We start from the raw sequence: 109,155 nt of genomic DNA on the forward strand, positions 1-109,155 counted from the left end.
CCAGGGTTCCGGGATCGAGCCCGGCATCAGGTTCCCTGCTCAGTGGGGAGCCTGCTTCTCCCTTTCCTGCTCCCCCTGCTTGTGCTCTCTTTCTCTTTCAAATAAATAAATAAAATATTAAAAAAAAAAAAAAAGAGCCTTGTGGTTACATGGGGCCTATTCAGGTAATCCAGGATAATTTCCCCATTTTAAGATCTTTAACTAAATCTCATCTGCAAAGTCCCTTTTGCCACATAAGGTGACATATTCACAAATTTTGGGAATAGGACATGGGCATTTGTCTTACTCGGTTAGGGCTTCCATAACAAAAATACCATACTAAAATAGAATAAAAATAAACAAAATACTATAGACTGTGTGGCTTATCAACAACAGAAATTTATTCCTTACAGTTCTAGAGGCTGGGAAGTTCAAGTTCAAAGTGCTCATAGATTTGGTCTGGTGAGAACTCATTTCCTGGTTCATAGAAAGCGGTCTTCCCAGTGTCCTCACGTTGGTGGAAGGGGCAAGGGAGCTCTCTGGAGTCTCTTACCATGAGTGTTAATCCCATTCATAAGGGTTCCTCCCTCATGATCTAAGAACCCCCAAAGGCCCCCACCTCCAAATACCATCACACTGGGCATTAGGATTTAACATGTGAATTTTGGGGAAATTAAAACACTCAGGATATGGCAAGAGTTTGGGGGAGGGCATTATTCTGCCTACTATAGCCCTATAGGTCATGAAGAGGAGTTTAGATTTTATTTAAGTTGTGAAAGGATGACAAAATGGAGTGACATAATCTGATTTATGTTTATATTTCTTTTTTTTTTATTGACTGATAGAGAAGTGGGCCCAGGACAAAGGCTGGCAAAACCTCAGCTGTGATGCTGTGATTCATAAGAAATACATGTTCGGTGTTCCTCCAGGCCTCCCACAGTTCCTAAACCCTTGGAATTTCCTAAGTAATTAGAGTGATAAAGTTGTCTTTTGTTATTTGTAACAAACCCCTTCCAACCACACCTGACTTTATGTTAATGAGGTGTCTTTGGAAAGCCCCTGGGTCACCAAAGAATGGGGACTGGTTGCCAGGCAAACCAATCATGATTAGAGGGCTAGAATTATCATCCACACCCGCATCCTCCCCACCTCTAGGGAGTGGAGATAGAGATCAATCATCAATGGCCAATGATTTAATCAACCCTGGTTGTGTAATGAAACCTCCATAAAAACCTAAAAGGGCGGGGTCCAGAGAACTTCTGGGCTGGTGAACAGTGGAGTTGCTGGGAGCATTGTGCGTCCAGGGAGGGTATGGAAGCTCTGTGCCCCTTCTTACATCCCTTGTCCTACGCCCCTCTTCTCTCTGGCTGTTCCTAAGTTACATCCTTTTCTAATAAACTGGTAATTAGTAGGTAGAATGTTTTCCTGAGTTCTGTGAGCTGCTCTAGCACATCAATCAAACCTGAGGAGGGGGTGATGGGCACCTCAGACTTATAGCCAGTTGATCAGAAACACAGGTGAGAACCTGGATTTGCAATTGGTGTCTGAACGGGGTGTGTGTGTGTGTGTGTGTGTGTGTGTGTGTGTGTACAGTCTTGAAGGACTGAACCCTTAACCTGTGTGATCTGGTACAATCTCCAGGTAAAAAGTGACAGAACTGGGTTAAATCTGTAGGACATCCCGTTGGTATCACAGAATTGCTGGATGTTTGGAAAACCCATACATCTGGTGTGAGAAGTGAAGTAGTATTGTCATGTAGAGGAGACCCATGGGAACACGTTTTTATTTTACACTACCATTTAGGAAACCGGTAGACGAGGAGCCGCAACTCAGGGAAGTGGAAAACCAGGAGAGGATACTGCCTACAAACCAAGAGAAGGACATTTCAAGATGGCAGGAGTGGTGACTGCAGCGAGCTGAGGACTGAGAGAAGACCTCTGGATTAGGTAACATGGAAGCCATGCTAACCTTGATAAAAGCAGTGGTAGAGGAGTGGTAAGGACATAGGCCAGATAGGAGTTGGTTGAAGAGTAAATAGAAGATGAGTTAAATCGGGGTGCCTGGGTGGCACAGTTGGTTAAGCAATTAACTAGTGATTTCAGCTCAGGTCAAGATCTCATGGGTCGTGGGCTCAAGCCCCAGGTCCAGCTCCCCACTGAGTGGAGAGTCTGCTTGAGATTCTCTCTCTCCCTCTCCCCCTCCTCCTGCCATGCGTGCTCTCTCTAAAATAAATAAATCTTTTTTTTTTTTTTTAAAGATTTATTTATTTATTTATTTGAGAGAGAGAGAATGAAAGAGAGCACATGAGAGGGGTTAGGGTCAGAGAGAGAAGCAGACTCCCCGCTGAGCAGGGAGCCCGATGCGGGACTCGATCCAGGGACTCCAGGATCATGACCTGAGCCGAAGGCAGTCGCTTAACCAACTGAGCCACCCAGGCGCCCCTAAAATAAATAAATCTTTAAAAAAAAAAGATTTAAGTCAAGAGAGTATAGTCCTAGGCTTGTCCACTAGAGTAGCCACTCCCACATGTGGCTAATGAGCCCCTGGATGAGGCAAGTTTAAACTAAGATGAGTTGCAACTGTAAAATGCACACCAGATTTCCAAATAGATGTGAAAAATGTATTTCATTAATATTTTAAATATTGATTTCATGTGGAAATGTACATATTTTGGATATATTGGGTTAACTGTATTAAAATTAACTTCACCTCTTTTTACTTATTTTTTTTTTTTTAAGATTTATCTAGAGGGGTGCCTGGGTGGCTCAGTCGTTAAGCGTCTGCCTTCGGCTCAGGTCATGATCCCAGGGTCCTGGGATCGAGCCCCGCATCGGGCTCCCTGCTCAGCAGGAAGCCTGCTTCTCCCTCTCCCACTCCCCCTGCTTGTGTTCCCTCTCTAGCTGTCTCTCTGTCAAATAAATAAATAAAATCTTGAAAAAAAAAAAAGATTTATCTAGAGAGAGAGCGCACATGTGAGAGGAAGTGTGAAAGGAGGGGCAGAGGGAGACGATCCCCAGCAAAGTGCGCTGAGCTCTGAGCCCAATGTGGAGCTCAACCTCAAGACCCTGAGATCATGACCTGAGCCAAAATTGAGTCAGACACTTAACCAACTGAGCCACCTAGGTGCCCCAGATTCTCCTTATATCTAACAGTTGTTCCTTCTGGACCTTCTTTCTAGGGTCCTTCCCCTGTTCCCAAAACTTACTAGGTGAAGGAGCAAGCCATGTGACTGTGCAGAAGAGAGTTCCAGGAAAAGGAAGCAGCAAGTGCAAAGGTCCTGAGGCGGAAGGCTGCTGGGGTAGTTGTGCACAGGGAGGAAGAAGGCAGTGTTGTTGGAGCAAAGTTGGGGGAAGAGAGAGTGGTAGGAAACAAGGTCTAGGCAGTAAGGTGCAGAGGAGAGGGCCTTTGTCATTTATTCCGAGACAGCAGGAAGTTTAGGAGGTTTTTAAGCCAAGGAATGTCCATCTGGACATGCAGACTACAAAGAGGCAAGGGTGAAACTTGGAGACCAGTTAGGAAGCTTTTGCGATACCAGGGTAGTAATGGCAACTGCAGAGTGGTTGTATTTTGTATATATTTTGAAGGCACAGTTGACAGGATTTGTGAAAGGACTGGATGGGGATGTAAGAGAAAGATAGGTTAAACCTGCCTCTAAAGTTTCTGGCAAGATAGAGTTGCCATCTGCTGAGATGGTAAAGTTTTAGAAGGATATTTTGGGGCAACTGGAAGTAGAATAAGGCTAGGTTTTGGACCTGTGAAGGGCAGAAGACATATTGCATATTGGAGATGCCAAGTAAGCAGTAGGAGATATATAAATTTGGCATTTTAGGAGTAAGGTCAAGTCTGGAGATAACGAATTTGGCAGTCATCAACCCACAGCTGGTATTTAAAGCCACAGGAGATCAGATCATCAAGGGAGTAAATGTATTAGAGGAGAGGTCCAAGGACAACCCTATGCCACTCAAGTTTACAGGTTAGAGAGAACGAACCAACAAAGGACACTAAAAAAGAATGACCAGTGAACCATGAGAAAAGCATGATGTCTTGCAAGTTAAGGACAGGTTCCAGGGGAGAGAGTGAAAAATGGGTGAAATGCTTTGAATAGGTCAAGCAAAACCAAGTGTGAGCTTACACTGGATTTCACAGTGTGACCTTCATATGAGTAGTTTTGGGGGTGATAGAGGCAGCAGCCTGATTTGGAATGGGCTTGACAGGGATAGAAAGAGGGGAACTGCAGAAAAGTATGACGACTCTTTCCAGTTTTGCTATAAAAGGGAGCAGAGAAATGGGCCAGTAGCTTGAGGGGGATGTGGGAGTCAAGAGAGTGTTAAACTGGGGAGAAATCACAGCATATTTGAATGCTGATGAGAATCATCCAGTAGAGATGGAAAAACTCATAGCGCAGGACAATATATCCTGCAAGACTCAGATTCATGTCTGCTGTGCTGGCATGCATGTCCCTGATGCATCTGAAACTGCTTAAAAGCATAAAGTTGAATAAAAGTCAAAATGGCTGCACTAATGCTTCAGCAAAGCTCAGTTCTGGGGCGCCTGGGTGGCTCAGTTGTTTAAGCGACTGCCTTCTGCTCAGGTCATGATCCCAGGGTCCTGGGATTGAGCCCCGCATCGGGCTCCCTGCTCAGCCAGGAGCCTCCTTCTCCCTCTCCCTCTGCCTGCCGCTACCCGTGCTTGTGCTCTCTCTCTGTGTCAAATAAATAAATAAAATCTTAAAAAAAAAAAAGCTCAATTTTAAAGTAACCCTTTTCCTCTCTTCCGCAAACCTCCCCTCCTCCCTTACCACCCTGAAGACAGGATGAAGGAGGCTGGCAGCACAACACAATTCCTTTCAAACCCAGGTAGATCCTGTATTTCCCTGTAAAACCCCCCAGCCCCTTCCTCCGGGGGGTGGGGGGTGGGGCTTACATTTCTTTTTTTTTAAGATTTTATTTATTTGAGAGAGAGAAAATGAGCGGGGGAGGGAGGGGAGGTGCGGAGGGAGAAGGACAAGCAGACTCCCCACGGAGTTCAGAGCTTGCCATGGGGATCTGCATAGGGCTTGATCCTAGGACCCCGGCACCATGACCTTGAAGTCAGACATTCAACCTGCTGAGCCACACGGGCGCCTGGAGGGCTTGCGGTTTTTGAAGGTCATAGCCTGCTGTGGGGCCTCCTTTACCTGGCAAAGCAATAAAGCTATTGTTCCTCTTTATCCCCAACTCTGTCTTCCTGTTCTATTTTGGTTCTGAATCATGGAGGTCGTTTTTCGTTTTTCGACAACACACCTAAAATGCAATACAGGTGACACTTGAACTGTGTGGGTCCACTTATACTTTTTTGGATAAATACAGTACAGTACTGTAAATGTATTTTTCTCTTCCTTATGATTTTCTCAGTAATATTTTTTTCTCTAGTTTAAGAATAGAGTAAAAAAAATACAGTCTATAATACATAGAACATACAAAATGCGTTAATTGTTATCAGTAAGGCTTCTGGTCAAGAGCAGGCTATCAGTAGTTAAATTTTTGGGGAGTCAAAAAGTTATACCCAGAATTTCCACATCACCGGGGGGTCAAGGTACAGCACATGGTTCAAGGGTCTACTGTATATTAAAAATTGAAATCATCATGTCCCTTCCAAACCTGCTGCTGCTTCTTTAGTTCTTTCTCACTAGGTAGAAACTCTTATTAATTACCCAAGTTAGAAAACTGCACATAGCAGTGACCACATGGTGAATAATATCACAATTTCATCGTGTGCCAAGTGAAACAATGTCAAAGGTAGTTGTAAGCACCGAGGAAAGGGCTGTGACCCAGACTAGAAGGTCAAGTAACACAAAGGTGAGTAGACACTGATTAGACCAACATCGTCAAGTTGTAGCAATTCCACGTCCTACATACCTTTCAAATTTGTCTTCTCATGTCATACCTATCATGAAATAGGACTACCTACATTTTGACCTCAGTCTGTACTTAAGTTCTTCTTTCCAGCTTATTTCTTAACTCAGACAAAAGACCCCGCAGGCAAAGCATCCTCTGATGTGAGCCAAAACTACCCCCTCAAGCAACAAGGACTGCCCTGAGCCAGCAAGACCGGAGTGATTGACCGCATGATTGATCTGACATTCACTGCCCACCTGAATGTACCCGACCTTTGTCCCACATTTTCTTTACATAAACCTAGATGTATTTTCAGCACTTGGGAGACAGTCTTTGAGACGCTAGTCCATGGTGTTCCCAGTGTTGGCTTCATCGAGATAAATTCCTTTCTTGTTTCACCACCACTCATGTCTCTGCCTTTGGATTTTATCAGTGGTGAGTGGCTGCACCTGGTCTGTTTGGGACCCCCAGAGCCAGGTGCTTTGACACCCCACCCAGGTTAGAAGTACATTTCCCCAGTTGAGGCCTTCATTATTTCTGGCCTGTCCTACTTCGTAAGAGGTTTGTCTGCCTTTGACCTTGACCCGGACTGAGGAAGCCATACAAAATGCAAATCTCCACTGTATCTTTATCAGTTTTAAACCTTTCAAGGAATCTCTCAGATAAAGATACATCTCTTTATCTCAGATAAAGATAAATCTCTCAGATAAGGATAAATCTCTCATGGCTTACCCTCTCACCTCTCCCTGTCTCAGAATTTGTTTGCTTACACCAAGTTTTCATTTTTTAAGATCATATATATTTTTTATTTTATTATGTTACGTTAATCACCATACATCATTAGTTTTTGATGTACTGTTCCATGATTCATTGTTTGTGTATAACACCCAGTGCTCCATTCAATACGTGCCCTCTTTAATACCCATCACCAGGCTAACCCATCCCCCCACCCCCTCCCCTCTGGAACCCTCAGTTTCTCAGAGTCCATAGTCTCTCATGGTTCGTCTCCCCCTCCAATTTCCCCCCCTTCATTTTTCCCTTCCTACTATTTTCTTCCTTTTTCTTTTTTTTTTTTAACATATAATGTATTATTTGTTTCAGAGGTACAGGTCTGTGATTCATCAGTCTTACACAATTCACAGCGCTCACCATAGCACATACCCTCCCCAATGTCTATCACCCCGCCACCCATACCTCCCACCCCCCACCACTCCAGCAACCCTCAGTTTGTTTCCTGAGATTAAGAATTCCTCACATCAGTGAGATCATATGATACATGTCTTTCTCTGATTGACTTATTTCGCTTAGCATAATACCCTCTAGTTCCAACCATGTCATTGCAAATGGCAAGATTTCGTGGGTTTTTTTTGATGGCTGCATAATATTCCACACCACATCTTTATCCATTCATCTATTGATGGCCATCTTGGCTCTTTCCATAGTTTGGCTATTGTGGACATTGCTGCTATAAACATTGGGGTACACGTACCCCTTCGGATCACTACACTTGTATCTTTGGGGTAAATACCCACTAGTGCAATTGCTGGGTCATAGGGTAGCTCTATTTTCAACTTTTTGAGGAACCTCCATACTGTTTTCCAGAGTGGCTGCACCAGCTTGCATTCCCACCAACAGTGTAGGAGGGTTCCCCCTTCTCTGCATTCTTGCCAACATCTGTTGTTTCCTGACTTGTTAATTCAGTAAAGTGACAGGATATAAAATCAATGCACAGAAATCAGTTGCATTTATATACACCAACAAGACAGAAGAAAGAGAAATTAAGGAGTCGATCCCATTTACAATTGCACCCAAAACCATAAGATACCCAGGAATAAATCTAACCAAAGAGGCAAAGAATCTGTACTCAGAAAACTATAAAATACTCATGAAAGAAATTGAGGAAGACACAAAGAAATGGAAAAACGTTCCACGCTCATGGATTGGAAGAACAAATATTGTGAAGATGTCAATGCTACTTAGAGCAATCTACACATTTAATGCAATCCCTATCAAAATACCATCCACTTTTTTCAAAGAAATGGAACAAATAATCCTAAAATTTGTATGGAACCAGAAAAGACCCCGAGTAGCCAGAGGAATGTTGAAAAAGAAAAGCAAAGCTGGTGGCCTCACAATTCCAGACTTCAAGCTCTATTACAAAGCTGTCATCATCAAGACAGTATGGTACTGGCACAAAAACAGACACATAGATCAATGGAACGGAACAGAGAGCCCAGAAATGGACCCTCAACTCTATGGTCAACTATTCTTCGACAAAGCAGGAAAGAATGTCCAATGGAAAAAAGACAGTCTCTTCAACAAACGGTGTTGGGAAAACTAGATAGCCACACGCAAAAGAATGAAAAGATTTTATTTATTTATTTGACAGAGAGCGCGAGCACAAGCAGGGGCAGCAGGGGCAGCAGGAGCGGGAGAAGCAGGCTCCCCACTAAGCAAGGAGTCCGATGCGGGACTTGATTCCAGGACCCTGGAATCACTACCTGAGCCAAAGGCAGGTGCTTAACCATCTGATCCACCCAGGTGCCCCACACCAAGAAGTTTCTAATGTGCCTTTCCTCCTCGTGGTTCCCTTAGTCTGTAATGCTGCCTTTTTTTCTCTCCTGGCTAAGTTCTACTCATCTTTTAAAGATGTGCTTAGAAATAACCTCTTATGGCAAGCCTTTTCCCAAGTACTGCAAACCTTTAGAATTAACCTCTTCTGGTAAGCCTTTTTCCAAGTACTGCAAACCTTCCAAGGCTGGGAAGGGTTTCTTTGTGTTTCTACCGCTCTCCCCTCACCCACCCCCAATGGCGGGGACGACGTCTTATCTTCGTCATGTTTTCAGCAAATATTTGTCTAATGACTAGCACACTTTAAGCATCAAGTCCAAGGTTACCCAGCTGGTAAACTGCTGTGTCAGAAATCAGTGCTTAGACCCTGGAGGGCTCTCATTCAAATGTAAAGTCCTCAAAAACCTTCCCTCTAGCAGTGCCCTTAACAGTTTGGAAAAACATTTCGATGAGGCTAGTCTTTATATCCTGGGGCAGGACTTGTAAAAAGGTAATGTTTCTAAACCCGGGAACTGGAGAGGAGCTTCCGGAAAGGACCAAGAAGTCATCAAAAGGCGATACCAGCAGTGAGGAGGGTCAGCCAGCTGCAACGAAGACCTTCACAGCCCCAGAAACCCCACCCAGGAACACTCCCCCCCCCAAAACCCCCTCCACTTCGAGGACTACAAATCCCAGCATGCCTAGCATCCAGTGAGTGACAGCAAGGAACGCAGGCCGGGACACGTAGTCCAGTTCTAGTTCAGGAAAAAGCCCAGAACGTCCCGTGACGTCAAGAAGGCTCGGGAAAGGAGTCGGAACCGGTCCAGGCTCAAGTTTAATCATCCTCTAGAGAGCCGACCGTGGTTTTTTTTGGTGACCCGGTTTCAGGTCCTACCCCGCAGTCCAGCGGCCCTATGGTGTGCGTTGAGTAGCTTCTCGCGTGACTCCTTCAAGGTTAAAGGGGAAGTACCAGAAAGCAAGAATAGGCAGCCTTTTGCCCTCGAGGCGCCGACTTGTTAGGCTAGTGGTACGCAGGACGCTAGCCTAGCCAGGAGCTGAGACGCTGCTACCCCAGCAGCGCCGGTGAGGACGTGGCAACACCATCCCGAACAGCCGCTTCCCTTTTCTCCGCCCGTCGCGCTAGAGGCGCGGGGAGGCGCAAAGGCTGCTGGGAACGCGCATGCGCCCACAGCGACGGGGAGTACACCTCCAACGTCTGCGGGCGCGGGGGGTGTCGGGTGTCGGCGGCGGCGCTTTGCGGCCGGTCGTGCGGGTCGGGCGCGGGCGGGCGGGCGCGGCGGCAGTGGCGCGCACAGGTGATTGACTGGCCAGCTGGCTGAGGAATCGCCTGGTCCCCATTGCTGGCAGGTGGCGGAGCCCATTTGGGCGGCGGCAGCAGCAGCAGCAGCGGCAGCAGCGACGGCCCGGTTTGGGAGGCGCTTCTCGGGCCAAGGCCATGGCCCCGCGGCTGCAGCTGGAGAAGGCGGCCTGGCGCTGGGCGGAGACGGTGCGGCCCGAGGAGGTGTCGCAGGAGCACATCGAGACCGCCTACCGCATCTGGCTGGAGCCCTGCATCCGCGGCGTGTGCAGGTGAGGCCCGCGCACCGGGCCTTGCGCCCCCCCTCGCTTCGGACCTTGGAAAACTGGACTGGGGGCCGGGGGTCATGTTGGGGGAAAGAGGACGGCGGCCAGCTGTGTGCATCTAGCAGGCACAGAGAGGAGCAAGGTGGAGGCTTCCTCCTTAACGCATCTGGGCGACCTGAGCAACGCAGCCATCCCGGGCTCGCTGCACGGAGGTGATGCTGCTGAAAGCCCTTTAGAAAAGGTTCTGGGTTCTTATCTAGAAGATGGCGGTGGAAATGGTTGACGGCAGGAGCTGAGAGCTTAGCAAACGTTGTTGGTTGTATCTTGGCCACGGCTCGGCTTTTTCCATTGTAGAAAGGGAACTTCGTCGAAGTGAGTTTCATCACGGTGTATCTTTTATTACTGTTGACGGTGAAAACTTGGTCATCTTAATATTAGTTTTGGATAGGGCAGATTTAGAAAAACGTATAGTTAGCCTACGTCATCGGTATCCTTCACCCCCAGTTGACCTCCCGTCTCTTGTTCATCTGTTTTCGCCTTTTGGGGTGGGGGGGGCTCGTTGCGACTGCGCCACTTTGCCAGGTGCGAAGTTTGAGCTGTGTAAGTTCTGTCCTTCACTTCTGCTTAGCCCTTGAACCTTGCCTTTCCTTTTAGTTCGAATTCTTAGGCATTGTTCTTATCTCTTATATTTTTCCACCTTTTAACGCGGGAACTATAGTTTTTGTTCTGGAATGTTGTTGAATTGACTTGGCCAAGCCGGGCATGCTCAGTAGCCGTACTTTAGCAAGCATTTAGTAAAGGCTTTCTGGAGTTTTTACACTCCGCGGCGGGATCCGGAAGGAATGGAAGTCAAGGTCTCTGCTTTGGAATTAAAGTCGAGTTTCAGAAGTGATTCAAGTTAGGGAGCTTTAAGCAAACGAATAATTCCAAGCTCTGGGCGTCTGGCTCACAAGGAGGGCACATCGACTACCAACCGTAAGTATTGGAATGACAGTAGTCTGTGTATAATTAGATTCAAGAGTAACCAAAACAAAAAAAAAATACTTTGTTATAGTTCTGATTTTAACACAAGTAAAGGAGTAGAAATTGGCTGGGATCGCTGTAAGGGTAATGTCCTAGAGTTTAAAGTTGCAATTGCAAGGTTTGTATCCAAGCAGGGTTTTTTTTTTCCCCCCGGCATCAAAATAAAAGTCACATATCGAATGATTCACCCGTTTAACATGTACTGTCCAGTGTGTTTTTGTTCGTGTATTCACAGGGTTGTTCAGCTATCACCACTATCTGTTTTTAGAACATTTAGCGTTAGATTGACACTCGGTCCTCCCCTGTACACCACCACTCCAAGCTCCGAGCAACCACTGGTCAACTTTCTGCCTCCAAATTTGCCTATCTTGGACATTTCATGCAAATAGAATCATAAAACAGGTGGACTTTTATGACTTTTTTCACTTAATGTAATGTTTTGAAGGGTCATCTGCATTCTAGCATGTGTTGGTATTTAATTTCATTTTTAAATGTGTGTAAAATATGCAACAAATTTATTTTAAAGTATCCAATTAAGTGGCATTAAATACCTTTATAAGTGGTACACCCGTCACCATTGTCTAATTCTAGGGCTTTTCCATCACCTTAAAAGAGACTCCATATCCTTTTAAACAGTCACTTCCCATTTTCCCCTCATGCCACCCCCAGCAACCACTGATCTTTCTGTCTCTGTGGATTTCTCTGTTAATATTTCACATAAATGGAATCCTACAATATGTAGCCTTTTTTGTCTGGTTTTCATGTAACACATTTTGCAGTGTCTTCCATGTTGTAGCATTGATCAGTAGTTTATTCCTTTTTGTGGCTGAATAATAGTCCAGTGTTTGGATATATACCATATTTTGTTTATCTACTCATCAGTTGATGGACTTAAAAAATCTGCCCCCCCAACTTTACTGAGGAACACTTGGCAAACAGAATTGCCTATATTTAAAGTGTACAACATGGTGATTTGATATACATATACACGTGGTGCAATGAGTGCTAAGATCAAGGTAGTTTTTTTTTTTTTTAAGATTTTGTTTGTTTGACAGGGGAGGGAGGGAGAGAGCACAAGCAGGGGGAATGGCAGGCAGAGGGAGAGAGAGAAGCAGGCTCACCCCTGAGTAGGGAGCCCGATACGGGGCTCCATCCCAGGACCCTGAGATCATGACCTGAACCAAAGGCAGATGCTTAACCGACTGAACCACCCCAAGATCAAGGTAGTTAAACACATCTGTCACCTCACATAGTTAACTTGATGAGCATTTTTGTTATATCCACTTTCTGGCTATTGTGCTGCTGTGAACAGTTGGCTACAAGTTTTTGTTAGAATACGTGTTTTCAGTTCTTTCGGGTGTCTACCTGGAGTGAAATTGCTGGGTCATGGTAATTATGTTTAACTGAGGAACTGCCACACTGCTTTCTACAGCTGCTGTGCTGTTCATTTTACATTCCCACCAGGAACGCGTGAGGGTTTCAGTTTCTCTCCATCCTTGCCAGCACATGCTACTTTCTGTTTGTCATCCCAGTGAATTTTTTTTTTTTAAGATTTTATTTATTTATTTGACAGAGACAGTGAGAGAGGGAACACAAGCAGGGGGAGTGGGAGAGGGAGAAGCAGGCTTCCCACTGAGCAGGGAGCCCGATGCGGGGCTCGAACCCAGGATCCTGGGATCATGACCTGAGCTGAAGGCAGACACTTAATAACTGAGCCACCCAGGCGCCCCTCCCAGTGAATTTGAAGTGGCATCTAATTGTGTTTTTGGTTTGCATTTTCCGAATGACTAATGAATTGAACATCTTTTTGTGTGTTGGCTGTTTCTCATTTTTTTTTTTAATTGCCAAATATTCCGTTTTATGTATGTAGTTTCCACATTTGTGTATCAATTCATCAATTGATGGACATTTGGATTGTTTCCACTTTTTGGCTACTATGAATAATGTAGCCAAGAATATTTGTGTAGGGGTTTCTGTGTGAATATATTCATTTATCTTGGGTATATCTGTAGGAGTGGAATTGCTGGGTCATAAAACTATGTTTAACATTTTGAGGAACTGACAGATTATTTTCCAAAGTGACTGTGCTGTTTTACATACAGTGTATGAAGATTCCAATTTCTCCCCATCCTTGCTCTTGTTTCTTTTTTCTTACAGCCATGCTAGTGGGTGTAAGTGGTATCTCATTGTGGTCTTGATTTGCATTTCCCTGCTGACTATAAAGTTCAGCATCTTTCAGGTGCTTCTTGGCCTCCCGTGTATTTTTGGAGAAATGTCTGTTAAAGTCCTTTGCCCATTTTAAAATAGGGTTGTTTTTGTATTATTGAGTTGTAAGAGTTCTTTATATGTTGGATACAAATTCCTTATATTTGTAAATATTCTCATTTCTATGGGTCGTGTTTTCGTATTTTTTTTTAAAGATTTTATTTATTTGACAGAGACACAGCGAGAGAAGGAACACAAGCAGGGGAAGTGGGAGAGGGAGAAGCAGGCTTCCCGCCGAGCAGGGAGCCCGATGCGGGGCTCGATCCCAGGACCCTGGGATCACGACCTGAGCTGAAGGCAGACTCTCAAAGACTGAGCCACCCAGGCACCCTGTGTTTTCATATTTTTGATGGTACTGTTTGTAGTAGAAAAGGTTTTAATTTTATGTAGTCCAAACTTTTCTTTGTTTTTTGTGGTGTGGGTTTTTTTGTTTGTTTGTTTTTGTTTTTGGTTGCTTGTGCTTTTGAGACCATGCATAATCTGAGGTCCAAGCAATTTTTATCAGTATACTTTTTTAATCAATATACTTTTTTATACTTTACATACACAATTGTTATGAGATTCCGGAGCTGAAGAGGTGTTTAGTTCTTCTCAAAGAGTAAATGAATCAAGACTATTTACATTTCTGAAACTGCTTGGTAAAATCATGGTGAAAGCAACCTGTACCTATACCTACAGAGTTCTGCAAATATCATGTATAATCTTAATTCTTAAAAGCAGAGTTGTTGCTAACAACAAGGGTAGTAGTTAAGTAAGTTCCTTGGAGTAAATTGGTTGGGAAGGAGATGTACATTTTTCATTTTGATCCATATTGCTAAATTACCCACCAGAATGATGGTTCCAGTTTACAATCCTACTGTGTAAGAATGTCTTGTTTCCTCATACCATTGCCAACACAATATGCGGGAGGGGAGAGGCATAGGGAGAGAGAATTTTTTTAAAGATTTTATTTATTTATCAGAGAGAGCGTGCGTGAGGGAGCCCAAGCAGGGGGAGTGGCAGGCAGAGGGAGAAGCAGGCTCCCCGCTGAGCAGGGAGCCTGATGCAGGACTCAAGCCCAGGACCCTGGGATCATGACCTGAGCCAAAATTGAGTCAAAATCTTAACTGACTGAGCCACCCAGGTGCCCCTTAATCACACTTTTTGATCTGATAGGTCTCATATGTTAATTTGTTTCTTTTTGTGATAGTTAAAATTGTGATATGAAAATTTCAGTCTGGACTTGGGAGTACGATGTCTCTTTTGTTCTCATTAGAGAAACAGTACCAATAACTTAAAAAATTAAAGCATCACAGAAATGTAACACATTCTAGAAAGTCAGTATCATGCTAGTTGTCTTCTCATAGCTCTAGTCCAAAACCCTTGTGAGGGCTGCGAGGCCTCACTCTGAAGCTTCCTTCATCCAGCTGTTCTTCATTGATGATGTTCAGTGGCAACGCCTTTCTCAGCTGTTTCATGTTTCCTCACTTTAGCAGTATTGGTCCCTTGAGCCTGACCCTCAGGGCAAGTTAGGGGACCTGCTTTTTAATTAAAAAAAAAAAACTTAATGCAAATTTTATAAAATTTTTCAAAGATTTATTTGAGAGAGAGTGTGCCTGTGTGCAAGGGGAGGGGCAGAGGTAGAGGGAGAACCTCCAGCGGACTCCCCCTCCCCCCCCAGCAGAACCTGACACTCCCCCCCCACCCCCACCCCCACCCCCGGCCCCCGGGGGCCAGTCTCCAGCCCACAACCCTGAGATCACGACGTGAGCCAAAAACCAAGAGTCATTAGCTCAAATGATTGAGCCACCCAGGTGCCCCTTAATGCAAATTTTAAACATACATAGTAAGCAGAGAGGATGGTACCATGAATTCCCCCCTTACCCAGCTTTAACAGTTGTTGACTGATGATCGATCACTTCTTTTATTCTCATCGCCTGTTCTTTTATTACTTAACACAACTTTAATCTAAAAATTGCCAATTTTATGCATCTTAATTGGTTTAAAAAGGTGTTTTATGTTCCATGACACTTGGGTCCTTATCTATCCTTGTTTATGGTTATGTATTTTTCTGCTGTCTAACATTTTAACATTCAGAATACTTAGTTCTTAATTTTTGTGCAAAGTCAAAGCCCCTCCTTAATCTCAGGCTAACTAACCATTGTTAAAACTGTATATTGTTTTTTTCTTTCTGTATGTCTTTTGAATTCAAATATTTGAGTACCTGTTGTATATCTTACTGGAGTAAATATTCATTCATTTAGTCAACAAATAATTTTGGCACCTACTATGGGTTTGGTGTAGTATTCTAGAGTGGCTCTGGGATAAAGCCCCAGAAGATGAAGTTCCTTCGTGTGCCATACATTTTACAGAAAAGGCAGAATATAATCAATGTAATTGTTATTTTAGAAAAAAGGGGAGAAATGTCACACTGCATACTTTCTGCAATTTGTTTTTATTTGATAATACACTTTTTTCCATATTAGTGCATCTAGAAAATTTACCTTATTCTTTTTAATAGGTATGTAATATTTCATTGTGTAGAGGTCGATGTGTTTATAATTTAACCAGTTCCCTGTTGATGGACCTTTGGGTTCTCAGTTTTTGATATTATACAGATAGTGTTTCTGTGAACATATGTATCTTGGTTGAGTGAATGTTTCACTTAGGTTGCAAGATGAGAAAGAGAAAAAGGGCACGATGACCATTTAAAATTTTGATAGGTGGTAAAAGGCCATACTGTAAACACTGCATTTTATACTCAACCTGTTTCCCACCCTAGGCATTCTTATTTCAAACATCAACTTTAATCGTGAAAGATAGCATGTTATTTTCATATGCCCCTTTTTTTGTTGTTGTTGTTAGTGGCATTGAGCATCTGTTTATATATGTTGGCCATTTGTATTTCTCCTGTGAATTGTGTGTCCTGGATTGGTGACCATTTTCTGATTATCAAGAGCTTATTGAATATTTCTGCTGAAGATCCTTTTTCCTCATTTTTTTTTTTTTTTTCCTTTTGGTACATTAAAACTCACTTATATGTGGTCAAATTTATCAGTGTTTTTCTTTATGGTTTCTGAATTTCCAGTTTCCAAGATTATAGAAATATACACTCATGTTTTTAGTATTGATGGTTTCATTTTACGTATTCAGTCTTTGTCCTTTACAGTCTAGTTTGGTTTAGGGAGTGAGATTGGGATCCACCTTTATTTTACTTTTTAACCAAATGGCTACTCAGGTTTTTTAAACCATTTATTGAATAATCTAGTCTTCCCTCACTAGTTAAAAAGGTCACATTTATTATATGACAAATTATATGTACTTGGGTTTATTTCTATTTTTAATTTTTTTATTTCTCTTATTAATTTGGCTCATTATCTCTGTTATGATCACAGTTCCAATTAATATTTTTAGAATATCTGATAAGGTAAGACCCTTCTTAATTCCTCTTAGAATTTTTCTACTGTTATTTAATTAAAATTTAATTTTTTCATAAATAAAATCTTAAAAAAAAAAATGCCTGCCTGCGTGGATCAGTTGGTTAAGCGACTGCCTTCGGCTCAGGTCATGATCTTGGATTCCCAGGATCAAGTCCCGCATCGGGCTCCCTGCTCAGCAGGGAATCGGCTTCTCCCTCTGACCCTCCCCAACTCATGCTCTCTCTCTTTCTCTCTCAAATAAATAAAATCTTAAAAAAATAAAATAAAATGTATTTTTTTACATACAGAAAAGTATACAAATCATAACATTACACACACGGTAAATTATCACAAGGGGAACATATCTATGTATCTATCACCAAGATTAAAATGTTGCTAGCATCCAGAACATGCCCATGTTTCATTTACTGCCTCTTACTGGTCATTAACATCTTCCTCAAAAGTAACCACTACCCTTACTTTAGACACCACAGATTATTTTGCCTATATGGAACTTTGTATACAATTAATTATACATTGTAGTTCATCCTGTGTCTGGTTTCTTTTGCTCAGGATTAGGTGATTTGTCCACATTGTGGGTAGCAGTAGTGTGTTCATTTTTACTGCTGTGCAGTATTTCATTGTGTTACAGTATACTTGATCCTTTCTGCTGGTAATAGTCATTTGGAATTTTTCCAGTATTTGGCTGTTAGGAATAAAGCTGCAGTGAACATTCTTGTACGTATCTTTTGGTACCATATATATAAATTTTTTCCCATATACATTTTTGATAAAAGGACTTGCTGGGTCATAAATGTTTATTTAGCTTATTAGATAATGCCGGACTGTTTTCCAAAATGATTATATCACATTTGACTCTCCTGAGTACTATGTGAGAGTTCATTTTTACATATCCTCACCATAATCAGTTTAATTTTAGCCATTATGATGGATGTGTTGTGGTATCTCATTGTGGTTTTAATTTGCATTTCTTAAAAGACCAATGAAATTGACCTTTTTATATTCAAGTATTTGCATATCCTCCAGTGAGGTACTTAGTTGAATTTTTTTAAGCCTCGTTGAAATGTTTTTTAAATTAAAAAAAAATTTTTTTTTAAGATTTTATGTATTTATTTGATAGACAGCGAGAGAGGGAACACAAGCAGGGCGCGAGTGGGAGAGGGAGGAGCAGGCCTCAATCTCAGGACCCTGGGATCATGACCTGAGCTGAAGACAGACGCTTAACGACTGAGCCACCCAGGTGCGCCCCTCATTGAAATTTTTTTAAATTTATTTTTTAAAGATTTTATTTTTAAGTAATCTCTACACCCAACATGGGGCTCAGCTTAGAACCCTGATCAAAAGTCGTGCTCTACCGACTGAGCCAACCAGGTGCCCCACCTTATTCTCTTAATAGCATCTTTTGATGAACAGAAGTACTAATTTCAGTTTAGTCCAATTTATTAATATTTTTCTTAATAGTTGTTGCTTTTTGCATGTGTTCTGTGTAAGAAATCTTCACCTTCCCCCAGGTCCTACAGATATTACCCTCTACAAAGCTGTATTGTTTTTCAAAATGAGATCTACAGTCCGCCTGGAATTGATTACCTTTATTTTATTCTTGTCATTTGGGAACTAAGGGCCTGGAAGAATTTAAGGGTTTTCTGTTCTCTGTGACCTTAGCAATGTAGAAGAGTGTTGGACTGCTAGTGGTAAAGATCTTTGATGATAGAAAAAGTAGCGATTCCAAGGGAAGGGGAAGGACGTACATAGGGAAAAAAATAAAAATTAACCAAATGAGACTTTTCTTTTGAGAATCCTCTGTACCTCATATTTCTCTTGGCTTCCAAGGTAAAGACCTAATTATTAAGAAAAAGTTATTCTTACATTTTGGACAGTCTTACAAAGAAATGGAATAGAAGAAAAAACTCATTTGTTCTAAAATTCTTTTGTTTTCTGTGTAATATTAAAAAAATTCCTTTAACCTTTTTTTGGTAAAACTAATTGAAATTTAGAGTCCAGGATGGCACAGGATGCTTTTATTTTGGCTTTATTATACATCCACTGATGTGCACTCCAATTTGAGAAGTACGGATAAGCTAAAATGAAATGTAGTTACATTGGGCTTCTAAGGAGTCTGAGCTCACTGCTGACTTGAACTCATCTCAAATAAAAGCCACCACCCAGAGAACAAGATTGTAATATTTTCATATAATTCCTTTTGATTTTTCTGTATATACGTAAGAACAATGCCATCATGTTGTTATGTGCATTTTTTTTTTTTAAAGATTTTATTTATTTGACACAGAGAGAGACAGCGAGAGAGGGAACACAAGTAGGGGGAGTGGGAGAGGGAGAAGCAGACTCCCCGCAGAGCAGGGAGCCCGATGCGGTCCTGATCCCAGGACCCTGGGGTCATGACCTGAGCCAAAGGCAGACGCTCAATGACTGAGCCACCCAGGTGCCCCTGTTATGTGCATTTTGAAAAGGTACTTTTTTTTTTTTAAGATTTTATTTATTTGCGAGAGAGAGAATGAGAGACAGAGAGCATGAGGGGGGGAGGGTCAGAGGGAGACGCAGACTCCCCACTGAGCAGGGAGCCCGATGTGGGACTCGATCCCGGGACTCCAGGATCATGACCTGAGCCGAAGGCAGTCGCTTAACCAACTGAGCCACCCAGGTGCCCTTGAAGAGGTACTTCTTAACTTAATACTAAGAATGTGTCCCCAGGGCATTACAGAGTTTATAAAAGTACTAGTTTCTAATCAATGCATATATTCCATTTTACATGCCCCAAATTTAACTATTTTCCTGTTGGGCATTTGCCTGCCTCCCTTTTTCTCCCCTGCTCCTTTTCTTGAGCTCTTTTTTGTTACGCTCTTTCTGAGCATCCGTATAAGTGTCTACTTTATTTTCTTAGAATAAAGATTGTAAAAGTTACATTGACATTTTTTTTAAGATTTTATTTATTTGAGAGAGAGTGTAGATGAGTGGGAGGAAGAGAGAATCTGAAGCGGGTTTCATGCTAAGCTCAGAGCCTGGTGTGGGGCTCAATCCCACGACCGTGACATACCAGAACCTGAGCCGAAAGCAAGAGTTGGACACCCAACCGACTGAGCCACCCAGGTGCCCCCAAAGTTAGATGAATATTCTTAAGGTTTTTATATTTGCTCCCACCATCTGTGTATAGTACCTGAACATCCCTGTCACTCTGTGTCCTTGCCATTGAGTATGAAATTTTTTTTTTAAAGATTTTATTTATTTATTTGACAGAGAGATACACAGCAAGAGAGGGAACACAAGCAGGGGGAGTGGGAGAGGGAGAAGCAGGCTTCCCCCAGAGCAGGAAGCCCGATGCAGGGCTCGATCCCAGGACCCTGGGATCAAGACCTGAGCTGAAGGCAGACGCTTAATGACTGAGCCACCTAGGCGCCCCTGAGTATGAAATTTTAAAAACTTTTTGGGGTGCCTGGGTGGCTTAGTTAAATGTCTGCCTTCAGCTTGGGTTATGATCCCGAGCCTGGGGTCCTGGGATCGAGCCCCATGTTGGGCTCCCTGCTCACTGGGGAGCCTGCTTTCTCCTTCTCCCTTTGCCATTCCCCTGCTTGTGGTCTCTCGCTCTCAAATAAAATCTTTAAGAAAAAAAAACACTTTTGTTTTATAAATGATTTTTTTTTTTTTTTAAGATTTTATTTATTTATTTGACAGAGACACAGCGAGAGAGGAAACACAAACGGGGAGTGGGAGAGGGAGAAGCAGGCCTCCTGCGGAGCAGGGAGCCCGATGCGGGGCTCGATCCCAGGACCGTGGGATCATGACCTGAGCCGAAGGCAGACGCTTAACGACTGAGCCACCCAGGCGCCCCTAAATGATATTTTTTTAAAAGATTTTATTTATTTATTTTTTGACAGAGAGAGGCACAGCGAGAGAGGGAACACAGGCAGGGGGAGTGGGAGAGGGAGAAGCAGGCTTTCCACTGAGCAGGGAGCCCAATGCGGGGCTCGATCCCAGGACCCTGGGATCATGACCTGAGCCGAAGGCAGACGCTTAACGACTGAGCCACCCAGGCGCCCCTGGAAGGTCTATTTTCAAACGTGAAGCCATTGTTTCCTAGATTGTATAAAGCCTGAGAAATGTTTCAAAGCATCCTCCTTGGAGAACTAAGTTCCACTGTAGGAGGGGGAAAATTTTTTCCAAATTTTAATGGTTAAATAAGCCTATCCACATAGGGAAAGACTTTTGACTTGCCAGTTAGCACCTCTGTCCTACCTCCCAGCATTTTTCCTTTAATACCAATTTGGGGGATATCCTATTAGAAAGTAGATTCATAGTATTTCTGAGTTTGCTCACTTTTTAAATCCCTTTTGCTTGGCCAATCCCTTTCTCTAATAGAAGTTTGAATTTCAGGCCAACTGATTTAATATGCTATTTACAAGAGTATTTGGTATATGATCATTTTTATAGGGTGTAGTTTTTTAATCTTTGTTTATTGGGGCATAACTTTTGAGGTCTGGAAAAAGGAAGATATTTCACTTTTACTAGGTGGCAGAGCCTCAAAGGTTGATTGAATTCTGAAACTTAAAAAATATATAATTTTTTTTATATCCAATAAACTATGTAAAGGATTGTCAGTGCTTTAGGACGGCTTCCATCCATGATATTTAACATAAGGTTGGTGTTGAATTTTATTGACTTTGTCAGTTGCTGCTCAAACTTTTTTTGCCTAAGACTTCTATATTTATGTCAGAGAAATCCTAGAAGAGGGACATACATGCCAAGGGACTTGTTTTTTTGGCTGTTTTGTTTTTATTTTTGCTTATATCTTGCATGTCTAATACCTGAGACCTTGATACAATAATACCATGAACAAAAACACTAGTTTTCAGTCATTAGAACCTAGAGTTCAGATTATCTTGTTTCTCTTTTATTTTCACTGCATCAGGAAAATAAGTGCTTTAGTAATTTAAGCAAACAAGTTTCCTCTTCAATAAAAATTTAAAGTAAAATAATTTTATATGAATAGTTGATAGTCATATAGTTTAAATAGGAAAATGATTTTCATTTTTATTTGCATATTTTTGTTAGGAAAATGATTTTTAGAAAGTATACATTGAGAATGCGCATTCCCATGGCTGCCCGCATCATCCCATTCTTCCACGTCCTCTGTAAGGAACAACCTTCATTACTTTCAGATTATTTCAGTGTTTGTGTACATAAAAGCAAACAGACATTTTCTTACTCCTTCCCTTTCTACACAATGTAGCATACCGCATACACTGTTCTATACCTTTAGAGGTTTCTATATCAGTAATTAAAAGCTTCCTAGGTTTTTTTTAAGAAGTCAAAAGCTTTAAGCAAAATTGAGGTAAAAGTATGTACATGGAAATGTTCCTGTTCATTCAGATTTTTTCAGTAGACTTTATTTTATTGTTGTATTTTGTATTTAGGGGCGTCTGCTTTTTTGTTTTTGTTTTTAAGTAGGCTCCTTGCCCAGTGTGGGGCTTGAACTCCCGACCCCAAGATCAAGAGTCACATGCTCTACCGACTGAGCCAGCCAGGTGCCCCCTAGGCTTTATTTCTTAGAAATTTTAGGGTCACAGCAAAATTGAGTAGAAGTATAGAGACTTCTCGTGTACCTCCTGCCCCCACACATGCCTAGTCTCCCCCACTATCAGTGTTCCCCACCAGAAGGTTACATTTGTGTGTGTGTGTGTGTGTGTTTTAAGATTTTATTTATTTGACAGAGACACAGCGAGAGAGGGAACACAAGCAGGGGGAATGGGAGAGGGAGAAGCAGGGAGCCCGATGTGGGGCTCGATCCCAGGACGCTGGGATCATGACCTGAGCCAAAGGCAGACGCTTAATGACTGAGCTACCCAGGTGTCCCTTGTTTGTTTCTTTTTTTTAGATTATTTATTTATTTTAGAGAGAGGGAGAGAGAGCCCACCAGATCGCTGTTGGGGAGAGCGGCAGAGGGGGAGAGAATCTCAAGCAGACTCCCCGCTGAGTTGGACACTCAACCCACCCACACACTCCCAGAGGAATGCCTTTGAACCTCCGTTCACACCTCATTATCACCCAATGTCTATGGTTTTGTTTTTTAAGTTTAGGTTGGTTTTTTCTTTCTTTCTTCCTTTCTTTCTCGCCAACCCCCCCCCCCCCCCCCCCGCCCAATTTGGTGCTCAAACTCACAACCCCAAGACCAAGAGCCACATGGTCTACCCACTGACCAGCCCGGCGCCCCAGTTTTGTTTCATTTTTTAGTACTGGGGGAAAAAGTGGCATTTGGTAGTATTCCATTCTTTCCTGCCGGATATTAGTTTTTTGTTTTTTTAATTCCAGTTAACATACAGTGTAATATTAGTTTCAGGTGTACAGTATAGTGAAATAAATGCACTCAGTAATCCCCATCACCTATTTAACCTAACCCGTTCCCCCCCCCTTCCAGTAACCATCACAGTGTCTAGTTTACATTAGGGTTTGCTCTTCTTGGTGGTGTGTGTGTACATTCTGTGGGTTTGGACAAATGGATAATGACATACATCCACTAATATAGTAGCATGGAATAATTTCACTGGTGAAAAGTCCTCTGCCCTGCCTATTCATCCTTCCCTCCTTCCTGACATCCCCCAACTATACTTTTTACTCTCCATAGTTTTGCATTTTCCAAAATGTAATATAGTTAGAAATAGTACATAGTCATTTCACACTGGCTTCTTTGAATTAGTTGTATGCAGTTAAGCTTTTTTTTCATGACTTGATAGCTCATTTCTTTTTAGTGCTGTATAATATGTCATTGGCTGTACTGTAGTTTATTTGTTCTTTATCACCTACTTATCCTCTGTCAGCTATTTATCATCTACTTAAGGATTTCTTAGTTACTTCAGAGTTTTGGCAATTAAGTGTAGAGCTGCTTTGTAAATATTTGCATGCAGGCTTTTTTTTTTTTTTTTTTAAGATTTTATTTATTTATTTGACAGAGAGAGACACAGCGAGAGAGGGAACACAAGCAGGGGGAGTGGGAGAGGGAGAAGCAGGCTTCCCGCAGAGCAGGGAGCTCGATGTGGGGCTCGATCCCAGGACCCTGGGATCATGACCTGAGCTGAAGGCAGACGCTTAACGACTGAGCCACCCAGGCGCCCCTGCATGCAGGCTTTTGTGTGGACATTTTTTCCACCCCTTTAGATACATACCTAGGAGCACAATGAGCATGATTGTTGTATTGTATGGCATAAGAGTATGTTTAATATTTTTTTACACAAAGTATTTTATTGTATGATGCTGCCATGTATATAAAATAATTACCCTTGTGAAGTAGAAATTTATGAAATTTCAGAGACGTAGAAGTTAAGGACTGACAAAAGTAGAAGTTTGTATATATGGCATGTGTTATAAGGATTAGCTTTTTAAAATAATTTTTTAAAAATATTTTATTATTTGAGAGAGAGCGAGGGTGAGAGAGCACAAGCAGGGGGAGAGGCAGAAAGAGATGAAGAAGCAGGTTCCCTGTTGAGTAGGGAGCCTCCCAGAACCCTGGGATCATGACCTGTTCCAAAGGCAGACCCTTAACCGACTGAGCCACCCAGGAGCCCGTAGGAATAAGCTTTTGTACAGACTTCAAATTTAGTTCTCCTTTGAATATTCACTGGTTCATGAAAAGTGGTTTATAAAACCATCCAAAGATTTGTTTTATTACAAAAAGCAACAGATGTTCTGGGGTCTGAAGGGATTCGTACTTGAAGATACACCAGGTAGTAGGGTGTTGTGTTGGGCATTCTGCAGACAGAATTGTTTCAGATCTGCAGCTGCCTGGGAAACCTTCATGCGGTTGAGCCTGGTTGGAAGGCTTCCAGCCGGAGCTTTTGAACCACTTTCTTCATAGTGGTGATGCTGGAGGAACCAGATATGGTGCTCCCAAGAGTGGGGCAGGTTCATCCGTGTGTGCATCAGTAGGGTCGTGGGTCGGCGGGGCCAGACGGTGGGGCGGCCAAGAGTATGTTTAATTTTGTAAAACTGAACAAAGCACCAGTCTTGCGAAGTGGCTGTATCATTTTGCATTCCTACCAGCGATGAGAATTCCTGTTGATCACATCCTCACCAGCATTTGGTATTATCAGAGTTCTGGATTTTGGCCATTGTAATAAGTGTGTGGTGGTACTGCATTGGTGTTTTAATGTGCATTTCCCTGCTGACATATGACAGGGAGCATCTTTTCATATGCTTATGTCTTTGGTGCTGTGTCTGTTAAGGTCTCTGGCCCATTTTTTGAAATCAGGTTGTTCTTATTTTTGAGTTTTAAGAGTTCTTTGTATATTTTGAATAACAGTCCTTTATCAGGTGTCTTTTGCACATTATTCTCCAAGTCTGAGGCTTGTCTTTATATTCTCTTGACAGTGTCTTTAATTGCAGAAATTTTAATTTTAATGAAGTCCAGCTTATCAGTTCTTATTTTCATGGATCATGTAGTGGTGATGTATCCAAAAAGTCATCACCAAACCCAAGGTCATCTAGATTTTTCTCCTAAGTTATCTTTGAGGAGTTTTATTGTTTTGTGTTGCTTTATATTTAGGTCTGTGATCCATTTTGAGTTAACTTTTGTGAAGGGAGTTCACTAAGTTTTTTTTTTTAAGATTTAACTTATTTATTAGAGACACAGAGATAGAGAGAGAGCGCGTGAGCAGGGGGAGAGGCAGAGGGAGAGGGAGAAGCAGGCTCCCCGCTGAGCCAGGAGCCTGATGTGGGGCTTGATCCCAGGACTCTGGGATCATGACCTGAGCCGAAGGCAGACGCTTAACCATCTGAGCCACCCAGGCACCCCGGGAGTTCACTAAATTTTGATATGTAATCACCACCCTAATCAATAGACATTTCCATCATCCCAGAAAGTTCCATCATATTCTCTTCTACCTGGTTCCCATTTCCCTTTGGTAATCACTATTCTGATTTCTTTCTACATAGATTAGTTGTGTCTGTTCTTGAACTTTTTATTAATGGACTCCTCAGCTCCATTACTTTTTTGTGTCTGGATTCTTTTGCTCAACATCATATTTTTGAGAATCACCCATGTTGCATGTATCAGTAGTTTTTTGAGGGAGGGGGCCTGAGTAGTATTCTATGATATGAGTTAATCCTAATGTGTTTATTTTATTAATGGACATTTGGATCATTTACAGCTTTTAACTGTTTAAGTAAAAATTGCCTATAAACTTTCATGTATAGTCTGGATTTTTGCATCCATCTCTCTTGGGTCCCCAATTTTTTTTTTTTTAAGAGTGGAGGTGAGGGGACTCCTCCTAGTCACTTGGATATCTGCCACTTGGTAATAGCTACCGTTTGAAACACTGTCAGTTCCTCTGGATGGTTTCAGTGCCAGCAGTTAAATGCATGCCTTAGAATTACATGCATCATTTCTGCTCACAAGTCATTGCCCAGAGCTTATTTCTCAGTCCCACCAAAGATCAGAAAGTATGTAGAAGGAGAGGTAAACTGCTCTGGTGGTTACCATACAAGGTGTTTCTGTCTACTTTCATTTTGTGTTCCTCTTACAGCAGAGATGGAGCGTTAGGGCCATTTGTATGTTTTTGAACTTCCTGTTATGTCATTTCTCCATTTTTATATTTTTAGTTTCGTTATCAATTTGTAGGAATTCTCTGTGAGATTTTTGTGTGTGTGTGACATGAGTTGCAAAACTTTTTTTCAGTTATTCTTTTTTGGCTTTGCTTATCATTTTGCTATGCAGAAAGTTTTTATGAGATTGATTAATGTAACTTTTTCTTTTATGGCTTCTGAATTTTGAATCCTAGAAAGGTCATTCTCATATGAAGATCATAAAGAGATTTGTTGATGTTTTCTGTGTTGTTATGGTTTCAATAAACATTTACATTTCATTTAGAATGTGTACTGAAGTATAATGTTAAGTGTGAGTCCAATTTGATCTTTCAGATAGCTTCCTGGTTGTCCCAACCACCATTTATTAGAAGTCCTGTCTTTACTTCCACTGATGTGAATGCCTTTATTGAATACTAAATTACCATATGTATTTGGGTCTGTTTCTGAGCTTTTTATTCTATTATGCTGTTTTGGGTTTTCAGAAAATACTTATTTTTAAGTAGGTTCCATGCCCAGTGTTCAGCTTGAACTCATGACCCTGGGATCAAGAGTCGGATGCTCTACCTCCTGAGCCAGTGAGGTGCCCTCTATTGCTGCTTTGATTTGGGGGATGTCACCTTATTATTCAGTATCTAATAGGGCTTAATTTCCCTCCTGATTATCTTTTTAGGAGTTTCATTTTTGAATTTTTGCTATATTCCATGCTCTGCTTGATTTAATAAAATTCTTTTTTTTTTTTTTTTTATAGATTTTATTTATTTATTTGAGAGAGAGAGAATGAGAGAGACAGCACATGAGAGGGGGGAGGGTCAGAGGGAGAAGCAGACTCCCCGCCGAGCAGGGAGCCCGATGCGGGACTCGATCCAGGGACTCCAGGACCATGACCTGAGCCGAAGGCAGTCGCTTAACCAACTGAGCCACCCAGGCGCCCAATAAAATTCTTCTAATTGTTGTACAAAACTTACAGTCCATGAAGATGCACCATGTGTATCCCAAGGCTGAGAATAATGGGAGTTTGAGAAGTGTGTTGTGATTTTTATTTTATTTTTTTTTAGATTTTATTTATTTATTTGACAGAGAGAGAGAGATGGCAAGGGAGGGAACACAAGCAGGTTGAGTGGAAGAGGGAGAAGCAGGCTTCCTGTGGAGCAGGGAGCCCGATGCGGAGCTCGATGCCAGGACTCTGGGATCATGACCTGAGCCGAAGGCAGATGCTTAACGACTGAGCCATTAGGCACCCCTGGTTTTGTGTGTGTTTTTTGACAGGCAGGAGCTAGTACCTTGAGGTTCTCTCCACCCCATTCTCAATTTCAAATCATGGGATGATGGAGAAGGGGCTCTCTTCCTTTGGCGACCTTTGGAACTCTGCTTGGACATTGAGCTGTGCTTTGTAAAAGATTTTTTGACATTGTTTTAATAGTTAATTTGCTTTGGGGATTTTTTTGCAACCTACTCTAAGAAATTGAAAACTTTGGATCAAAGTGCTTATTTTATTTATATTTACTTATTTAAAAAATATTTATTTGTCAGAGAGAGAGATTGCACAAGCAGGGGGATCAGCAGGCAGAGGGAGAAGCAGGCTCCCTGCTGAGCAACGGCCCGATGTGGGGCTCGATCCCAGGACCCTGAGATCATGACCTGAGCCAAAGGCAGATGCTTAACTGACTGAGCCACCTAGCTGTCCCCAAAGTGCTTATTTTAATACTGCCAAATGTTTCATAGCAAGCTTGCATCTTAGAAGGATGAAAGAGAGAAACTTTTGGTGAAAGATCTAACCTTGAGACCCTCTCAGAGGAAAAAGCTGCTATAGAGTCAGTCACCCCACCTCAGAATGGTAACTGCACTTTACGAAACATGGTGAGCCAGGATCCTGATGCCTTGTCTGTCCTGTTCATTGTGTGCTGATTTTCTCTTGGATCCTTTTGGTCAGAATTCAGAATTTCAAATGAAATCAGGTTGTTAGATGAATGAACATTTTAAGAAATTCTAAATGTGAGTATTCTCAAAGCATTTATTTGTGATTTCCATTTTTCCTTTAAAAGAAATTTTAAATGCAACTGCATTCATAAAAACCTGATTTCTTTTTTCCCCTCACCACACAAAAGCGATCAGTGACAAGTACTGTTGATTTGACTTCTTACCTGAACTAGCATCTTACATTTCCAATCCTCATTTCTTATCTTTTCTACTATAACAGCATCTCCTTTAAATTTTTCTTACTGGTCTCTCTCTCTCTCTCTCTCTCTCTCTCTCTCTCTCTCACACACACACACACACACACACACGAGAAAAGTTAAGACTTATACTTTGAAAAATACCTTAGAGGCTTAAAACTTGTCTTATTAAGAAGCAGGAGGAGCTTTACGAGAACGGTGTTAATTGACAAAGCAAAACGTGGGAGATCTTCAGGTGATTCTTACAAGCCACTTCGGTTGAGAAGCATAATTAGGGGATCTTTCTAAAATGAAAATCTGATTATTTTTCTTTTTTTTCTTTAGATTTTATTTATTTATTTGAGAGCAAGAGAGAAATAGTGAGAGAGAAGCATGAGCGGGGAGGAGAGGGAGAAGCAGGCTTCCTGTGAAGCAGGGAACCCAATGCGGGGCTCAATCCCAGGACTCTGGGATCATTACCCGAGCCAAAGGCAGATGCTTAACTGACTGAGCCCCCAGGTGCCCTGCAATTATTTTTCTTTTAAAAACCTTATACTGGCCCCTTGTTGCTTCCTGGATGAAGTCCAAGCTCTTCTCACGGTATTTGCAGTGTTGTGTGAGCTGATAGAGCCCCTGACTTCTGCAGCCTCCTCGGCCTTCCCACCTTTCTCTCGGCATAGCCATGGGCTGTGCTGAGCTGCCGGTGGCAGGAAGACTTCCTTCCCTCTTGGAGCATGGCAGGGGAGCCTGCATCGATTTCCCCCAGCTTGCTCTTCTAGCCGTCATGTCCAGGAGCTCTCTGCCCTGAATGCTGTTTAGTTTCCCTCCCACGCGGACTGACTTCCTGAGCGCCCTTGGAGACTTTCACCTTACAGCACGGCCTCCCTTCCTGCGGGATCTCTGCTGCGGAGTCCCGTGCTTGATGCCCCCACCACATTTATATCTCTGAAGCTCTCCTTTAACTGTCACCTCCTGGGCCACGAGCCCTAGTTTGATGCCTAGGACTTGGTCTTTCATTTCAGTATTCCCAGGTCCTGTAATTATCTGGGCATCTCTGTGACAGCATGTGTCACCCTGTGAAGTCTGGTTGCTTTTATGAGATGGTAGGTTTGGGTTATATAAAATGATAGTGTTTACTGTTACTCCCGTTGGTGGTGACCTATCTAGTGGACATTTATTGTTGGTGGTTTGAAACCTCCATGCAGCAGCTCTCTGAGCATCCAGACTGGTCCCAGTCACTGGCTCTTCCACCTTGTTTGTGTTAACTTCTGCTCTCATGAGAGGTTAGAGAAGCAGAATGGTCCTACTGCCACACGTATTACTCAAATGTTTTCATAAACATGAGTTTCTAAGGGGATTCAAATTAACTGAATTAAAAATATAAAGTATCTGTTGATTTGCCGGTTTGGTGTTCCTGGAATTTGTGATAACTAAAAACTGGGATAAATATGGTTTGAGGCTGGTTTTTGTTTGTTTTACTTTTTGTTTTAAGTAAACTGTACCCCACATAGGGGCCTCAAACTACCAACCCGCGATCAAGAGTCGTATGCTATGCCGGCTGAGCCAGCCAAGGACCCCAGAGGCTAGTTTTTTAAAATATTGATTGATCAATCTATCTATCTAAACATTTAATGATATAAATTCCCCTCTAACCACTAATTTAGCTGCATCTCACAACTTTTGGTACGTTTTATTAATTTCAGAGTATTTTCTAATTTCCCTTGTGATTTCTTTTTTCAAAAACTTTTTGCAAAAAATATAAAAACATCACTCTCTCCCCCTTAGCAAAATTAGAGTCATAATGGATAACTTTGTATCCTGTTTATTTAGAATTCTGTCTTGAACAAGGTCACACGTCTCAAGGTATTCCTTAAAAGAATTTTAATGGCTGCATAGTATTCCATCATGTCACTGTACCACACTTTAACATTGTCCCTGTGGTTGGGCAGGTAGCTTGTTTCTAAACAGTTTTCTGTTATAAACAACACTGACGATTTTCCTGCAATTGGGCAGGTAGCTTGTTTCTAAGTAGTGATGATTATCTCTGAAAGTGTTTGTTGACATCTGTGTTTGCTTAGGATACATTCTTTAAAATGGGGGTTCCGGGTCTAAGGATATGGAGACCAGTAAGTCGTTGTTATATATGTAATCAAATTGTTTTTCAGAAAGTTTGTGATGCATTAGGCAAAGCTTCGGTGGAGTCAGATCTTCACTCGAAGCAGGAAAGAAAGTTAGCGTGCCTGGGCTGTCTGTGTGAAATGATGCTCCTAAGAGCAAGAAACTAAAGATTATGAGGAAAAGCAAAGGAATAGTTCTTTAAATGACTACTCTGGGTGGGAGCTCCACCCCCTTGCCTGTTCAAATAATTTTTTTTTTCAATTGCATAGCAACTATGAAATCACTGGCTATAAATTTTTGTCCATTGTGTTGGAAGATACTCTTAAATGACAGATCCTTGGAGATTTGTCAAAACAGCTCAAACTTCATCTCTTACCTGTGGTTAGTACCAGAGGAACTTAGTGGTTTGTACCCTAGATAGCTAGCCTGTTGTTTTTCCAGTCCCCAGCCAAACAGTTTTTGGTTTGTGGAAAATTGTTTTTCGTTCTTTACAGTTTTGGGCATCACTGCAGACCTCTCCTTCCTCCACCCCCACCCCCTTTTTATTTTTTTATTTTTTTTAATTTTTTAAAAGATTTTATTTATTTATTTGACAGAGAGAGAGACAGCTAGAGAGGGAACACAAGCAGGGGGAGCGGGAGAGGGAGAAGCAGGCTTCCCGCGGAGCAGGGAGCCCGATGCGGGGCCCGATCCCAGGACCCTAGGATCATGACCCGAGCCGAAGGCAGACGCTCAGCGACTGAGCCACCCAGGCGCCCCCCTACCCCCTTTTTAAAAAGATTTTATTTATTTACTTGAGAGAGAGAGTATGAGCAGGGGAAGGGCAGAAGCAGACTCCCTGCTGAGCAGGTAGCCAGATGCGGGGCTCGATCCCAGGCTCTGGGATCATGGACTGAGCCACCCAGGTGCCCCCCTTCTTTTCTTTCCCCCACCATCTAAGGGGTCCCCAAGTCCTGTTGATTTTTCTCTCATTGATAAACTTGAATTCAGCTTTCCTGCATCCTCATTGTTATTAAACTGGTTTAGGATGTCCTCCACTAGGATTGCTGCCAAGATGTTTTGCTGGCCTAAAATCACAGCAAGTCCTGTCATAGCTGCTTAGCATGTCATACCAAACATTTTGGAACTAGTCCCTTGTCTTCCACTTCAGCCACTTTGGTGTTCTTCCGTCACACAGTTCTAGAAAAAGTACCCATTGGGATTCATCATTGTTTTATTGCCACAGTGTTGTTGTGTATTTTACGGACATATGCCCAGGAGTAGAATTATTGAAGCAAAATGTTGGTGTCATTTAATATTTTGAGACATTTTCACGTTTTTCCAAAAGGGTGTGTTTAGTCATTCCTCCCGTTGCCAGTGACTACACAGTGGCTCTCACCTTACCTTAGTTCATCATTGGGAACTTTTTACTGATTGGGGTAAGAGAAAACATCTTTCATGACTGTTTTAACTTTGCGTTCCTCTGGATTTGAGTGTTTTCCCCGTGTTTGTTAACTAGTCTTGTAAGAAAGTTTAGAGGAAGAGAGACAACCACTTTTAAGAATTAGGTCTGACAGGGCACCTGGGTGGTTCAGTCGTTGAGCATCTGCCTTCGGCTTAGGACATGATCCCAGCGTCCTGGGATCGAGCCCCTCATCGGGCTCCCTGCTCCGTGGGAAGCCTGTTTCTTCCTCTCCCTCTCCCCCTGCTTGTGTTCCCTCTCTCGCTGTGTTTCTGTCAAATAAATAAATAAAATCTTTTAAAAAAAAAGGGAAGAATGATTTTTTTAAATTTATTTTTTAAGATCAGGAAGACAGGATGCTTAAGCAGAACACTGAGAACAATTCTTTACTTTGGAATATGTAGTGCATTCCATAGTTCAAAATCTTAAAAGTATAAAAGGTGATGGTGGGGTAATAAAGAAATAATGGAAATTATTGGGCCCTAGAATGCTGGCATTGTGTTTGTACATGTTCTCTGAAATTAACTGCTGGCTAGGTAATTTAACTGTAGCTAGCAAGCACAGAGCCAAACCTCCTTAGACGTAGGGTGTTTTCCATTTTATACTATATCCTCCTATTTCAATAAACATGTGTACCACACCCATTTTTAAACACTGTTTTTGTACGTTGTCTTTCCAACTAATGCCGTTGTTACATATCCTAACATAAAAAGATTTCTCCATCATCTTTTCCCTTGACTGTAGAGTGGTTTCTATTGTTTGGTTATATTATTTATCAGTTTATTATTGATGGACATTGATGTTTTCAGTCTTTCACTACTATCCATAATGCTTTAGTGGCTAAGCTTCTGAAACATAATGTAGAGATCTAATAATGTCCTTTGTAGCAAAAGAAAATCCAAGCTGTGTACTGCAGCCAGTTGTCTCTTTAGTCTTTTTTAATCTGAAAGGATCATTCAGTCTTTCTTTATTTCATGACATTGACATTTTTGAAGTGTAGAAAGCTCATCAAGGTGGGTTTGTCTGATGCCACCTCATGATTAGATTGAGGCTGTTTACATTGGCAGGAACGTCACAGAAGTGATGCACTGCTCTCAGAAGGTCATACCAGCAGGGACCCACCACTGTACCTTTGATCTTCTGGTGAAGGGGTGTTGGCCAGCTTTCTCCCCTGAAAGTTACTATTTTTCCTTTAGTAATTAATAAACATCCTATGCTAAGATACTTTGAGACTATGTAGGTATTTCATTACTCCCCTATACTCTACTCTACAAACTTGCCTATACTAGCATCCATTGATGATTCTTGTTTGATTCTTGTATTAATCTGATGGATGCCAAATGGTGGTTTTCTAATTTTCTTTACTTGTACTTTGACAGTTGACTTTTTTTATAAGGAAGGAATTTCCCATCCCTCATCCATCCATTTCAGTATGGATTCCTGTTTATTCAGTAGATCATAATTCTATCATTAATTTCCTTCTCATTGTTCCTGATTTTGCCACAGGGAGTCCCTCTCAAGCTGTCCTTTTAACATGTCCCCCATCATTCTTTGAGTACATTATTCTTACTTTTGGGCATAGGAAGATGTTCCATGTTCATCTTGTACTCTGTCCAGCCTTGGAACCAGCTGTTTCTCCCAGGAGCCCTGGGTTTTTTGAGTGGGGGAATACTTAGAAATCAAGACCTGGTTGCTAGGAGTGCTCATGTGATTGCTTATAGACCCTCAGCTGACAAAAGGCCATCTACTTTGCCTGCCCAATTAAATTTAAATTTTAGACAATAAATATGTATATTTTTTAATAGCAATCTTTTTTTTTTTTTTTTTAAATCAGAGAGAGAGAGAGAGTGCGCATAAGCAGGAGGAGTGGCAGGCAGAGAGAGAAGCAGGCTCCCCGCTAAGCAAGGAGCCCGATACGGGGCTTGATCCAAGAACCTTAGGATCATGACCTGAGCCAAAGGCAGCCACTTAACGGGCTGAGCCACCCAGGTGTCCTGAGCAATCTTTTTTTTTTTTTTTAAGGTTTTATTTATTTATTCATGAGAGAGAGAAGGAGCAGGGAGAGGGCAGAGGCAGAGGGAGAAGCAGACTCCCCGCAGAGCAGGGAGCCCAATGCAGGGCTCGATCCCAGGACCTGAGCTAAAGGCAGACGCTTAACTGACTGAGCCACCCAGGCGCCCTATAACAAACATTTTTTAATAGAAATATATCATTTAGGGCGCCTGCGTGGCTCAGTTGGTTAAGCGACTGCCTTCGGCTCAGGTCATGATCCTGGAGTCCCGGGATCGAGTCCTGCATCGGGCTCCCTGCTCAGCAGGGAGTCTGCCTCTCCTTCTGACCCTCCCCCCTCTCATGCTGTATCTCATTCTCTCTCAAATAAATAAATAAAATCTTAAAAAGTATATATATATCATTTATCTGAAATTCAAGTAACTACTGTTCTCTGGTTTATCTGGCAACCCTAATCTACCTACAAGTTTAGGCTTTTGTCTGTTATTCCTGATGCACAACTGCAGGCTTCATTTCTTCTTCCTCCCTTTCTTATTTGTAACTTTCCAAACCTTGGTTTCCTTTATCCCCACTATATTTACTTATTTGTTTAAATATAGAATATAAGGAAAGTAGTTTTTTAGAATTGTTAAGAAAAGGAAGTCATTAAGATTTGGTATTTGTACTTTTTATCCTTAGCCTGAGGACACTACTAAATGAGCTTGCTACTGACTGGGTTCAGGTTACTTGGGTTAGTTCCTCACGCCCCTTCCCTTCGTTGTGGATATGTTATTTAATTGAAATGTGTTTGTGTTGGATTTAGGGCCCTCCCATCCTTATTCGTGAGTGTGTGTGTGTATGTGTGTGTCACATTGACAGAGGCCCCCCAGTTCAGCAGTGTATGGAACGGTATATTCAGAAAAGTATCACATACCTGTCCAGTTTTTACTCTAAACCCTCTCGTGTTCTGAAGGTAACCACTTTTATTGGTCTCTGGCTTAGCCTTTTGCTTTCTTTTTGTTCGAATGAGCAGATACATGTATAGACAAGAAATAGCATACTATAGATACTGTTTTGCGTGTTGCTTTCTTACTGATATATCCTGGAACTGACTCCACATCCATCCATAAAGGTTTGTCCTGTGATTTTCCTGTTACAGTTGCATAGTACTCCGTTGTGCCTAGGTACCATGTCCCCTGTTGGGTCATTTGGCTTTCCAGGATTTCACAGTTACAATCAGTGCTGTAATGACTAACCAAGGTGTTATTTGTGCAGATAAATCTGCACTCTTAAAGATGTATCTTCACAGTGAATAATCAGAAATTAATTGGTGGATGGGTTAGCCTGGTGATGGGTATTAAAGAGGGCACATACTGAATGGAGCACTAGGTGTTATACGCAAACAATGAGTCGTAGAACACTACATCAAAAACTAATGATGTATGGTGATTAACATAACAAAATAAAAATGTTAAAAAATAGTACTTGGTTAAAAAAAAGAAATGAATTGGTGGGTGACAAGGAAGCTGTATGTGTAGTTTTTTTTTTTTTTTTTTTTTAAGATTTATTTATTTGACAGAGATACAGCGAGAGAGGGAACACAAGCAGGGGGAGTGGGAGAGGGAGAAGCAGGCTTCCCGCGGAGCGGGGAGCCGGACGTGGGGAGCCGGACGCAGGGCTCGACTCCGGGACCCTGGGATCATGACCTGAGCCGAAGGCAGACGCTTAATGACTGAGCCACCCAGGCGCCCCTGTATGTGTAGTTTTGTTAGAGATTGCAAGTCCTCTCCCTGAAAGCCCTACTACCAGTTTGAATTCTCTCTGCAGTAAATGAGTTGTTTCCCCACAGCCTTAAAGTGAGCGTGGTTTTATATCTTCTCAGTTCTCCTAATTTTGTAGTTGAGAAATAGATGAAATAATGTTATATCATTATAGTTTTAATCTGCATTTTTCTTATGGAACTCTGGCATTTCTTAATCAAACAATAATTTTTTTGTAGACGAAACTGCAAAGGAAATCCGAATTGCTTGGTTGGTATTGGTGAGCATATTTGGTTAGGAGAAATAGATGAAAATAGTTTCCATAACATTGATGATCCCAACTGTGAGAGGAGAAAAAAGGTAAGCCATCCTTTTTTAAGTGATCACTATGGGGGTATTCCTCTGGGTTTTTGTTGTTCTGTTTTGCATCTGTGATCAGAAACTATTACTGATTTGGGGAAACCCATGCAGCTTGAAGATAAGCAGTGGAACTTAAACTGCTTGAATTGGAACAGTTCTTAATGGTATTGCTTTAAATCAGGTGGCCATGTAATCCAGCAAGCCTTTAGATGATAGTTGTAGTTTAAATGCTGATTCTTTGTTGGCTTTCATATTGTTCGTTTTATTTTGAACTCGTTTTTAAAAACGTCTCTTTAAAGCAAGTGGTAAGTCAAGGAACCAAGCTCCCATGGTGACACTATCATGCTTTCTTGGGCTTGTAGTTTTATATATTATAAGTATAACCAATATTTCACTTTTTTTTAAAACACACATTAAGATTTTCTAACCAAAAAGCCTGGCATTCACAAAATAGTCAGCTATATAAATATTTTGTGTATTAAGAATGATTCTTTGTAAGTTCAGGAATCCTCAATCTTTGGAAAAAGTTGCAGCCAATTCCCCCTTCATTTCTCCCTAATCTATAGGATAGAAAGGAACTTTTGTGGAAGTCATATTTTTTCATTCTCCTCAATGTGGACAGTTTAGGACTAGAGCAAATGAAAACCCTATGTACAGAGGTTCAGAACGGATCTGGCCTGGAGCCCGCCGCTTTAATCCGCTGCTTTAATTTTAGATATAAGTGGCCAGAGAAGGCAGGCTATTAGACGGGGGATGTGCTGTCCTAAGTCTTTCCCACTCCTGTAGCCAACTGAGATGGGGCTTTCATGAAATTATGTCCTCCCCACGGCCAAGAGAGCCTTACGTGGTTATGCCATGTTGGTTGGGGTGGTGTTAACGAATTTTTTATCTGAAATTTAAAAAATAATTGCTCTTATAATTTTTGTGTGTACAGGGAAATTGATTTTGTAATTGTAAATTTTGTATTTTTGTAGAACTCATTTGTGGGCCTCACTAACCTTGGCGCTACTTGTTACGTCAACACGTTTCTTCAAGTGTGGTTTCTCAACCTGGAGCTGCGGCAGGCGCTATACTTGTGTCCGAGTACCTGTAGTGACTACATGATGGGAGATGGTATCCAAGAAGAGAAAGGTTAGTGGGGTGGGTGTGGGGCCCACTCCCTTCACAGCAGATTGCCAGCTAGAACACTTAGCAAATGCAAGAAACTAACTCCTAAGGGCTCGTTATGTGCCGGGCATGTTGGGAGGTTCTTCGTAAACATTGTCAGGATTCAAAATCGTTTTCCCTTTTTTCTGTAAATTTATTATTTATGCACCGAAATGGCTCATATTCAAGTGAAGGAAATCCATTTGATTATTCTTATATAGCTTACAGCTACAATTTCTTTATGTAATACGCCGTGATTGTAGTTCATTAATTTGTAGTGATTGATAAAAATCAGTCAGTAAAGCAGACAAGGCTACTCTTTTCCCTAGTTTGAGAGACTTAATACTTCATTGTGACCACAGATGGTCTTTTGTTCTGATTCCCAAATACGCCAACTTCATTGATAGCCTCTCAGATTAAGGTTAAATTCACTAACCTTGGCAAAATCAATCACCAATAGCAGCTCCACTCATTTAGAGTGTTTTTAGACCAAATCGGTTTCAAACTGTTTCTACTGGAATTACTTAGTTTATTTCATGCACAGTGTGTGGATTATTATTCCTGATTGATACTACTTTCTATTTAGAGATTATTCTCTTTAAGATGGAACTTTTCATGGAACAAACCAGATTTTTCTCTTTCTCAAAGCTGGGGGATGGAGGGCAGTGAATGTCTGAGGTTACATACGTCTGAGATTCCAAGTTGGGAACTTTGACTCTTGCTCCCATCTATAAATCCTTTGCTGTGTGTTTTTTGGTTTTTTGTTTTTGGTTTTTTTTTTTCAAAAAAGGAAACATCAAATTTAATTTAAAGGAAAAAAATCAGAAATTGTCTGAGAAAACAACAGAACAAATCAATTCCTGAAAAAAAGAGTTCTGCATCTTGGTGATCACATTTATTGAAAGGGTTGGAAAAAAATTAAAATGCCCTTTAGCTTAAGAATTTTTTTTTTTTTTAAGATTTTATTTATTCGACAGAGAGAGACACAGCGAGGGAGGGAACACAAGCAGGGGGAGTGGGAGAGGGAGAAGCAAGGCTCCCTGCTGAGCAGGGAGCCCGATGCCGGGGCTTGATCCCAGGACCCTGGGATCATGACCTGAACCGAAGGCAGACGCTTAACGACTGAGCCACCCAGGTGCCCCTAGCTTAAGAATTTTTGAGTTATCCGCAAATCAACTCATTTCAGGAGTGGAAGAATCCTTGGTCACTTCTTAATATCAAAATTTACGCAGGTTTCTCTTTTGAATATCTTATACATTTAAAGAGGCAATCATACAAAAGCTCCTATATTCCATATATGATAAATTCTTTGTTTCAGCCAACTCTTAATGGAGGGTCAACTAGTACAACACCATCTCCCCGGACAAAAAGCATTGGAATATTCCGTTTTGTTGACTTATATATCTCTTCATATTTTCCTCATCAATTTCTATAGTAATCACAGTTTCTCCCACATCTCCCAATAATCATATTTAAATGCTGATCATAAGCATGTAATCTGCCTCGAAGCTCTCTGTCATTTCTCATTTTCACATAAATTCGCTCATCCAGGCTGAGCCTGATGAGATCCAGGGGATCTTCTACAGTCTTGGTAGTTTGTTGCTGGTCCACGTCATCCACCATGTTTCAAACCTTGCACCCTTTCCCCCTTTGCTGTGTTTTATATGATCTGGGTTGGACACATGCTCATGTCTTTGACTCTGAGAGGGAATAGATAGAGGATTCATAAGCCCCACATCTTCTGGCAGCTCTGTAGACAACAGGTAATGCTTTAGAGTCTTGGTCCTTGTTAATAGTAATCTTTGCTTCAAAACACAGTGCTTAAGGGGCACCTGGCTGGCTCATTTGGTAGGGCATGCGATTCTTGATCTCAAGGTCATGAGTTAGAGCCCCATGTTGGGCGTGGAGCCTACTTAAAATAAAAAAAACCCACAGGGCTTAAAAAATTTTTTTCCTACTCCTCTTTAACAAATTCTTAAGATTATTTCCCCAAAACTTTATAGTTCTGAATATTTAAATCTAGATTAATAGTATATTAAGTGTTTAAAGTAATATTGTATGTAAAGAAGGATTAATGTGAAATGGATCCTTTTTGATTTTTAGCATTATTTTGCTAAAATATTAATTTACTAGTGAGATGACAGCTTGATAACAAGTGAAAACTAAATTTCTTTTATAAAATGATGTATCATGGCCTCTTGGGTATTGTGGCTTTAACGTGATCTTCAAAAAATGTTTTTTGTGTTTTTTTTTTAAATTTCTAAGCACATGAATTTTTATATTTTACCGAAGTTGTTCCTCACCTTGTTCTGAGGGTGTACATTTTTGCTGCTATTTTAATAGGCATGGTAAAAGTGGAGTGCAAAGGCTTTATGTTGGATATGATGAGATCTGAGTTCTCCCAATTCAATCATTCCCTTATTTTACAGATAGGAAAGCCAGGGGCACCTGGGTGGTGCAGTTGGTTAAGCTTCCGACTCTTGTTTTGGCTCAGGTTGTGATCTCAGGGTCATGAGATCAAGCCCCATGTCAGGTTCCAAGCTTAGCGTGAAGTCTGCTTGAGATTCTCTCCCCCTGTCCCTCTACCCCTCCTGCTCACGCTCCCTCTCTCACTTTCTTTAAAATAAAACTTTTTTTTTTTAAAAGATTTTTTATTTATTTATTTGAGAGAGAGAGAGAGCATGAGAGGGAGGAGGGTCAGAGGGAGAAGCAGACTCCCCACTGAGCAGGGAGCCCGATGCGGGACTCGATCCCAGGACTCCAGGATCATGACCTGAGCCGAAGGCAGTTGCTTAACCAACTGAGCCACCCAGGCGCCCCAAAGCTTTTTTTTTTTTTTTAAAGGTAAGCCAGCAGAGGGGAAGTTATTTTATTATATTTTTTTAATTTTAAGAGAGAGCACGCGTGAGAGCAGGGAGAGGAGCAGAAGGAAAGACTCTCAAGCGGACTCCACGCTAAGTGCAGAGCCAGTTGTGGGGCTTGATCTTAACGACCCCAAGATAATGACCTGAGCCAAAATCAAGAGTTGCATCATCAACCAACTGAGCCTCTCAGGTGCCCCAGAGGAGTTATTTTGGAGTTCTAAGTATGAAGTATCTAACCTGTAAGATAGAAGAGTTGGAGTAGACATAAACTTACTTGAATAGCTTTTAATGGCCCGCAAAGCCTTTACACCCCAGGAAGATTTTTACATTTATTTTATAAAATGAAATGTTGCCTTCCTGAAAGTCACAGTTGGTAGTAAAGAGATAAACCATTTCGAGTCCAAATAGGAGACGGAAATGACACAATAATTTGAACAGAATTCATTTATTTATTTTTATTATTATTATTTTTTTAGATTTTATTTATTTATTTGACAGAGACACAGCGAGAGAGGAACACAAGCAGGGGGAGTGGGAGAGGGAGAAGCAGGCTTCCCGCGGAGCAGGGATCCCAACGCGGGGACGTGGGGAGCCAGACGCGGGGCTTGACCCCGGGACCCTGGGATCATGACCTGAGCTGAAGGCAGATACTGAATGACTGAGCCACCCAGGCGCCCTTATGTTTTTTTTGTTTTTTGTTTTTTTTTTATGGTGAAAACATTTAGATTTAGCCAGCCAGTCGAATGTATGCCGCCTTCTCTCCATCAGGCCTGATCAGGGTGTTGACCTGGCCATGTCAGTGTCGTAGAGCTTCTTCACAGCCCCTTTGATCTGGTGCTTGTTGGCCTTGATATCCACAGTGAACACAAGTGTGTTGTTGTCTTCTGTTTTCTTCATGGCTGACTCAGTAGTCACGGGGAACTTGATGATGGCATAGTGATCAAGCTTGTTTCTCCTGGGTGTGCTCTTTTGAGGATATTTGGGCTGCCTCTGGAGACGTAGTGTCTTGGGTTGTTGGAATGTAGGTGACATGCAGATATTTTTTGTGTGTGACTGTGGACGCCTTTCAGCACCGCTTTCTTGGCCTTCAAAGCTTTTGCTTTGGCTTCGGCTTTGGGAGGGGCAGGGGCTTCCTTCTTAGCCTTCAGTGCCATCTTTGTGAAAGGATAGTATATTAAGGTTTTTTTTTTTATTGTTAAGTAGTCTCTGCACCCACTGTGGGGAATGAACCCCAAGATGGAGTCACGTGCTCTACCGACTGAGCCAGCCAAGTGCCCTGAGTTGTTTTTATATCCTACAAGACAGGCTTTATTTTTTTATTTTTAAAACATACATATACTACTGGAGTAGTTTTTGGAAGGAATTTTTTTTAAGTTGAATTATAGTTGACAATGTATTAGTTTCAGGTGTACAGCATAGTGATTTGACAATTATATGTTATGAAATGCTCACCAAGAATAGGGAATTATTAACAGGAAATTAGAATGGGGGGGAGTGCTTAGTAAGAATTAAAGAAGACTTGAAAAAATACAGGACTAGCAGATGTAGGGAGCAGCCACTACCCCCAAGCCAAAAAAGAACTCCCAAGGAGGACTCTTCACCCCCAAGGAGGACTCTTCACCCCCATCGCTCGGGCCTGAAATTTGGACCTCTGGAGAATGCCCGGTGCGGGCTCACTAGATCTCGGAGGTGCTGAGCTGCTTCCTCAATAGGGGATCCGTACTTGAAACTGTCTACAGGGAAATCCTGGGCCTCAGAAACCCCTATTAAGTCACCTGAGAGGATGCCTAAATGGTCATTGCCATGGTGGTCATTCAAGAGGAAGTGCCTCACCAGAGGCCGCCTACTTTGGCCGCTACCAGAGGAGGCGCTGCAGGAAGCTAGCTGCTGGATGCTGTTGGCTGCCAGAGCCTGGAGGGGCAGGCACAACTGAACCCTCCAGTGCCCTCTGCTGGCAAGACTTCGCCTTGCGCAGCCTGGTAAAGGAGAGATGTTGGCGTAGCTGATCCATGTTATCAGTGGGCAAAGCAGGGTAGTGACTGGCACAGAAGATAATGCTCAAGTCTTTTGGGGCCCTTGAGATCCACATTTCCTATTTAAAATACCTTCCCGACTCAATAAAACTTGCCACTCTAAAATTCTAGGATTTTAAAATATATCATTCTATTCATTCAAGTTTGAATCCTGTCACTTAATTTATGGCAAGTTTACATTAATGAGATTATATAAAATATTTGGCCATCTTATATGAATGGTAAATATAGTCTGTGGTTTTTATATTGGGCTGAACATTTCAGTGTGATTTGACACTAGAAAACTATAGTCATGGTTGCTGTTGTAATGCACATATAACTCTTGCCTTTAGGGGATGTATATGGATAGCCATGGCTGCCTCATTACTTTCAAAGCAAATATGATTACTAATTTATTTCTATTAAAGTTTTAGAACTATAAGACGACACTAATATGCTGTAAATGTACGGGTGCTTAATTATGTTCTCGTGTAAAGAAGTACATATTTTAAAAGTAGCAGTTTTCTAAAAACAACATATGTTTTTCAATAGATTATGAGCCTCAAACAATTTGTGAGCATCTTCAGTATTTGTTTGCCTTGTTGCAAAACAGTAATAGGCGATACATTGATCCATCGGGATTTGTTAAAGCCTTGGGCTTGGACACAGGGCAACAGCAGGTAAGAACGCCTAAATTCTGTGAATTTTTTTAAAAGGATTTATTTATTTATTTGAGAGAGAGAGCACAGTGAGGGGGTGAGAGGCAGAGGGAAAAGGAGAGAGCGAGAATCCTCAGACTGCCCACTGAGAGCAGAGCTGATTCAGAGCCCAATTTCAGGGCCCTGAGATCATGACCTAAGCCAAAATCAAGAGCCGGGTGCTTAACAGACTTAGCTACCCAGGTGCCCCAGAACCTTTAAGTTTTTTTAAATATAAAAAGGTACCCAAATGTCCTTTAGAATGTTTGTAGGAGGAAGTGAAGTGAAATGCTTTCTAAAAATTAACTTTTTTCTATTTTGAATTAGAGCATTTATTGAACTGTCCAGCATATTACACATTTTCCTTGATCCCATTTCTGAAAACTCGTATGTGGGTACAAACTGATTCAACATAGCTCTAGTCCTTATTTGAAAATGCTAAGTTCGAAATAGAGATAGTTTCTGGAACATTTCACTTATTGCTGTTTGTATCAGAAGTTGAAAAGCAAGGTACGATTTTTCTTTTTATTAACCCAAACTTGTGTTGTAGGATGCCCAGGAATTTTCAAAACTCTTTATGTCTCTATTGGAAGACACTTTGTCTAAACAAAAGAATCCAGATGTGCGGAACATTGTCCAACAGCAGTTCTGTGGAGAATATGCTTATGTAACCGTGTAAGTGTGTTTCAGCTTTCCCACCGTGCATTGTCTTCTAAGACTGTTACTTAGCATGTTATCTGATTTTCAGTTCAGTTCCAAGTTACAGCTTTCATGGGCCATCACAGGGCAAGTAATATTTATAGTAATTCATTTCCATGGCAACATGTAAACAGCTGACGTGGTAAATGCAGTTGAACCCCTTCAGATGTTGAGAGCTGTGTGTGGTTGAGTGCTCACCGTATACTTTATGGCTGTGGTGTGAGCTCAGAGAGGGAGATTGGAGCCGGTAGAATACTGAGAGTGAATGTAAAATGGCTCTTGAAATTTTTCCTAATCATAAACTACAGGCCTCACCAATCACTTTGTTTTTTATTTTTAATATATAGTGTAAATAATTTCCATGAAAGAAAACCAAGGTAATAAATGCTTCTTTCCATAGTTCTAGAGTGTAATAAAATGGAACTGGATTGTTTTCCCACTCTGACCTTAATTTTATCGCTCTGTTTTATTATAGTTGCAATCAGTGTGGCAGAGAGTCTAAGCTTTTATCAAAGTTTTATGAACTGGAGTTAAATATCCAAGGCCACAAGCAATTAACAGATTGCATCTCAGAATTTTTGAAGGTATTCGAATTTTGGCGTATATGTTGTTTCTACTCATTAACCATTAAATACTATTCTGAGTAGTTTTTTGGTTTAATGGCTAAATTCATTATTAGCCTTTTCCACATATGATGTGTCTCTGTTTCTGTAATGATCTGGAAGAAACTATGTAAATTTTAAAGTGCTGAAGCAGGCTGTGTGTTGAAGGGCTCCTTCAGTTACTTTACATGTAAAGTTACGTGTTGAAACTTGGATGATTAGGGGTGGTAGAGTGTTTAAGGAAATCTAAGCTCTACTATCATCCAGTTAAACTGCCTTTTCATTTAAGGAGAACTACAAGGTGTGGAATGCAATTTTTTTTAAAACATCACTGGTCATTCTTCAGCCCTTCTACTCTGTATTTCTTCTTGTATGGAGATGCATGTGGAGGGAGGGGAGTGGCTCCCTTTCGTTCTGAGTTGAGAAAGCTGCTCAGGGAAACCTTTGTTACCAAGTGGGAACAAGCACATGGCATAATAGATGAGCTTATCCTATAGTTCCCTTTCTTAAAATATTTTTGTACCTTTCTTCCTTTCTTAGCACAACTGTTAGCTTGCTTCAAATACTCATTTACTGAATTCATTCATCTAGATATTGTTTGAGTGTTTACTGTGTTTACACACCGATTCAGTGGTTGGGGATAACCCTAGTGGGCGGAAACCGAGAACTTTTGCCTTGTAATGTTAGTGGTGTGGGGACTGGGGATGACAGTAAAATATGTAGTGTGTCACCTAGAATAAGTACTACGGAGAAAAATAAACCTGGGAAGGGGGATGGAGAATGTGGTAGGGATGAAAGTGGGGTTGGTTGCAGTTAGAAATAAAATGATGGGAGGTGAAGGAGTGAGCCATGGAGGAAATGGGAGGAAGGGCAGAGCTTGAGAAAAGAATGTGCCTGGTAGTTTGAGGGACAGCAAGGTCAGTGTGGCTGAAGTGGATAAGCAAGGGGAGAAAGATGTTGTAGAGTAACTGAGGGTCATACCGATGGAGCCTGGTGGGCCTTGGCCAGAGGCTTGACTTTGAGTGCAGTGAGATGCCATCGGGGGGTGGTAAGCATAGAATTATGATCTGTTGGAACAGGACGGTTCTGGGTGCTGTCTTGAGAGTTGGCTGAAGTTGGGCCTGGGCAGGCAAAGGAGTTGATGCTGCCTTCGACAGAGGGTCATCTGAAGAGGTGATAAGTAGTGTTTGGATTTTCAGTGTATTTTCCAAGTAGAGCTGATACAGTTTGCTGACTGGACATGGAGAGAAGGGGAGGAGTCAAGGATTACTAAGGTTTGGCCTGAGCGCCAGGCAGGGATGGGGTTGCCAAAATTGCTCTGGGAAGGGATGTGGGAGGAATAGGCTTGGGAGAGGGATTGGGAGTTTGCTTTGGGGTGTGTGAGATTTGAGACGTTTGGTTCAGGGTTTTTGGGGCAGGATAAAATCAGGATTGAGAGAGACGAGGACCAAGGACACTGAGCCTTTGGACATTCAGACACAGGAAACCAGGGAGGTTAGGGGGAGCTGGCAATGGACGCTGGAGGGGAGGACTGGCAAGTGAATTAAGAAGACATAACAGGAAAAATCTAAGAAGAAACCACTAAGCCATACCACTGAATTTCCTGAGATCTTTTAACTTTATCTCTTCAGCTTGATTCAGCAATTTTAACTGTGTATGTGCGTGTCTGTGTATGATTTTGTATATATGTAGTTTCGTATTCTGGTGCCCTATGTAATTTCCACCATTTTTCACAGTTCTTAAATTAATTTTGTTGCATCAAAGTACATATGATTTTTTTTTTTTTCCTGTACAACCTACTTCCTTAGAATTCCCAGAAGTGAGATTATCAGGACAAAGTATTTTTGAGAAGTACTTAAAAAAACATACATTTTGGAAAGAGGCATAACAATTTTAAATCATTGTATGCAAATTAATATTACTGCTCAGTAATGCCTTTTATCTTATGTGTCCTTCATTACTTAGAGTGACTTGATCTTCAGCAGGTTGGGAGGGCTGTTACTTAAAATGAAATTATGCTTTACATCAGAGATTTGATCACTTTTTAAAAATCTTTCCATCTTCTAATTTTTTTAAAGTAATGTCTTATTTCTGATCAGGAAGAAAAATTAGAAGGAGACAATCGATACTTTTGTGAAAACTGTCAAAGTAAACAGAATGCCACAAGGAAGATCAGACTCCTGAGCCTTCCCTGTACCCTGAACTTACAGCTGATGCGTTTTGTTTTTGACAGGTAAATATGTATGAGTAGCAGTGTTTGTTGCTCATTGTGGCCTAATGTGTACAGATGTTACTGTAGACAGATAAAGTAACGGAATGCCGAAACTCTAGATTTCTAGTGTAGGTGGGACTTGCCATTTTGAAATGCCAATAATACCTGGTTTTATCACAAAATTCTTAAGGAAGCCAGCCATATCTGAGTGAGAACTAGAAAAGTAGGGAATCCTTATTTTTATTCTATTAATTATTAAACACTGCAAAGGAAAACAAACATACAGGTAAGAACTGAATTATCTTGATGTTCTGTATTTTTGAGTAAGAACTGTGTAAATTTCTACTTATTACACTCTTCCACCCCACCCGACCCCCAGGGGAATATATCTTTGATTTTATAATTAAGATAAAGGCAATGTTTGCACATGCACATTACCTTTATGAAGCAGGAGCATCTGTGGCTCTCTTGTGATTATATTAAAACTTCCGAAAATTAGTTTGGAATCAACACTTAAAATTCATACTTTTAACCTATTCTTTTCCACCAGTTATAAGACAGCATTATGTTGACTTCTAATCGTACAAGTTTTTGAGCAAGATTGCTGAGTGAAACCTACCTAGGTACCATTGAGTTTATTAAAATAGCTGGTAGAGCTTATACATTGTTTTATGATTGTTTTAAATATAATTAGCTTTCCTCTTGGTTAGGCAAACTGGACATAAGAAAAAGCTGAATACCTACATTGGCTTCTCAGAAATTTTGGATATGGAGCCTTATGTGGAACATAAAGGTAATATTTTTACCGAGCAGTGATAATTATAATGCCCAGAGACTGTAACTTGTGGTCAGCTTGTGATGAATACAGGATAGCATTTTATAAGTATTCTTTGCTAACCTCTGTCTGGGAACAAAGGCTTTTTAGGCGAGCTGAGATGTTACTTCCATTTTCAATGAGTAAGTACACCACAGAGATTAGATGGTTCATCAGTATCTACAAAAGAATAAAAAGGGGAGAAGGTATTTTACTGTCTGAACCCACACTTGGTCCCTTAGTGTCAATATAATTCCTCATAAAATTCTGAGCTGCCTCCATTCATGTTTTTTTTAACTTTATCAAAAACTTCGGGTGGCATAAGCCCAATATTTATGCTGTAATTCTCCCTCTCTGTGATGACTGATGAGTTCTAGGATGCTGCAACAAAGTCTCAAGAAGAAATAATTTAGTCTTTTCCTTTTGGCCCTTTTGTTTCTCTTGCCCTGACTGGAAGGACTGCTTCCCTTCCTTTCCCAGATTGATCTTACTATTTATTAAATTTTTAATATAGAAATTATATCATAATTTTTATCTCTTTCTATAAAAAGCTTCTGGAGGCGACTTACAGTAGGAACAATCCCTAAAAACCTTTGGAAGAAACAATTGGGGAGGTTGGGGAACGATGTTAAGTGTTTCAGCTTTTAAAATGTGTGATGCTCTGTCAATGCTGTGGTTTGAAATTTTCACTCGGTGGAGGAGGAAACAGCTGGAGACTTTGCTCCTGGACTTGGCTATTACTATAGTTGATTGAATGAATAAACTGTAGTTCACTTGTGTAGGGATTTGTTTCCTGCCTACTTTGTTCAGGTAATTGTTTGAAGTTAAGAGATGTCTGATAGCTAAGTGATGTCTCAGGGGACAGAAACTTAGATGTAAAATTAGCACTTCCCTTGACTCCAGTGTATGATTTTGAATAGTTTTTATTATTGTTACTAAACTTATTATGTATTTGTCCAATTTGTACTGTGGGAAAATAAGATGATTATGAAGTAGACTTGGTAGGTCATAAAACCTGTAGAAATAATTTAAATTTAGTGTTTGCTGACTAAATGTAATAAACTTTTATTTATATTTTTATTTTTAAATAATTTTTTTAAAGATTTTATTTATTTTTAGAAAGAGAGAGAGCTTGCAACGGGTGGGAGAAGCAGAGGGAGAGGGAGAGACATGGGGTTCATTCCTAAGACCCTGAGATCATGACCTGAGCCAAAATCAAGAGTCAGACGCTCAACTGACTGAGCCACCCAGGCCCCCTAAGATTTTATTTTTAACTAATCTCTACACCCAGTATAGGGTGGAGCGTGCGATTCTTGATCTCAGGGTCATAAGTTTGAGCCCCACATTGGGTGTGGAGCCTACTTAAAAAAAAAAAAAAAAAAACCAAAACCACAGAAGGGGCACCTGGGTGGTCAGTCGGTTGAGCGCCTGCCTTCGGCTCAGGTCATGATCCCAGGATCCTGGGATAGAGCCCCACATCGGGCTCCCTGCTCAGGGCGGGGTCTGCTTCTGCCTCTCCCTCTGGCCCTCCCCTTGGCTCATTCTCTCTCTCTCTTCTATCTCACTCTGTCTCTCAAATAAATAATTAATATCCTAAAAAATAAAAAACAAAAACACAAACCACCTGTAATTCTATCACCCAGGCCACCAGTATTTGTATTTTCCTATATTCTAGCTGATACATATCTGTACACACATATCCACATAAAAAGCTGAGAGAAGATAGATCTAAAAGATGCTCTTTTTTTAAAAAAGGAGAATTCACTTGTTTCTTTAAATAGTGCACCTGCGATCTACATAGATCTGTAAACTAAGGGATTCCTGTTCTTGAACCTTTAGCACCTGACTCTCTAACTGAATTTTGCTGTATTTTGTGGGGGATTTTGTTATTTTAAGTTTTTGGCAGGGGATTTTAATATTCCTGTAGGTCACATTGAGATTTGGGGACTGAATAAAATTCATAGAATTTCAGAAGAAACCAATTATATTTAAATATAGTTAGCAAAACATTAAGACAACATTATGATCCAAATAATATAGGTGCACATTAAAGAACAGGTTCCACTGGCTGTTTAAAACTACCAGAATTCTGAAGTTGATAGTATAATGAATGGATGAGTATAAATTTAGGTGAACAGTCGTGTTGTGATAGGAAAATTTTTGTGTTGTCTCTTGGTAATGCAGTCATGGTTACTGCTTCTACTTGTGTGGTTTATCGTGATGATTTAATTTAGGGAATACTATAAGGAACATGTATTGTCGGCGATTTTTCCTACTCGTCTGTCGTCTGCTTCAGTGGTCTTGTCTTCACCCTCCTGCAGCCATCCACGGCAGGCAGAACCTCCCTTGTCCTGCCACTGTCTGCACCATACATGTCGCTCTATCCACTAATCCTTCCTTTTAATATAGAGTCCAAAATACAAACCTGTGTGGGTTGCAGAATTCTCACAAAGTGGACATCTACATGAGCAACATCCAGCTCAAGAAATAAAACTTTCCCATGACTCCAAAGTCTCTTTTGTGCCCCTCCCAGTAACAACCCCTTCGTCCCCCCCCCCCCCCCCAATATCATAGGCACTAATCTGGCTTTTATGGCAGTCACTTCCTTAATTTTTATTAATTAATTTTTATTTATTTATTTAAAAATTTTTAAATTTTTTTTTAAAAAGATTTTATTTATTTGACAGAGACACAGTGAGAGAGTGAGCACAAACAGGGGGAGTGGGAGAAGCAGGCTTCCCGCAGAGCAGGGAGCCCGATGCGGGGCTTGATCCCAGGACCCTGGGAACATGACCTGAGCCGAAGGCAGATGCTTAATGACTGAGCTACCCAGGTGCCCCCCCATGACAAAGTCTCGCAGTGTCTCTGTCCTTTGCTCCTTCATGTGGGTGGTGGTTGAAGGTAGCTGGAGAAAAACACCATCCTAGCTGTGTGTCTGTCTGCCTCTCAAGCTTTTTATTTTGAGGAATTTCAAATTTATACCAAAAAATTGAATCCCAGTCTAGATCTTTTAACTGGATCAGTTAGTCCAGTTACCCTTAACGTAAATACTGATACTTCCTCTGATTCAAATCTGCATCACTTTTTATGGTTCTCTGTTACTTGAATAGATAGATTTCCTTTTTTTTTTTTTTTTTTTAAGATTTTATTTATTTATTTGACAGCACTGAGCAGGGAGTCCAATGTGGGACTCGATCCCAGAACCCCAGGATCATGACCTGAGCCGAAGGCAAATGCTCAGCCGGTTGGCTGAGCCACCCAGGTGCCCCTGAATAGATAGACTTTCAAGCTTCTCATTTCTTGAAACATAGAAAGCCTAGTTTTGTAATCCATGACTGATGTTGTTGGAATATTATGCAGGCTTATTTTTGCTGTCTGGGTGGGTTCTTTTAGTGTTGCCGTGTTTCTTCTATACTTGGTTATCTTTGATTGCATGCTGGTTATTGCACATGGAAAATTTTTTTTTTTTTAAGATTTTGTTTATTTGAGGGAGACAGAGAGAGAGAGAGAGAGAATAAGCAGTGGGGAGGGGCAGAGGGAGAGAGAGAAGCAGACTCCCTGCTGAGCAGGAAGCCTTATGCAGGGCTCTATCCCAGTACCTGAACTGAGAGCAGACACTTGACCGACTGAGCCACCCAGGCGCCCATATCTTACTTAGTATTTTAAATTACTTTGAGCTGGGGTGGGTTAGGTAGGTGTTAATCTGTATTACTGAATCCCCCAGTGAGCTACAAGAATGCAGAGACTTTGTCCTTTTACTCAGCTGCTGTACCCTGTGTTCCTAAAAGCGTGCAGCATGTTTGTTTGTTGAATGAGTGATTGGCTCTGCCTTGCGACTCACTTCTTGCAGTTTGAAGAAAGTTACAGTGATGAAATCGTCAAGGATATTTACAACGATTTTTCTGCCACAAAGGTAGTAATTATTGTTTAACGTTAATAAAATGCTTCTGCTTTAAATGACCATTGATATGGGAGTGGTTCGATATATTGTGGTACATTACGATAAATTTCAGGAGAACATTTAATGATGTAGAAAGATGTTAATGATTTGTTAGAAAAGCCTGCAGGTTTCAGTATTAATAGTGATTATGTCTGTATTGTGGGGCTGCTAATGAATTTTTTATTTGCTTTCTAATTTTTAATAATGTGTAGAAGTGATGTTTTCCAGTACACATGTAGTTTCCTCCCTGTAATTGTTTTAAAAGATTTTCTTTCAAATTATATCTGAAAATGTCAATATTGATTTGCTCATATTTTGATGTATGGGTAAGGTCTTCTCTTGCATAAACCACGTGCAAAATATATTGGCTGTGACTTGTTTTTGGTTATTTAGAGTGAAATAAATAGGAATTTAAAAATACGAAGAAATCTGAGTGCGGAATCATTCTAGATTTTTAATGTTTTCTCTCCTGGTTGTTTCCAGTTATCTTGGCCTACACCTATTTTGACAGCAATTTTTCTTAATGACTTACCTCGAATTGTTCCTAAAACATTTTTCTTCTTTTTTTGCTAGAAACAATAGCTTTTTAGTTTCACGCTCCCATCTGGTTAGTTTGAATAATTTTGTAACAAGAATACGAACAGCTGATTCTTGGTAGGAATATAGCTCATCAGTTTGCAGAGGGGCAAAGTCTACAACAGAATAGCTTTGTAACCCTGACCAGGGTGCCCAGGATGCCAGAGCTTTCTTTCCATCTGTATATTTTGCAGAGGAAACGGAGAGTTAATGCAATGAGCTGCTTAAGACGTTTACATTACTCTGTAAAACTAGATTTTTTTTTTTATCTTAGGTGACATTTTTTGTTTTGTTTTGTCTTGTTTTAGGTGACATGTTTTCAATTCTATCAGATGTGTAAACAATTTTAATCATTACAATTCAGACTCAGGATATAAGAAATACTGTTCTTCAAACTGTCTTTCACTTTCTCCCTTTCTCTTTCTCCAGGTGGGTCCTATGTGTATGAACTCAGTGCGGTCCTTATACACAGAGGAGTGAGCGCTTATTCTGGCCACTACATTGCCCACGTGAAAGATCCACAGTCCGGTGAATGGTATAAGTTTAATGATGAAGACATAGAAAAGATGGAGGGGAAGAAATTACAACTAGGGATTGAGGAAGATCTAGGTAAAACCTTTAAGTTGTGAGTGCCCTTTTAAAATATAAATTTTTTTCTTTTTTTAACTGGAAATCTTTTTGATAAATTCTTTCGGCCGAAGATTGGGTTCTCGGTTAGCAAGGATATTTCCGTTTCTTAAACACATGTAAAATCTCTGAACATCTTTTGTTAGAAATGCCCGAATTAAAAAAAAAAAAAAAGATTTTTTTTTTTCTAGAGATGGTTTCTGTAATGGTTTCAGTGCAGTTTGAAGGCAAATATTCAAGAACCAGTTTAATTTGGGGTAAGGGGGGGATGAAAGGGGAGAGGATAGCAAGTATTAATCTTAAAATGATGAACGGTAGATTTAACATAGTAGGATTTGTAGTCCTTTTCTTTGGGTTAGGAGATTTATGTTGGGGAAATAACTCTAGCAGGGAACCATTACTCTGAGAACAGTGTATACTCCTTCCTGTTAAGTATCTTTTCCCATCCCTGGAATGTGAGCGGTGCCTTTGGGGAGTAAGCTGCTTGTTGTTTTGTAGTGGTGAGGTCGGCCATTGGGAGTACTTGGTGAATAGCTGTTGTCACGTTCATGTTCTTGGACCAGAATACCCACTTAACTCCCTACAGAAATGAATAGTTCTTCTAGTAGGAGCCATCTCGGTTGAGCTTCTCATCACTTTATTACCGTGTTTGTCATTTTTGGGTGAGGTTTGGACTATGGAGTCTATAAATAAGAGAAAAGGATTGGGAATAGGTGTGTCTCCTGCCACTGTTCTTTCTTAATGAATCAAAACCACTTTCCCAAGGTGTCAGGGAGGAGCATGGTTGTTGGAGTCAGCTTTTGGATGTTTATGGGGAATCTTTCCACGGATGGTTAAGTGGGAACATGTTTTTGGTTAGGTGGGAGCATGTTTTGGGTTAAGTGGGACCATGGTTTTGTAATTTGGAGAGAATTTCTATTTTAAATCACATTTAGGGTATTATGCTAAGTGAAATAAATCAGGCAGAGAAAGACAATTATCATATGATCTCACTGATACGTGGAATTTGAGAAACAAGGCAGGGGATCATAGGGGAAGAGAGGAAGAAGTGAAACAAGAGGAAACCAGAGAGGGAGACAAACCATAAGAGGCTCTTAATCTCAGGAAACAAACTGATGGGTGCTGGAGTGGAGGGGGGTGGCAGGAATGGGGTGGGTGGGTGATGGGCATAGGGGAGGGTATGTGCTATGGTGAGCGCTGTGAATTGTGTAAGACTGATGAATCACAGGCCTGTACCCCTGGAACAAATAATACATTATATGTTAATAATAATAAAAAATAAATAGATAAAATAGAAGATACTACAAAAAAAGAAGTCACATTTAGGTGTTTATAGATATTCACCTATGCACTCCCACTTTAATATTGAGGTATAAGGATATATATATTAGGAGTATATATTATGAATATATATATTTGCACATATATATGTGTGTGTATATATATATATATGGATATGTATATATTACGAGAACCTGGGAACAAAACTGAGACGTGGCTTTAATTGTTCTTTCCTGAGGTTTATTTGATTTATTTTAATTTTAGTTAGAATTGTAGGATTAGAAGCATTGCTAAGGCTGTTTTATCTATCTTCTACATACAGATAGTCCTAAATTTTAAAATAGGTCAAGAGAAAGAGACTCCACCTTATCAGGATCCCATCCCAATGTTTTAATACCTCACTGCTGTATGCAATGTACATGGCAAATTTCATCTCTTGTTTTCTTTTTTATCAAAATTAGAAAATCCTTGGTATTCTATCATGAACTTGTTTGAATTGTTTTATATTCCATCTCACACAAAGTATCTAGCATGTTGGGGCGCATGGGTGGCTCATTCGGTTCAGAGTGCAACTCCTGGTTTTGGCTCAGGTCATGATCTCAGGGTTGTGAGATGGAGCTCTGCATTGGGCTCTGTGGTCAGCGTGGAGTCTGCTTATCTCTCTTCCTCTCCCTAGGTTCCTTCCGCTATTGCCTCGTGTGTGCTCTCTCTCCCATAAATACATAAAATATTTTTTCAAAACATATCAAACATGTTAAATCTTTATGTTTAGTTAGAAATGCCCAACCTCCTCATTACTGTATACGCTCCTGACATTGTTAATTCCCTGTAATGGTGGTCTTCAAACGTTTTGTCCTGTGTACTCTACAAGAATATTGAACAAATTTTTGTTCCCTGAACATTTTATTTTATTACTGAGATTTTATTTATTTGAGAGTGTGCGTGCACACGGCAAGCGCATGGAGAGAGGTACAGAGTGGGAGGGAGAGGAAAAGGGAGAGAATGCCAAGCAGGCTGTGCATTCAGCCCAACACAGGACTCAATCTCAAAACCCTGAGACTATGACCTGAGCTGAAACCAAGAATCAGTTGCTTAACTGACTGAGCCACCCAGGTGCCCCTCCCTGAACATTTTGAAATCCGTTATTTTTATTTATTTATTTTTAAAGATCTGGGGCGCCTGGGTGGCTCAGTCAGTTAAGTGTCTGCCTTCGGCTGAGGTCGTGATCCCAGGGTCCTGGGATCGAGCCCCGCATCGGGCTCCCTGTTCCGCGGGGAGCCTGCTTCTCCCTCTCCCACTCCCCCTGCTTGTGTTCCCTCTCTCGCTGTGTCTCTCTCTTTCAAATAAATGAATAAAATCTTAAAAAAAAAAAAAGATTTTATTTATTTGACAGAGAGAGACAGCGAGAGAGGGAACACAAGCAGAGGGAGTAGGAGAGGGAGAAGCAGGCTCCCCACGGAGCAGGGAGCCCGATGCGGGGCTCGATCCCAGGACCCTGGGATCACGACCTGAGCTGAAGGCAGCCGCTTAACCAATGCCGCCCGAAATCCGTTATTTTTTATCATAATTTTAAGTAGCTACAAATAATGTGATTTCTAACAAAAATAGTAAAAACAGTAACATCACTCTTTTAGTTGAGTCCAAATGAAATTAGTAACATAGTACTAACTTTTCAGAGACACATGGATGGGTCTTTCTTTAGAGCAGGATATTTTTAACCCTTACCCTTTCTCCTGTGGTAGTATTTACATTATAATTGACCGTATGGGATTTTTGTCTAGTGGAATATACTTAAGATCTCTGTAACCATAAAATCTCTAAATAGTTCAAAAGTTCTTTTGGATTGAGCTTTTTTTTTAATTATAAATATCACCACATAATCCATCAGTATAAGTATGTTAATAAATTTTTGAATTAAACACAAAGCAAAATTTTATTGTAAACATCTCTTGTGATGACATGGCTAAAACTTTTTAAATCTCTGGGTGAGAGATTATATCTTTCTTTAATAAAATGGGAGGATAACTGAGAAAGGAGAGACAGGCAGAGACCATGAGTGGGACTGCAGTGTTGAGGCAGATTGATTTTAGAAAAGAACATAGTGAATTGAAAATCTGGCCATTGATTTCCCCAGAACTAAGCAGGACCTTTTTGTTGTGCGCCCCACCCTCGCCGAAGATTACCCTGGGATACTCAGCACCATTTTTTTTTTTTTTTTAAGATTTTATTTATTCTTTTGAGAGAGGGAGAGAGAGAGACACACACACAGAAACAGAGAGAGCCCAAACGGGGAGAGGGAGAGGCAGACTCCCCACTGAGCAGGGAGCTCGATGCGGGACTTGATCCCAGGACCTGGAGATCATGACCTGAGCCGAATGCAGACACTTAACCGACTGAGCTACCCAGGCGCCCCACTCAGCACCATTTCAAAGATCACGTTCATGTGATAGACTTGACATTCAGAACACTTAATGTTTCTACTTGCTACTGAATTCACAGGTATCAGTGGCTAATCTTTATGCTCATTAGCATTTCATGTTAATGAACATGCCATTTTGTTAAATTTTTATTTTCCAGTTAACATACAGTGTTATATTAGTGTTACTTTAGTTTCAGGTACACAGTTATAGCGATTAAACACTTGGATCCAACACCCGGTGCTCATCACACCAGTGTACTCCTTAATCCCCACCACCCATTTAACCCATTAGCCTACCCTTTCCTTCCTGGGAACCATCAGTTTGTTCGCTAAAATAATCTAGATTTATTTTCATAATCTAAGACCAACATTAAAATAAACTCATTGCAGTAGTACCTTTTCTGCTTCTAGGTTTGTCTTCATGAAAAATAGTACTTACCATCTTTTAAAAATGGAATATGGCACACAAGGAGGATAGGGTAGTAAACCTGTTTAAATATTCAGACATCCAACAAGCATGCTGAATTTGTATTGCCTTTTAGTGCTTTAGATCCCTGTTAAAGAATTTTAAGTGTGGGGGCGCCTGGTTGGATCAGTTGGTTGGGCATCGTCGTGATCTCGACTCAGGTCTTGATTTCAGGGTCATCAGTTGAAGTCCTGTGTTGGGCTCCACACTGGGTGTCAACTTACTTACAAAATAAATTAAAAAATAATAAATAAATATCTTGAATGTGTATTGTAGGAACTGTGTTCTATGGCCCTCCTCCTGCCCCTCCCCTGCAAAAGCATGAGGACTGACCATCGGCATTCTAATTTAGTTAACTTTTATTTTTCCACCTCAGCAGAACCTTCTAAGTCCCAGACGCGTAAACCCAAGTGTGGCAAAGGAACTCACTGCTCTAGAAATGCATATATGTTGGTGTATAGACTACAAACTCAAGAAAAACCCACCACAACTGTTCAGGTACCAGGTGAGCAATTTTCCAGGATTACAGAAGGCAAATACTACAGAATATCGTGCTCACAGATCAGTGACAGGAAATTACTCCTTTATCAAGATAGGTTCATTGCATATGGTGTTTGTTGGTGAAAGTAGATAGAATCACAAATTTGCTTTAAAGTAGTGAGTTTTGGGGCGTTTGGGTGGCTTGGTTGAGCATCTGACTCGATTTCAGCTCAGGTCTTAATCTCAGGGTCATGAGTTCGAGCCCCACATTGGGCTCCTTGCTGGCATGGAACCTACTTAATAAAATAAAAATAAAGTAATGAGTTTTGGGGGCACCTGGGTAGCTTAGTTAATCCTGCGTTGTGGATTTGAGCCCCACTTTGGGTGTGGAGATTACTTAAATATTTGAGAGAGAGTGGGGGACAGAGGGAGAGAATCTTCCAGCACACTCCCTGCTGAGCGAGGAGCTCAGTCTCATAACCCATGAGATCATGACCTGAGCTGAAACCAGGAGTCACACGCTTAACCAGCTATGCCACCCAGGCACCCCAAAAATGAATTCTGTAAGAAAAAAAAAATAGTTTTCAAAATAAAGGAGCCTTTAACAGAACTATTCCACTGACCCCTCCCCTCCCAAAGAAAAGCAAAAACAGTTTAAAAAATTCTGTAGGTAGGCAAAACATGTATTTAAAGAGCCATTTGTGGGTTTTTTTGTGTTTGGTTTTTTTTTTTTTTTTTTTTTTTTGCCATTTGGTTTAATTTGTAAAGCAAACAAATGTGTTTTAGCCACTTTTAATTAATTTTATAGATTATTTTTTAAAAGGAACAGTTGTAGGCTGCCTGGCTGGCTCAGTTGGTAGGACCTGCAACTCTTGATCTCAGAGTCGTGATTTTGAGCCCTGCGATGGGCGTAGATACTACTTAATTTAAAAAAAGTGTTGCTACTGGCCTGAAGGCAATCTTCAGTTGTCGTTTTATCTAATACTGTTTGTGCTCTGTGGCATTCTCAATTTTGGATGGTATTTCTGAGCCATTTGATGGCTCCAGTTGGCTCGTGACATCATGGAGAACCAGGTCGGGCATCACCCAGTATTATTCTAGTGGCTGTTACCAGTTTTACTTTCGCCTTCAGGGTGGAGGTTTCTCCCAAGAAGGGAGACCTCAGGAGGAAGTTGTCACCAGAATTCTAGCCAGTATTTGGTATAATTCAGAGATTGGCATGGTTTTGTGTCTTTGAAAACAGGAAAACGTTATTTTTTGTCTTTTATGTTTTGAAAGCCTTTCTTCAAGAGCTGGTAGATCGGGATAATTCCAAGTTTGAGGAGTGGTGTATCGAAATGGCCGAGATGCGCAAGCAAAGCGTGGACAAAGGAAAAGCTAAACATGAAGAGGTTAAGGAGCTGTACCAAAGGTTACCTGCTGGAGCTGGTCTGTAAGATATTCTGGGACAGCACTGTTGCCATGATGTGCCTTGTTTCTTTCATGTTCACAGATGTGTATGAACAAACTTGCCCCTACCCTGTCCTATAACCCACTCATGCCAGCTTAGGCACTAGAAAATTACTGTGTAAACCAGCAATAATTTGATGTGTAGCATTCCATAGAATTTTCGTTATCATGTACTTTTAAAAACGGGAAGCTCTTAATAAATTACAAGGTTTAGGTCAGCGCTCTGCATATATATGAGTCTTACAGATGTTTCTATTTTGTGAGATACTAATTTGTTCTTAACAAAAGATCTGATTGGGTTACTATGGAAGCAACTCACTATGTTGTTTCCTTGCACAGTTTGTGCCCTGGCCGTATTAACCGGCATTTTTTTCTGTGAATACTATTTTTTATGATACTATTAGACTAATCTGAAATTTAATATCAAATGTTATGCTAAGAATAGGAGAGCTTTTTGCTGACCCCTAATTTCTTAAGAATTATCCCACATGAGCCAGCTCATCCCTTTACTGTGTATGTTTAATGCAAGTTTACCTAGTGCCTCAGAAAGAAAACCCCAACTTTTCCAGGCTACTATGCCATTAGTAGTGATAACGCTGTCTTTGTCATTTCATAGACAGAATTCCCCGTGCCCAATTCCTGCGTAAAGAAGAGGCAGTTTAATCCTAATTTTAGAAAATAAATACTCAAGTGTAATTGTACTTGTGGTTTTGTCTTTTTCATATCTTAATTTTCTATTACTGGTATAACTTCAAACAAAAGATGAATATAAATTGCTAAATCTGTAAGAATAGCTCTTAAAAGTTCTTTCTGAACTACATCTTATTGGATTCTGACCTTTCTTTGTAACCTGTTACTCTCACTCTGTCCCAAGGGTTGGGATTATTCTAAAAAGTTAGACTGACCTTAATTTTACTGGAAATGATTTGGGAATGAATATGATTCAGATCTCTAAGTTTATTCAAAAGAGTTGAGACCTAGAAATCTATTTTTTGAACTATATTCCCAGTTTCCTGCATTCACTGGATGAGAGAAAGGGACTAACTGAATCTAAAGTAAAATGCTGTTTTTGAACCACTCTTTAAAACTACCACATGGCCCAGAGACGTGATGTGTCAGGTTAACACATATTTGCGCTTCTCTTGGCTATTTTCATTCAGTCTATAAGAACCTGTTCTTATGTTCTTGGAATATGTCTCTTTATCAATACTTTCACCAGTAATGAACTTTATGATTTTTTCCCCATTTGCATTAAACTTACATAGTAGAAAATCTATGATGTGCTAAAATGTTGACAAATCCCAAAGCAGATGACCGTGGTTTTGTGCTGCCAATCCAAGTCTTTGTTATGCATATTCTAAATCCTACCTGTGTTTGTGAAAATATTTAAAGAAGAGTCCCTTACCTAAAATATAAGCCTCATTGGGAACACAAACCCTTTTGGCCTTGGTATTGAAATAAGTTCTCTCTAAATAATCTTAAATTTTATCTCTAGGTTGAGTGTTGCAAATATTTGTGATGCTACAGTCTTTCCTGGACTTTTATAACTCCCCAAAAGAAAATTCCTTCTTTTGAATCCAGGCATAAAAAAAAAAAAGTTATAAGTAATTTTTAACCAAAATGTACGTTTTCCTTTGTAAATATTTTAACAAGTGCTTTCCTGTTTTGCCAAATGCTGAGATTTTAAACCTTTCGGTATCTCCAACTTGGCAAATAGAGTTCTCATTCCTTTCTGGTGGTTGATGACCCATGCCTTCAGAAGGTGGTGCTCAGATGGTTTCTGGATCACAAGTGATAGAGATCCTGCCATGAGTCTTTGTCTAGAGCAGAAGCATCTGTAGTGTAAAAACTTTCCAGAAGTAGATCTGCTTTAACTGTTGAGACTTGAGCTTGACCCTGATCCTCAGGGTTAGTCTTGGCAGAGATTGATACAGCTCTTTATAGTAATGGAGATTGAAAATGAAAGAGAGAGAGACCTATGTGAGCACAGTCGCTCTTCCTCCCACAGGTCCTCCAGCATACTAAACTGGCACCCTGAATCTAGAAAATGGGCAGAATTAATAATATGGTATTACATCAGATTCCAGGCCTGCTCTCTGCTCTCTTCCTCCTCTTACTATAAAATCAGACATGGTTTTTCTGATCTTCATATCTTACATTTAATTCATATGAAACTGCTCAAGACCAGAATACGCTTCACTGGGAGGTTTTCTGTGGGACTCTGGTAGGGGATTGGAGCATGTTGTCTTGAACAGACTGCCTTTGAACCACATTGTTGTCATACGGGTCGGGCATGGCTGCCCTGGTCGTTGAATCCCGGCAGACAGCCCTTGGCCAGGCGTGCTTTGTGCACGTGCAGTTTTCCTAGATTCCTTTTCTTAAAAGGGTCAGGGTCCTTACCGTGTATTCTTCCAGTTAGCCGTAGCAGGTGACAATCTGCTCTTTCCCCCTCTCCAGCTCCCAGGGAAATGAGAACACCTGCCAAATTATTCTTGCATGTGGCTCTGTGTCACAGTTCTGTTTTCCCTCCCTTTGATGGCCTTTAGATTAATAAAAATTTTAATCTATGGGACTGTATTTGGGAAAAGATGAGATATGCTAAAACTTTCATTTTCCTTTCTTGGATAGAGATCATTTGTCTTTGCATTCTTAAGATACCCAGTGTACTGTGTCCCTGGCAGTTTCAACGTGATAAATGGCAAATAAAATTGGGAGGTATTTTAAATTTAATGAACCACACCATTATATATTGTAAAGTGCCACGACCATGTTACCTATACTGAATGTTAAGGTCTCCTCTTTATATATTGTGTGAATGTATGATTAATTTTTCTATATCTCTTTTCTTCCAAAAAGCTCAAAATGCTTCACTTATCTTATCTTTTACATTCAACAACATCCCTGTGAGGTAGGTAGAAGGCAGGTATTATTACCTTCATTTTACAAATAAAAGACCTGAAGCATAGAGAGTTTAAGTGACTTGCTCAAGTTCAGTTTCTTGGTGGCAGAACTTGGATTAGACCTTGGTCTCAACTTGCAGTCATGAGCTCTTTCTCTGCAGCTGCATTAGGGCTGAGGACTCAGAAGGCTCTCAGTTGACAATGTATAGTCTTAGCACAAATACGGGATGTGACAATGCCGGATTTTGTTTTTGTAAAAATTGAAATATTTCAAACTAAACTTAAAATGGAAATTAGTCTTCTAGATTTGTAGTATAAAAGTGGTCAAAATGGGCTTTGAGTTGAATTGTCTATCCCTCAGATCTCATCAGAAGTAGTACATAATACAAATACGTAAATTCAATCTCTGTATGTTTTCTTCTATGTTTTATGCTGGGACTCACTGGAGATCTTTGTAAGTAATCAAAGCTGGCCCTTTGTCTTTAATTTTGACTTTTAGGGAACTCATGGACTCTGTTTTCCCAAATGAAAATTCAGTTTGAGGTGGTTTGGTTTTGTCTTAATTTTTGCAACTTCAAAATCAGTAACAATTCAATTCTAGTGTACTTCATCCTGAAATTTGTTTAAAAATAGCTTACTTTCTTGAAATACATAATAATGTGACAAATAGCTCATGATATGGATTGGGGTGGGGAAATCAAATACGTTTTAATTGACATCAGTATCCTCTTGGATGAAGAAAAGTTCAGTGGTTGAAACTGGCTTATAAAAGTGTGGTTATAGCTGATGAGGTTAATCTCTAACTTAGAACTCAGTCAGACGTTTCATTTTCAGTTCCACATGTATATCACGTATTGGTGAAGTGTTTATGAAAATCATTTATGAAATAAACATAATAGGGAATGAGGTTATGTGACTTGTGAGCTGGCGTGGAGCATGTCTTTGTAGTTCACAATCATGGGTGTCCTGATCAGAGTTCTGTGCTGTCAAGCAAGACACTTCTCTCTGTGGATGCCTCTTTTGTAGAATGTGGTTAATAATACCAGCCGATCTCATAGGGCACTGTGCCGACTCGTCCCTGTCATGCACAGCTCCTTGAACCAGAAGAGGGTAGTTAAATGGAGCTTTGTGTCGCAGTCCTCAAACATTTCCCCTGAACAGTGATGCTTCTGATTCTGCTAACATTGGACAGGGTTTGCATTGTCTTTTGAGGAAAATGAATGTATCACTTAGTCAAAAAGCTGTAAAAATACATAGACTCTTTCCTTTCCTTTCTTCCTCAGAGCCCTATGAATTTGTCTCTCTCGAGTGGCTGCAGAAGTGGTTGGATGAATCGACACCCACCAAGCCTATTGATAATCACGCTTGCCTGTGTTCCCATGACAAGCTTCATCCTGACAAGATCTCAATTATGAAGAGAATATCTGAATATGCAGCCGACATTTTCTATAGTCGATACGGGGGAGGACCAAGACTAACTGGTAATTCGGGGTGTCTTCTCTGAGTACGAAGGAATTCATTAAGTCCTCACCCTGTGGTCTCTGTGATCATCTGACCCAGACTCTGCCAGCCAGTCCAGATGTTCTGTACGCTTTGCAGAAAGAAAGGATTTGCTCAGTAAAGAAGTTATGTAGCATTATACATCACTTTTCATTGAGTTTCCTTGTTGTTTTCCTCCCAGAGGAGACAAAACTTTCTTCTTTTGAGAAAACCATCTGGTAGTATTTTGTTAGTTTGTTCAGTACTCTTCCAAGTACTCGAACCTTGGTCTGGTTGATTGCACATCTACTGTAGATTGTTACTTAGCTTATGAATAGAAGCTGCTCAGTTCTACTTTGAATATAGAGCTATATATAACGACATAGTATCCATAGTCTGTTTGGTTCTGGTTGTCTCTCCTCAAAACATTTTTCATTTTAATGGCAACATAAGCCCCACCTCCAATCTATAGGTGAATGTGCTAAAACAAAATTGTGTGATCACCCTCCCTCCCTCTTTCTACATTAAGTGCTGTTTTCTGAATGTGTAGAACTTACTGCATAAAAACTGGCATTTAACTGCCTGATCCAGGCCTTCTCTTGTACACATCTGGAGTTTTGCTTTCTAAATTTGTTTTTGATTCATGATCAATGAACTAAGCAGTGATTAGATCTTCCAAAGAATCACATTTCATAGGATTCCTACAACTGTGAGTTTTAAATCGGCCCTTGATGGTTCTCCCCCCCCCCCACAGTGTTCTATGCTTTGAAGTGTTCCAATATTTCATATTCACATGAAGCTCTCAATTAACATATTTATAGTTGTCAGATATGTTGTCTCCCCCCACCTTAGAGCCTCAATTGTTTAACTCTAGTCTTGTAAAATATGCATCTAAACCTTGTAGAATAAAGTCCTTGAGGGCATAGGCTGTTTTACCATATTATGACATTTCATCTCTCATTGTTCTTTCTTTATGCAGATACCAATTTTGCTGTCTTGAGATCTGTATCAACCTAAATAATTTAGGATGTATACCAGTTTTCCCTATTGTCAAAACTTGTGACTTTGCTTTAGAATTCTGTGTTCTGTGAAGTCCTGACACTTTGCTCACAGGTAATCTGTGCTTGAATGAACTTCATTTGCTCTTCTTCTCTCTCACCTCTAGTGAAAGCCCTGTGTAAGGAGTGTGTGGTAGAACGCTGTCGTGTGTTGCGTCTGAAGAGCCAACTAAATGAAGATTATAAAACTGTTAATAATCTGCTAAAGGCGACGGTAAAGGGGTATGTTACACAGCGTATACTGTTGTTGATAAACCAAAATAGTTGTAAGAGGTAATAACCAAATGGCTTGTAATCTATAGACAATAGGAGTTAGGGTTTTTCGAAGAAAGAAGGGCAATGACGTGGACGTCAGGGAGGTTAGATTTTTGCAGTGATTGCCATTGTGGTTCAAGATGAACAAAGCCAAGTCACTCAGGCTTTGCTACTGTATTCCATCCATCAGAAAAGTAGAAGCAGAGGTGCGGGTCTGAGGTCCGACCAGACCAAGGCAGCATGGTAGTATGTGTTCAGGTGTGGGTGTGTCCCCTCTAGAGAGGCTGAAGTGTATTAACAGAGGGTACCCAGGGGAGCATCCTTGGCAGAAATACCCAGCATACTTGGAGTGTGTCAAGTGCCACTCCCCAGTGGACCTCTGGACCTGGGAACCAATAAACTCAGATGGCATTTATTATGGAGCTTATTATATCTGGGTTTAACTTCTGTTACATATTTTCCAAATAAAGATTAACCTAGTTCACTGTTTTTTGGTCATTCTGCAAACAGCCTCAGGACTCCTTAAATGTGTGTTTGTATGTAGACATGGATATATATATGTGAGGACCCGTATGTGTGCTTGAAGGCACAGCTGTATTTCTTTGGGAGTAGTAGTCAAGGGAAAGAAAGTAGCCCATTGTGTTGTGTTCAGTGTGAATGTAATTGAGGAAGCAGGATAAGATTTGGGATGGAAACAGAATCTGAGATAACTGCATTTCAGTAGTGAAGAGTGAAAATGGCCAAAACATGGGAGTGGGTTAAAAACTGTGTGGACAGTAGCAGATTTTGAATGTTTGTAATTCATTTTTAGTTCATGACCTTTACACATAGAGAAGGGGAAGGGGGCCATTAGGAAATGCTACTTGTGGGGCGCCTAACTTGGTTAGGCGACTGCCTTCGGCTCAGGTCATGATCCTGGAGTCCCTGGATCAAGTCCCGCATCGGGCTCCCTGCTCGGCAGGGAGTCTGCTTCTCCCTCTGACCCTCCCCGCTCTCATGTGCTCTCTCTCATTCTCTCTCTCTCAGATAAATAAATAAAATCTTAAGAAAAAAAAAAAAAGGAAATGCTACTTGTGTGATTTCACATGGTCTCTGTTCTGCAGCAATGATGGATTTTGGGTGGGGAAGTCCTCCCTGCGCAGTTGGCGCCAGCTCGCTCTTGAACAGTTAGATGAACCAGATGGTGATGTAGACCAAAGCAACGGGAAAATGAACGGCAACACCTTGAACAAAGGTAATGTGAAAAGTCTCTGTGTTGGTGGTCGTGGACGATACCACAGAATTCCCATCTGTGCAATTTCATAGGCCATTTTTATTAAACCCAAAGCTCTCAAGTGTCTCAGAACAAATAAAAGATTGTTTTTTTTTTTTTTTTAAGATTTTATTTTATTTGTCAGAGAGAGAGTGCGCGAGTGTGTATAAGCAAGGGGATCGGCAGGCAGAGGGAGAAGCGGACTCCCTGCCAAGCAAGGAGCCCAATGCAGGACTTGATCCCAGGACCCTGGGATCATGACCTGAGCCGAAGGCAGCCGCCCAACCAACTGAGCCACCCAGGCGTCCCAAGATTGTTAAGATACTGAAATTGAGCAAGGGCTCAGCAGCTCACGTGAGGAATTCTGTGTGCCCTGGCATCCTTTTTGCTCCTGGTCTCTCCAATTAATCATGTGCAAAATTCTTTTTAAATTCTGCTCCAGACTAAAATTTTTAAGAAAGGTGAGTCTGGTGCCAGTTACATAGTATATTGGCAGCTCAGTATGTTTGGTTTTATAGATTATCTGCCACATTTACAGGCTGCCTTTGGCAAATAAAATGAGCTTGTACTACTGCGTTTTTTATCCAGGAGAGAAGGCAGCTTATGAATAGCATTTTGCTTTTAAATTCTTCTGAGTTTTCTGAAGCTGTGCTTTCAAGTAGGAAATTATGTTAATATAGGTCAACCACTAAATTGAATTTTATAATCAGTGTTTTATAAGATACAAGGGGAATTAAGGCTCTAAAATTATTCGTAGGTTTAAAATGGAAGCTAGTGGTTTGATCAGTCTATTCAGGCACAATTAGTGACCCTGAAGTGGTTGTTTCACTTAGTTTTCTTATCCAGATAATTAGGATCTACATACATAGATTTTTAAAAAATTATCCTTATAATATTCTTAAACTTTTTACTGAAATATTCTGAATTTTCTTGGTGTGGCTCTTCCCATATCACTACCTTTTAATTTTTTTGTATGTTTTTTTATTTTAATAAATGGCTATGATTATTTTTCTGAAAGATAGTTAACACACAGTGTTACGTTACTGTCAGGTATTCAGCACAGTATTCAACAGCTCTTAACTTTTTTTTTTTTTTAAGATTTTCCTTATTTATTTGACAGAGAGAGAGAGACAGCGAGAGAGGGAACACAGCAGGGCGAGTGGGAGAGGGAGAAGCAGGCTTCCCGCGGAGCAGGGAGCCCGATGCGGGGCTCGATCCCAGGACCCCGGGATCATGACCTGAGCCGAAGGCAGACGCTTAATGACTGAGTCACCCAGGCTCACCAGCTCTTAACTTTTTAAGAAAATAAAAATCCCAGGGGCGCCTGGGTGGCTCAGTCGTTGAGCGTCTGCCTTCGGCTCAGGTCATGGTACCAGGGTCCTGGGATCAAGCCCCACATTGGGCTCCCTGCTCCTCGGGAGGTCTGCTTCTCCCTCTCCCTCTGCCTGCTGCTCTGCCTGCTTGTGTTCTCTCTCTCTATGTCAAATAAATAAATAAAATCTTTAAAAAAAAAAAAAAGAAAGAAAATAAAAACCCCAAAGCCACTATTTGTTTTAAGCTATGATTTTTAATATTTTCAAATTTGAAGAGTATTTTTTTTTTCCCCTTATGGTTAGAAAAAAAATCTTGCTCTGCTGTACAATTCATGAACTTAACCTTAGTTTCAATGTTATTGTCCTGTCATTTAAAAACCATATTTTTAGTAGCATCATATGACCCAGTGTGTTAAATATTTACTTGGTGCTCTTTTAAGCTTCTTTATGTGTTAGTGGTCCTTTTTTTTCTTTTTCCTTTTTTTTTAAGCTTGTAAGTAATCTCAACACCCAACATAGGGCTCAAAATCAAAAAACTCCGAGATCGAGTCACACACTCCACCAACTGAGCCAGCCAGGCACCCCAGTGATTCTTCCTTTTAAGTAAACTCAGATGCCATAATAGAAAGTACCTTGATGTTGGCCTAGCTTAAAAATAGTTTTCGTGTTGGTTTGAGAGTAATATGTTTCTCTTCTCCCCCTTCCTCCATTCAGAGATTTTAAGAGCTTGAAGCAGTGCAGAAGGTACAGAGTAAAATCTGCAAGCCGTTACACCAGATATAATTGCTATAAAAATAGGGTTTTATTTTGTATTTTAATAATGGCACTCCTGTAGATGCAGTTGTGCATTTTGTTCTCTTAGAATACATGGTTCTTTTTATTTAGTGGCTGCATTTCGTTGTATGGATGTATTCTTTTTAACTGATTCTTTTTCAGTTTTGTACTATTAGTGTATAAGAACAGATAAAGTGAGCGTCCTTAGGTATGCATAACTTCCCAGACGTTGTTGGATCAGAGAATCACACCCACTTATAATTGCCAATACGTACTGATAACGTATTGGTAAATTTTCTCCAGAAAGCATATGGGGGCTTATTTTTCCATGCTTTTGTCCACATGAAGAGTATGCTTTTCACATCAGCTTTTTACTAGTCTGATATATGAAAAATGATTTAGCAGTGTCAGGGCTTTGCCTTTCAAAATTATCATCGAGATCGACCATGGTCCTTTATTTGAGAAGTAGTTGTATTTGTGTATGTGACAGAGAGAGTGTCCTTCGTATGCCCGGTTTTCTACTGAGCTTTTTAATGTGATTAATAAATATTCTTTAAATGTCTTATGTACTTAAACTAAAACCCATGGATAACTATTGTAATCTCCTTAGACTTCAGACTTTTTATCTGACCGTGTACCTCGTATACACAACTACAAATTTATGGTGACACAGTGTAGACAGATAGGAAAAGTGGGTATTGGAAGAGAAATGTTAATGGGAAAGGCTCAGTTCTTAATATATATTTTGATGTTAAAGGTTAAGTCCTTATTTCTCATTAGTCTTTTCTGAAGCTTTCTGTTTAACCCCTAAAAGAATAGGTGGGTGAAAATGACATGACATATAGATGATTAACTTGGTTTATGATCCTGTATTCTGAATAGCTTGATGAGAATTAATGGAAGGATATGTAAAGTATTTTTCAATTTGAAAAAAGGAACATTTTCTTGCATAATCTAAATCTTGAAAAAGTAAAACTGCCATTCAGATAATTTTCTTTCCTTTTAAGGGAAAGAAATATAACACTTCCTAACAGTAGCAGGTAGGAATCACTTGGGTCTAATTTTTAGAATGTTTTAAGTTTTCTTTGTTCAAAATTGTGCACAGTCGTATCTCTGCTACTTTAAACTTCAACTATAATAGCTAGAGTGGTTATTATCTGTATTTCTTTTGATTAGATGAATCAAAAGAAGAAAGAAAAGAAGAGGAGGAGGAATTAAATTTTAATGAAGACATTCTTTGTCCACATGGTAAGCTGGAAGCATACCTCTTCCGTTGCTAGTCTGACATTAGCGTATCATAAATGTGTTGTTCAGTGTTTTGCCGCATTTCTTAGGGATTAGGCCCTGACATGGCAGCCAGGGTGGAGTAACAGGCTTTCTAACCTGTGCTTGATTGTTAATGTTTCTGTTCTCTTACTCCCCCTTTAAAAAATTTTATTTGTTTGTCAGAGAGAGAGACAGAGAGCACAAGCAGGGGGAGAGGCAGGCAGAGGGAGAAGCAGGCTCCCCGCTGAGCAGGGAGCCCGATGCAGGACTCAATCCCAGGACCCTGGGATCATGCCCTGAGCCGAAGGCAGACGCCTAACCGGCTGAGCCACCCAGGCGTGCCTGTTCTTTTATCCTTTTTAATAGTTAGCTTCTTACTGCCTCTTTTCATACCAGTGTCTCTCATATCCTTTGTTCTTTCCTTGCAAAAAATTTAAAAAAAAATACAAAATAGGATTTTCCCATATTTAGAGAAGAAACTTTTTTGCCACTTGCCACATTGAAGGACTATCTGACTTTAAAAGGAAGAATTTCAGTTATGTCCCATGACTGTGAGTCTTTGTTCTACTTGAACATTTTCAGAACAGTGTTTATACATTTCTTAATATTATCAGGGCTATTTCTTGTTTCATTTCATATTCATTTCCTGACCAGCTGCTGTGTGCTATGTACTCTTAATAATTTACAGGTTTTCACTAATTCTATGTATCTGCTTACGTATTTCTTATTTGTCCTAGGGAGTGCTTACTTCTAATAAGTAACTTTCTGCAAGGGACTTGTTGTAGATGAGACATGGTTTTCCATTCTGTTAGCACTGTGAAAGTCAAACAGGCATCTGCTTCTCAAAGCCACTTCATCAGTGTCCCCGTCCCCGACTGTGTTCAATTCTTACTAGTTCATTATGAACCATTGCATGTTATCTCAACACCTACCCTCATGCACACTAGTCCTTTTATATCAAGAGTCCTTGAGGACACTAGTGATAACAGCTGTCACCGGAGTGGTATTTGTAGGCTGGTCTTTTGGATATTGTCGCATTGTGCTTTAGCTGACTAGTTGAGGGACTGCGCTTACTTGTTTACTGGCCATATAGTTGGGAGGGGGAATCATCTTGGGGTGTGGATTTGAGTCTCTGTGGGTCCCAATTTGTCCTTCCTGTCCCATCACCATGCCTCCAGTTGGCCCCGCTTACACTGCAGTGCACAGGAGGAGCACAAAGCAGGGAAGACAAGACTTCGCACATGGTTGACAGATTGAGTAGGTAGAAGAAGGTGAAGTGAATTTTCTCATGATGCTTTCATACCAGCTTTTGTCTCTCTTTTTTTTTTTTTAAGATTTTATTTATTTATTTGACAAAGTGATAGAAGCACAAGTAGACAGAGAGGCAGGCAGGCAGAGAGAGAGGGAGAAGCAGGCTCTCCGCTGAGCAGGGAGCCCGATGCGGGACTCAATCCCAGGACCCTGGGATCATGACCTGAGCTGAAGGCAGACGCTTAACTGACTGAGCCACCCAGGCGCCCCCATACCAGCTTTCCTTTCCCTTAACCAACATAGCATGAATGTAGACAGTGGGGCACGTTCCTCCCTTTTGAGAGTTGAGGCGTCTGTGGCACAGTGCTGACCTTCCTGCTTAGTGCCCCCCAGCTGTTTGAAACGGTGTCAGAACTCAGACTGTCATCTTACCCCTTAACTCATTGACTTTTGCTCTGTCTTCCCACCTCTTGACTCATCCTGTCATTTCAGGATTACAGTTGTGACAAAAAGCATGGCAGAGCTGAATGTGATTTCAGGACTTGTGCTGCACTCCTCAGCTGAAAATTTGAGCACAAGAGCTGGGTTTTAGATCTTTAGCTTGATCTCAACTCAGTGGTTTTACATTATCTTGTATTTTATTTTATTATTTTTTTACATAAGTTGTACACTCAGCAAGGGGCTTGAACCCACGGCCCTGAGATCCGGAGTCGCGTGCTCCACCCACTGAGCCAACCAGGCGCCCTTACTTTATCTAGTAGTTTAAAAGGATGGTTCTCAACGACTGTTTTTGTGGACCTCACTTTCCAGTGTACTAGGTTGGGACCAAGGTTTTCAGGTGCAGGATATTGGACCTTACTTAGAAACCCACTTCACTCATGAGGTTTATATTAAAACTCATTCCTGAACTGTGGTGGTGGTGGTAATAGCACTAATGAGTAATAAGAGGGTAGTGGACATGAACTGAATGTTTACCCTGTGTCCAGTGGTTTTATAAGTGTATAAATATTAACTCATTTAATCTCTACAACAACCCTGAGTGGTCAGTATTACTGTCATATCCATCATACTGATGAGTGAGTAAACTGAGGCACGAAGAGGTGAGAATTATCTGCTGAAAGTCACTGCACTTGATGGGTAGTTTTGCAGAGACTAGGTATATAATTGTCTGTTGGAAATTATTTTTCGTCAGAAACTGGGAGGAATTGTTCCCTTTTAGCATACCGTTTGTCCAAAGCCAAAAGGTTACATTTTTTCTTCCATTTCTGGCAGCTTGTAAGATTTTTGTCTCCAGTGTTGTGACATCTCAACTCAACCTGCCTTGGTGTGGGCCTGCCCTCCTCTGTTGTGCAAGATGCTCCCTGGATGCCATGCGTGTGGCCGAGTCTGGTGACAACGAGCTTTGCTGTTAGGGGGCCCTGGCTGGGCTGTTGCTGTGGGGAGTTCCCGCGGTCCATATCTGCTCTTGGGTTACTCAGATTTTTCCATAAGCATCTTCCACTTTAATTCTTGGAAAGTGCAGACTGGGCTGTCAGTGCTCTGGGGTCATGAGAGACAAGAGGATTTGGGAGTCTCTGGCTTCTGTGTGGAAACATTAATCCCATCTCAGCTCATGACCACATTCATCCCTGCACTCTGCAGGGGCCTGAGGCTGCAAGTTGCCAGAGAAGCCTGTGGCATTCTGTGGGTAGAGTGTTTGTTACCTATAGGGCATAGGGAAAGGGACTGAAAATTTTACTGCCTTCTAAGTACAGACTTTTGGTCTGTTCTCCTGTTTTTTAATGCCATCTGAACTTCTGTGTACTCCCAATTCCTGGGTCACTGTGCTCCCAATTCCTGGGTCACTGGGGTGCAGTTCTGCAATGTGGTAAATCTGGTTACTTCCTGACTTTTGCCAATTTAAAATTCCTTTCTCTTGTGTCTCATTTATTTCCTTTTAAGCTTCAAAAAGTTTTGTTGGCATTGTTCCCTCTATGTTCTCTTTATCCATCATTATGATTTAATACTTTTTTTTTTTTTTAAACCCCTTTACTCTGGCGGCGCCTGGGTGGCTCAGTCAGTTAAGCAAGTGTCCAACTCTTGATTTTGGCTCAGGTCATGATCTCAGGGTTGTGAGATCAAGCCCCGTGTTGGGCTCCGCACGCAGTAAGGATTCTCCTTGGGATTCTCCTCAGCTCACTCTGCCCTTCGCCCCACTGCATGCTCGCACTCTCTCTTTCTCTCTCTCTCTCTCTCTCTCAAGTAAATAAATCTTAAAAAAAATTAAAAAAAAAAAATCCCTTTACTCTGGTTTAATGTTATTTAGTAGTCACCAAAAATCCAGTTTGGAAATTTCATTTTTATCTGGGTGTCCTTATTTTGAATTTGCATATTTTTACTGTAAAATCCCAATATATCTATAAAGCCCTGTGTATATTTAATACATCAGATTTATGTGAATTAATCACCAGCTTATATTCCATTAGATTTACTACTGCTATAGAGTTCAGTATTTATTGCAGATACTATTATATGTATCAAGCTTTCTTACCCAGTTCATTTTGTATTTATTTAAGTGGATAACCTTCCTATATAACCTTTCTTTTTTCTTTTTTTTTTTTTTTTTTTAATAAAATTCATTCATTTATTTGAGAGAGACAGCGCCTGCTTGCTAATGAGCTGGGGAGGGGCAGAGAGAAGCAGACCACCCAGCTGAGCCAGGGACCACCCCCCACCCCCAATGTGGGGCTGGATCCCAGGCCCTGAGATCATGACCTGAGCTGAAATGAAGAGATGGTCACTTAACCGACTGAGCCATCCAGGCACCCCTAAACCTTTCTTATTACACAATTTGCTTGGCAATTTGGCAGTTTTTTGTTGTTTTTATAAGTTCTTCAGATGCTCTGTACCCCCAAGTTATTATAGTTTGAAGTAGATTTTGTGGGTGAGGGTATGTATGCACAATCTAAACTCATCGTTTACTAGATTTCTGTGTTTACCCGAAGAATCCTTGGGTATTAGGTTATCCAGTGTGTTTGTTGAATTTGATCTCTCATGGCTAATTTGATCTTGTGTTGGGAGATGTTGCTCCAGGATGAATTTCGTTGATTGGCTTTTTCTTTTCAAATTTAGGAAAGTGATACTTATTACAGGATACAAGTCTAAAAATTCATATACCACAAGTAAAAGTTAGTGATTGTAAGGTCATAAACAAGATTCAGGTATGTTCAGTCATGGCGGTTATTAAAATGATAGGACACTAAGTTTAGGAACATGATATAAGAAGTACAGGGAAGGACTTTATTAAATGAAACTGCAATAAAATGGTTTATTAAAATAGTCTTCTGACTTCAGAAGTAAATTTAGGTTGTTTTTATACACATCCAGCATTACGACAAGTCATTAAGTAGAAATGCCCTCCCATCAGAACAAGGGCAACACGTCCCCAGTGACAGGAAATCCCATTAAAGTGTGTGTGTGTTTGTGTTACTGTTTCCTTTGTTCACGTACCTTTTCTGAACCATGTATGTACAGATATAGCACATACATAGTCTTCAGTCCTTTTGGGGTGGGGGGAGAAGAAAGAAATCACTTTAAAGTTATAATTGCCTTGGAGTTCTTTTAAATCAGATTGTGGAAATCTGCTGTCATCTTTTTTATGGCTGCATTATATTTCACCATAAAGATGCACTAAATTAGAATCTGATAATCCAATTAACCTTAAAAAAAGTTCCCAGGTTGTCTGAGGATAGACTTATTGGAGTAGGTCTTCATGACCTCAGGAAATTTAAGTCAACAGCCTACTCAGAAAGAAAAGTTAATTTTTACAGTGTGACCTATTTTCTCTGATAATAAGTTTTGTAAAGCAATCTTTTCTTGGGGTATTCAAAGCTCAGTAAGAGATAGAAGGTAAGACGATGCGTTTTGAGGTGTTAGAAATTTTGGGGTTTGGATGAGACAGACCCGAGGTCATATTCCAGCTTCATTATAAACAGCCTACGGTGGTGACTGGGTATATCAAGATCACTGATTCTCAGTTTATTTTGTAGAATCCGTAAAGCAAAAAATGATGTTACAGTACTTTGAAAAGTCACTGGCTTTATTTTTCTTACTTACGGGGATAGAAACAAATGTACGGCTTTGAAAACTTAAAGATGGTTTTTTGGGTAATGACTGCATCTAATAACATAAGTGCAGTTCACTAATTTATCGATTGGGGGCAGCCAAAACAGCAAGATGTAGAAGCAGAAAGGGAGCGAGGGGTAGAGAAAGCAGACAGGCCCAGGCCCCCTGAAAGCCGTATGTGGGCAAGCAAGCAGTAAGCTGATGTTGGGCACTTGAGATTGGGAGCTGCTGCTGCCGGGGCATTTCTGGGACCTGAGAAGAGGAAGGGGGTTGGTGCTGACTAGTGTTCTCCTCTGGGATTTTTTTTTTTTAAGATTTATTTTATTTATTCTTTTTTTTTTTTTTTTTTAAAGATTTTATTTATTTATTTGACAGAGAGAGACACAGCGAGAGAGGGAACACAAGCAGGGGGAGTGGGAGAGAGAGAGAAGCAGGCTTCCCGCGGAGCAGGGAGCCCGATGTGGGGCTCGATCCCAGGACCCTGGGATCATGACCTGAGCCGAAGGCAGACGCTTAACGACTGAGCCACCCAGGCGCCCCTATTTATTCATTTTTTTAAAGATTTATTTCACAAAGAATAAGCAAGCATGCAGGGGTGGGCAGTGTGGGCAGAGGAAGAGAGGATCTCCCACAGACTCCCCGCTGAGCAAAGAGCCTGACTCGGGACTCGATCCCATGACCCATGAGGTCATGACCCAAGCCAAAACTAAAAGTTGGAGGCTTAACTGACTGAGCCACCTGGGTGCCCTGTCTTCTGTGATTTCCAATGGTCCTCGTAGATTGGGGTGACGGCAGTAGTAAGCAAGCCAGGTGGATTTTGACTAGAGATGGTTTTCTGATTGAACAGAGCTTGCTTTATTAAACTTTCAGTTGATAACATGAGAATGGTTCTGGTAAGGTTGGACCCAACCTTGAAAATACTATTTCTCAGGTGGGAGAAAAGAAACCTGTAGGCAAGTATGGCATTTGAGTGTGAGTGGGGGTGCATTGCTCTTGAACACCCTCCACTGGCAGAGGGTACCACGATCCCCAGAAGCTCCTTTCATTGCTTCCTTTACTGGCAGGAAGAAAGATGGGAAGTGCCTGGCTCTCGTCTCATACATTTGTTTTTTTATTGCCTGGTTTTTCAACCACAACCTCGATTAAGGACATACAGGAATGGATAGCTCCTTTAGAATTAAATAACCTTAAAGATGAAATTTAAAGATTTTTGAAACTAAGGAAAGAGCGAATTATAGGAAAGAAGGAAAAGAGTACCTACAAATTTTTCTTAGGTTGAAGGAATAGGAAATAGATTTGGAGGCTCTATACTGACCTTTTTTAGCTTTATCCACCCCAATATAATTTTTTTTTTTAAACTCAGGGGAGTTATGCATATCTGAAAACGAAAGAAGACTTGTTTCTAAAGAGGCTTGGAGCAAACTGCAGCAGTACTTTCCAAAGGCTCCTGAGTTTCCAAGTTACAGAGAATGCTGTTCCCAGTGCAAGGTACTGATTCTGTGCTGCCGTCTGGGGAAATCACATGCCGCCTCCCTGGACTGACTTCCCCCGGGGAATTGACATTGTGCTTCTGTGGGGGGAGTAGGGAGGAGGCAAGTACTGTGCTGTCAGCAGGGGGTGGTTGATTGCTTCTTGTTTCATTCTCTTACAGATTTTAGAAAGAGAAGGGGAAGAAAATGAAGCCTTACATAAGATGATTGCAAATGAGCAAAAGACTTCTCTTCCAAATTTGTTCCAGGACAGGAACAGACCGTGTCTCAGTAACTGGCCAGAGGTATAGTGATCCTCAGAGAAGAGAATAGAATTCATCTTACCTTTTTAAAGCTCTTCCCAAATTCCTAATGAACTGTTTGGGAACCACCCAGAGCGCCTCTGATTTTCTTGGTTTAGTTGTCTAATTGGGGGATTTACTCTAGCTTACGGTTTCTTGGCAGAGGGCTGTATTTGCATTATATTTATAAAACTTGAAACAGGAGAACAACGGTATATGGGAAAACATCTTCCCTAAAAGATTTAGGTTAATGGGCATTTGCGTGTGATTCTCTGTTCCAGGAAACGGATGTCCTATACATCGTGTCACAGTTTTTCGTAGAAGAATGGCGGAAGTTTGTTAGGTAGAGCCCCAAGTTTTCTATTTCCTATTTCTGTTTTTGTTGATTGTAGTATTTTTAAGGATTAATGGGTTCTGATCACAGTACCTTTGATGGTTACTTTTTTAGCATGTACTAAAATTTTCTTTTGTTTACATTAAATGAATTAAATATATTTCAAATGTAAAAATAATTATCTTACACATCTTGAGTGATTGCGGTAGTGATGTATATTGATCCTCCTTGTCTTACTTGAGTAGAAAACCTACACGATGTAGTCCTGTGTCGTCGGTTGGAAACAGTGCTCTTCTGTGCCCCCACGGGGGACTCATGTTTACATTTGCTTCCATGACCAAAGAAGATTCTAAACTGTGAGTTTCTTCTCTTCATGTGATTTTTCTAGTGATTAATAATGAATGTTTAGGTAATTTTTATCTGACACAGTGTATTTGACGGATCTAGGCCTTTGCTGAATTGTGGAGCTTGTCCTTTCATAAGCTCTACAAGAGTGAGCACTTCCCTTTAAAAAGGGGGGGGGGGCAAGAGTGCTTCTGTATAGAAGGTGAACAGCTGCCAGAGGCTGCCTTACTCTGTCTCTACCTTGTTCTTCCCAGAGCTCTGCTCGTCTCCCAAGCTGCCAGTTCCAGTATACTGCCTCTCTAGCAGGCCTCTTCCAGCATCCCATAATCACCAGGGGCTCACTTGTCCTTGTTTTGTGGAAGCTACTAGGCTTCCACAAACAGATGAGGAGGAGGAAGGCATTGTGGCACCAGAGCAGAGCCACTGAGCTGGTCATTTGCAATTCTGGGGTCTTAAAGTCAAAAGTTTTTGTGCCACTCACTCTTCAAGTGTTTCCAAAAGGGCTCATGTCTGAAATTCACCCCTGATATTGCCATTTTATCTTTTTTCAAAGAATTGATAACTATGTAAGAGAACATAGAATGCCTCTGACATTGCTTATAAACCATAAAGATTGGAACACATAAATAACCATTCCTTTGGGACTAAGCGTAGAGGTAGGGAGTTTACTATTCATGTTAATACTTTCACATCATTTAGGGAAGCTTACAGTTAATATATTTTTTTCCTTCTAGGTTCTCCCCTAGCTTTTTTTTTTCCTTCCTTCCTCTTTGTGGGGGGTGTTGTAAATGCTAGACATCAGGAAAATATCTATAATAATACAAATGTGTGTACCAGGCAGCTTAAATGTTAAATAATTCAAATAAAACTGAAGGCCCCTCAGTCTTAACCTTTCTTCCCTTCCTCCTTTTTTCTCTCCCGTTGTTCCGCTCACAATAAGCACGGGCCTGAAGTTGAGGGTTACCTTGCTCAGAAAGTACTACTTAGAGAGTAATCTTTGGCATATTTAAAAATGTTGGTTTTTTTTTTTTTTTCTTACAAATGGACATTATACAATATTTATCCTTCATTCAGTTTCAGTTGTTGAGATTTAGACGTGTTGATTCCTGTAATGTGAATCTTGCGTTTCACTGCTCTAACACCCTCCTTTTGTATGAAGAAAACTACTCTTCATTGTTGAGGATGATGTATCTTTTTCTTCTTAACTTTTCTTTTTTTTTTTTTTAAAGATTTTATTTATTTATTTGAGAGAAAGAGAGAGACAGAGAAACAGCATGAGAGGGGAGAGGGTCAGAGGGAGAAGCAGACTCCCCGCTGAGCCGGGAGCCCGATGTGGGACTCGATCCCAGGACTCCAGGATCATGACCTGAGCCGAAGGCAGTTGCTTAACCAACTGAGCCACCCAGGCGCCCTCTTCTTAACTTTTCTATATTAAATACTGGTCTTAGTGCTTTGGTGATTTGGGTTTAGGAAACTAATGCATTATGTTAATTCTGTTAATTTCCATGTGTCTTAAGGCATGTTGTGTTTTTTTGCACAGTATAGCTCTCATATGGCCCAGTGAGTGGCAAATGATACAAAAACTCTTTGTTGTGGATCATGTAATTAAAATCACAAGAACTGAAGTGGGAGATGCAAACCCTTCAGAAACACAGTATATTTCTGAGCCAAGTAAGTTTTCATTTTTGTTCATATAGTTAAAACTTGACATTTTAAGAGGGAAGGAGATTATATCACAATTGTATTCCATATTTAAAATTAATAATCATGTGTTCAGGTCCAAACTAATAACACCCCAGGTGGGAATTATTCTATACCCCTCTCATTATTTGTATGTTTACTGTTGATAGTAAATGAATTTTCTTACTGGTATTAATATACAACAGAATACAACAATTAATAGAAAATAAGAGTAATAGTTATTTAATGAATACTCACTGGTAACTTTGCTATATGTTTATGGGTTTTTGGTTCTTTTATATTAATTCCCCAGGCACTTGTGTTTTACTTTGTTTTTTAGAACTCTGTCCAGAATGCAGAGAGGGCTTATTGTGTCAACAGCAGAGGGACCTACGTGAATACACTCAAGCCACCATCTATGTCCATAAAGTTGTGGATAACAAAAAGGTACCAGTCCCTCTCGTGGCCATGACAAGTAATGATCAAGTTTGATTTTTGACTTGCTGATGGATTTTCACTGAAGCCTGCCTTAAGATCACATTTTTTATTTCCTTGGAGCTATTTGGCATAAGAATTCAAATTGGATAAGAATTCAAAATGAATACTTATGGGATTATATGTGGATTTAGTCAGTTATAAATTTGATACACAAATGATTATTGAATGTCAGATGTGTGCCAGGAATGGTCTTGGTATGGAGGTAACACAGTGGTAAAGACAACAGACCAGGTACCTGCCCTCAAGAATATTTGTACCTAGTGAGGAAGACCAAGAACAAACCCAGAAAGGGAGATGGTTCAGTATGGCAGCATAGGAAGATCCTGAATGTAACCTCCTCCCGGGATCCAGTAAATCTACAGCTATATACAGAATAATTACCTCTGAAAAGAACTTGAAAATTAGCTTAACAGCTGCTCCACAAAGGATAAAGGGGTCACATCAAGATGGGTAGGAGAAGCAGAGATACAGTCTCACCAAAAACACCACCCCCCAGCACAGCAACCCACCATGGGGAGGAGTCTCACAAATATGGAACTCTTTCCTGAGGAGAGAAGGGTTTGTGCCCCACATCAGGCCCTCCTGCTCTTGGGCAGTCCCTCAAATGGCTTTGAAAGCAAGGGGGCTTCCATCTAGGAGAACCATATGGCTGTAGAGAATGGAGATTATGCTTTTTAAAGACCTCGTGCACAGGCTGACTTACTCTGGGACCCCATGCAAAAGCGGCGGTTTGCAAAAGGCCTAGATCATAAGTGAAGGAAGTTCATTTGCTAATCTTAAAGCTTCTGCTAGAGGGGTTAAAGCCTGTTGGGACTCTCTTCAGGGACTGGAGCCACTGGAGGGCACCACTTTGACATTCTCCACCTTGCTAGTGCCCCCACTGGTGGGTACCAGTTTTGTACTCTGTAACCTGCTAGTGTGCTGTGCACTTGCTGCAGAGTGCCACAGCCCCATCTCCCTGGGGTACCCCAAAGCCAGCAAGCATGCAGTCTCCTCAGGGAATGCCCATTGGGCAGTGGGTTCTTGTGGCCAGAGGGGATTGCATTTCTGGGCCCCATAGGTCTGAAACAATCAGACTGTTTGACAGATGACCTAGAAGTTGAAAGGTGAACGGTAAGGTTCAGTGCTTATACAGGGCTACCCATTCGAGACTGGGAGAGATAGTTTCACCTAACACATAAGAACAGCTGGTCAAGCAAAAAGAGGAAACACAGGAATAGGTTCCAAAAAAGAACAAGATAAAACCCTCAATCAAATCCTTAATGAAACAGACATAAGTAATTTACCTAATAAAGTGTTCAAAGTAATGGTCATAAAAATGCTCACAGAATTTGGGAGAATATGGATGAATACAGAGAAAATTTCATTCAGCAAAAAGATAGAAAATATAAAAGGACCAAACAGAAGTCACAGAGCTGAAGAATGCAGGAACTGATGTGAAAAATATACTGTTGGGTTTCAACAGGAGACTAGATCAAGCAGAAGGAAGATAAGTGATCTGGAAGACAGCATTAGAACTCGCCCAGAGCAGTAAAAAGAAAAGAATTTTTTTTTTAAGTAGGCTGCATGCCCAGTGTGGAGCCTATCATGGGGCTTGAACTCACGACCCTGAGATCAAGAGGTGAGCTGAGATTGAGAGTTGGACATTTAACCTACTGAGCTACCCAGGCAGCCGAAAGGAAAAAGAATTTTAAAAAATGAAGCTAGCTTAAGGGACCTATGGTACAACATCCAACAACATTCATCTTATAGAGGTCCCAGAAGAGGGAAGAGCTAAATGAGCAGAAAACTTCTTTGAAGAAATAATGGCTGAAAATTTCCCTAATCTGGGATGGAAACAGACACCTCGACCCAGGACACCTAGAAAGGTTCCAAACAAAATGAACCCAAAAAATCCCACACCACCACACATTATAATTAAAATGTCAAACGTAGAGATTCTTAAATGTAGCAAGAGAAAAACAACTTGTTTCATATAAGGAGACCTCCGTAAGAGTTACCAACAAGAACTTTTCATGCCAGTAGGGAGTGATAATGACATATCTAAAGGGCTGAAAGAAAAACACTTCTATCTGAGAACACTCTACCTGGCAAGGATATTATTCAGAATTAAAGGAACGATAAACAGTTTTCCTGACAAGCAAAAGCTAAAGGAGTTCATCACCACTAAACCAGCCCTCTGGGAAATATTAATGGTACTTCTTTAAGGTGAACAGAAAGGGTACCAATTAGTAATAAGAAAACATGTGACAGTAAAAATCTCACTGGTAAAGGTAAATATATAGTAAAGAAAGTAAAAGCAAGTCTGAAGCTTAAAAGGCGTAGTAATAATGGGTATAACTGTAATAATTGGATTAAAAAAATAAAAAGATGTAGAAAATGACATCAAAAACAAAACATTGGAGGATTAAAAAGACAATTACAGAAAGTGATTAACTTGCTATCAATTTAAAAATATACTGGTATTATATGTAAGTTGTTAGTGTGAGTCTTAACGTTAACCAAAAGCAAAAACCTATCATATATATGCAAAAAATAATGAGAAAGAACTAAACAAAGTCATCAAACCACAAGGGAGGAAAGCAAGAGAAGGAACAGAAAGTATACTTTAAATGTAAATGGACTAAATTCTCCAGTCAAAAGACAGAGTAGCTGAATGGATTAAAAAAAAAAAAAATGAGGGCGCCTGGGTGGCTCAGTTGGTTAAGTGACTGCCTTCGGCTCAGGTCATGATCCTGGAGTCCCGGGATCGAGTCCCGCATCGGGCTCCCTGCTCGGCAGGGAGTCTGCTTTGCCCTCTGACCCTATCCCCTCTCATGTGTTCTCTCTCATTCTCTCTCTCTCAAATAAATAAATAAAATCTTAAAAAAAAAAAAAAAAAAATGAAAACACAAGACACATCCCCCATCTATATGTTGCCTATAAGAGACTCATGTCAGTAAGGACACACACAGACTGAAAATAAAGGGATGCAAAAAGCTGTTTCATGCAAATGGAAACCAATAGAAAGCTATGTATATCAAAGAGATTTTTAAAAAGACTAATAGACAAGAATGGGCATTACATAATGATAGAGGAGTCAATCCCTCAAGAGCTTAAAGCATTCGTAAATATGGACCCAACATAGGAGTACCTAAATACTTAAGACAGATGTTAACAGAGGTGAAGGGAGAAGTTGACAGCAATGCAGTACTACTGGGGGCCTTTCATACCCCACTTTCATCAATGAATAGATCATCCAGATAGAAAAATCAGTAAGGAAACATCAGCCTTAAATTACACATCGGACCACATGGACTTAATAGATATATACAGAACATTCCATCTAAAAACAGCAGATTACACATTCTTCTCAGATGGACATGGGCCATTCTCCAGGATAGGTAATACACTGGTCCACAAAACAAGTCTCAGTAAATTGAAGAAGACTGAAATCATATCGAGCATCTTTTCCAACCACATTGGTATGAAACTGGAAATCAATTACAAGAAGGAAACTGGATAAAAACCTAGATGACATGGATGTATTTCTGGAAATACACAATTTTCTAAGACTGAATCATGAAGAAATAGAAAATCTGAATGGACCGATTACTCATAGGAGATTTAAACATTAATCAAAACAAAAGTCCAGGACCAGATAGCTTTACTGGTGAATTCTACCAAACATTCAATGAAGATTTAATACCAATCCTTCTCAAACTCTTCCAAAAAATTGAGGATGAAGGAATGCTCCCAAACTTACTTTATGGGGCCAACAAGGATACTGCATAAAAAGAAAATTACAGGCCAGTACCCCTTGTGAACATAGATGCAGATATCCTCAACAAAATATAGCAAACTGAATTTAACAATATGTTAAAAGGAACATACAGTGGTGGCTGGGTGGCTCAGTTGGTTAAGTGTCTGTCTTCGGCTCAGGTCATGATCCCAGGGTCCTGGGATCGAGCCCCACATCGGGCTCCTTGCTCAGCAGGGAGCCCGCTTCTCCCTCTCCCACTCCCCCTGCTTATGTGTGCGTGCTTGCTCTCTCTCTGTCAAATAAATCTTAACAAAAACAAAAACAAAAACATACACTGATCAAGTTGGAATTATTCCAGGGATGCAAGGATGGCTCATCTGCAGATCAGTCAACGTGATACACCACATTAATAAAATGGACAAAATCATGATCCTTTCTGTAGATGCAGAAAAGGATTTGATAAAATTTAATATCCATTTATTTATTTAATAACATTGGAGGGCACAAAAATTAATATATAAAAAAATCAGTGGCAGAGTGCCTGCCTAGCTCAGTCCTAGAGCATGTGACTCTTGACCTCAGAGTTGTGAGTTCAAACCCAACCTTGGGCATATTGCTTACTTAAAAAAAAAATTAGTTGCATTTTTATACATCTAGCAATGACCTATCATAGAAATTGAGGAAATAATCTCCTTTACAATGCCATCAAAAAGAATAAATATGGGGCACCTGGGTGGTTCAGTTGGTTAAGTCTCTCCCTTCGGCTCAGGTCAGGATCTCAGGGTTTTGGGATTGAGCCCTGCGTCTGGCTGCTCCTCCCTCTTCCCCTCCCCCTGCTTGTTCTGTAGCTCTCATAAGTAAAATCCTTTAAAAAAAAAAAAAAAGGAATAAATTTAACCAAGGAGGTAAAAGGTCTATACATTGAAAACTATGAGAATGATAAGATTAAAGACAAATAAATGGAAAGATATTCCTTGCTGGGCGCCTGGGTGGCTCAGTCGGTTAAGCGGCTGCCTTCGGCTCAGGTCACGATCCCAGGGTCCTGGGACCAAGCCCCCGCATCGGGCTCCCTGCTCAGCGGGAAGCCTGCTTCTCCCTCTCTCACTCCCCCTGCTTGTATTTCCTGTCTCACTGTGTCTCTCTCTGTCAAGTACATAAATCTTTTAAAAAAAGATATTCCTTGCTAATGAATTGAAAAAAATTAATACTGTAAAAATGTCAATATTACCTAAAGCAGTCTACAGATTCAGTGCAATCCCTATCAAAATCGCAATGGCATTTTTTTTTTTTTTTTTTTTAACAGAAATAGAACAAAAACAACCCTAAAATTTGTATGGAACCACAATAGATCTTTAATAGCCAAAGTAGTCTTGAGATAGAAGAAAAAAGCTAGAGGCAGCACTCTTTGTGATTTAAACTATATTATAAATCTACACTAATCAAAACAGTATGGTATGGGCATAAAATCAGACACATTAATCAGTGGCATAAACTGAAGTATATATGGTCAAGTATTTTGCCACAAAGGAGGCTAGAATATACACTGGGGTAGGAACAATCTCTTCAATAAATGGTGCTGGGAAAAGTGGACAGCCACATGCGAAAGTATGAAACTGGACCACTAGCTCACATCTCACACAAAAATCAACTCAAAATGGATTAAAGACTTGAATGTAAGAACAGAAACCATGAAACTCCTAGAAGAAAACAGGCAACAAGCTCCTTGGTATCCCTCATAATGATACTTTTTTCGATTGATTCCAAAGGCAGTGAAAGCAAAATAAATAAATAAATAAATGGGACCACAGCAGTCTGAAATCTGCACAGTGAAGGAAACCATCAGCAACCTACTGCACGGGAGGAGGTATTTGCAGATCATATACCATAAAGGGTTATAATCTAAAATATACAAAGAATTCATACAGCACAAAATTGGATCAAAAATTGGCAGAGAATCTGAAGAGACATTTTTCCAAAGAAGAAATACAGATGGCTAACATCCTCGTGGAAAGAAGTGTAGCATCACTATCAACAGGGAAATGCAAATCTAAACAACAATGAGCGATCACCTCACACCAGTCAAAATGTCTATTAAAAGGAGAAGAGGGGCGCCTGGGTGGCTTAGTCATTAAGTGTCTGCCTTTGGCTCAGGTCATGATCTCAGGGTCCTGGGTGAGGCCTGCATCGGGCTCCCCGCTCAGCGGAAGGCCTGCTTCTGCCTGGCCCACTCCCCCTGCTTGAGTTCCCTCTCCCATGTGCTGTCAAATAAATAAAATCTTTAAAAAAAAAAAAAAAAAAAAAAAGCATTTTGGGAGCATGTCGAGAAAAAGGGAACTCTTGTGCACTGTTGGTGGGAATGTAAATTAGTGCAGCCACTGTGGAAAACTGGATGGAGGTTCCTTGAATTACCATATGATCCAGCAATTCTGTTTCTGGGTATTTATCCAAAGAAAACAAAAATGCTAAATCTAAAAGATATGTGCCCCTGTGTTCCCTGCACCATTATTTGCAATAGCCAAGATGGAAATAACCTAGGTGTTTGTTGATAGATGAATGGAAAATGAAATTGTATTTGTGTGCCCAGTGGAATACTATTCAGTCATAAAAAATAGTGAAGTCTTGCCATTTGTGACCACATGGATGGACCTTGAGGGTACTGTGCACATGAAATAAGTCAGACAGAGAAAGTAAATACCATATGATTTTACTTGTATATAGAATCTAATAAACAAAACAAATAAAACTCATCGATATGGAGAATAGATTTGTGGTTGCCAGGGTTGGTGTGGGAGGATGAGTGAAATGAGTGAAGGAGATCAAGAGACACAACTACCAGTTATAAAATAAGTCATGGGTGTATAGAGTATGTAATGTATGTATACAGTGGTGGCTATAGTCAATAATAATTATATCACAAAATTGAAAGTTGCTTAAAAAGTAAATCTTAAAAGTTCTCATTACCAGAAAACAGTTTTTGTAACTTTATATTTCTATTTTTATTTATTTATTTGTCGGAGAGAGAGAGCACAAGCAGGGGCGGTGGCAGGCAGAGGGAGAGGGAGAAGCAGGCTCCCCGCTGAGCAGGGAGCCTGATGTGGGGCTCGATCCCAGGACCTTGGATCATGACCTGAGCCGAAGGCAGTCGCTTAACCAACTGAGCCACCCAGGCGCCCTATATTTCTATTTTTAAAAAGATCTAGAACACCCAATCAAAAAAACAGGAATAAACCCATAAATTCATAAGATGATTACATAGGAATGAGTGTTCTTGAAGAAAATCTGGCAAGGTAAAGTCGGAGACCGACAGAGGTGGAGGTAGCAGTGTTAGATGGGAAATGGACAAGAAACAGGTCTTGGAGGAGTTGTTTACCTGAGTGTCCACTGCAGCGGGCCAGCCTGTGAAGGGTACTTCAGGCAGAGGGATAAGCCTCATGTGCTTAAGCAGTAGAGTCCATCGTGTAGAGCAGCCCTGTCCAGGAGAGCTTCCAGTAGTGATAGAAGGGTCTTTGTCCTCGCTGTATGCTCTAGTAGCCAATAGCCACATGTGACTGTGGCTATGGTGACTAAGGAACTGAATTTTTAATTCATTTCAATTTAAACAGCCACATGTACCCACTGGCTACCATAGAGGGACAGCGGTAGTCTAACGTGAGGTCTCTTCCAATGAAGGATGGTGGTAGGGAGCAAGGGACAAATCCTGTCACATTTTATACATCATACCAAGGATTTGGGCTTTTATTCAGAGTATAGATGTAAGCCATTGGAGAGGTGCAAGCAAGGTCATGGTGTGAATAGATTTATGCTTTAAAGAGGTGACCCTGGCCATTGTGTTTGAAATTGGCGGGGACAGAACGGGAATAAGGAAGGCCAGTATAGAGTCTCTTGCCCTGATCTCTAAGAGTAGATGGAGACAGATTTGGGTATATTTTGGGAGCAGGGGTGTGCTGTGGATTGGATTTGGAGCATTTCTATCATATTAGGAATGGCTCTTAGGTAGATCCTGACCTAGATCTCTGGGCATGTCATTAATTTGATTCCAGGATTTTTGGAATTAGAGACTAAACTACATTTTATTTCACGACCATTACCAAACACTTGGTTTTAGGAAGATAATTTACAGATTATGCTCTTAAGGTTTTGGGTTCTGCTTCAGAAGCTGAACTAAGGCCTTTATTTCCTCATTTGCTGAGAAAGTGCAGTTAACCAGTATTAATTTCTGTTTCCTCTAAAAGTTTGTCTTTTGTGCCTGTTAGTCTGTGTATACTTTGGTATCTAAAATAGTATCCAGCTTATCTAAGGTTTTAGTATTTATTTTGAGTTTATAACAGTATTTCATAATGTAAAGGAGCATTTCCTCCATCCTTCCTTGTCTCGGTCTTAAGGAAGTATTGTGGCTCCTGTTGTCTGCATGGTTTGACAGTCCCCATGCTAGCTAAAATTTAGACCATCTTTGAACTTCTGCAAAATAACATCATTGTAAAAGCCCAGTAATAATAATTCTTCTGCAGATAATGCTTATGTTTATGGTGACCACATTACACGTGAGTAAATCCTAGGATAAAAACTGATATGTTTAAAGAGTACAGGAGCCAGCCCTTGAGTCTCTATCCTCTGCCGGGTCTCTTATCCCCCCAGTGATAAAGCCCCCACACCCTCCATAGCCTGCCCTGCACAGGTCTAACCATCTTCTCGTCTGTGTTTGCATTCAGGTAATGAAGGATTCAGCTCCGGAGCTGAATGTGAGTAGTTCTGAAACAGAGGAGGACAAGGAAGAAACTAAACCAGATGGAGAAAAAGATCCAGATTTTAATCAAGTATGTGTCGAAGCTGCTTTTTATTGTCCTACCTTCCGTCGTTCTGAAAGCAGCCACTCCAGGTCCCTGGAAATTGCTCCATCCCTTCCATGGGACATTGGTTCTCAGCTCCCTTCTTTGTTTGCCCTCTTTGCTTAGTTTTCATGGCTTGCAGTGGCAACCCTGATTTCTCTCAAAAAGCTGTGAACTGCATTATTCCAGAATTAATATATTTGTTGCTACTGAGTAGGAAAGGTTAAAATAGAATACAATGATTAAATCTTTTGCTGGAAAAGAAGACTAAAATGAGATCCATATCTTGGTTTGTTGTTTATTCATGGATTATTTAAGTATGAAAACATTAACTCAGTTTCCTTCATTACAAACAAAATATACTGTGGTCTTACTAATGGAGTTTATAGAAGAGATTTCTGCCTCTCTCTGTGTTAATCAAATGACCAGTTCAGCATTCGTCTTTTGTATTTCATTATGATAAATTTAATCTTTTTCTTCTAAAATTATATGTTTTCTTTGTATTTTGTTATGGTTTTCTATCCCACTTATTTTGTTGCTTGATTATATTGTGCATATTCATAGTGTTATTGGAGAAAAGTAACTTAAGAACAGGAAATAAAGTGGGAATATGGTTGATACAGGGTGTCGGTAAGTTTCAGCTTCTCAAAAACTCAGACCACTGTGTTTCAGGGTATTTTATGGATACCTTAAATTCATGGAATTTCTACTCTAATTAGAGTTTAGGTTTAACAAATGAGACATGTATTTTCTTTCTTTACTGCTAAAATACAGTAGTCAAATTATGGTTAACCTTCTCCCTGAAGGAATAAAAGTGTTAAAATGGCCATGTGCTGTATCTGAATCTGTTACAGAGCAGAGCTATCTGGGCTTGTTGGGCTCTCTGTACACACTGATACTATTACTTCATTTTCAACATTAAGAAAGTCTGAAAAGCCCTCTTGACTACAATCTTGGTCTCCCGGAGGTAAATGTTACTTGTAGTTTTCCAACTGGTACAGGGAGATAGCCCCATTTGTTTTCCATGGCTTGCTGGATCTCCTAAAACGCTCACTGTGAATACCTATGAAAAAGGATAAAATTGCACACTTTGTGCACCACCCTGCTGACCATGATCCGCCACTCATTCAAATTTATGCTTCAGTCAGTCAGCACTGGAGGGCCGCTTTGGTTCAGAAATAGCCAAACTTATACATTTTACAGGAATGCAGACAGAATTTTGACGGGACGTTATAAATACTGTGCTTATTCAGACCTTTGTAGATATAGGTCTTAATGTTTCTTGGGATGCTTTTTGAAATGATCCCTTGATTGGAGTTTGCAAACATATCTTTGTGGTCAGTTTCTAACCATATTTGTCATCAACTCTTCTCATGTCCCCATCGCCTCAGACCATCCATCTTGCAAGGCAGAGATCCACAAACTAGTTTGTTTGCTCATTTTGGTTGCTACATTAAAATCCCATGGGTATTGGGCAGTGAACATATCCACCAGACTTAGGACACTATTCTCTTGCATTGCTTGGCTGGCAGTACGATAATTGTTTTAATCATTATGTCTTGGAAGTATGGTTTAATAATCAGTTGGAAATCTCATCTTTTTTTCAAGTCCGTTGTCACTGACTTCATTTTTTGTTCTTCTGGTAAACTTCGTAAATTACTTTGTAAAGCTTGATATGTACCTTCATATTGTCTGTCCTTAGCTTCTGTTTCAAGCTTTGCTTTTCAGCCTGAGTTATTTAGAAAACTTTTTATATTTTCAAGTGATGTAGATTTTTGGGAAGCCAGTTTTTTTGAATGTCTAGTTTTATTCATTGTGGTTATAACCACAGCAATTTTTAAAGAGTTGATGTAGAATTACTCTTCTCAGTTGTGGAGGACAACAGATTTCATATTTACAAATATGATAGAGAATGATGGGAAACATTGCCTTTTATGCTGTAATTTCTTTTATATATACATTATAATTTTCTCCTGTCTTCCCTCTCCTTGTTTGGATATTGTAATACTCTAGAGTGTTTTAAATATTTTATCCCTCAAAAAAATCTCGTGTGATCTTTCTTTAGAAGAGGAGATGGTCCCGGAAGAATGTCATGCCTTTCAGAAGTTCAGCATCCTGACATTTTCTTTGTAACGTGTTACGGTATCTCAGTACATGGAGAGCATCTGCAATTGCTGATTTAAATCCCCATAATAGGAAATGATGCATCTCCGCTTGTCCTTAATGGGGAGGAACAAATCCCCCTTTTTCCTCTAAGCTAGATCAACCCGGTCTCTTTGACTTTGACCTTTTCTACAATTCAGGTTAATGATGCACCCAGTGTTGGATATCACTTAGGTAATGGAAAGCTGTCTAAAAGCAGTGGGCTGTTTTTTGTCAAATAAGTTGGATTTAAATTCTGTGGGTTTTTTTGTTTTGTTTTTTTTTTTAATTCTGGGAGAAGCTTTTAGACCCATTTAAAATCAGAGCCATTAAAAAAAATATATATCTTGCTCAGTATGTAGGGATTTGTTATTTGGTTGTGTTTTGTATGTCTAAAGTAAAATTTTATTTCGTTGTAGATATTTTTATTCTTCCTAGTTGTGGGACTTAGGTGCAGCTTGATCTTTCCTTTGAACATTTGAGATTGGGGAAAATGATTAGCTTTTTATTTATTTATTTTTAACTCCCCTTCCCACGTAACTTACTCTTCATGAATCTTAGAACCACCTGTGTATCTCTGTAGACTCGGGGCTAGAGCTGAACCTCGCTTTGCGTGGCGCCTAGCCAGCGGGTGTCCCCCTGAACCAGTGCTCTTCTGGGCTTGTGTCCTGATCCTCCTCTGCTTCGTAAATCTCTGGAGCTCTGTCAGTAATGAGTGTGTGGCATCTGTGTCCATAATGACCCCTAAATCGCTCTGCTCATGCACAGCTAACACTCAGTGACAACTGCCGAAACCAGAGCCAGGGCCTGGGGGTTACCTCATCCAGATTTAATTAAAGCAGGGGAAAAAAGTTGTTTAAGGAATCTTGTTTCTCTCGTTCCTTGGCCTGGTTCACAGAAGACTCTTGACGGTTAACCTCCTTATGAGGCTTTTATGGGAGTGTTGTAGAAAGACATTTGGTCCTTACCTATCCTTTTTTCTGAAGACTGCTGCATTATGAATTCTGTACCCATATGTATGCCTGTACATTTTGCCAAATTCTCTTTAGGTAGATGGTGTCCATCATGACTTCTCACCTCTAAATACTTAAACCAACATAAATAGGACAGTGTCCTATTACCCGGACTCAAATTTTTCGAGGTACCCCAAATATGTCCAAAATGATGTTTTCCCCTCAAACTAGCATGCCATCAGGGTATACATTTACTGTATCTAGAACATTGGTCCCACCTCCTCACCCCCTTTCTTTTTGTCTTTGACATTGACTAGACACCAGTTGGATTTCTTACAGATTGTCCCATAATCCTGGATTCAGCTGATTGCCTCCTTATATTACTGATGTTCCTTTGTTACTCTGTTCTCTATGTTTTCTGTCCACTGGAAATCGGATCTAAGTGTTTGATTAGATTCAGGTGTAACAGTATTGCAAGAATATTTCACAGTCGAAGCTATTTCGTGATCCTGTCAAGAAGCACAATGTGTCATCCTGTTTTTAGTTAAACCAAGTTTGATGTCTTTATTAATACTGTCTTTTGTTTTAAAGTTCTCAGCTGCTTCTACTTAGCTTCCATGCCATTCTCAAGGGAAGAAAATGTTTAATACGAACGTTAGGATTCAGGTTGTTTATGAATTAAATTTAGCAATCTTAAAGTTCTTTAGTTTATCATATGTGTGTTTTTCTGATTTAAGGTCAAACATAACATTTTGCTCTTAAATGTTCTTTTTATAAAAATTTTTTTCTTTTTAAATCCTGGAGCTTGCATGCAGTGAGAGAGGTATAGCTCACTTATCCTCCCCCTGCCCCTCCCCCCCCCCCCCCCCCCCCCCCCCCGCCCCCTGACGGTTTTCTGTGAGCCTGCTATGTAAGAACCTCCGGGGAGTTTCTACTCATTGTTGACACTGAATTTCAAATGGTTAAGGAACCAATAAATAAACCAGTTTTGCCTACTTGATGTACTTAAGAGCATAGGTCACAGAATGGGTAATTTCAGTGCTTTGTTTGTTTTGGATCTTTATTATAGAGCAACGGAGGAACAAAGCGGCAAAAGATAACCCATCAAAATTATATAGCCTATCAAAAGCAAGTCATTCGGCGCAGTATGCGACATAGAAAAGTTCGTGGTGAGAAAGCACTTCTTGTTTCTGCTAATCAAACATTAAAAGAATTGAAAATTCAGGTGAGGAAAATACAACTTTTGTTTAAGTATGCTCTGGACCTCGACTTCCATGAATTCCTGCTTTCCCTTATGTTTATATACGTCTGTTTTCTTTCATCGTTGGCCATTTTAACCTCTGTATGCTCATAGTATCAATCCATTGAGAGGGGATTCTTTTGATTTCACAATAATGCCTGAATTGAAATAACTCTTTCTTTTAGAAAGACTTAAAGTTTTCAAAATAGCCGGGAATCAGGGGCACCTGGCTGGCAGTAGTTGGTAGAGCATGTGACTCCTCAGGGTCATGAGTTCAAGCCCTTTGCTGAGCATAGAGACCATGTAATTGAAAAATAAATTAAAAAGTTTTTTAAACCAGACAGAATAACCAAGAATATTTCTGTGAAGGTGAGAGTGGTTCGGATTGTGAAAACTTGAGCAGGTTCTGAGTAGCTTTCCATAATGAGAAACAGAGCCATTTAACTTGTTCCATGCCGAGGTTGTTCCAGAATCATCGTTCCCTCACTTTATCATGCCCTGTGTTTTCCTTTGACCCCTTGATAGGTATTCGAGCCTATTACCAAGATGTGCTGTGAAACGTAAAGGGAATTAAAAGGCAGCTACTTGACTGTTGACTCACTCCAATGAGTCAGGAATTCTATCACAATATTTTTGGTGTTAGATAAGTCTCCTTGTTAAAATTTTAAAGTTACCTTTACCACCTCTCTTTATGGAGTGGTGTTTTCCAAATTGGTTTTTAAAGATTCATTTTAGATCTTTTCCTCCCCATCCCTCCCCCTGCCGTCCCCCAAACAAGCATTGGTTTGCACATCAGTTCAGTGAATGCAAGTAGGCATTATGAAAATACTTCATGATTTTGTTATTTCTTGGTATCAGTACAAAAGTAGTATAAATGAGTGTGGCAATGGTGTGTCCCAAAACCTCGGCAAGAGGGGCTGATAAGTTCAAGATGTCCATGAAGAAAATCTGGCCCCTAATCTGTTTCAGGCACTGATATATATCCAAAAAGTTGACCACACTTCCCTCTTTGCTACTTTCATGTGGCATAGTTTACTGGTTCTGCATTTTTTCTTGCTGCTGATATTTATCATTGTAATTGAGGCAAAAATACAGGCTTCCTTTGAGGGTGTTATATGTTCCAGATTGTCCTGGGAACAGTATTTCCCTTGGTTGAACCCGTGGCTCTGAAAATAAAGTGTTGGCATAATATCTTTACTCTGTTATTGTACCTTTTACATCTAAGAAAGCTTGTTTCTGTCACCGGCTTTTTGCCTGTCAGTGGTAAACCTCGAACATTCAAAACCTTTAAATTACAAAAAGAGTCCCTGTGGATAAAGACATTCAAAAAGCCTGTGCTGCTTTCTGCTTTTATTATGGACTACCATTTTTGAAGAACAAATCAAAAGTCAGCAGAAATATCCTGTGTATAGGAGCATGTTACCTGCACCAAGCTGCTGTTTGAAGTGAGCCACAGTTCAAATGAGACCCCCGATGTTCTCTTCCTGGATGGGTCCTTTGCAGTGTCCTTCCTCCCGCCCCCCCACCTGGGCTTTGAAGGCACTGTGATCCGGAGTCCAAACAAAGGGCAGTGAAATGTAATTTTCCCTCGCTGCCCAGTGGTGGCGGCTTTGAATCCTTCCACTAGACGTGACCTTTTGCCTGGCAGCCTGGCCAGCATTGGGGTTTGTAGTGGGTAGGAGTGTGACCCTCGGTTAGTGGTGGTCGTAAGTTTTTGTTGTTTTTTTTTTAAAGTATGTAATGCCTTTTTTTTTTATGTTTGATGGAGCCTTTCCTCTGAGGGATATTACATTTCCAAGTTAATAGGAGGACAACCTTTGTAAAATTGTAAATGTTTTATTCTGGACAAGCCCATTTACAGTTGCTTAAAACCTTAAGAAGCTTGCTTTCCCTGATTATTAATTCATCCACCTCTGATACCGTAAAGTAAATGGAAGTACAATTGATCCGTCTCCTTTCACAGAAGATGTTCGGTGTTTAATTGTATTATTTCATTTTCCCAAAGATAGGTTTTTGTTTTTTTTTTAAAGATTTTATTTATTTATTCATGAGAGACAGAGAGAGGGACAGAGGCAGAGGGAGAAGCAGGCTCCCCGCGGAGCAGGGAGCCCGATGCGGGACTCGATCCCAGGACCCTGGGATCATGACCTGAACCGAAGGCAGACGCTTAACCGACTGAGCCACCCAGGCGTCCCCCAAAGATAGGTTTTGAGCGGGTGATGTTGCCTGCCGTAGAGAGGAGGAAATGTTGGCCCAGAGGTTAAATGGCTGGCAGCTGAAGCCACTGCCCCTGGGTTTCCTTATTTCAGCCCCCCGCCACTCCCCGCTAGGGAACAGGGCTCTCGTTGTTCCTCGTGTGCTCTGTAGATCAGGGATGCTCCACCTGCTTGATAAACAGACCCATATAAGAGTGATTATACTCAGGCGTTTTTATGGTTTGTGAATTACTGTACCGAAGGCCTCCATGCCTTTTATTGTCCCATTCCCTCATTCTGAAAGAGCGTTTTCTCCTCACTAGTGAGTACTTGTTTATCTTCCATGGCCCCCCTTCTACAGACCTGTCTATGCCTCCAGCTGTCCAACCGACTCTTTCCTCTGTCCTCCCCAGATCTGACATGTGCCTTCTGCCACCATCTAGGCTACATTGTTCTGCCCTCGCTCTCTGAACCCCTCCAGGGTGGGATTACTCACTTTTATATTTCCAGCATGGAGCTAAGCATTCGACTCATGGTGGCTTCTTAATAAAAGCGTTATTAGTTGTTGAGTGAAGTTAATTAAATGTCCTTGTCTGTGTCCTCAAAGTACTGAGCATCAGCCCCTCAGTGAGTGTGCTCGTGGCCGGAGGTATTTGCTTTGTCCACCCTCACGGGGTTTTGGGATGTGAGCAGGAGTTCCTGCAGTCCAGCAGCTGTGACATTGCCCACATTAAGTTGGCCCTAGACACCTCCACCGAAACTCGTTCTTTCTCCTGGGTCCCCTTTGTTAACCCAGGGCTGGTTGGTTACTTCTGCCTGTGTGCTGGGCTGGCTTTGGTAGACGTGTCCTGGTAGTACTTCCTACTCACCAGAAATACGTGTATCGATGCACAGGCAGGTCATTGATGATACCAGTGCACGGGAGCCACAGATCCATCTCTGGCTTTTGTGTTGTGTGTGTGTGTGTTTTGTTTTGTTTTATTTTTTTAAGATTTTATTTATTGACAGAGCACACGAGCACACACACAAGCAGGGGGAGCAGCAGGCAGGGGAGAAGCAGGCTCTCCGCTGAGCAAGGAGCCTGATGCAGGTCTTGATCCCAGGACCCTGGGATCATGACCTTGAGCCGAAGGCAGATGCTTAACTGCCTGAGCCACCCAGGCATATCCCGATCCATCTCCGTTTGTTTTCCAGGAGCTGTTATCCTTTTGCTAAGTCCAGTTAAGATTCTGACCTAACAGAGAGGAGGCCAGTGTTGTTATCCTTGTTCTTATTTTTCTGTATGCCATTATTAAAATCACATTTCTGGTCATGATCTTCTTGGCTTGGAAAGCTCTTGGGCTCTATTATACACACAGTTGGCTCAGGTCTGCTTCATCTTTCCAGAATCAGAGAGTAGAGGAGTAGAGTGCATATAAAGGTAGAATAGTTTTCCCACAACATCATGGATATTGGTGCAATAAAACATATATGTCATAAAATACATGAAGCATTGAATAAGTTATGAAGCATTATAAAATGAGTACTCTTTTTAAAGATTTATTTTAGAGGGGGAATGGGCAGAGCAAGAGAGTTTTTTTGTTTGTTTTTTTGTTTTTTTAGATTTATTTATTTATTTGACAGAGACAGTACGAGGGAGGGAACACAAGCAGGGGGAGTGGGAGAGGGAGGAGCAGGCTTCCCGCGGAGCAGGGAACCGGATGTGGGACTCGATCCCAGGACCCTGGGATCATGACCCGAGCTGAAGGCAGACACTTACGACTGAGCCATCCAGGCGCCCCACAGCGAGAGTCTTAAGTCGACTCCACACTTAGCGCAGAGCCCGATGGAGGGCTCGATCTCACAACCCTGAGATCTCAAATGTGTGCCGAAACCAAGAGTCACTCAACAGACTATGCCACCCAGGTGCCCCTAAAATGAATATTCTTGAACTCACCCTCCCAAGTTACAAATTAGAACTTATCATTGAAGGTGTCTGTGTGCTCCTGTCCAAGGCCAACTTGTCCTTGCCTGCCCACTGGTAATTACTATCCAGAAATGATAAAAATAAGACATTTTTGTGATGTTGAAAAAATGTGTATTATGCATAATAGTGTTTCTGAATGTATTTACTTTTTTTTTCTGAATGTATTTCATTTTTAACAACTGGCTTGAATTAGGATGGGGTATATGGTCCCTTAAGAAATTCCTATTTTGGTTCCAAAACAGAGACAAGACTATTTAAGAATATACAGCAATCTCAAGGGCTGAATTATACAGTCTAGGCTTGCTAAAGGAATTAAAACCGAAAGAAGAATCCAAATGGCCTCCTGGTTAATTTAAAGATGGTCTTATGAAAGAATTTGGACTTGACTTGACAAAAGAATGTGGTACCTGGGGGCATGATGAGAGTGACCGTGATTTCCTTGCCCAGGACTTAAAACCAGAGGAGCTGTCAGCATGGTCCACCCTCTGCTCCTTCAGTTTGTCCACAACCCCCCCTCTGGGGGAGGCGGCAAGGTGCTCAACAAAAGGATCTGTGGGGGGCGCCTGGGTGGCTCAGATGGTTGGGCGTCTGCCTTCGGCTCAGATCATGATCCCAGGGTCCCGGGATCGAGCCCTGCATCGGGCTCCCTGCTCAGTGGGGAGCCTGCTTCTCCCCCTGCTCATGTCCCCTCTCTCTCTCTCTCTCTGTGTATCTCAGTGTCTTGAATGAATAAATAAACAAATCTTAAAAAACAAAAAAACAAAAAACAAAAGGATCTGTGGGTATACGTGTTCTCCAGCAGATCTCCTCAGGATGTTCCCAGATATGCTGGGATTATAGTCTCAGTGGGCGTGTAGCCAGTGGGCTGACTGTAAAGAGTAGTATCTTTCGTGGTCTGAAGACTTACTTGTTTTTGTTTTTTTTTAAAGAATCCATGTGTTCATTTATTCAAACAGGGTGTAAGTCTCAGTATTTTGCCTTATACAGACTTTCTTTTGTGTTGGCACAGATCATGCATGCGTTTTCAGTTGCTCCTTTTGACCAGAATCTGTCCATCGATGGAAAGATCTTGAGCGATGACTGTGCCACTCTTGGCACCCTCGGCGTCATTCCCGAATCTGTCATTTTGTTAAAGGTAGGTCACGGCTCCTCACCTGAGGAGATTCAGGGAGCTTTTGGGGACCTGCACCCATGTGTAACCTACCAGTGACCGTGGTAAGGATCGCCTCTGGGCCTCAGCAGGGTGTGCTAACAAGCGAGTGCCGTGGGGTTTTGCCGGCTTCGGCATTCTCCGGCTCTGGCTGAGCCACAGGAGACTGAGAGGAGGTCCGGACGTCATTGGTTCTTGTGGGGTTCTCATAATTTTTGTTAAAAATAATAGATATAGATTCAGCCTCTGCCCAGACTTCTGGATCAGCAGAATTACTTAACCGTACTTCTGTGAAAGCATCCTCTCTTTTCCTTCATCTTACAAGTACCAGCCAGTCAAGCTAGGAAACAAATATAAGACACGAGGTTTGGCCACAACAGTCAAAATACTTTTGGCTGTCTTAATGGGATTCTTGTCCAGGCCATGGAGATTGACTTTGGGTAGAGTGGATTTAGGAGAGGTAGGAAGTGTTTTAGAAAGGAGGGGTATCTGAGAGGTTGTCAAAGAAAAAAAGCCACTGAGCCAGCCTCGCTTAGCCCAGTCCTTGCCGTACTCCCTCCCTATGGGCTGGATTTCATCGCTTCCCTTTGCCTCTGGTTTCTCGGCTAGAAGTATCCCCACTGTGCCAAACACCCCTGCGTCACGCGGTAGAAACTTTGTCAGGTTTTTGAACTGTGAAATATATGCTTTTCATACCCTGGAGCCTTAGTTCTGGGGAGATCCAGTTAGGCCCTGAAACGAGGAAGCTCATCCATACCCACTCCTCCACATATCCGCGAACCATCCTCCTACCACCCGCCCCCTCCTCCTGTTCCCCTTTTGCTTGTCTTGCAACTGTAGGTTCTGTGGAATTATTTTGTAAACCTAAAGTTGCCAAGTCCTTAAGGACCCTACTAGGTCCAAAATTCTCGCAACAGCCCATTTTAATCAAAGGGCTTGCACTTTAGGCGGGCAGCTAGAGCCCACGCTGGTCATTGGCCTCTGCCCGTGCCGCCCACCCTGCCACAAGCTTGCACTCTGTGCTGGCTTCCATCCTGCAAAGGCAATGGGTATTTTGTTCCTGGTGGTGAGGAGGGACACAGATGTCTTTTTAAGCTAACCTATTTTTAGGGAACCAGTCTGACTTGGTTTCCACCTAACTCACTCTGTCACCATCACCGCTGGCTTCCTAGCTTGTATCATTTCAATCTGCGTTTAGTAATCTCAGGGGATCTAAACATTTCCATTTCGAAAAGTGTTTTTAGGAGCAGGAAAACAGTGCCACAGATAATGTACAGTTTTGAAGGTGATGGGTCTAGACCTACGTTGTGGTTGGCAGCGGCGTCCTCTGTGAGTGTTGGACATCGCTGGCTGTGCCCGAAGCCCGTTGTCTACTAGTGCTTGCATCGGTGTCCGTAGCCAGACACTCGTCACCTCCTGGGCCCGACCCTTGTGGTGAGGTTCTGGCCTGCTCCTGCTCCAGGCTCCCGCTCCCCAAGGTTTTGAATTGTCTTTCTTTGTCTTCCTAGGCTGATGAGCCAATTGCGGATTATGCCGCAATGGATGACGTCATGCAAGGTAAAGACAAACTTGTTGGAGGAATTTCTTGCTTAACTCGTTAGAATGAGGGGGCATTATACCTAATGCAGCTTTTACTTTTAACTTTGAAAAAAGTTCTACGTGTTGATAGGGTGGGGTCTTACAGCATTTATCTTAGAAGCTCAGAGAAAGAGAAAGGTGCGTACAAAAATTGGGGAAAGCTGAGAAGAGTAGTAATTATTTAGCTGACCTGAGGAAACCGGCTCACAGCTAAGTCTGCAGATGGAAGAGGTCTGCAAGAAGCAAAGGCCATTCAGATTGCGGAGCCTGCGACCAGAGGGAGGGCGACCGCTCACAGCCCCTCCTTTGACAACCCGTCACTGCTCCTTCCCCCACCTGTGCCTCGTGCCCACCGAGGGTGTGCGTCTCCGCCCTTCAAACTACTTAAACCACAGAGGCGAGAACGAGGCTGTTCGTAGCACAGAGGGAGAGTACCCCTAGCTTCTTGTTCAGAAGCTGGCAGCCACCTCTACCTCCCACGCAGGAGGGAGGAGATCCCACTCGGGGGATAGTGGCCAATTCAAGGAAGTCACCGCCACATATCTATTTTTATAAAGTGGTTCATCTTCCAGGTACCCTTCAGGGAAGCCCCCCCCAGCGCCCCCTGAACAGAGTCCTCACACTTCAGGGTAGGAGGGGCAGCTCCAGACCACCATGCAGTGGCGGATTGAAAGCATGAAACCGAAAGTTGTCTATTAGCAGACTTAAAAAAAAAAAAAAAAAGGAACCCAGAGGAAGCAGTTGATGCAGAAAGCATAAGGAAGCTTAAAAATTAACTATACGTAATACAGAGAGACCACATAGCCAGGGGGCTAGATAGAAGGAACATTCAGAGAACAGAAGGGGATTCACGAAATTAAAAAATGATTGCACCGAGGGCGTGATACCATAAGTGAAAATCTAGGGATGGGAGGATCCTAAAAGCATCCAGAGATGCAAAGGAAAATGAGTCACATTCATAGGATAAAGAGTCAGGAAGACAGGTGCATGGAGCTGTGCCCACAGGCTTCTGAGGAAAATTGAATTCCAATCAGAATCTACATCTAGACAGACTTTATTCTGCCCTCACATGTGATGGCTCTTTGTGAACACATGTGAGGTCTCAAAACACTTCTCTCCCATGCAGCGTTGGCCAAGATACTGTGGAAGGGTGTGTTCCTCTGAAGCAAGAGTGTAAGTCAAGAAAGACTGGAATGGTGGAACAAAAAAGTAGGGATCCCAGGAAAACATGCATGGGAACATAGGAAAAATGCCCTAGAAGATGGTGAAGGGAAATCCCGGAAGAGAAGCTCTGTGGCAGGTGGTGTGAGCATCCCCAGTCCAGATCACAGCTGGGGGCAGAGGGTGTCCATGGGGCAACATGGAAGTGACGGGTGGCTGTCTCGAGGTTTACACGTTTTTAAAAGAGCTTCTGCTTGAATTGGAGATGGTACAGAGAAAATGGAAGTCATAAATAAGGTAGCAGTTACCAAGACCAAAAAAAAAAAAAGTCCTACAAAACAGGAAATATAACCAAGGTCCACAAAGGGGTTCGACTGTGAGCCCTGTTCATGGAGTTGCATACCGGAGACCCACTGGCTTGAAAATTATCTCTATCTGGATGATAGATGGGTTAGGGGGCCGGTGGCACGTAAGAGCTGGTAGAAGAACTAAATGTGTATCTTTTGTTGAGGAAGTTAGTAGATACCATCTAAAGTTAGGAAGTAACAATGTAGTTGACCCTTGAACAACAGGGCTTTGAACTGTGCAGGTCCACTCATACGTGGTTTGTTTTTTGTTTTTTTTTCAGTAAGTGTACGTACAGCACCGTAAATGTATTTTCTCTTAAGATTTTTTTTTTTTTACATTTTTCTCAGGGCACCTGGGTGGCTCCGTCGGTTAAGCGTGTCTTGACTTCGGCTCAGGTCATGATCTCAGGGCTCTGGGATCGAGGCCGAGTCTGCTTTAGGGTTCTCTCTCTCCCTCTCCCTCTGTCCCTCCCCCACTTGCCCTCTCTCCCTTAAATGTTTAAAAAAGAATAATAACATTTTTTTTCATTAGTTTACTGGATTGTAAGAATACGGTCTATAATATATACAACATACAAAATTCGTGTCGCATGACTGTTCTCAGGAAAGCTTCCAGTCGACTTTTAGGGGAATCCAAAGTTAAATGTAGATTTGGGACCACGCAGTGAGCCAGTGCCGCCAACCCCGAGTTGTTCGAGGGTGAACTGAGTAAGCGTATTATCTGGAAGTAAAGTGCAGAAGAAGGCGCTGCCCGACTCTGAGGTGGTTCGTTCTAGAGTGTGGGAATGGAGGGAGGCGGGGGAGAGCAGCTCCAGAGGGCATCCCATGGCTGTCTCCAGGCCTGCCTCCCCTGGGGTCCTACAAAAGCTCTCTCCAGTTACAACCATTCCTCTACTGTATTTGACTTTTCAAATGATGGACGTGTGTTGCTTTGATGAAAATAAAACAAAACAGAAAGACTTTATTCTCACCCAAAACTTCAAAGGTAATCATTATGGGTGAGTAAGGTAATTAGAAGTTATTTTAAACTTTTTGTCTTTAGGCATCGAAGTGACCTTACTGTTGTCTGTCCCAGCAGTCTTTCCATTTTGGAATTATTTTTTTCTCTGTCTCTTTCTTTTTTTCTAGTATGTATGCCAGAAGAAGGGTTTAAAGGTAAGTTACATTTGTCATGTTTTGTTCATGAATGTCAGAGTCCTACTGTAATTTTCTCTTAAAGCGAAGGCCATAATTTGATTTTAAAATTTAATTCAATCTGAGTCTCATGACTGAAATTAATTTTAGTTAAATGCATTTTTTATTCAAGCAGCTTCATTATCTTTTTCAGCACTCAGGCCTGAGATAGGGCCTGTGTGTTCACAGTATCTCCTGCCAGATGTCCATTTTGCTTTCCCTTTCTCATTTGGAGGGGCAAGGTTGGGGGATTAGCTACTGGCATTTCGACATTTATATTTGCCTGTTCCCAGTTCCTTCTATCAGTCTCATCTTAGAGGAAAACAGTTTGTGTATCACTGGTAAGAATTAGAGGAAAGGAATTTGCTGCATTATATCTGGTTCAGTGAAAAGGTTTCGTCAGTCTGTTGAGAATCCAGGTACTTCTTGGATTATTACTTTGGATGGAGACACAGTGGTGTGTTGTCCCCTCATGGCCACTATAGTCGTGTACGCCAATAACATTTGTTAATTTGTCAAATACAGACCTTTGATATTTACAGATTTAACTGTTGCCGTCTTGAATCTTTTTGGCCTACTCCAGAGGTCCGTGGCAGCTTGTGATTTTGCCAAGGAATGAGTTTGCATCAGATATCAGGGGTTCTTTGCTAAAGCAAATGAGTGAGCACAGCTACTGGCCTAAATAAAGCCTTCCTGTCAATGCAGCTTTGTTGTCTACACGTTACCACTACAAAGAAACTACTGATGTGGTTAAAACAAAACAAAACAAAGCAAAAAATTTCTTTATGAGAAACGGCCATCAAATGAAAGCATCAATAAAATCTGATTAACGTGTGTGAAGATACCGCGTAGGAACATGGCTTTCAGCAGAAATGTGATTTAGCTGAAAGCGTGGAGTCTGCTGATATTTTTCCTTGTCCTTCAACATCAAGGGGCTGCTGTGCTTTAATTGGATATTCCCTGTTGATGATGCGTTCTTGGCAAATGGAATACATGAACTCTTAATTTTCAGTTCACAACTGTACTTCCACGTGTGTTTCTTTTCCCAGGTACTGGTCTTCTTGGACATTAATCTTTTGAACACTTGCTGACTTCTAAAGAAATGACCAGAAGGGAAGAGAGAAGTTTGGCATGTTAGGGCATTACTGAAAAGGTGGATTTAAGAATTAAACCATTCTATGACTCTTCCAAAAGGCAGAGAACTATTCCGAAGTGACTGTCCCAAATGCCTTATGTCAAATAAAGCAGATTGCACTGAAGGACATCAGACTTGAAGGAAATGTTTCAAATTTTATATTTAAGGGAGGGTGGTGGGCGGGAGGGGGCAAGTACAGATCGAACCAGTTTAGTAGCAGTAACAGTAAATCATGTTTACATATGAGATTTATAGTCACGGGAGGGAATAAAGTTCTGTTATATTTCCTTGCTCGAGTTTCATACCAGATGCATTGGTCCATAAAGGATTTGTATCACAGTAGATGAGACAACATTCTGCTCTGAACTAAAAAGTAATTCTTTAGAGACATAACCTGCTTACCAATACCTGTCTTTGATTCATATTTTACTTTCAATAAAGCATGAAAGTGAAGAACTTGCTGTAACTGTGGAACAGTGTCTTCAGATTAGCCTCCTCTCCGCGTCGGCTCCAGCACACCCATCCTACACACAGCCCACCGGTCCCTCTCTTATTGTTGGGTCAGGGACGAGGCACCTGCCTGTGCCCTGCAGGGAGCGAGGGATGGTGTCTGGGCTTCAGTGCCTTGGCTTCCTGCATTCAGGAAGGATGGTAAATGTGTAGAACCTGTGATAGCACCTTCCTCCAGTTTGGTTCTTTATTCAGAATTGGGAAATCGAGTATACCTTGCACTTCTCAAAAATCTGACCATCTTATAAGAAGAGTATGGTGGACTGAAGTACGTTTGGATAACATAAGTTTTTTTATAAAAATTTATTCTTCCCATTCTCCAAGTCTACCATTTCTTGGATCTCGTTTCTCTTTTTGAAAGCATTCCTTTGAAATGCCCAGAAAGGAGCTTTTAGATCACTTTGTTTAAACAAGGGAAAAAAAGTGTATGGATGGGGTGTGTTGTTTATCCAACTCAGGATTATTGTTATTAGTAGAACATAACCGAAACAACATTCTTAAGAATATTGGGGGGGTGGGTTTAAATGGGACTTAAGATGAGTGGGTTTCACTGTTTTCTGTCGAGTGTATGTACATGTTTGGGGCAGAGATGCTGACTCAGGCATCTCTCTTGCAAACACTTTTTTTTTAATCCTTGGTTTGTGCTACGCTCCACCCTCTCCTCTTTTTCCTCGCTAAAAATTTAAACTAAATAATAGATGGGAGAGGCAGGTTTCAATTTAAGGACCGGTAACCTTGGCAGATCCCTTTTGAATAGCTCTTTTCATCTGAATAATTATGGCTGTTTGGTAAAATTACAACTTCTTGCTTGTGTTTCCCCTCTGTGTTTGCAATGTCTCCAGTCTGTGCCCCCTGACGAGGTGGGGCGGGGGGACGTTTAATGAGCCTTTGTGGGAGAGTGAGAGCTGCACACAGGACCCCTGAAAGCCATCCTAGGAACCAGCTGTTCCCGCCTTGAGGTCCGTCAGCATAGGGAGTGGACTGGGAGTTGAGATCGCCGATAGCGAATACTGAGTTGTAAGTCCCAGTCTTTTATTTCCCTCCAAAGAAATGAAGCTGGAACATAAAAGTATTAACACACCAAGCAACTTATTCTTTCCCAAGGTAAAGACTTGTGAACAAGTTCACTTAGTGCTCAGCGGAGCGGCTTCCCTTTCCCTACAAAGAAGCTATTCGGCCGAAAATTGTTCTTTCTGGGGACTGACACAGACATGTCTGTAGCCCCCAGAAATCTGATTTCTTTTTTCCAATTTGCTGTTTATAACAGTTTTAAAACGTATTACTTGAGTCTTTTCCCCTTATGCAATGATTCAAAATAACAGCCTTTTGGAAGTCTTCAGGATGACAAGCCAGTCTCTGTAGTGGCTCCTATATGAACTGCCCAGGGGTGGGAGTAGGCTGGGTCCATTAGGAGCCGGCGATGCTGCAGGCAGCGGTCTTCCTCTTGCCCCAGCAACTTCCCTTGTCCGACCAGCGCTACTCATCAGAGCTGCAGTGCTGTGAAGCTTTATTAGAAATGTAGGACGGGGGGCGCCTGGGTGGCTCAGTCGTTAAGCGTCTACCTTCGGCTCGGGCCATGGTCCCAGGGTCCTGGGATCGAGCCCCACATTGGGCTCCCTGCTCCACGGGAAGCCTGCTTCCCCCTCTCCCACTCCCCCTACTTGTGTCCCCTCTCTCGCTGTGTCTCTGTCAAATAAATAAAATCTTTAAAAAAAAAGAAAGAAATGCAGGACGGGCGCCTGGGCGGCTCAGTCGGTTAAGCGTCTGCCTTCAGGTCGGGTCGTGATTCTGGAGTCCGGGGATCTGAGCCCCATGTTGGGCTCCCTGCTCAGCGGGGAGTCTGCTCCCTCTCCCTCTGCCCCTCCCCCTGCTCGCTCGCTCGCTCTCAAATAAATCTTAGGGGCGGGGAAAAAAAAAAGAAATGCAGGAGGTCAGGCGGGGTAGGGTACCTAGCTGGCCGACCTGGAAGATTGTGTGACTCGACCTTACGGTCGTGATTTTGAGGCCCACGTTGGGTGTAGAGATTACTTAAATGCAGGAGCGCAGGCCCCAGACAGACGAGATCTGCATCCACAGGCCACTCCTATGCTCTTAGAGGTTGAGAAGCCTGGACCTGGGGCCTGGGACCTCTTCCACCCCCAGTAGGCAGAGTTACAAAGAGATGTATGTATGTATTTAGTGTCCTTGCACTGCCACCCTCGCACCTCGTGCAGAGAAAACAGCTACAAGGTATCACCTAAAACCCAGTTCTTGGCTTTGTATTTACAAATATGTGGAGACCAGTTGTCTTATGGGCTGTGGCCACACTGAAGCGCAGAGACTCTTAATCAGCTTTTTTATGCCATGCATCAAAGCAGTTCTTGGTAGAAGGTATTATGAAGCCTGAGATTGTCCCCCTTATATTTCTGACCACTCGTTAAGCCCAAACTCCTGTGTATTACAGACCACACTGGGACAGTTTGTTGACATTACCTGAAATACAGGTCACCATTTGGACGTCTTCAATCCCTGGGGAAATCTTCCTGTGTATTAATGAGCCTTGTTTAGAATTACTCTTACCTTTCTGCAAAATTAAAAAGAAATGAGTGTCCCTTTATTTCCGTGAAATCCTAATCCAGAGTGAATTTGTTTGTTACTTTAACTCTCCAGTGAGTGGTCGGTGCAGTCAGGGACTTGTTGATCAGACCCTGGTTAATATTTGAAGCCGATTCTGGTACTGAAGAACCTGTTTCAAATGCCCGAGGGATGATTTATCTCTGTCTAAACAAGCTACTGAAGTGAAATGAGCATTAAAGCCTGTCCTTCCTGTTACTGAATCATGGAGGAGTATCACATCCTTTCTCTCTGGCATTGTAATGTTCTGTTTGCTTAGTGTTAAAGAGGACTGTGAACAGAGTTCAGTGTGATGAAAAGCCAGCATTTTCATTTTAAGGAGATTATCACCCCTTTGCCAACGCCTTGTGTCCCACACCCACCTCCAGGGCACAGGGTTGTGTCACCAGCTACATCTCTGATTCTGAAGGCTAACGGTTCACCGCCCCAAGCCCCAGACATCGTGTGGACCCCAGTATTGCTGGGGATTTGATCATCAGCATTATTGGGATGCTTTGTTCATTAAAATACAAACTGTAAACATTCGTACATGGTAGCACTTAGATATTTCACTGACTCCGTGCCAGGTCAGGAGTCTAGTAGACACAGAAAACCGCCTCTCCATCTCCTACATGCCAGACCTTTTGTTTTTAGGTCTGGCTGTTAATTGGGCCAAGGAGTCTGCCAGCTGGTCGGTACAGCACATACATGTGTAGGTGGCTGTTGAAATGGCAAGTTTGAGAAGTCGTGTCACCTGGTTCCAGATGATTCTACCATTTACCTTGAAACTAAGCAAAGTTACTTTGCTTTGTCTTAGTTTCCCCGTCTCTTAGAAGGGGGCAGTATTTGCTGCCTTGTTTACCCTCCCACACTGAAGGTCAAGCAGTAATAAACGTCATTTGGGGTAAAATGCTGTGTATTATTCTTTGTAATTAGAAAAAAACTCTAGTCTTTGTGAGTGAATGCCATGGAATCTTTTCCACAAGTCTTCTAAAAGGGATCATGGAGGGGCGTCTGGGTGGCTCAGTCGTTAAGCGTCTGCCTTCGGCTCAGGCCTGGGATCGAGCCCCCCATCGGGCTCCCTGTTCAGTGGAAAGCCTGCTTCTCCCTCTCCCACTCCCCCTGCTTGTGTTCCCTCTCTAGCTGTCTCTCTCTGTCAAGTAAATTAAAAAATCTTTAAAAAAATAATAATAAATAAAACGCGTAATGGAGCCACATAGCCAAGCTGCCCCACACCCCCCTCTCAGAACTTCAGCGTGCACCTTATGCTGGAAGCCCTTAGAGCTAAAATCGTGACTGGACAGGTGTTCAATCATCCTGTTACATAAATCTTTCCTCTTGGCTGGTAAGGAAAATGAAGCTAACGGCCAAGCCGTAAGCTGCCTCGATTCTGTTTGTTTGCAGGGTCATGTTGAAAGGTATTTGAAACACGTTTAGAATGTGTGTCGAAGATTTATGTCTTTGTGATGGGCAGGTCCTGCCCTAGAGGGGAGCTTCCGATGTTTTGATTGTCATTGCCAAGATCATCAGGAACAGGTGCCGTGAGCTTCAGAGGCAGGGCTGTGGGGGCACCAGGGAGCACGATGCAATGCAGAAGAATCACGTGTTTTTCATTTTTTATTTACGTCTTGAGACTTTAGTGAAAAATATTATTCACGAGTCGAAGTACATGGAGCCGGCATTTCTGTTTCCCCTTCCCCGGCAAATAAACCACAGGACCAGTTTTATCGAATGAGTACAGCATACTGCTAACCAAAGCATCACTTTTCCAAAAATGCATACGTTTCAGACGAATTGGTGACATTTCTTCATATGGTAAGATTTAAGTATCTTTTCTGAGCCTCGTGAGATTTTGGGAAGAAGGAGGTTGCCGAATTCATCTCATAGTGACTTGCCAGGAGTGGTGTGTCACCTTCTAGGTGACACTGGTCTGCCTTTAGTACCGGCACCTGCCATTACTGCCCCGAGCCTTTGCTGTATCCCACCCAGCTGTATCGCTCCCAGGAGAGGCAAGAGCATGATCCCCGAAGAAGCAGATCCTACTGCCAAATGGCCTCCATCCCACAAGCAGAAGTGACATGTTGGCTCTTCCCATACTGTGTCTTCACACTTTCTCATTCATGAGGCTGGTCTGAATTTTCCCTGAAGTTAGTCCGAAGAGCTTGATCTCACAGAGGGGCCTTCGTCTGCTCCCACCCCTCCCCCCAGCACGCTTAAGGAAAAGAAAAAAAAAAAAAATCCCTGCTTTCAAGGACTTGGCTCAGGCTGCCTAGGCCAGGGCCTGTGGAGAGAGACCGTCTCAGCCAGAGCGGGAGCCAGGCTTCTCTCAGCACCCAGAATGGCAGCTTGAGTCCCAGATCTGTGTTAGTCCTGGCCAGGGGAGGCAGGCCCCGGGCCACAGGAAGTGGGGGGCACATCCCGGGGAAACCGGAAGGCCTAGGCGACCACTGCCTGGGTTAAATCATTGCTAGTCTGCACACTTGTATCTTGGTTCTCCTCCTCCCCTCCATTATTCTCTGGCTTATTTGTGTTTCTAACCAAGGGAACACTTAACTGCTCCCGGCTCTTTTTATGTTCCTGGACAAATGTGTTCCCCTTCGGGCCCAAGTGTTCTCTCTGAAAGGAAGTTGGACGTGTAGAAGTTGTCAGACATGAACTAGGAAAGAGACAGGGGGGCCTCCTCTCTTCGCCTCCACTCCCACACCCACCTACCCCCTTGAGGAAGCACTAGGCAGTGCATTTGGAAAACCACCCAACTAGGCAGCCTCTAAGGACTTCTCTCCTTTTATCAGTCTGCAAGTTGTCTCTGGTTAGTTTATGCTGCCGTTTTTGCTGCAAATTCTCCCATCCGCAACATGCACTGCTTCTCTGGATGAAAGAGCATCCAAGCAGTGCTAGACTACCCAAGATTCTGGAACTCAAGGGAAATGTTTATTTTTGTCTTACTGGGAGCCAGAGTTCGGGGAGTTAGGGCTGGGCTGGGTCTTACTTAGGTCTGCAGCAAAAACCGCTCCAGTCCCAGAAAAGGAATCAACGTGTTTAGTGCTAGACTGTTCTAGCTCCCTGAGTGTAGGGGCTCTGACCACCTTATTCTCCACTGTTGCCCCAGTAGCCACATGATATGTTCTCAGCTGGGAAAAATGAATGAACACCTCAGCATCTGCTAGAAGCTCTTCTGTGCCAGTAAGATCCCAGCAGAGAGCTTTCTATTGCTTTCATGTGACCAGGGCTGCCCCCACCTTTGGGCTTGTCTCTTTTGTCCTCAAAATAGGGACTCCCTAGCTGTGTTTGCATTCATGAGCCAAAGACTTCTGTAACCCAACAGTGGGGGCCCCCGGGGCAGCCAACATCAGCATGAGCCGCCCAGCCATCCTGTCTTGTTCTCACTGGGGTGGAACTGTCCTCCCAGCCACCCCTGCGGCTCTGGTTTCCCAGCCCCTCCTAGACCTTTCTCATGCTCCATGGATAACACACCTTGGGAACCCACCGCTTTTGAGGTTTCTTCCCCTGCTTTTCCTGCTGGGCGGCCTCTGTCCCCACTTTTCTCCCCTTTGATCCGGTGCGGGGAGAGGGCACAGAGAGAGGAGTTCTTGCCAGGAGGCAGTTGCCCCCTTTAGGACTCCCTCGTGCCTTATTTGGAGTTTACTGTTGTGCCACCCACGTTTTCATTCTCCAGCCTTCTTAGATGTCAGATGTTTTGAAGCCAGCTTTCATTTTTCAGCAGTTGGGAGGGCAGGGGTGGTGGCTAGGTTGCAGTGTATTAAGTGTTTGAAAA

At 41.4% G+C, this 109,155-nt stretch overlaps 1 protein-coding gene and 2 pseudogenes across 4 annotated transcripts; 1 reads left to right on the top strand and 2 right to left on the bottom strand.

Annotated features, from left to right (window-relative positions):
• Window positions 1–9,671: 9,671 nt before the first annotated feature.
• USP48 (ubiquitin specific peptidase 48) lies at window positions 9,672–102,739 on the top strand. Of its 4 annotated transcripts, none has more exons than XM_078073695.1 (27): window positions 9,672–9,995; window positions 35,985–36,105; window positions 37,080–37,236; window positions 42,680–42,807; window positions 43,376–43,500; window positions 44,000–44,108; window positions 46,226–46,359; window positions 47,049–47,131; window positions 52,098–52,277; window positions 56,838–56,966; window positions 58,220–58,369; window positions 62,574–62,771; window positions 63,935–64,049; window positions 65,186–65,316; window positions 68,598–68,669; window positions 75,406–75,530; window positions 75,694–75,816; window positions 76,095–76,156; window positions 76,393–76,503; window positions 78,033–78,163; window positions 78,513–78,619; window positions 87,122–87,226; window positions 91,403–91,558; window positions 96,744–96,869; window positions 98,393–98,441; window positions 101,099–101,125; window positions 102,193–102,739. In XM_078073695.1, exons 1-27 carry the CDS (start codon window positions 9,862–9,864, stop codon window positions 102,213–102,215), a joined length of 3,111 nt encoding a protein of 1,036 aa, XP_077929821.1. In that variant the 5' UTR covers window positions 9,672–9,861; the 3' UTR covers window positions 102,216–102,739. The 4 variants fall into 4 exon arrangements, with proteins under 4 accessions (XP_077929821.1, XP_077929822.1, XP_077929823.1 ...); XM_078073696.1 differs by having other exon boundaries at window positions 56,841–56,966; XM_078073697.1 differs by lacking the exon at window positions 52,098–52,277.
• LOC118546546 (guanine nucleotide-binding protein G(I)/G(S)/G(O) subunit gamma-5 pseudogene) lies at window positions 24,173–27,269 on the bottom strand (annotated as a pseudogene).
• On the bottom strand, window positions 38,566–39,092 carry LOC118546549 (U6 snRNA-associated Sm-like protein LSm3 pseudogene; annotated as a pseudogene).
• Window positions 102,740–109,155: the final 6,416 nt, after the last annotated feature.

This window comes from Halichoerus grypus, chromosome 5 (assembly GCF_964656455.1).
Source record: "Halichoerus grypus chromosome 5, mHalGry1.hap1.1, whole genome shotgun sequence".
Lineage (NCBI taxonomy): Eukaryota > Metazoa > Chordata > Mammalia > Carnivora > Phocidae > Halichoerus > Halichoerus grypus.

Excerpts from the sequence above, each read along its gene's own strand:
- USP48 (XM_078073695.1), top strand. The coding sequence starts at position 9,862 with ATGGCCCCGCGGCTGCAGCTGGAGAAGGCGGCCTGGCGCTGGGCGGAG. Across the intron at positions 65,317-68,597 it reads CGGCAACACCTTGAACAAAG|ATGAATCAAAAGAAGAAAGA; the intron begins GTAATGTGAAAA and ends TCTTTTGATTAG. Across the intron at positions 76,157-76,392 it reads GAATGGCGGAAGTTTGTTAG|AAAACCTACACGATGTAGTC; the intron begins GTAGAGCCCCAA and ends TTACTTGAGTAG.